Source organism: Cyprinodon tularosa, unplaced genomic scaffold (genome assembly GCF_016077235.1).
Source record: "Cyprinodon tularosa strain WSP-4 unplaced genomic scaffold, ASM1607723v1 ctg40, whole genome shotgun sequence".
Classification (NCBI taxonomy): Eukaryota; Metazoa; Chordata; class Actinopteri; order Cyprinodontiformes; family Cyprinodontidae; genus Cyprinodon; species Cyprinodon tularosa.
The window spans coordinates 75,260-219,438 of record NW_024039119.1 but is presented as its reverse complement, the minus strand read 5'-3'; the positions used below and the strand labels follow the sequence as shown (position 1 = coordinate 219,438).

The 144,179-nt window shown below is 37.9% G+C and overlaps 5 protein-coding genes and 1 long non-coding RNA gene across 7 annotated transcripts; 4 read left to right on the top strand and 2 right to left on the bottom strand.

Annotated features, from left to right (window-relative positions):
• Nucleotides 1-986: 986 nt before the first annotated feature.
• On the bottom strand, nt 987-5,446 carry phf13 (PHD finger protein 13). 2 transcript variants are annotated; one of them, XM_038298003.1, is made up of 6 exons: nt 5,000-5,446; nt 4,115-4,216; nt 2,930-2,962; nt 1,885-2,064; nt 1,386-1,806; nt 987-1,294 (listed from the first exon to the last, which is right to left on the bottom strand). In XM_038298003.1, the coding sequence occupies exons 1-6, from the start codon at nt 5,042-5,044 to the stop codon at nt 1,062-1,064; spliced, it is 1,014 nt and encodes a 337-aa protein (XP_038153931.1). In that variant the 5' UTR covers nt 5,045-5,446; the 3' UTR covers nt 987-1,061. The 2 variants fall into 2 exon arrangements, with proteins under 2 accessions (XP_038153931.1, XP_038153932.1); XM_038298004.1 differs by lacking the exon at nt 2,930-2,962.
• Nucleotides 5,447-14,209: 8,763 nt separating this feature from the next.
• On the top strand, nt 14,210-22,477 carry LOC119791831. Its single transcript, XM_038298168.1, has 4 exons — nt 14,210-14,479; nt 19,143-19,546; nt 20,805-20,848; nt 20,940-22,477. Exons 1-4 carry the CDS (start codon nt 14,302-14,304, stop codon nt 21,901-21,903), a joined length of 1,590 nt encoding a protein of 529 aa, XP_038154096.1. The 5' UTR covers nt 14,210-14,301; the 3' UTR covers nt 21,904-22,477.
• Nucleotides 22,478-26,187: 3,710 nt separating this feature from the next.
• LOC119791747 (heme transporter hrg1-A-like) lies at nt 26,188-32,449 on the top strand. Its single transcript, XM_038298026.1, has 4 exons — nt 26,188-26,343; nt 26,435-26,565; nt 29,029-29,196; nt 30,969-32,449. Exons 1-4 carry the CDS (start codon nt 26,264-26,266, stop codon nt 31,103-31,105), a joined length of 516 nt encoding a protein of 171 aa, XP_038153954.1. The 5' UTR covers nt 26,188-26,263; the 3' UTR covers nt 31,106-32,449.
• A 13,562-nt stretch (nt 32,450-46,011) lies between these two features.
• LOC119791813 lies at nt 46,012-47,218 on the top strand. Its single transcript, XR_005281903.1, has 4 exons — nt 46,012-46,087; nt 46,174-46,237; nt 46,691-46,827; nt 47,125-47,218. It is a non-coding gene; the product is annotated as an uncharacterized LOC119791813 (long non-coding RNA).
• A 6,320-nt stretch (nt 47,219-53,538) lies between these two features.
• On the top strand, nt 53,539-59,562 carry LOC119791801 (twist-related protein 2-like). The gene is made up of 2 exons (XM_038298116.1): nt 53,539-54,692; nt 58,634-59,562. The coding sequence occupies exon 1, from the start codon at nt 53,834-53,836 to the stop codon at nt 54,404-54,406; it is 573 nt and encodes a 190-aa protein (XP_038154044.1). The 5' UTR covers nt 53,539-53,833; the 3' UTR covers nt 54,407-54,692; nt 58,634-59,562.
• Nucleotides 59,563-61,401: 1,839 nt separating this feature from the next.
• LOC119791791 (histone deacetylase 4-like) lies at nt 61,402-121,377 on the bottom strand. The gene is made up of 25 exons (XM_038298099.1): nt 121,018-121,377; nt 90,973-91,157; nt 90,428-90,515; nt 89,981-90,095; nt 87,163-87,251; nt 86,338-86,451; nt 85,371-85,468; nt 84,673-84,771; nt 83,624-83,762; nt 82,560-82,804; nt 81,518-81,724; nt 80,888-81,095; nt 80,643-80,776; nt 80,464-80,554; nt 78,780-78,820; nt 77,780-77,887; nt 76,981-77,036; nt 75,827-75,914; nt 75,192-75,311; nt 71,414-71,511; nt 67,147-67,265; nt 66,778-66,911; nt 66,613-66,697; nt 64,774-64,921; nt 61,402-63,636 (listed from the first exon to the last, which is right to left on the bottom strand). The coding sequence occupies exons 2-25, from the start codon at nt 91,102-91,104 to the stop codon at nt 63,615-63,617; spliced, it is 2,778 nt and encodes a 925-aa protein (XP_038154027.1). The 5' UTR covers nt 91,105-91,157; nt 121,018-121,377; the 3' UTR covers nt 61,402-63,614.
• Between the last annotated feature and the right edge of the window lie 22,802 nt (nt 121,378-144,179).

Sequence of the window (144,179 nt, the reverse complement as noted above, 5' to 3'; positions counted from 1 at the left end):
CTAGTGGTTAGAGCAGTGCGCTTGTGCTCTGAGGTCAATAAAGTTAAATTCAAATTCCTCTTTCAGATATGATCTATGGGGCTATTTCACCTGTCAGTGAAATGTTAGAAAATGAGAACTTCTAATGCCAAACTGCCGTGCTGCAGTAGTTCCTACCAAAGGAGCCCTGACCAAACATCAAGGCGTCTTTAAGAGAAAATGAACGTTAGGTTTTAAGTTTGCCAAAAGCAATAACCATAAAGATTAAGATAAATAAACACTTCAAATATATCACTGTCATCAATGTCATTTTGACTTAAAAAAAAAATTTAAATACAGAAAAAAAAAAAAAAAAAAGTTGCTCCTATTCTAATTTCTCGTGATGCACCTTTGCAGTCGCCGCACGCCTCGACTCAGAGGCTGGAAGACAAATAAGTAGAGCTTGGTTGGGATGAAGGGGCGTCTCAGGCTCCAGGGCTTCACTCAACAACGTCTTAAATAGTGAAAAATCAAACAGATGCAGATCTTAGTAGTTTAACCTACATCTTTGTTTTACAGGATTATACCTCAGCTTAATGCTATAGCACCATCTCAAGCAAATAACAAGGCTTTACTTGTCTTTAAAACGATACATTGTGTAACAGTGGAGCCATCGTAGTGAAAACAGATCCAGTTTTATCAGAAAGACGTACTTATTTTCTGCATCTACTCTTCGATAGATTTCAAAATAAAAATAAAAAGGGAAAAAGTGCAAAGCATTCTTTCCACAAATCCCAGCATGCACCAAGGTGGGTGGCAGTTGTGAAGGTATTCTCTACATATGGCAGTTCAGAACGTTTCCAGTGTACCAAGTCTTAACATTGATAGTTTGATGCTTTTCCAATGTCCTGTCCCTCCGTTTAGTGATTGCCTTACGCACAAAGTCTGTAGGAAGCAGAACCGCAGCTCAGTAAATCTAAAATGGCAATCAAACTGTAGTCAGATGTGATATAATGCCTGGCGGGGGGGGGGCTGGTCCAGGTCCAGCAGGTGTGGGGTAAACAGAGACGAGAAGGGTTAAAAGTTTGTGGTTCGACACCCAGTCAGTCTAGCAGATGTTTGCGCGAGCCGACTCGTGAGCGGTGGGAGCGCCGGGCGTCTGGGGGCCCGTACACGTCCCGGCAGCTTTGGCATATGTATGTCTCTGGCACGTGGCTCTTGCGGATTTTGGCGCAGGACAGGTGGATCCAGGTGTTGCACTTATTACATTCAATCATGGCTCGGCCAGCGAAAGGCTTCATGCAGAAGCACGTCACCAAATCCCACGAGTCGTCGTCTGAAGGGACAGAAGGTGGTTAGCGTTTTTTTTTTGTTTGTTAAACCATTAATCATGACTTTGATTATTTAATGGCACAAAAGAATCTTACCAGAGTCCACCATGATGTCCTCGTCCTCTCCTGAGCCGTCCTCGTCTCGAAACACCACCTGTTTCCCCTGGCGGAAGACTGTTCGGTTTCCTGAAAAGCCTTCCACCTTCTGTACCTTCACCACGCCTTCTTCTAGGTCTCTGCCGTCCCAGTGCCGGTGTTCCTCCTTCGGCTCCTCCTTGCAGGGCGATGGGCTGGGCAGGGACGGGGGAAGGAGGGGGATACTGAACTCGTCTTCAGGCTCTTCTTTGATTACTCTGCCTCCAAAGGAAAGAGGAGACTGGACCTCTGGTTCTGCCCTGTGGGTCTGCTGATCCCTCTTTTCCTCGGCAGAGTGATACTCCCTCTCCTTTCGTCTCTTCTTCTTCTTCAGCTTCTCGGCTTTCCTGTTGTCGTCTGGGTGCAGGGTGGAGATGGTGCGCTGCAGAGAAAGTGCACACTTTTGCGTCCAACCTTGATCTAACAAATACGTCGAACTATAAGAAGATTGTTGTCTTACGTCTCGTTTGCCGTGACAGGACAGCGAGATCGCAGGCTGTGGACGCTTCCTGCCTCTGTCTTGGGGCACCTTTGGCGGGCGCTGGGGGCAGGAAGATGGCGGTCCTGGTGTCCAGCCATCACTGTCAGCAGTGCTGCCTGTGCTGTTGGGAGGACTGGAGCTGCTGCGAAGTGGAGAGTCCTGGAATAGAAAAGCAGCGATACTCAGATCAGGTGATCAGTCAGAAAACCCAGATATACCACACATGTTTACAGTCAGTGAATGTAAGAGAACAATGTCCATTTAAGAACAGCAATGCAGGATGTCGTTTTAAAGTTAAACAGTTTTAAGGACATGTCTGAGGTAAGAGAGTCAAACCTAGCTGACAAACAAAACCCTTAAAGCAGTCCAGCAAAGATGCTCAGTAATTCCTATTTGAGCTTTAAAGGTATAGTGGAGGATGTTCATATTCCGGAGGGATCATCAAAATAAGTGGCCCTCCTAATTGTCAATCATTCTGGTGATATGTTGACGTAAAGCTGTCCTACATGCTCGTCCCGTTAGCTATTTTTTTTTTCTGTGAATGCGCACTTTCAGGTGTATATCTGTGGTGAACTACAGTTTAAGACCAGAGAGTTTTTGGGATTTTTTTCACGCAATGGCGTACACTGAAAGCACAGCTCGGGCTTCCCACTGATGCCTTGGTTGCAAAGTTTCTACTCGACAGGTAAAGTTTGGCATTCTATTTAGAGATTTCTATTTCACATCACTGCTAGTAAAAGTTATCTTCCTCTATATTGAAACTATATAACGTTTATTAGGCGTTCCCTCTCGGGAGCGGGTACAGGGTTGTGCATGTGCATTTTCTTTTTGAAGTGGAGAGGGCAGGTCTTTTTAAAAAAATCATGAAAATCCTCAACTATACCTTTAGAAGAAAAAAAAATCTGAGCAAAGCTTAATGTTACAATGGCAACTTTTAAAACTATCAAATTGCAAATTAATAAAAAAAAAAAGTTCCTGAAGAGAAGTTGAAAAAGACAATGTAGTGAAGTCAGAAATCCTTTACCTGTATGTGGATGAATGTAGGAGGTATGTATGTCTGTATAAAGCAGTAAAATTAAACATTAATAACACAACTATTTTACCAAAGCAAATGTTAGAGGTTAATGATGATCATTTGATAGTTTAGTGTAAATGTAACAGCAGTAAGTAGCTGAAAGTTGAGGTGACTTGTAAAAAAACAAAACAAAGAATGACAGGAAGCAGTGTAGCCATGTGTAAAACCAGCAGAGTTCCACATGTTAAAATAAAAGAAAAAAAACTACAGAGGAGCCCAGAGAATGATCTGAACAAGCTCATATGCTGGGTTATTGTTAACATAATTCAAAAATAGAAAGTTAATACAAAAACTTCTGTTAGTCAAAGAGCTTTAAGGTAAAATACACATTTCCAAACAATAAATAGATCCAATCAGTTTTTGCAAGTAAAATTGAAACTGTTAACACATGACATGTTTATAAATCTAAGATCTACGTTTTCACAAAACAAAAGCTTGTGTAACTGAAGCAATCTTTTTTTATAAAACTTAGATAAAATATAAAGAACATTACCGTTTGTCCACCAGCATTTTTAGCTCTGGTAAATAAGTGAAATGGTTGCACAGTATGTTTAAACAACTTTAATCCAAATGGCAATATGCAGTGGATGTGAAAATTGTTGATAACCATGAGGGGATAAATAATAGGTGTTTGATTTACCTGAGGAACGGCATAAAAAAAACAAAGATATAATTTTTGTTCTTAATTAACTCTACAGTGAGAGTTTAAATTAACATGAGCATAGGTTTGCTTGGCACATAGAGTCTAAATAAAATAAAAACCCTCCAATAGTTTAGGGAATAATTTTAAACTTTTAAAGTTTTTTTTGTAAACAAATGCAAACTAAACACTTGTTCCAAAACTATTATACTGTTAGCAAAACTATTATATGTTGAAATATTCCAGGCAATGTTTTTTGTTTTAATTTTGCATAATCTAATCCCAGGATTCAAGGCAAATAAAAGAAGATCATTACCCCAAAATGTCAGTAGTAAAAACACTGCAAGCATTTAAGTTTTATTCTTGGGGAAAAAAAAGTGATTTCTGAATAATTGAAACGTTCAGTTTTATATTTTAAAACCAGCCATATTGAAAAACACTGTTCATTTTTAACACATGTTTTCATTGTATACAAACAAACAGTAGAAACCTACCTCCTGTGGGTATGGGATGTAACCGGCATAGGCCAACACAAACGTGCAAAACTTGTTAAAATCCTCCACTGTCCTCCTCCTCCTGTAAGGCGGACTGAAACCCTGACAAAAGACACAAAAACTGTTGTTGCTGAAAGCTGCACATCAACAGCCTCAACATGGCGATTCTGACAGTAAGGAGAAGTGAGCGCCTGTTCACATCCACACTCTGAAAAGCAGTTGGCACACAGCCACGAACAAATACTCCATTTACAAATGTCCTTAAAGACTCGATCTTCAGGTAGAAAAGTGAAATCGATCGGACACGATTCATTGCGGAGACCTTAGCTTGTCACCAACCCCCCACCGATGAACACAGCTATAAACTAACAGCCCGATTAGCAGCTTAGGCTAATGGTAAACAGTAGTTGCTAAGTGCTAGCGACAACTCCGATAAGGTGTTGGGGGAAAACTAATATTACGACGCTCCACGTCGTTTATAAACATTGTCCGTCCGAGTTTTTACAGCATTTATGATATCAAATTGATAGCTGACGATAAAGCCATGTAGTTTGACAGCTACTTAGCTAGCATTTGGTATTAGCATGCTCCGCTATGATGATGGAATGCGTTATTTAGGGAAGAAACTGGGGACTAGCGAATATAACTTAGTGACAAAGTCCTATTTATACCACCAGAAAGTGCCTATTAGGTGAATTAGACAAGTATTTCGAGTTAAACAAATTTCATTTATCAATGTCCATCGTGTGTAACTTTAAACGTTATGACAACATTAGCGTAGCATGCTAACATCGCCCCCCTCCCTTGCCATGACAAACGTAGATCAAGTGGAGCATCGCTAGCCGTGACAGCAAACTCGCTCTAACAGTTACATAAATCACTCACCTCTGGCTGGAACACGTTGGATGTCGATGGGTTGATGTCACCCATCTCAAACGATGATCCGACCACCTGACGTTGTTCTCGGCGATCCCAAAAAAAAAAAAAAAAAAAAAAGGCTCGGTGAAGCGGGTAACTTGATGGGATCGTAAACGCTCACTTAGCTTCTGCTCACTCGATGCCAGCTGTTAACTAGCGTTACCTGTGCTAAGACTTGGAGCAACAGTGTTACTTCAGTCTGGCGACGCAAGCGTTACTTTTACTGGGAAAAGTTTGCCAACCGCTCGGAAAAAGCTCGTCAAAGTGACAGCGTTGAATGAAATCAAACGTTGTTGGATATATGTGTATAAATTTTTTCCCACAGAGCTGTCCAGCCAGGTCGTCGTTTGATCCCGTTTACCGACTGCTCTCTCTCTATTCAACGGTCCACTTCTGCTGTCACTTGCAGCCTTCTTCTTCTTCTTTTTTTTAATGGCGGTTGGCAAGAAACTTACTGATACGCATTACCGCCATCTACTGGAATGGAGTGTGGATCGGTATGCTATACATAATAAATATATATATATAAATTATCCCACAAAAAAGAATAAATAAAAAATATAAGAATAAAGTTAATTAATAAATTTAATATTCTTTCTATCAGTTTCATTTTTTTAAGATAATTTATTAAATAAATAATAAAAAAAAACTATTCTTGTCCTCTCCTTCCAACCATTCTTCTCAATTTTTCCTTTTCAGGTTTATAAGTTTTACAGTTCATCAGTACATGTTCTACATTTTCTTTTTCTCCACATCCTTCACATTTATCATTATTTGCCCTCACTATTAAATATGAATTGTCATCTAAATAGGTATGACCGACTCTCAGTCTGATCATTATTACTTCTTCACACAGGCATAACTTTATGCAGGACTGCTGTGGACATGTCCCCACCATTAATTTCAATACATACACTTTGGCAACATGTGGGACAAATTTCTAAATTAGATTTTTCTGCTTTTGAAGGACGATATTCACTAATGTAGCTGAAAGGGAAAGCATCCATCAATCCATCCACATTTTTTCTGGATAGATTGATGGGTGAATAAATGAAACTGATATTGTGTACATGCTAGGGAGGCATGATATATTACTGCTAGCATCGAAATTGGCTGTTTTTGTTTTTTTGTTTTTTTTTAAATACATGAATGTCTAACTACGCATAAATATAAATATCAGTGTATTTTGGTTCTGTCGTGTTCTCAACAATAGGAAAGCGTTCAATAAATATATGTTTGAGCTCATTTTTGGAAAATGCAAACCCTTTTGAAAGCTTTGTGTCGAGTAACGTAGGTCCATCGGCCCCGACCCTAAGAGTGTCCCCACCAATTTTTCCACAAAGTTACACCCTTGCTTTTCCCCTTCTGTTTCTCTCATTAATGACTCTATTTAATACTGATTTTTGGACCTTATATTATCATCCTCCTTTCTTATCTTTGTTCCACCTCTTTTTCCATTTCTTTACTCTTAATAAGTGATTCCCCTTTCCCAAAATGAATTGTAATTGTTATTGTTCCCTCTAAAGTCCTTTTTGCTAATATATCTGCTTTTTCATTGCTTTTTACACCTTCATGTGCTGGAACCCAACATAACCAACTATCAGTGCCACCCCTATATAATCTGAACAGACTGTGCTGGATTTCTAATACTAAATCGTTTCTATCATTTCCTTCTCCCTGAATATTTTCTAAAACTGCTTTGTAATCTGTACAGACCACTAGAGTTAATTTCGTTAACCAAAACTAAACGAAAATATTTTCGTCAACGCACATTTTTCACAGAACAAAAACTAGACGAGACGAGAAGAAAATCCCCTCTAATAAACAATATCTGGGAGTAAATCAGAAATAATTTTTGTGGGCTAATAAAGACGAGACGTAAATGCAGTTCAGTAAATAAAGACTGGGCTAAAATCTATGGACATTTTAGTCCACGAACAAAGACGAGACGAAAATTATATATTATCATTTTATGGTTTATCTGCATATTACTATTACAAGGACATTTGATATGAATTGGCATCAATATTAATACAACCAAAATGCATGCACACATAAAAATGTCCACAATTTATTCCTGCATAAAATGATAGTTAGGTTGTTTGTATGAGTTTGAAATGGATTATCAAATGTAGTTTTTACAGAAACGTAGTTTTTGTTAAGGAAAAAAACAGACCTATATGCTACTTATACACTTGGAATTCCTGTTATGCTGTGCATCTATCCTGACATTGTATTAATTTCTGTTCCAGATTGAAGATACACCACCACCAACGACCTACCAGCCATCCAGAAACAATGACAGGCTATACAAGCTTCCTTAATTGCCCACACCAAATACAAAGCTGACTCTCAGGACTAGCAAGCTATGCCTTTTTTCACCGTAAATATTGTACCTTAATATACCATGTGAACTAGCTGGCAGGAAAGAACTTTTGTTGTATCAGTTGGAGTTTTCTTTTTTTTTCACAGAATTGACCTCAAATCGATTTATTTTATTATTCTATGTGAACTAGCTTTAAACAGCCAGCACTTGTGTGAAGTTCATAAGACACTTTATTTTATTTATTTGTTTCCTTTGTCAGGTGTATTTTTTGTTTTAATGCAAGCATTTGTGTTTGTGTCTTTGAACCTAAACAATGTTCAAAATAAATATGCAAATATTGTCAGAACATCTTCCATGTCTGCATGTGTTCCTTAAAATTGTGTTTTTTTTATCAAAAAGATGAGAAAATGTTGAAATGTGAAATCATTTTAGGAAATGTTAAATATTATCTGCTGACAAAAAAGTAAAAGGTTAAAATTATGTCCTGACTAAAACTAGACTAAAATGTTGACAGTTTTTGTTGACTAAAACTAAACGAATAAAATAATATTTTCTTGGACTAAAACAAAGACTAAAATGCTCAACTTATAGTCGACTAAAACTAGATTAAATAAAAATGGGATGATGTCGACTAAATGTGTTAAAAACTAAGAAGCGGTGCTGAAACTGGACTAAAACTGAAACTAAATTTAAAAATGGTTGCTAATATTAACACTACTGTAAATATAGTTTGTGCAGTGAAGATAATGCAGCTCATGCATGTCTGCTGTGTCACGTCTGCTTGCTCGAGTGAGGCTTCACTTTTTCCCTTTTCACAAACAAGTTTGCACTTATGAGACAGTTTTGTTCAAATCTCATGTTTAAACTGTCTGATTTACAAGTTTGCACTCTGTGTTTAATGTGACAGGAAAAAAAACAGAATACATGAGTATTTTGAAACACAGTTGAACCACTTTCATTATTGTAAAAACAGATCGAATCAAAATTAATTGATTTAGAACTGTATGAATCAAAATCGAATCGATTTACCCAAAATACCCAGCCCTGGTGCTGAAGCTGACTGAATCCCTTTGATCAGAAAAACATGCCTTTGCTCTGTAGAGTTTATCTGGTTGCAATGAATTAAAGACTTTGCCATTAGAAACCACAGATAAAATCCCTGACCTCATGGAAACAAATAGCAATGAATGACCCTGTTTATGCTCTAGAGCCATGCAGTAAAAAATGCTACATTTGCTCCTCTTGGCATTAATAACCAGCCTACCAGTAAACAGCAGGGGAACCTTCTCCAATAAGCTGATGAATGCTGATGTAACGCATGGCGCCACCATTTTTCCTCCAAGTTCGCACAAAGTGGTTGTTTTAGAGCTAATCTGCACAGCAAACGTTTTGTTTTTACTAATGTCGTCCATATCAGATAATGCCACTCTGTGTTTTATTTATTTCCTGTTATGCCTACATTTAGTGGTTGAATGTGTTATCAGCTGTCTAATTCTGCAATTTAGTGTCTTATCCAGCAGATGGCGCCTCAGGCAGCTGCCAGTGTCACCTGTTGGCAAGGCTGGCCCTGCCTTAGAAACATTTTGGATTTGGTAAATTTCTTTAAACATTAATTTGCTTTTATTTCATGTTGAGGCAGTGGGTGCGCTGTATAGCAGACAGTTATTAGCCTTTGACTGAAGACATTCTGTTCTTCAATGATCTGATGAAGAGGAGGCTCACTGTTTGCCATAGTGTTCTTTGTTTTATTTAGAATTCTTATTTGTGAAGTTTTACCAAATTTGATCTCTCATACAGAATGACTTTAGTCTTCCAGATCATGAAGTAAGTTTACATTTATCAACATGATTTTCATGAGTTAGCAGCTAAAATAATAATATTTAAAACTAACCTAACCAAAGGAAAAAATGAGGTTATAAAATCCAATTTCACTATATTTGCCGACAAGACATTTTATAGTCTATATGGGACATTAAATCTAGTAACATGAGAGGTAAACAATCATTTTTAATGTTATGTGTAAGTCAGTGGTTAGTGCAGGTTGAAATTCTAAGCTTCTACTTCAGGAAAAGATCTAAACTATTGATTTAAAGTGTGCATTTAGCTATTTTTGGATGAACAAAAAAAGACTTATTCTAAAACTTTCATTTCTCCTGTTGTTGAAAGGAGGCAGTGGTGGACAGTAACCTATACTTACTTGATTACTGTATTTAAGTACTTTTTTCAAGTATCTTCACTCTTCTTGAATACTTTTTTGGGGGGGCACTTATAACTTTCACATCACTACATTTCAAAGTCAAATATTGTACTTTTTACATCAATATATTTTTAGGAAGCTACTTGTTACTTTGCTTTGTAATCCGCTATTGCTTTTTTTCTTCCTTGAAATGCAATTTCAACATGGCAGATAGCAGACGCAGGTTTATACATTTTATTAAGGCTTTAGTCATTGCCATGTGGCCCAGTTATTTAGTACCGTAATTTTCTCAAATCAGAAATGTTGTTCCTTTGTGATAATAGATTCAACCGTAAACCTCTGTTCCACAGTAAAAGTGTGAGGAGAATCAGGACTCTCCTGTTGTCTTTTTGGTTTGTTTTGAACATGAAATAATTGTTTGTGGCATTGTTATGCTGGAGTCCTTTTAAAGGTGGTGTAGAATCTGCAGCAGGTTGTTTCTACGCATCAATAAATCAGGTGATTTCTGAAAGTTACAAGGTTATTTAAAATGAAATTCCTTTCTATCTCCTCTTTCCTTCATCTTTTCTTTTTTTCTTCTTCTTCTTCTGTTTTTCCCATTCTATTCTATTTCGATTGCAGTGTTCATATATTCTGTTATACTCCCTGCATAATTATAATAAAGCAATTTATATGCATGAAACAAGAGGAACACTATGGCGATAGCCCTACTACTCCACTTGTGAAAGTAAAATCTGTTGGGCTCTTTTTGGCATCAAGACAATTATTCTTATTGCCACATTGCTAGACAGGACACTGATAATAAAAATAAATAAATAAATAAATAAATAAATAAAATGAAATTACAGAGAAAAATACTGATATAACATTTTGTTGTATTTTTGACTACTTACGTGCTTTTAAAAACATGTACTTTTAACATGCAAACATGTACTTTTAACAACTACAAGTAACTGTTACTTGTAGTTGAGTAAGATTTGACTGTGAGTATCAACTCTTCTGCTTAAGTACTACCGTTGAGTACTTTGTCCACCACTGCTTAGAGGCAGGTTTTCAGTTTTTGTGTTTAAATTTATGACAATAATGTTTTAACAAGGAATTGGCTCAGGAAAGTTTTGACTAGCAATATCATGCATCATCCAGCGCTATTAACAACTCATGCTTAGAGGGACTCTTTTTCCCTCTATTTATTTATGCCTTAAATGAGATGTGTGGACTATAGTTCATTATTTTAAGAAAATTTCATTTCAACATTCATGGTACGGTGCAATGTGAGCCAATGCATCATCTCTTCATGTCAGATGCTAGTTTTTAAACCTCATGATGAATAAGTCAGATGGTTTCTCTCCTTTTTTTATTGTGGGGACTTGGTGCTTATTCAACAAACCACAGGATGTTTGTCCCCCCGCTTTGTTCTTGTTCCATCTTCAATGAAGCGCAGGTCCAGAGGAGGAAGCAACAATAGAGGAAGAAGCAATAGTTTTGTTATGGAAAAAGGCCAAACTTCTGCTGGCTGTTTTAGAGAGACAAACTAGGCTCACAATTGTTGTGAAAGATAAAAACATATAAAATTAATAAAAAAACACAGATTTTCTAAAAAAATAAAATAAAATAAAAGGATGCCAATGCCATTTAGTTCAGTTGTAGCATTTGTTTTTTCTTCATGTTTGATTTCATTCTTGGCTGTGCTCTTATTATTTAAAAATGTTATATTTCCTTTCGTGATTTTGTCCATTGATGTTTATTTTCCCTTTGTGTCATCGACTGATAGAATAATCCTAAAGCCCATATCCTGACATGAATGCCTCCATGTTATAGTTTAGGTTTATTTTGTCAAACAAAGGGTGTTTTTTTAGTTCCAATGATCCATACCCATTTATCACTAAAGCGTCACTGGGGGCTGGTGCCTCTCTCCAGCGGCCAGTGGGCTAGAGGTGGGGAAAACTCATCAGATTGCCAGACCCTTACAAGGCAATGCATGTTTTTTTATACTGTGGGAAAAGGCCAAAATGCCTGGGAGAAGGCCACACATGCATGGAGGCTGCAAGGCAACAGTGCTAACCATTATTCCACTGAGCAGACCTGTTTTCACTTTCAGACAAGCCTTTTATAATCAATCTGTCATGTTACCATAACCACTCTCACTGTTTTGTTTTCTTTTAAGATTTTATCCATGATCTTGCAATCTATCCCGCGGTCTGAGGAGATTTTAAACAGGTCTAGATCTTTTTGGGAAAGTTTACTTTTTGTTCCAGACTTGAAGATTACAGCAGGCTGTTGTCTCTGCTAAAGACTGGCAGTGCTTTGCTGAAATCCTGCAGTTCTGTTAGCTTCTGGACCCTTAAAGCCTGCTTTCCTACCCTGAATAGTGTTCTTACTGTTGACCCTGTGAAAGAAGAAAGGCCAGTTGTTTTTATTTTTATTTTTTTGGAGGAACATCCCATTTTTTTTAACCTCATATGTGAATAGAATATATGAATGCAATATATGTGAATAGAATAGTCACACCACTACCTCACCGTCGCTCCTTACCTACTACACTTTGGCGTAAAAGTAAATCCCCCTCCTGTATATAAGCCATCCGGATTGCACATATTTTTATTTCTTATTTTTATTTTGTTTTTCATTGTGTCCGATACAGGTACACTTGCACCTTAATCCTTTACCTTGATATACTGTATATACCTGGATATACTGTATATATATATATATATTGTTGTTTATTCTTAATGCACCTTTTCCTCCTTGTTTGCACCTTCTTTGACTTCTATGTCAATATGTGACAAGTGAATTTCTCCGCTGTGAGATCAATAAAAATCATCTAATCATCTAATCTAATCTAATCTAATCTAATCTAATCATAGTACAATTTTTTTTCTCTCATTACTGATAAAAAACTTATTACGTAGTGCTGATTTTTTTCCCTAACATACTTTTTTCAGTGAGACCCTTTGTGGCTTTACCTGAAGGTTGGGTTAATGCCAGGAAAAACTGACTAGAAAAACTGGATTTTAGTTCAAGCTAATTAATCACTACAGCAGCTTGCATGAGTGAAAGGAAAATTCTGTCTTGATAAATCCATATCTTAAGCACACGCAAACTATGCAACTAGACTAGAACATCTTTTTTTCCCACTTTGCCTAAACAGTTGTTTTCATCAAAATGTACTGAATCTAAGTCCTATTACAAAGTCAAGAAGATAATTGATTTATTATTGTTTTAGTGTTCTCCTCTAATCTTTTCCCTGTACGTACACCAACAGCTGCACCTCCAGTCATCAGTCTATCAAGCTTCTGAAGTGTGCGGATGACACCACTCTCATGTGACTTATCTCTGTTGTTGATGAGTTCGCCTACAGGTGGGAGGTTGACCATCTGGCCACCTGGTGCAGGGAGAACAACCTGGAGCCCAATGCTCTAAAAACAGTGGAGGTGGTTTTAGACTTCAGGAAGAACTCAGCCCCAGCTATCCCCATCGCCCTCTGTGACTCCACATTTGACACTGTGGAGTCTTTCTGCTTCCTGGGAACTATCATTTCACAGGACTTAAAGTGGGAGCTGAACCAACAGAGGATACTTCCTCCAGGCCACCCTGTCTGCTCTAACCTTCTCTACCCATGGTAAGCTTAGTATAATTGACACAATTTATGCTGTGTAAACAGACAGTTGATCTGATATTATTTTAGAAATATATATTTTAAACTCTGGTATATATAGTCCTTTTAAATTATTAGAACCATCTGAATATATTTTAAGGTAGTAATAATATGATTTTCTTAAATATATATCAGTCTTTATACAGCCTGTCTACTCACTGTCTACTGGCCTTTTTTCCCTCCTCCCTGGAATAATGCCCTCTGCTGGACGCCAGCAAGAAGCAGAACTGGAGTAATTTTAGTAAATTTAGTCTTTATCTGCTAAGTCCAGACCTATTATAAATTAATCATCATATTGTGTAGTTTATAGGGCTCGGGATCCACGTTGCATTGTGGGACGTCGCAGCCATACTGACTGCTACGCAAACGTAAACATAGCTCTGACACAACGTTGTTGTTGAAAGAAGAGACAGAAGTAGAGAGAAAAAAGATGTTAAAATCCCGAAAAGGATCTGGAATTTACCGGGACACATTAAATAGAGAAGCCAGGGAGCGGTAGGTTGACAAAATCAGCATTATTAATCATTTGGATCCATATGAAGTTCCAAACAATGAGTGGAGCACCGATGAGTGAGCGCCTATACTTCAAAACAGTTCCGAAGCTACAAATCCTTGGAGTCTCATATGCAGTTCATGAATGGATGGGTTCAGGAGCGGCACATCATAAAGCCAGCAAACAGTGGGAACACAGTAATCCGTACGAAGGTAAGCTGTGATCAGACATACATATATGTATAATTATAATTCTGACTTTTTTCCCATAATAAATTGATAGAAAATTTAAAATCTGTTAACTTTTTTTTTCAGTGGCTCTAATCCTCTTCCGTATAATTGCCATGTTGATAAACTAACAATAAAACATCTTTGCAAAATGAATGTCATGTTCATTATTATAAATGGACGCCAGCTTTTAATGTTTCAAAGAAATAATTTTGTGTTTGTCCTAGAGAGGGCGCTACTGACTCAAATCCAACGCTAATCCCCAGAAGGACTGACCGTTTTATCCCATTTCCGGTTTTGGTTTTGTTGTATTCTAAGCAGGCGGCACTGACTTTCTGGCGCTGTGTATTTAATAATAAAGTCGTTTAAAAATGGACAGCGTAAAACTTCAAAGTTTTAAGACCTTTTTAACGGAACAGTTCACCAGTCTGGCCGTGGAGGTGTTCAGCGAAGTTGAAAGCATGATGGAGTCTTGCTACGAGGAAAACAGACGGCTGAGGAGCGTGCTGCGCATGGTGCTCAGCCCTGAAATAAAGTTACCCAGGATAGGTTCGTAGCTTTGTAAAGTCTTTACAATGTCTGCCAACCTCAGCTTAGCGCACCGTTTAACATCAGTTTTGAGTCACACTCCTTCTCACAGCTGAAAGTTTATTCCCTGAGCAGATTAGCATAATTTTGAAGGCAAAAGTGGGAATGTAGGTTGAGAGTTTTTACCCCGCCAAGAGGACAGCCTTGTTCCCGGTGTGTAAATGTTATGGAGGACCAGGAGAGTCACTAAAAATATAAACCTTTCCTATTTTACATTTAAAACGCACAAAAACAAGTCTAATTTGAAAAGCCTTTTCTAATTACACATTTTAAATTACATTTTTAAAGAGGACCTGTGTTTGGAGTCCAGAGGTTCTGAGTTCAAGTCCCAATCCCACAGACTGCTACTCTGGGTCCCTGAGCAAGACCTTTAACCCCACACTGCTCCCTGGGCGACCCACCATGGCAGCCCACTGCTCCCCAGATGGATAGGTTAAATAGAGGGGTAAATTTCTCCAGTGTGAGATCAATAAAGTTCATTTGTTATTATAATTGTTATTAATTTGACGTATTTATTTTCAAATCCTATCTAAATCTATCATATCACACAAATCTTACATTAAAAAGTGTAGTTCTTTGTTCCATTTCTATTTTTTGTTCACCTTTTATTTCAAATCCTTCTCTGATTTGTATTTACCATCTCTATTTACCTTTTCCTAGGGCTGGGCGATAATTCAATAACGATATATATCGATCGATAGACGTGTGGCGCAATAGAAAAAAAGAGAGTCGATAAAAGTTCGATAAAGAAACGCAGTTTTCCTTCCTTCTCATTGTAGCCTATAATGTAGGTTTATGCTAGTCACTACTTCCTCCCAACCAATCACAATCGCGGACCCATGCACGCCGTCACAAAGCGCCGCCCTCTCAAACCACAACACAGAGCACATTAAGATGTCGCAGCAAGGAGAGGCGGAGGAAATTGTTCCAAAGAAGGGTTTTTGTAAAAAAAAAAAAAAAAAATATATATATATATATATATATATATATATATATATACACATTTCTGGGCAGTTTCCCACGTAGTTCTAACAATTGAGAGAAAAATGCTGAGGGGCCAGCAACTTCAAAGTAATAACTCAGGTTAAAGCAGGAAACTAAGCAGAGCCATAACGAGGTGCCAGTAGCACCTCTAGAAGAATAGGGGTGAGAAAAAATACCCCATACAAATGCTAGGCTAAAGGGTGGGTTGATTTTTGTTTGGGTTTTTGTTCTTGTTGACTGGAGTTTACATGGTAGCCTAGAGTCCTACAATCTTTTAATTACCACAAGCTGGTGGTGTACTATTCCCACCCAAATAGGTTATTCTATTTATTTATTTGTTATATTTATTTTGGTCACTTTTCTGGTCACTTTAGTTTATTCTTTGTCAGTATTTAATTACATAACTCAGGTCTCTTAAGTTATTTTTCTTTAAAACAATTCTGTTATGGTTAAAAAAGTTGGTTAAATCAATATTTAATTGGAAGTCTGTATTTGTGTTCTTTACTAAAATTAAATCATTTAGCAATATCATAAAAAGTCCAGGCAGAGCTGCACATAAAATATGGTTTCAAATCTTTTCAATAATTATCGATATCGATCAATATGCATTTTTTTTTTTATCGCTAAGCTTTTTTTCTATATCGCCCAGCCCTACCTTTTCCGTGACCCTTCTGGTCCCTTAGGACACTCTAAACCAGTTAAGCCAATCCATCTTTAGATGGAACCGGCTTCATCAATAATCATTTTGTGAATCAAGATGTACAGTGGAAATTAATAGACCAGCACATGAAGGAGTTAAAGGTAATGAAACTGCAGACATATTTGCTATATGGTAGGGGTGGAACGGTTCACAAAATCCACGGTTCGGTTCGATTCACGGTTTCGTGGTCACGGTTTTCGGTTCGGTTCGATTCGGTATATGTTGATGGTTACACCGAAATCCCATACAAATTTATGAAATTAATGAAAAAATCCGCCAAAAAATAATGGATTGTAATTATTTTTAAAAGATCCGGGGAAACCCTGGATCATTTCAGCATGTTTTGCTGCTTTGTATTTAATCATCTCGCCCATGCTCTCTACCATCTCCAAGGGACTCAGAGGGGAGCGGACGGGAGCCACAGTGGAGGCTGTAGGCTTTGCTTTGAGCAGCCGGTCTGGAGAGCAGCGGGGGTTGCTGACGGAGTAGGCCTATGAGGGATTTCGGGGTTAGCATGACATGTTGGTCATGTTGCTGTTAGCATAAACAAAACGTGTTGCACAATGCTTGCACACTGTTGCACTTTTATCCACAACTTTCTTTCCGCCGTCATCGTAGGTCACTCTAAATGCAAAGCGGTCCCATACAGCAGACCTATAAAGTACTGCTGGCACGTCTTCCAACGCCTGTTCTTTTTTCCACTCGCCATTCCGACACAATTCTCCACAACAACTGATTTTTTCCCCTGCTAAGCCAGGCTAAGCTGCTTCGCTAATTCTTCTTCTTGTTTACTACTGGTGGTTGGCTTTGGTCGCAGTACCGCCACCTTCTGCTCTGGAGTGTAAACGCTTCGCCTATGAGAAAAAGGTGCAGCGCATGAACCGAACGAAACACACGCGAATTGAACCGAGACAGTCGAACCAAACGGTTCGGACGGTTTTCATAAATCGTCCCATCCCTACTATATGGGGTTTGGATGGGCCAATAACAATTCAATTTGGAAAAGGGGAAGTAAATTCCGAGGAAACAGAAATATGGCAAAAAGGTGGGATGAAGATGGGGAAAGGAAGGTACTTGTATAACATACAAACTTCAATATTAGGTAAACTTATCAAAGAGTCTTAAAGGATTATTGGGAATGGAAGTAAACATATAGGACATTTATTCAGTAAGGAAAGCATTATTTTCTTTTCTTCATAATACAAAACAAACAAAAAAATAAATAAAATGTAGGGGATGTGAGTCTATGTTACCATAAATTAAAATAAGTAGATGTGCAGTCTAACCAATGAGAGAGCTGGCTCATCAACCCTTCAACCATTTATTTATTGGTTCCTCAAAAGATCTTTTAATTTGTGCAGTTTTAAGATTGAATTAACTGAGGGGCATAGTTCAATAACATTCCCCAATTTCCATCTATGTATTACTGCACAAATATTCACTCCTTATAACAGTGATTTTAAATTGTTTTTGCTACACCAGTTGTTTAGAAATTTCCCACTTGGTAAAACAAGCTAATGTGTGATTTCTTTAGAGGGGTAATAGAATGATTCTATAGGGCAGCGGTCACCAACCTTTGTACAGCTGAGGGCTAATTCAGCGGCACTGAGTCACAGGAAGGGCTACCAATACTGACCTATGAATTGCAAGGGTCAACGTTCACCTAAACTTCATACATTATAAACATATCTTTATCGTTTCTTTAAATTTCTAATTTTCTTTTAGACATTTTCATTTTGAAATCTCTATAAATGCTTAAATGCAATATTAGATTAGATGAGCTGTATTGATCTTACAGTGGAGAAATTCACTCGTCACATATTGGCATAGTAATTAAAGAAGGTGCAAACGAGGAAAAAGGTGCATTAAGAATAAACAATATATATACAGTATATCCAGGTATATACAGTATATCAAAATAATAAGGAATAAGGTGCACTACACTTTATATAATTAAATGATGAAATGTTCTATAACTGATTTAAAAAGAGCAACGTAGGTCACTGTTGAGTTCTATTTTCAGAAGACTCTAAGGGCACCCCTTGTGGTCCTTGAGGGCCCCTTGGTGCCCTCGGGCACCATGTTGGTGACCCCTGCTATAGGGTATTTGGTGCTGGTCCTCAATAGGGTTTGTAACATTGGTTTGGCTGAAAATGGCATATTTGCTGTTCTATGAGCCCTAATGCAAGCCTTGTTAAAAGCCCTAGGTGAGGTTTTCTTCCTTTTATGGTATGATCATGAATATTTAGATGAGCTGTGCACTGATTGGTTGGTTTACAACGAGCAAAGCTGCTGAGCAAAGATGCATCATAGCAACAAGCACTCACTCGCTGAAACATCAAATTGTTGATATGGTAGGGTGACCAGATGGCATATTGTCCCCGGGCATGTCCTACTTTTCATTCCTTAAGAAAATGTTTTTGGGGGGGGGGGGGGGGGGGGGGAATTCAAAATCGTCCGAGATTTTGGTTCACTACAGTGCAGCACGTAGTTGAAACACACCGGACATTCGAACCGAGCCGTCAGCTCGGTTCGAATGTCCGGTTCGCTGGTCCGCCAAAAATAATCCATGCCTGTCAGGTCTTCGGATCCTTGGGAAGACTTTAAAAATGTCTTCAGTCTGTATGTGAATGTATGTCAATTTCGGGGCGTGACAAATATACAGGCCAGAACCAAATAAGGCAAAAACCCAGAATTTACGTCAACTCAGGGCTTCGTTTGCATTCGCCCGTTTTATAGTGGAAGTTTAGAATTGTGAGATTTGCAGAGCAAGGATGTGTCGATGGGGTTTGAACTTCTCTGTACATCCATTTCACCCACTGAACTATCGTTATTAATCTATGACAATGTAAACTCTGTTTTGCATTCTATGACCCTATAAGGAAGGAGCAAGATGTATTGTCAACTGTGTGTCTTTGTTTTATGTTTTCTAAATGATAGATGTTGATCTGTTCAAAGAAACAACCATGAATACCAGAAGCCAACCTTCAGAACCAAATACGCTGAACCTTGAAACAACAGAGCCTGTGAATAAAAGACCAAAAGAAGAGGATGTTGAATGTGAAATTAGCTGGGAAATAGAACAGCAACAATGGCCAGGGGAAGAAGAAAACTTCATCATCCCAGTTAGAGTAAAAGACGATCCTGAAGAGGAAGCTGGAGCAACAACCTGCATGGCTGAGCAGCACGAATCTTCTTCCACCCTCTCAGCGGACAACTACACTAGCGAACAGGAAGATGGTTATTCCTCGGAGGCAGATGATGCTGCTGCACATTCCTCACTGCAAGTCCTAGAAGACAACACGGAGGACAATTGGGAAAATGCTGAAACTACAAGTACAAATGTAAGTGGAACTAAATTCTGTTTCCTTTGTTGATTTAAATGCTAATTTCTACATTTAAATCAACAAAGGATATGAGACCAAAATAAATTGAGACCAATATTATGAGACTGGTATCAGTGTTTTGTTGATTTCAATGTAGAAATAAATTGAAATTCTTTTGAGTTTAAAAAGCTTCCTCATCCTAACTTTAAACTTCCTCCAGATCTACAATGACATATTTGCTGTTCTATGAGCCCTAATGCAAGCCTGGGTAAAAGCCCTAGAATGAAACGACAGGTTTTCTTCCTGTCTTTGTGTTTACATTTTTTCAAACTGAATAAATATCCCAAAACTGGCACTGGTATGCTGCAGAGGTTACATAGGATATGGAACGGTACCTTTTTCTCTTTTGTTTTGTACCTAAGCTTTTGTGGTAGGAAACATTGGTATCTGCTGCATTGTGTTTAATACTAACGAAGGGTATTCTGTTGTTATGTCTTTGACTATTAACTAAGTCAACTGTCATCTGCTCCTCAATCTTTGTCTACATATGTTAGTCCTTGTCAAAATGTAAGCCATACAAAACTCTCATGTAGATCTTGAGACACCTTCACACACATATATATTAGGGGTGCAACGATAAATCGGCCGGCCGATCGATCGGCCCCGATTTCCTTAATTTAGGGTGATTGGTGATCGGCCGATATTTACAGATGAAACCGATCTTAACCACCAATCTATTTACCTCCGCGAGTGTCTTAAAATCAGTTGCTATTCCATATTTTTTCTGATCTTTTGTTGAAGTTTTGTTATGTGAAATGTAAAAAAAATCAAAAGACCAATGTTGTAGTCTTAAGTTTGTTTTCTTTAATTAATATTTATTATTTAATTCATTTCTATGTCAAGGCTCTACCCCATGGGCAGTTAAAACAAGTTTATAATGGTTCAAGGCTAATGTTCAAGGGCATGTTTTTCAAGAAAAGATTGTAACATTGAAAGTGAATTGCGATCTTGTAACACAGTGTTGGTTATAGCAAAAAAATAATAAAATCGGTATTTACCAAAAATCGGAATCGGCAGGTCAGACTTTTTAAAGATCGGTGATCGGAAATCGGCCAGAAAACTGCAATCGGTGCACCCCTAATATATATATATATAATTTTTCTTTTAATGGCCTTAGATACCTAAATTGATGCTGTTTAGTTTGTATATCTTTTTTTTCTTGGTAAAAATAATTTTTTTTCTTCTCTTTCATTGAAATATTGCCACAACATGACAGAAGTCAAAGTTCTCTCTACAGAAAACCATGCTACAGATGCCTAGGTAATATTTAGTTTTTTGGGGGGTTTTTTGCAGCAAACTTTAATATTACCTGTAGTATTATATACATTTACTGATTATGTCTCTTTTTCAGAATCAAGCTTCAAAAGTCTTTTATGCTTTCCCGAGCTGACCAAGAGGCCTTTTTCGAGAGGCTTTCTGAATCGTTTAGCGATTTTCCTGACGACCAGAAGCCACTAATAACCAAAATGGGCCTTGGTAAGAATGTAGAATGGGTTGAGTGTGCTCTTGGTGAAGTTCCTAAAGGTTCTCCCATTTCATACCAATACCCCCTGCCATCTAGTAAGGATTTTCAGCCCTGTGAGAATGCCCCCTCTCTGCCATCGCTTCCTTTGCCCTTTCACACACTGGAACCAATGTCCCTCTCTACTACTCAAACTCCTCAAGAGGAGGCTTTCTTAAATGCAATGACTGTCACCTGGGAAGAGGCCCATGGCCTGGAGATGAGTACCCGGGGAAGTAAAGAGGCTGCCGATAAGTTACTTATGATGCGCATCACCAGTCGTTTTAGAGAAATCTGCAAGCTCAAGCCTGGAAAAAGTCACGCCGACCAGTTTCTTTCTAAGATTCAGAAAGGAAATGCCAGATGCAAGACATCCCAGATTGATGAGGAAATGAAGTCGGGGGTTCTTCGGGAATACTGTCGAAAATTGTACATCAACTGGTCACCTTGTGGTTTGGTTGTTCACCCAAGTGCCCCGTGGTTGGGAGCCACCCCTGATGGGCTGGTGTTCGACCACAAAGAGACGAGCAGCTTTGGGCTGGTACATGTCAAGTATGTAAATGCAAAAAGCTTCATAGAGTGTCAGGCTCTGAAATGTAGTAATGGAGTCTTAGAGCTAAAGAGGGCCGACAAGCATTATTGGGAAATGCAAGGACAGATGATGGTGACAGGCACGACATGGTGTGATCTAGTGCTGCATTCCAGAGAAGACATACTGGTCCAGCGGATCTATCGTGATGAGGGCCTCATCAAGTTGATGAAAAACAAGCTGGAAGAATTCTTCTTCTTACACTATCTGCCTAATCTGATTTAACCGAACACACACTTAGAATCTGATTTTCCTTTTCAGCATCTCAGGTTTCCTGTTAGATAAAAGTTTGTTTCACTATAGCTTCACAACATACAGCTTATCAAACCAGATTGTTGTGGAAAAACCAGTTAAAAGGGTTATTTTATATAACATGATATTTACAGTTAAAAGTATTTTAACTTGTGCTCCAAATACAACAAATGTAAGTCTGTAGTTTGTTTGGTTTCTGAGGCTAGAAACACCAGGATTGTTTGACTGACCTTACCGGTGTTACTAAAGAACTGCTCTATATAATATTTGTTGTAGCTGGGGTGAAAATTAAAACAATACTAGGTTCTTGTAATGGTTTTACTTTGGAGTATTTAATTATTGTTTCTTTGTTTATTGTATAAGGTTTGGTTTATCTAAACTTTTGATATATTTTATTTTTCCTTTTTTTCTTATCAAAACTTGAGAAATGTTGTTAGAATTTTTTTTTTCTTTATTGATTAAAATGACTTTAACATGTTTTTCCCTCCCTAAACCTTTTTTAAACCAAAAGATTTTGAGAAATTAAAGTTGTCTTTTAAATTTTGCATAATGTCTCATGTTCCTTTTGCAGTCTTAAAAAGTAGGAATAAAGTATTTTCCTCTTAAGGGTAAAGATGATGGAAATTTGAAATCTGTTATAATTTCAGGCATACTTTAATTGGGGCCCAGCAGTATGCAGATGTAATAGCTTTGATAATTAGATATAAATAAGAGCTACTTTTATGGCCTGACTTTATAGACATGTTTTCTTCATCAGCCATTTCTGTAATCTTAACACCTGCTGTAGTCTATTTACGGCCTATCTGTCAAATTTTTAACAGTCTACATAAAAAAAAAATCAAACGGTAATGGCCACACAGCAAATTATTACGTTAATAGTATAGGCTGCATAATCATTTTACAACAATTAACTAAATGGCATATAAAAAAATTTGTCAATATGCTCTATACAGAACTCAAGGGGAAACGTTTTAGTTTCACCTGGTTTCATTTCGTAAAAAATCTTTAAGGAACATTTTACTGTCCGATTGTTAATCGATTAAATAAAAATAAAAATATCGATAGATTAATCATTTAGCAAAATAATCGTTGCAGCCCTAATTGAATACAAGCCTCCATTTGTTGATGTGTTTTAACTGAGTGGGGGCCCAATCAAACCAAAGTCGGTAATCCAGTTCAAGCCTGTGTAATGACATTAGCAATGTTATTTCATGGTTATATTTATAGTGATCAACAGCAACTGAAAGTCTCTGGATTCCTTTAGGTGTAGATGAGAAGATACTCTCAGAATCTGGTTTCATTACAAATGAAATTGATTGAGCGAGTTTGTGTTTCACTCACATATATATAACAATGTCTGTGTCTATGTTTAAATGGGGTTTATTCATTCCTAATATGAGGGCAGCAAAATAGAACATAAAATATCAGGCCTTGTTTATAGGTGTTAAATAAATAAATAGCTCCCCTACACCTTTTTAAAAAATGACTTGCAAACGGGAGCTTTTTTTGTTTTGTTTTTCTTCAAAATTTTCCTCCACACCAACAGAAATACACCACTGAGCTTTTCTTTTTATGCATCAGAAGCACGCGGATCAGTATACCCCCCCAAAAAACTCAATGGTAAGACTGCCACACTGGTTTAACAAAATGACCAATGAGGGAGCTGGTTACATTTGAGGAGATGCTCTGGGACAGGGGGGGCTAAGGAAAAGAAAAGGAGCGGGTAAAGAAAAGACAAAATGAAATTTCATAAAGGATTTAAAAGTACAAGTTGAAAAAGAAAATCTTTTTTATTGTCTGATTAGGAAAGATTTATAATCAGAATTAGGATTTTAGGTGTTTAAATTTCAGTTTAGAAATAGGATATGAAAATACATTTACAAATTACAGTATTTGATAATAGATTTATAAATAGAATGAACAATTCCTCTTTAATAATTCAATAAAAAACTTGGATCTTGAATTGCATGATTTAAATGTTACATTTGAAATAAGTGGTTTTCTTTTTCAGTGACTCTAGGTCCTCCAAACAAAACCAGGGCGTTTATACTGAGGTGTCAAAAAACAAATACTTCATTACTTTGCTTAAGTAGACATTTTCACTATCTATACTGGGGTACTTATTTTGAGACTTTTTACTTCCACTCCTTACATTTTTTTTTAGCAATTATCTCTTTCTATTCCTTATATTTAAATGAAAGGACTTGTTAGGTTTTTTTTTTTTTCATTTGGATCATTTTTGTTATTGCCTGTTGGTTTAAATAAAAGAAATAAACATCAACATAATTTGTTTTATCCATACAATGAATTTCTTTGTGGTGGGTCCTGCTCCTACTTATTGTTCACACCATAATAAATAGTTTTTCAAGATGATGCAAAATGAAATTTGACACTGTTGCTTTAAGTTATAAAACTAAGAAAATTATCAAGAATTGTAGAAACATTTTCCTTTAATAGGGTAGTGCAGTAAAACATCTTTTTTTTTTATGTTTTCCTGCATTACTTTAAATTTTATAGTTTTAAGTAGTTTTAAAGATGCTACTTTTACACTTTTACTGGAGTAAAAAGCTCTAGTTGATACTCTAACTTCTAGAAAAGTGTTTTTAAACAACAGATTTTTACTTCTTCTTGAGTAATAAACATTAATACTTTTGACACCTCTGTTGATTAATAAATATTTTCACTTGGCCATAGTTATTTAGGACCAGCTGTTTTAAGGGATGTATGTCGCTGTTTAAATGTTTGTAGTTGGAAGGCATAACTGCATAAAAAATTTTTCCCAGAGAGCTCTGCAATCAACAACAATTACTGAGATTTCCAGAGGACTTCATCATTATAATTAATCAGAGCTATAGTTAAACTGACAATGCCCACATGCATATGGAGGATAAAAAATGCCAAAATTAAATAAATAAATACAGCATTAAATAAATAATTAAATGTGTCAAAAATTAATTAAATGTGGAATTAAATAAATAAATGTGTCATTCATTAATTAAAACCACGTCACTAATATAAAGTGCCACAATTAAATAGATAAATACAGCGGTAAACAATTAATTAAATGTGTAATTCATTAAATAAATAAGGAATTAAATATATAAATGTGTCATTAATTTAATAAAATACGTCTTCATTTTATTAAAAAATGTATATAATTATTTCAGTGTGCATTTAATTATTTCATGGTCCTGTGTCGCAGTGCATCGAAACCATTAAAAGAATCTGTCAAACTCACCCATCAAAGTTAGGGGGCGGGGTTAACGCGAATCAAGTCGCCACCTACTGTATCAGAGTATGTACACAACCTGTGGGTCACAGTCTCTACAATCGATTTGCTTTGCCTTAATGTGCAGGGTGACCAATCAGGTGTTAGATAATTATTTCACCTTTCCGATTCATGATCCTCCACGGGTTCATCGTTGGATTGCCAACTTGAAGAGGGAGAAAAAACCCATCATTAATCCGTTACTCTTTGCTTCACATAGTGTTCTGGTCATCAGCATCATGGATAATAACACGTGGTAAACACCAGGGGCAGATTTAGGCAACACTAGGCAGTTGCCTAGGGCCATAAGTTCCTTGGGGCCCCATTCAACTCTTTACATGTATGGTTAATATAACTATTCATTGTTTGTGCACAATAATTATGTTTTTAATAAAAGTCCTTTCGCTCAAATGCTTCGCAGAATGCTGGTAATATTAAGTGTGTCTCAGCCCACCCCAGTGTCCACCATATTGGATCAGTCTATTTGCTACATATCATTAAGGTTCAAACAGACAGCAGCAACCAATTTGAAAACAACTAGTGCTACTACCACAGATCATCTCGCTCTCAAAATGGAATTGACGAATGAATGGAAGGGGTGGAGCCGCCTGTGGCCCGGGCTGCCTGTCACAACTCCAGTCCGGCGCTTCATACACACGCTGCTTCGTTTTTAAAAGATATAAATATAAAAAATATAACCTCAGTTGTCTGGGGGTCAGTGATTCGCCTACATGTTATGAATGCTGGCGTACCATAATTGATAAATTATGAACAGTTTAGTTGGTGCCTTCAAGTCGTTGCCCATAGGAAGACGTTACTTGGATATAACCTACTGTAACGGAATATCTTCAGAACAGCTCCAAATGACACAAAACTCAAAGTAACAAATGTGTGTACTTTTGATACCTCTGAATATTTCCAGCAGCCTCCCTTTTCACCAGCCTGCAGACGCCCCTGGAATAGTTTTATTTGTCCAGTAGAGGGCGCTCTGCTTATGATAGGTTGAATAATGACCTAAGCTGGTTTCGCTGCCTGTTAAAAAGGGGAAATAATTTCTCTTTGGAAATGATGTGTCATGTTTCGCAGTCCGCGGCTCTGTGTAATAATAAGCATCAGCAGATCAGAGCGTTATTTTCTGCTGAGGGGTGAGCGTGTGACTAAATGAGGGAGGGGGACCGGATGCAGTTGTTTTGAAATGTTTAACTCTGTCCTCTGCTGCTCTCTGGTTCATGTCAGGATGGCGATCAATAGGACCTGCATCGGTGTCATTTACTCTTCCATCGGGGTGACCCTGGGGGTCTCTGCCTTCCTGGTGTGGAACATCGTGTACAAACAGCCGTGGACAGGGGCTATGGGGGGGCTGTCAGGTGAATTAACGCTTTTTTTTAATTTAGAACTCCTTCCTGAGGGATTATGCATGTAGACATAAACGAAAAACCGAGTTGTTTAAATCCATTACAAACTTTTACATTTTTAGTTTGTGTCTAAATTGTTCTTAAAGAGAATAACTGTGTATTTTAAAGAGCTGCAGGTGTATCTCTCTTCTAATCAGGAGTCCAAAGTTCACATTATAGTTCAACCATCTATAGAAATGGAAATATTTAGGCCATCAAAGTGCAGAATTTCAATGCTTTTATGAAACTGACCTTTGAGCTCCGTTCATATCCATGACCTTTGCACTCATTTACTTTATGCATTGTCTTGTAAGAATGTAAAAATGACTAAAAAGGTAATACATGAACAGGGCTGGAGCTAGATGGGGGGCCAGGGGTGGCCATGGAATATATTAACAATTACTTGGTAACAAAAACACAGTGGTTAATAGAGAATAAAGAATTAATTGCTCATGCTCTTTCAGAACTAGATTTTGTGTTATATGCCATAAAGAGAAAATTATGTGTCTCTGCAAGTAATCTAAGAGTCTTCAGTGAAATCATAGATACTGCAAATAACTACTTTAATATTAACCTATTAAATGATCAATTTGTGTAGATATTAGTTGTTGTAAATATCAGTTTAATGCAGGGTGATATTGATAAAAGTAGGTAAGTAATGACGATGGAAAATAATTTTATCCAATATACCTTTTATCTAGACAGATGTTTGAATATATGCATCTATGTGTTAGCAAAGACTGTAGGAAACTATAGTTTGTCTTTATGTAGAAAAATGGACATTGTTCTTGTTCCTGTTGGAACAATGTAGATTAACCCTGATGTTCTGGTGACTATCCACTTTTGGCCACCCCTCAGTGTCCATTGGTTATTGCCTGGCCACCCTTATAAAAATTTTATGCCTACGCATCTGTACATGAATGTTTTTACTAAGGATGTGTAACATCTCTTACTCAATAGAAGTGCCCAAAAGTGCAAGCTGTTAGTAAATGGGGTAATGAATAAAATACTGTTGGAGGTTTTAGTTTTTAGTTTTCATGCATTTATGGTGGAGTAGAAAAAAATCCAACCTGTTGTTCAGTAAAAAAACTAAATATCTATATATTTTTTTCTATGTGTGGATAAGCTGGTGCATTTCTAAATATTATATATGAGGATTAAATAGTTAATATGTGGAGAATATCTGTTTAAGAACAGCAGTAATTTAGCATTGTCTTTTAATTCTGAATTTCAAATCAGCAAAGTTGGATTAATTGACTAGAAGCCACTGAAACAAGCTTATTCACCACTTCAGAAGATAATGTCAAACCAAAATTAGCTAAAAGAGTTTTTCTCACATAAGATCTAACCAAGATTTGAGTCAACATTGTTGAACCAATTTGTTTTTAATTTTGACTTTATTGATTTCTCTTTTTTTATTTCTGCTAAACCTAAACCCTTAACATAAGGTTATGAGTTAAATTAAGTAGCAAATGTTCCTATCTTAGTCAGGTAAATAACATGCTGCTGTCATTTTGGACATCTCTGATGTTGCTGCCATTTTCAAATATCTATTACTGTAAAAATGTCCTTAGCTGTATTTTGGTTATTTATTCTCCAGGTGCACACTTTTATATTGTTAAAAACACTTTACAGTACACCATTTTATTGTTTATCTTTTAACTATTCACAATTATGTTATTCTTATACATTTTTCTAAGGTCCATATTTGTGTGACCATTTTTCTATATTTTTTTTGCTGCTGTAAACAAGAGAATTTCGCCATTGTGGGAAATTAAATTTTCTATTGTGTTCTATAGAAAGAAGTAATCAGTACTCATCTGCACTGGTTTGATCCCACAGACATGCTCAATAAACAATAAATCAATAAATTACATGATAAATTTATATGAGCTCAGTGCTTTACAGTTGCATGCTTGTTGCTTTTCTTGCTTTCTCCGTCTCTTTCTTCTAAAGAGTTTGCATGGTTAAAAAGTTTCACTCCAGTGCCTCATTCTGCACTCACCCCTCCCCTTTCCTTCATGTAGTGAGTGATGCAGGAGAGCCTCGTCACTAAGGAGCAGCACGCTAGAGAAAAGCGAGATGTTACTATTATTTCTTTAAACGAAATTTGTTATGGCGACAAGCCGACACTGACATCTTCGATTGCATTAAATGTAATTTCTATTCAGTGTGCAACAGTTTCAATAGAGGCCTTATACGGTAGATTTGAAATCTAATGTAAAATGCTGCCAGATATACCTCTTGATTTGTCCCAGTGTGTAGCTCATAAAATAACACAACTGCATTGTAGTCAAACAAAAGTTTGTTGTTTTTTTCCTGAAGATTTTTTTTATTTTTTAAGGTCATTGTAATGTGAAAACACTAAGTTGCCAGGTCTACTGCAAATCCAGCAATGTAGTAATCAGTTTTGTTCTCTTGCCTTCCCCCCTTCAGGTGTGTTGGCGCTTTGGACCCTGATCGCCCATGTCATGTACCTGAAGGACTACTGGCGGACGTGGCTAAAGGGGCTCAAGTTCTTCTTTCACGTGGGGCTTTTCTTCTCCCTGCTAGCCGTTGTGGCCTTTATTGCTTTCCTGTCCATCGCCATCAGCAGGAAGGAGTGTAAGCTGCGCCACATCATTCGCTCAATATACATAGATTCATGGAAGTCACCCTAAATTATGCAGTGAAACCCACTTTGGTATTTCAAGAGCAAATCGATACCACAAGATGGCTTTTTATGTAAAATAAGTACTACTGATAGTAAAACTGCTAAAAATGAAAGGGAAGTGGACAATGCATTGCAGCATAAATAATAACACACACAATGCTTTCTCTTACTGCTTTACATTAAATTAGACCCATTTGTCTCCAAGTTTTAACTTCCTGGTAATGTCTATAGATGTTGCTTTCTCATATTCAGTCAAGTTATTTCTTTATGTCCCCATCTATTCAGTAAAGCTCACCAGTCCCTCCCCGCAGCAAAATTTTCATCCATGATACTACCTCTCCTGTGCTTCATAGTTGGGATGCTGTTCTGAGACTTTTTTTTTCTTAAAGTGGTCATTATGATCAATCAGTTCAGTCTCATCAGGTAACAGCTTTTGTTCCCTTGAATTAAAGTATTTATTCCTAAATGCTATTGCAACAGTATTCTGTTTTTCAGTCGTTATTTTGTTTTGTTTTGTTATTGTTAAGTGCTGGCATCTTTCTCTGCTATTGTCCTTTGAGTCATTGTTTGTACAAAAAGTTTTATTTTTATGCTGGATAAAGAGACTTTATTCTTACAAGGTCTTTATCTTTTGATCTGGGTTTAAATCCTCGTTTTTTTCCTGAACCATCTGATGGTTAGACATTCCCCTGCTGCTTAAGCTTGTGTAGTTTGAACAGATGAAAGTGGCAATTTTCAGGCATCTGGAAGATGCACCCAGGAATTAACCAGGCTTGTTGAGGTTCAGTAATCTCTTCCAGATATCTTTGTTGAATTTTTGCAATTTTCTTTTTTTTTTCTCCATCCTTATAAAGCTTACATTGCCAGATTGTCAACATAAGTGCTTTCCCCAAATGTTTAATGGCATATATATATGTGAGTGAACGTTAAAACAAATCCATATTTTATTTTCCCGATACCTAGAAGTGATTTTAGTAATTCTACCTGACATGAAAGAAAAACAAGAAAATCTTAAGTCTAACATAATGTCAAACTGCAAACAAGATCTAGAAATAAGCAACTACTTCTTAAAATGAGTGTATTTACCCTTAATTTAAACTGGTTAATGAGTATTTTCACTCTTAAAATAAGAAAATTAGATAATATGCACCTGATCTTATTTTAAATGTAAATTTTCTTGTTCCATTGGCAAAATGTCTCACTTACCTCCTCAATTTGAGAACAAATGCACTTTTTTTAAAGAAAGAAATTACTTATTTAGATTTACATTTTTGGCAGTGTAGATATTGAAATCTGCAATGTTTTTTGTTCCAATAGTCATATTTAATAGACTTAAGGAAAGTTTAATTCTACACACGATTCAACAAACCCCAAGGGTTTGTCAATTTTTCCTGTTAACTGTGAAAGATGGACACATTATTGGTTCTATACCTGAACTCTTGGTCTTTGGGGCTTTACCCTGCAGAAAGGAGGGGTAAGCTAATCGCTACCTGTGATAAATAATATTGTTTCTCAGTAAAAGCTTTTTAAAAAGCTCTCTACCAGAAGGTAGAAGGCTTTTTAAAAAGCTTTGGAAATAAAACAGCGTTTGCAGTCGTTTTAACAGCTTTTTCTACTTGTTTAATGTTTGATTTTGGGGATACAGCTTCTACGTTCTCTATTTTATATCAGTATGCATAATGAGCTTTTCTCACTTTGTGTGACATATGTCTCCCTGTTGTAGCTTTCACCGACCCTCGGAGTCTCTACCTGTCAGCTGTGTGGAGTGTCATGAGCCTGAAGTGGTCCCTCCAGCTCCTCCTGGCTGCTAAACGTTACCGAAAAGAATTCGCCGACATCAGCATCCTCGGTGACTCTTGATTGCAATGCCGACTCCTACAGCTACAACTCAACGACTTTGCTTACTGTCTAGGCTGAAGATCCACCAGAGGTAGTGAAATAATCCAGGAATTTCTGGAAGTAAAAAAAAAAAAAAAAAATTATTTTCATAAGGATTATGATTTTTGTTAGTTATTCCTGCACCAGCAACTTATTTCTTACCATAAGACGGTTGTATTCTTAGCTCCAATCCTCTTGTTTATATTCCATAATATATTTAGCTTCTAGAAATGCAATCATTATTACTTAAACCTTTTTTTCAACACACTATTATGAAAAGCAGCGTGCAGTTTCATGCTACAGCCACTAGAGGTCACTACTCCTTCAAATAAGGCCAATCAGTGTAGACCTGATTCATGACTCAGATGCCCTGACAGTGAATAAGTTTGGTCAAACAGAAACAGAGGTAGTTGGAGAAAAAAAACTTCTGCAAATTCAAGACATCTCAGCAGCACATAGCTCACTTCCCTGGGATTTTTAATGTAGAGGGGTTTTGTAGCATTTGTTTGCAAAACGAATAAGAGTCCAAGTTTGTTTGTTTTTGCTGAAATATAGATCTTATTTTGGTTCGTTCATTTAGATATGCAGCTGTTATTGAATAAGACTTAAGCTTCAGAAGCACCATGATATTACACACCCACATGTATCTGTCATCTGAATGTAGCACTCTGTTTTTTGTACGTTTGTCTAAAATAATCTCTTAACAAAATGCATTTTTTTTCACATCTACATCCCATTGTTTGTTGCAGCGATGAAAATATGTTCCACTTTTTCTTTTTAAGAGTTTCGATGTTTCTATTCTTTTAAAACAAAAATATTGAATTTAGATCTCTGTAGTATGAGGTAAGCCGCTCCAACACTTGCAATGTTTCACTGCTGCTTGTCTTTGTGTTATTGTCCATGTGGTGCAGCGCCTCTAGTGGTGGCTGACATCAAAACACAATCTTGTTTAAAAAAACTCCATTCATTCAATTCAAAAATGCGTTAGCGACTTGATTTCATGAAGGGAAATTTAATGTTATGACTAATTTTGTTTTCCAGTGAGTTACTGTACATATGAACAGCTGTAAGAAGGAATGATCTCTATAGAGGTCTGATCTGCAGCCGATCAGGTGAAGCCTTTGACTGAAGACTCTTGTTATTTAGCAGTCTCAGGGTTGTGCAGAACGTTCTTGATTTTAGGAAAATGTTTTATATTTGTAAAATCATTTCCGGAGGTTCTAGAGGAGTTCCAAGAACCAAACGGCCTTCTTTATTAGCTTGTTAAGTCATTCATAGTGCAGCTGCTCTAGGAAAAGTCTCTGCAACATCTCAAATGACAAAAAACAACAACATTTAAATAAATACATTTATTAGTAAATGATGCAAAATATATATAAAAAAGAAAAGTTCACAAGGATGATTTTGGAGTTTTATCTTTATTCCTGCACCAGCACCTTATTGTCTTATCATAAGATAGACTTATGTTAAATCCAGCCCTTTTCTTTATAATCTGTGATATGTATTGTAATCCTGACCTCGCCACAAAATGTTTTGCAATACACCATTGTGTAAAGAAACATACAGTTTCAAACTAGAGCCACTAAAGGTCACTTTATTTTCTATTATTTATTTAATCCCAAAACATAATAAAATAATCTCAAATGTAGAGTTGGAACATTTTGCTGGGCTTCAGGTCAATACTGAGATCTAGCGATTAACTTTACCTACTGAGCTGCTCACCTCTCAGAGACATTTACAATCCTACTTTATATACTGTTGGTAAGAAAATGTCAACTTTTATTTTTTGGTGTTCATTAAAAGAAAACATTTTTTTAAACCCACTGATATTCAATTCAGTGCTGATCTGGGAATCAAAAATGCTTCTTTTCATGTAGAAAAACCATTGAGTCGTCCGCATATATTTGAACATTAGCGTCTTCTAAATCTTTGAATGCTGAGGAAACGCAACAGAAATGATTTCCTAAAATGTATTTTTTTCTTAACATCTACGTATTGTTTTTATTTGTGGATCAGAGGCGATCAGGTCTCCACGGTCTGGGATTGGTTCTATTTTCCCTAACAAAAAAATATAGGACTTAAACACATTTAAAAAGCATTTCCAAACATTAAAAAATGTTTTTAGTCGTTTCCCTTTGCCTCACACTGCATGTACAAAATACTTTTCTAAACGGTTGCATGGCTGGTTGGAAAAAGTTTGATCAGTTCTCTAAATCTAGCAATAGTCCTTATGGTCACTTGGACTTTAGCTCCAACAAACAAAAGGACATGTCTTCAAGCTTGAGGTCTGTCATTAACTCCTTTTGCAAACCTATTTGGCTCTTTATTGGACTTTTGGGGTAATTGCTTCCTTAGGTATTTCAGCCTACGTCAGCACAGGGCTGTATTTTTCCTGTGGATAACTACAGTGTCTTAGCAGCTTTCATGATGTTCATACTTGAAAATAGTGGCTTGATGAGATGTACCTGTCATCTTCTGGCACCTGGATACACCAGACAACAGGAAGTCCACATATTAACTGATTTCTTTGGGGGGCTATTGTGATGCTGTAATCTGTTTGAGGTATTGCCTTAAAATCCATGCACAGACATTGCCAGATGTGACTGAACGCATTAGAAACAATGAATATAATACAATTGTCAGATTCAGTTCTCCAAAAAAGAAAATTTCAATTGAAAGCATACTAATTGGTTGACAGGCAGGTGTATATTTTTAATCTTTATGTTTAATAACAGAGATGCAACTGTGCTAACTCTCCAAGCAGCTTCATAAAGAACTTAAATGACTGGTGGGAAATAGAAAGGAAAAACTTTCTTTAGATGCTGGTGATTGTTTTCCAGTTTAGAGTGGAGATTTGCACCATGAGAGGAATGAAGCAAACCTCCCCCACTTTATGTGAAGAGAAAGCACTCTGCACATTGCGAAAGCAACAGTAAACGCAGCCCAATAACCTGCACTTTGAAGTCAAGCAATTATTCCATCCATCCACGTTTTTATTTTTCCCCCTTTAAAGGAAAGGTGGGGTGAGGGGTGGGGGGGTCAGACATGCAGTGTTTTGGTGGCTGATTTGGTTAAAGCAGCCGCTTCTTATACAGACTTTGAAGTTGATATGAAAAATATGTGGGTGACTTATTAAAAGCTCTATCAGCATTTGCTGTATTTGAGCTTATTGGGTGATTTGTTTATAATTTCATGGCAATAAATGTGCCTCTTTATGCTTTTTGCAAATGCAAAAAAGACAAAGTTTCATTATCACTCATTTCAACAGGAGCACTGGGATCCTTTCACTTCTTCTGTGGCTTTCCTTCCTCCCTCCTCAGGGACATTTTCTTGTGGCGCTCGTACCTTAATGGCATTAAACGGGTTTATTTGCAAGCCCCCAAAGCCTCGTTGTGCCGAGGTAATTGGGATGTTGTGGTTAAATCTCCATGGCAACATTTTTTAATCCGTCTCTTATAAACTCGCCATTAAGAGGCTGAAAAACAATCTGCCTGACTTTCCACTGAGCAGGCCGGGGGCTTTTGGTGCCAAATGCATCTTATTAAGTTTTATACAGCAACCTTTAAAAATGAATGTGTGCTGCGTGGAAGATAAAGGCATGGGGGTTTTGTTTTATTTAATAATAGGACTCCTTTATACATAAATCAAGGGAGGAAGCTCACTTGACTGACAGTCTGGTGGAGTGCGGTGAGACTGGAAACAATAGTTTACACATTGGAAGAAGCCAAAAATATCCCAAACATCTTGGTAGACAGCAACGCATGAATCGGGATCTCCAGCAAACAGTCTGCTGTGGAAGCCTTTGATCTGATCTGCAAACACACTGGTTAAAAACATCACTAGGAAAAGCGGCTCATAAGGTTTCAGTGAACCTGTTCAAAAGAAAACATCTAAAAAGTTGTATTTCTCTTTTCACATGTGTTGGTTTAGGAAATGAAAAAGTCCATTCATAAGTTTAAGAAAACCAGAGACTAGGTTTATTCTTCTGTGATTATAAAAACATTTAAAGCTCGACTATAAAACATAAGAACAATGTGCTTCACTGAAGTTATTCAATGCTTTCATAGATAAATGTAGATGTTAGAGTTTTATATAAACACGCTGATGATGAACTCCCATTTCTAAACATAGAAAAAAAATATTTCTGCTAATCTACCAAAATACACCGCATTTTATTGAATTATAAACCACACCACAAGCTTTGGATTTATTACAATGTTTACTCTTATCTCTCTTTTACTTTATGCAACAAATTCTACTTTAAAAATGTAGCTAGTTAACTTGAAAATGGATCAGTTTGATCAAATATATAGGTGGAAAAACAAATTCTTGTTAAAAGTCTCATGTTAAAAAAAAAATCCTATAAAATTCATATAGATTAAGCATTTCTTGATTAGAATTTTGAGAACTTTTTGACAAACATGTTTGGAATAAACCAACTCGTTAGTATGTGGCATAGGGCCTAATGTTCACTGTGTAGTAGGGTGAAGGACCTGTAATGCTTTGGGCTCGTTTTATTCCCAATGGCCCTGAGAAATGTAGATGCATTAACTCAGAGGACCTTAAATAAAGATGTGGTGCCTTCTGCCAGAGGAAAATGGATCCTTCAGTCAGGTCATTTCTCAGTTTGTCATTGGGTCAGTTTTCCAAACAGAAAATCAACCTGTTTTCATGACAGTCTGACTTGGATTCAACAGGAAATCAGTGGGATGAGCTGCAGACAATATAGGATAACAGACCACCATGTCCAGGCGTGTTCAAAGTGCCCAGAAAGACTCATTTGCAGATGATTTTGTGTAGCTTCCAACCACAATTTAAGAGACAAATTTAGTTTGCTAACTTAGTTTTAAAAATGTTGGTGTCATTTTACTGATGTGAGACTTAAACTTAAAAACGAAGGACTTTAAATAAGATCAAAAGGGACCTTACAAAGGATTTTATTTTATTTTTTTAATCAAGCTGGAGAGTTTCATATTTATTAAATATATTTTATTAAATATAAATGTTCATTGATGATGAAAATACACTCAGAAAAATATGGACCAAGATCAACTTTATATTTTTTTATGTCATGTTTATATATCTACCACTGTATGTTTATGTTTTACAGATCTTTTTAATTTTTAATTTTTATTTGACCAATTATTGTTTGTTCCATTGAGATATTTTGCTTTTAGGCTTTTGTTAGATCAGTGAAAATGAGCAATAAACAATTTTTTTTTTTTTTTTTTTGCCTGAAAGCACTTTAACGTCACATTTTTTAGCCCCTTTGGCAAAAACTAAAGACACGTCTGATCCGTAAGAGAGAGATTAATCTCTCTGTGTGTGTAAAGAAATGCAAAAAGAACATTTGAAAAGCACTGACAGCTAATAAATGATACACCAGTGATTTATTGGAGTAAAAACAACCAAAACCCAATATTTTCACTAAATATGTCTGTATATTAAATGTTTTTTTACTGTATGCCTTCCCCCTTTACCATCTAACAAGTGTTCAAATTAAGTCCACTGGTGCATTAAAGGCTTTTAAAAACACCAATCTAGAAATAAGACCAAAAAAAAAAAGGTTTTCATAACTGTACCTTGTTGTTTTGAATAACTTCTACTGTCGAGGTGTGATTCATTCATTGCTTTGCTTTTCCATTGCAACATTTCAAGAGCATTACTGATGATACCAATGCAAATCATTTGATCTATAAAAAGAATGATGAGAAGGAGAAAAAAAAACACATCTTGAATTGGTCGAGAACCAGATGGCCTTTCTGACTTTAAGAAGTTGCTTTGGCATTTTAAAGAAGGCAGCCTCAGAAGGGTTATAGAGGAACTTCCGCAAAGCATGGAAGAAGGCCCACAGATATTTGAGCAGCATCCAGAGCAATTTACTGTTTTATTTACAAACTGAAACATATGTCCTTAGAGCATTAAAACCCACTCCCCACCAACCCTGTTTCCACACTAATTTACTGTCACTGAATTTCTCTTAATAAAATTGCCCTTTATTTTCCTCCTTTCATTCACATCCTTTCATCTAAGGTGCTGTCTGTTGACAGCAGCTCAGATACTTTTAGCTCTTACCTCTTTTACTCTGGTGGTATTTTGTGCGATGCTCTCTGTTGCCTCTGGTTGCATCTGAAACATCTTACAGACACATATTTGCCATTTTAAAGCACAAAAGGATCTGACAAGGCGGAGAGTGTTTGAAGTGGCTTCACAAGGGGAACCAGAACCAGAGCGACGGATTTGAGAAACCATGCAGAAATGTTAACGCAATGTAACTCTGCTAAGGCCTTGTAATCTAATGGAGGCGGATGCTGATTCGATGTGAAAGCAGACGCCTTTGAAGCTGGGGTCTGTTGACGTCTCTCATGCAACAGCTCTGTTGGAGGGAAGTGGTTCTCCTCTCCAACCCCTCAGGCGGTGGGCTCTCGGTAGACGTCCGACAGGGCTGGGTGCGTGACAGCGTCCAATGCTGAGGATACAGTGCTTTCCAGGGACATTCAGTGAGCAATTACAGGTAGAATCAGTTGTTTTATCTGAGTAAATTTGTGTCAACATCATGATTTGCGGTGTTAGGTTTTCCATTAAGGAGCCAAACAGGTGTTTAATTACCCTGTGACATCCAGATATTGAGCTTTCAAACAGCCTCAGGGTTTAATCTGCATTCTCATATGATGCAAGGCCTTCATCATCATCCCTCTCTGTCTTTTGTCAGCATCCAGGACTGGTCCTCCAACAGATTCTTTTTAAACTATCTAAACTTTTGTTCTCTTTTCTCACGATATAACCAAAAACTAGTTTTCTCAAGATTTCATCTGATAGAGCAGTGTTGCAGTGTTTTATTAACTAAAATGTTTCACATTGTGTTAAATCCCTCCTACACCATTACCTGTAGATCCACAATTATTTGCATTTTTCTCACAAACAGGTGGAGATTCTTGTCCAGTCTTCTTTGCAAAGCAGCTCCTGATCTCTCAGATTGGATTGAGAGTGTTTGTATTTAGCTCCAGGCCCAGCATCATACTGCCAATACCATGTTTGTCCTCTACATAGCTTTTGTTATTTTTTTCCTTTTTCACACTCGTCTCTTGACTCCGTGAGCTGCAGATCTCTGCGGCTCCTCCAGAGTTTCTGTGTAACATTCTGCTTACTAATGTTTAAGAAACCTCTAACCATTTAAAAAAAACTGTTGTAACTATACCAATTTTGAGTTAAATGAGGATAAATTGCATTTAGCAGATAGGTGATCTATTAAGAGTTCAATGTTTCCCATACATCGTCCTACAATAGATGGATGTGAAATGAGCTTTCCTCTATTTACCAACTATTTATGATGATGGTTCCCAAAGGTCAGCCACAACTTCACCTCAAGCCTCATCCCAGACTCTAGACAACAGCAAAAAATAAAGCTTTTGTTTAGAGCAACAAAAAGGACCAAAGGATTCTGATTGGTGACCAATAAATACAAGAATAAAGCTTTCATTAACTGGAGGGAGCTCAGCTCTGCTCTGGGACAGAAAAGGGACGTGCAGTGGGTCCTCTTAAAAGTTAAGATGATGTAACGTAAATCCTATCTAGCTTTGCAACCTCAGAAGACATAATGCCTCCAAACAAAGACTTGCAGCGATGGATCTTTTCCTCATCTCTCATATCAGTGTGATTTCACTTGATGCCAGAGGGGCAGATTTTTCTAAAACCTCTGGAAGTTACCCCATGCTACATTAAAGGGACAAAGTCACATTATATGCATGTATAAAAAAAATAGACCAAAACCCAGTTGATTATGATAAAATAAGGTTATATCTACCAAACTTCTAGCCCGATAGTGTTTAGATTGATCTTTTTGACTCTAAATAGAAGCCCAGTACAGGGGGGTGAGCTGACATTAATAAATGTGGTGCCATCTGGTTCCCATGGAAACGCTTCACTGAGGACGCCATCTCCTCTGCTCTCCACTGGAGCCTAGCACACCTGGAGGAGAAGAACACCCATGTGCGGATGCTGTTCCTGGACTACAGTTCATCCCACAACATCTGATTGGCAAACTGGAACAGCTGGGATTCAATAAACCCCTTTGCAATTGGCTGCTAGTCTTCCTCACCAACAGACCTCAGTCAGTCGGGGTTGGACAGAACACCTCTGATGTCATCATCCTAAGCACAGGCTCCTCTCAGGGCTGCGTCCTGAGCCCCCTGCTGTCCCCCCTGATGACACATGACTGCGTCCCCAGGTTCACCACCAATCACATTGTAAAGTTTGCAGACGACACCGCGGTGGTGGGCCTCCTCAGAGACGACAACGACAAGAACTACAGAGAGAAGGTGGAGCAGCTGGTGGACTGGTGCAGAGAAAGCAGCCTGATCCTGAACGTGGAGAAGACGAAGGAGATCGCCCTGGACTTCAGAAAGAACTGGCCTAACCACGCTCCACTGGTCATCAACAGCTTAGCTGTAGAGGTGGTCAACAGCACCAAATTACTGGGGGGTGCACATCACAGACACCCTCACCTGGAATGTAAACACCTCCTCACTGGTCAAAAGGGCACAGAGGCGCCTGTACTTCCTGCGGAGGATGAGGAGAGCTCACCTGCCCCCACCCATCCTCACCACCTTCTACAGAAGCACCATAGAGAGCGTTCTGACCAGCTGTCTCACTGTGTGGTGTGGAGGCTGCAGCGCCTCAGACTGGAAGAAGATAAGAAGAGTGGAGAGAACAGCAGAGAGGATCATCGGGACTCCTCTTCCCTCCATTAAAGAACATTAACAATAAGTAACATCATCAATGACCCCCACCATGGACCGTTCTCCCTGCTTCCCTCTGAGAAGAGGCGGGTCTTACAGGCCAACAAATAAACTAAACAACCCCCATTCCAAAGGGGTGGACCCGCTCGTCAGGTTTCAATTTGCATGTTTTCTAAGCCAAAACAAGGCATTGCTTTGGTCCACTCTATAAAGCCTCGAACTCAATGCTATTTCATACACTTTGAATTGAAAAAGCTTCCTGGATGCGAAGCGGAACGTCTTCAAACTTGGAAACAAAGTCCAGTGAACTATTTTTTAATTCTTTTGGAATGACTATGACCTGGATGACTTAGAATCATCACCAGTATATAGTTAATGCTCTCAACTTCCATATCAATGCGGTTTTGCACCATGTTTTCTTTCTCCCATACTGTTTACATTTGATAACTGCTGCACTTTATGCAATGGAAATGCTCCTTTCACTGCTAAGCTCCTGTTCATTCACTGTCTGAAAGCTGTACAAAACAAAATTTCATTTTGTATACACTCTGTGTTTACAAAACGACAATAAAAGTTGTCTAAGTCTAAGTCGTCTGCTGGCAGGACAGCTGAACTACCAGAAAGCCAGATGGTGCCTCGCAGAAAACCAACAGCTCAGAGGATAGAGCTTGGCATTGCTAACACCAGTAGAAAACCATATACATTTAGAAAATGTCAAACAATATGAATTTAGCAGAACAATTGAGCAGAATTAACATTTTAAAACCCATTACTTCCACTTCATCTTCATAGACTAATCTGTGGGATCTGTCAAATGCAATTGAAACAAAACAGACAAAAATGTTCAAAAGAGTGCAAGAGGCATAGATTCATGTAAAAATCCCTTAAAAAACTGTTTGGATCAAACATGTTTTAGAATCAGCAGCAAGAAGGTTTTTAGTTGTTTTTAGTTAGGAAATATGTTTGAATCTGTGTGTTTCCCTGCTGCTTAGAGGCACATGTATGTCAGAGCTCAGACGGACATTTGTCTCTCTTCTCCCACATGGATCACAGGTCTATGAACTGCATGAAAGAAATGCATTTGTCACGTCGTCACATTATTACTTTCAGAGCCAGTTCATGACTCCTTTTTGCACACATGGACCTGATGTGATGTAATGCTGAAGCAACATTTCACACACTCGCATGTTCACAGAAAAAAAAAAAACAACAACAAAAAACACAGGATGTGTTTCTGTTGTTGCCAACATAAAAAACAAACAAAGACAATGTCGTTTGTTGCTCACATGATTCTGCCACATCAAACATTGCCAATCACAGGTTATGTTTAGGCAGTTTTTCTGTCATATCTTCCAACAGCTGAGCGCCTCTTATCCCGACATGTTCCAAATAATAAGAGCTCTACTCGCCATCATCCAGCCTGACCTGCCGTGCACTGTACCATATCCCCAGCTCCACTGGGACTATTCATAATGTGTCTCAGACGGACCCCAGTACTTGAACGGCGTAATCAGCGCCAGAGCAGGATATTAGCTAAATTGCACATGAAAGAAGGGATATTTAAAGGAAGCTCGAGCTCTAAATATTATGATAAATTATGCTCTCATAAGAGAGGATACATAAGGGCTGAGCAAGAATAATAGGAGCTCACACGCAGCAAGAGAAGGAGGTATTTTTAAAGCAAAGACTGTATACTTTATCTGAATGAGATAGAAATGTCCAGCGATGTAAGCATGGTGGGAGAAGAATCTCGTTTTAGTGCTTTGCATCGTTGCACTGGCTGCGTCAGCAGCGTCGCAGCATAATTAATAATATTCAACTCGGGCTTCTTTTACATTAAATTACTTTTTAATGTTTTATACTTTCAGTGCACATTTTCAAACAGCCTAATTAAAACTTGACAGCAAATATTTCTAATTTCATGTGTGTTTTCTATGTGATTTTCCTGAATTGAGGCATTGCTGCCATTTTTCTCCAATTTGTTTTTCTTTCCATAGAAAGTACCCCTGGCTCCCTTTAACGACTATTAACTTTGTAAACTGTCAATTGTTTCTGTGTAATAGTCAGAGGTGGGTAATAACTAGTTACATTTACTCAGTTTCAGTTACTTGAGTAACTTTTTGACAAAAATATACTTTTAGGAGTAGTTTTACTACTTCATATGATTTACTTTTAAGTGTGTGATATCTTAATAAAATATCCCTCCTCTAAACTGTCTGGCTAATCCAGCCAGTGTGAGTAACGTCACTGAACAACAAACAAGCTTCTATTTTTATTCTTCTGTCCTTTTTCATTTGCTCCAGAGAAACACAGTTAATGTTTGTATCAAAAAGAGTTTTCCTGTTTGTATAAAGGCTTACTTGAACCTGCTATGATATTTGGAGGCCATGCAATAGGAAGTAAATATTGTTGCTGAAGGTTTCAAAAGTTAATAAGAAATTGGTTTGGAAAAGTGCTTCTTCTTCTGCCTGGATTTTTATTTTTGGAAGACATTATTTACACAAAACTAAACATTTTGGTCTGTATCATTAAACCCCTGTATCATGTAAAACACCATGTTATGATTATTTATTCAGGATTTATGTAGCCTTTTTTGCAATTTTTCTATAACTCTTGAGTAAAAAAGAAAAAGAAAAGATCAAGTAGTATTAATCTTACTTAAGTACAATTTTTTAGTACTCTACCCACCTCTGATTATGGAAACCATCTCCTTTTCCTTCAGTTTTTATAATTATAATTCCCCTTTGAAGGAGCTGTTGTTGTTTTCCTTCTAGAGAGAAAGTATTTTATGTTAATTGCTTCTATAAATTTGTCTATGTAGGAATAGCTGTGATAAATTATTCTAGTCTCAGTTTTTATGCACATAATTTTGCTAAATCATATTAAAAGTAACCTGAACTAAACTTAGATGATTGTAGATAATTAAACAGATTATACATCCTGCTAGACTGCAATTCTTTTTATTTACTCCGTCATCTCAGTCTAGTTTTTCCCTCTAATTTTAATTTGTTAGTCGTTTGTCTGTATTTTACGTTTTTTTTGTTCCTAAACGTAGGCCACGTCTCCATGTGACTCGGCTACCATCCACACCTTTTATCCAAGCCCATCTCCTCCTCCCCGACTGCCATCATCTCCACCCATAGGCAGCTCCCCTCACCCCACCTCGCTCCTCCTTTAAACCTTTCCAAGTGGATACCCCACAGGAAGGGTTTCTCCATAAGGGGAAATGGGTCCCAGATGTCTGCCTTTTGTGTCCCCATAAGCTCCTCCTGGGATGGAGGGCTTGAAGGGTGATTATAGGAGGAGGGAGGCATAAGTGTGTTGTGTACCAACATTAATACCTACAGCCCAGGAGGGTGAAGAAACTCACAGTGTGGAGGTGAAGGTGAGGAGGAAAAGTAGACATCCAAACACATCATTTACGATTGGTCACACCGCCGCGCTCCCACCACCTGAAGACGTCATCCCAGAGCTTCTAGCTTTTGTTCTTTGATGGAAATTGAGTTGACTGCATTACAAATGTTAAGAATTTTTTTTTTCCTCCCATCTTTTAGACTTCAAAGTTTGAAGCATGGCTTCTCCTCTGGGTTTTATTTCTGTCAGGTCAGAACCATCTGGCTTTGAGACACAAATAGACAATACATCTGCCTGTTTTGATACCCAAGCTATCCCTGCTGTGCGTGTAGGCCCGTGTACTGTACAGTGGTGTATGTTTGCTCCAGAAAGGGTTAATTATGGACCCTCGTGGAAACAGAGCAGAGATGAGAGCGGGGGCCTAAGTGTTTAGTGAAACATTATGTCAAGACTCTGACAAGGAAATGAAATGTGCAACATCAATCAGCCTATGAGGATCGAGATCAAACGAGCCTCCACACTCCTGCATCTGGTTCTGTTTGGACAGCCACACCACCTCCCCCCCTCTTCCCCTTTCTTCTCCTTTTCCTTTCCCCTTTCCTTATTCTTCTCTCCCTCCGTTCCTGCTCTTCTATTCTTCTTTGAGCCACAACATTCCTGTTGTTAGCTCATTTTTTCCATGGCGATGGCACAGAGCCACACTTTCACTGAAGGTAAGCAGCAACTCCAGAGAGACCGAAATCCACAACATGGACCCCCTCCCCACCCCTGTCCTTCTGTTATATCCAACTTTCTAATGCAGGTTAATCCTGGAGATAATTTGAATTAAACCTCAAATTATTCACTGTCTCTCTGCACAGTGTTGCTTTGATTATGACAGTTTTTTCCCCCTTTCTTTAGAGCTGAACGTGTTCAGTTTCACCATACGAATGAAACGTAAACCAGTGCAATCACAGGGCTCATTAAAAACGTCCTCCCCTCTGTTGAACACACACTGTGAGGAAGCATCTATGAGACGGAACAAAAGCCACAACAAAAGGAGCGCTTGTTTGCGAGTAATACGCAATATTTTGTTCAAAACTAAATTTCAAACCGCATTATTTCTGTGAAGGAGGACAGATTTCACGTAAAAGCCTCACGTAAAAAGTCCACCATTTCGACAGCAGGAAAACTCCCCACACCATGTTCTCCGGCTATCAGTAGATGAGTCACTTTCTCATGACGCATGTTGGGTTTTAAATGGCTGCTGCTGGGAGAAACCCATAGGGATGCAAAGGCAGATTCACGCAATATTTAGTAATTAACTATAATTGCATGTTGCATAGATTAAACAAACAGAATCTGACATCATTTTCTCAGCAGGGTCTACCTGCTGTCTCATGACCTGCGAGGTGAGAAAAAACGTCCTCTAAGTGGCTGCAGACGCAGACAGTTCAGTGAGCGTGGAGGTGAAACATGTGCTGGCTCCAGCCCCGAGGCGTGGTTGGCACAATTAGATGCTCTCTCACCTCTATGGGTTGAAGTTCACAGGGGTCAGGGGTTATTTAGGGTCCGGCCTGCATTGACTTCCTAATGCCAAGCTATGGAAATAGAAGGCTTCTATTCCAGGTACATAATGATCCTAAAACTGTAGAATAAGTATTTAATGTCAGTCATTTCTAAAGTAAAAGGAAACAAATAAACTTCTGCTGAAAAAACATGACTTTGACCACATTTTCGTCAGCAGATAAGGGGACCCTGGTAAAAAAAAAATGTGCTTTATTGTATTTCAAGTATATTCATATTTCCTATAGTTTACTGAAAATGTACTTAGACAAATTGTACTTTTTGTAAATATATAAAAAGTATACTAACATTACGCTTTCATGCTAATACTTTTAACACACTTTAACATAATTACACTATGTTACACTTTATAGAAATATATTATTAAAAAAGTATACTTTAAGTGAAAGTTATGTGTAATTTCTAAAGTGTACTTATTTTAAATTTGTTTTTACATATATTTTTGCTATATTTTAAATTGTATGCTCAAAGTTGTCATTGTAACGTACATTGAAAGCATATTTTAAAAGTACACATTTTAATATCGACACTGTAATATTAAGTTTGAGTGCATTTTAAGTTACATTTGAATCTAATTATGAAGTGAAGTTATATACGCTTGTACTTCAGGTAATTCTTTTGGAAAGTGTTCAATAGTATAACTACAAAAATGCACTTAAACCCTATTATGCAATTTTGTGCTGTGTGTAAAGTACACAGATAGCAATTATTGCAGTTGTTATGTAATGTTTAATAAGTTTTGAAAAAGAAATATGATACAATACATCTTACACACAAAACCACATTGAACAAAACACTAAATGTTCACTTCAAAAGTACAGGTGCACAAAAATGTGTGTTCTGCTGAAAAGCAAGTGGTTTAAAGCTGGTGCAGTGCTACATTATGATCTAACAAATAGCATAACCCACATTGCAACAGAAAAGTTAATACTGGCCAAATGCAAAAGAAATAAACTTAACACATTACAATTGTCTCAAGTGTTCAAAAAAGAACATTTCATTAGTATTGTTTAATGGATCAAAGCAGGGCTACTGCAAACAAGACCAATTGGTGAGTGCACATATTTAAAAGTCGCTGACAGCACTTCATGCATATAGGAGTGATATGTGGAGGTTGTTTGGCCTTGATGTCTGTAAAGTAGTAGCTCCCCAAGAATTTTAGTCTTGGGGAGTTTTTGGTTCAGTACTGATATCAGAATTCCCATAGACTTTGAATGCACCACACCTGCGCAGCAGTTAGTCACGGCTCCTCCCTGCTCAGAGCTAGCGTGCTTTTCTTTTAAGGCCTTGGTCTGCATGGAGAGAGGTAACTTTCAAAACATTCCCATTTGGTTTTGAAATCTTAAGATATCTGTATAAAACGCGATTTTGATTATTATATTTGTATTGTAGAAACAGGAGATGTAATCGGTTGAGCAGGAAGATTTGCTGTATTATTGTGTTGAAGAATATCCTGGTGAGTTCACATGAACCTGTGAATGAAATATATATATTTTTTGAGATGTAAAACCAGTCAGGATATAATGTTTTGTAATATATGTAATTTTACTAGCTCTTTTGATTTATTGAATGCATTAGCACAGTGAGAAGGAGGCTAACACACCCCCCATGTGCTCTTCTAAAAAAGAAAATGCACTTTCAAGCTAGCTACATCTTGTGTGATGTTGCTGTAAAACCCCCACAAGGGGTTAACGTAAAATTAACCCTTCATAGGTGTCCTGGATTGTTTTTTCCAGATACAAGTATTGACTACTGACCATAATGATTTCTTAGACAGTGAACCACATGTAAATTGATAATTTTACTTTATATTTTTGTCTGTATAAATGTGGTAAAAACCAATTTATATTATGGTGATTACATGATTTATTTTCCAATTGAAGTAATTGCTCTGCACATTTGTGTGCAGGCTGTTTTTTTTTTTACATAGTTGCAGAATCTGCTGTTACAGCTGAGCGGTTCATTGTATGGACTGGACTAGACTCCACCAGAGATGTTGATGCAGAATGTTCCCAATGTGAATGCCATCCGGTTCCCTGGAGGGTGGTAGGAAAAACAAGGAAACTTAAGGATTTTTCTTCCCTTTCTTTCTGCGGATTCATAATTTTTTTCTTTTCTGAGATCTCTGACAATTTTTGTTGTTACTTTGTTTAATTTTTTTGATCAGATCTGATAAAACCACTTGATGCATCAGATTTATTTAAATTCAACTGAAATGGACAATTTTTTTTTCTGGTGCACTTATGGACCCTGGTATATCATACTGATACAATTTGTCAGACTTTTCTGATGTACTGCTCAAAAATACTATGAATTTACAGTATCTCTCTGTTTGGTTAACAGACGCTGTTCTTCTGGAGTTTCCGTAGACAAGTGTCTCTGATGTGCGCACGGCCATCAGACGAAAATGTAACAATGAGCAGTTCAGCCAAAAAAAGGAAAATAATGTGTGGTGGGCGTGTTTTTGTATGGTGCGAGGGTTTAGGGGTGCAATAATAAGGAATGTTGTTTTTCATTGTTCAGTATTCCTCTGCGTTCTTTAAAGTTTATTTGTAATGTTTAGGTCTGCTGCCTGAAATTGACATATTTCTACAAAGTGTACTAAAGTACCAATATTTGAAAATGTGTTGTAAGTTTTATAATGAAAATGGTTAACGTCGATATGTAAATGTTTATACATTCTGAGATAGTACAAGTTATATTATTTGTAATGTACTATAATTTGGACATGTTTCAAATACATTAAAGTATATTTTTTCATCTGCACGGAAGTATATCCACAAGTCTTTCAGCATTTAGTATACTGTTAATACATTTGCAAGAATGTGCAAGGTAGAAAGTAGTATAGCAATGTAATGATAAAGTATATTTACTATTAACTGCAAAGTATGCTTTTTTAGTAATTGGAATAAGCCAACAGTATAATTAAGCATATTATTACCACAGTAAGAGTATATTAAAAGTATAAAGCTTATATATTTTTAAGACACTAACAAATCATTTTTAATGTAGTTATAATACAACCATAGTGCACTTTAATTTGACTAATTAAGCATATATTAGTACATATAAACTCATATACTTAAAGTATACAAAATATACTTTAAGTTGTTCCACTTTAGCACATCAAAGTACACTAAATACACTTCAAGTTGAGCTTGTCCACAATTTAATTACAATTAAAATATATTTAGTACAAAATTAGTTGTTCCAAAATAGCATCCTTCAAGTTAACTAATCATAAACACACTTAAAGTATAGTAATGATTAGTGTGCCTTCAAGTACACAAAAGTATGCTAAATTTTAGTACACTTAGCACATTTATTTTTCAGCAGGGGAGTTGAAATAAAAATTAAAAAAAATAAAACTCCCAGCTCGCTGATGAGTATTTATTTTGGATAACAATAAACCAGGAGCAAGTGTTGGTTGTTTGACATTTCATTTACTTCTGAAGTCATTATATTGATTCTGGAAAGACTCCAAGCCCGACTTTAAAGGGAAAGTTTGGCTTTTTTAAAGTAAGGTTTTGTAAAGTCAAAAGATCCTCGCTGCCCTATAGAGGTTTCGGTTAAAGGGTTTCATGTGTTTTCAGCAATCTAAAACAACCAGTTGAATGCACAGTTACTGTTGATGTTTTTTTGTCCGTCCATATGTTGAAAGAAAAAGGAGGGAAATTATTCTTTACAGTCCCGCTGTGGGCTGACACACTGATCAGCATCTGGGAGCATTCTTGGATTAAGGATCTGGTTTTCGGACCTATTTAGGACTATTATCAACCAAACAACTGTTGCGTTACTTTGCATTATAATTTCACTGGACAACCTGTTTAAATCTGTTTTATAAGTGAATCTGTTTTTACAGATAGATGATGAGAGAACAACTGCGGATCCTACAACTGTTCTCTTTGAAAGTGTAGATGGATGAGGCCAACTGCAAACTACTTTAACAACGATTTCTTTCTTACTTTGTTTAAAAAACATAACATTAAAGCAATAAAGTCTGTTGGATTCTAGTCATACAGCTATAATTTAAGCTACAAGAGGCAACAGTGGCGCCGGGTACAGGGGTTTGCTCTGCAAACAGAGGGTTGTCGGTTCAAGCCCCTGCTCCAGCTTTCAGTGTCGTTGTCCAATGGCGCCAGTGTACGGCAGCCCCGCTTCTGTCAGTGTATGTAGTTTGCCACCATCAGTGTGTCTGTGAATGCAGGAATTTGTGAATGACTGAATGTAGTGTAAAGTGCTTTGGTCAAGTCAGGAGACTTGATAAATACGCTGTTACGCAGCATTTGTAAAAACAAATGCTGTGTAAATACGGGACATTTACCATTTACAATGACATTCAAAAGAAGAGCATCTCAGGAAGATAAACAATGTCGAAGAATCTCACTTACCTGTTCTAGCTCTCTACTGTCTTGCTTTCAGTCCTTTAAAGCTTTAAGTTATTTTGATGTATGATGGAAACAGAGTCAGGATAATCCAAGACAGGTGGGGGGAAAATTTTAAATTGGTGTAAGTTGAAACGGGAACACGCATCCATACGAGCAATAGCTTCAGGGATAAAATGTTTTTAAAAAGCTGCAGAGCAAAGTGATTGAAAAGTGATTTTTTTTTATTTGGGTAAATAAAGCTAAGAAAAAAATAATCATGCTATATCAGTGGATTCAAAGACCCAGTCATCCAGCGGTTATAAATTGTACAGCTTTGTTAGTTTAGTTGTAGCATAAAAAGCATGAGCAGGGTAGACATCTACATTACTGTTTCTACAATCCTATGGAGATCCTGTGCAGGTGTTTTCACCAACTGCTGAGTTTTTAAAATGTCCTTTACTGAAACTAATGTTGAGTTGATCCCCTTTAAAACTCTTTGGGAATGGTGCAAAAGAAGAAAAAGTCTGTGTTGTAAAAAAAACAAAAAACAAAGTTATTGATGATATCTACTGGCATAAGCATGAAAATATTCTGCTTTATTTGTTTTAAACTGCTCAAAACTACTAAAACAGGGGAGCATTAGTTCTTAGCTTTCAACAGACCCTCACTTTAAAAATATCCATCTTCTAGTTTGAAACCGAAAACTATAAACTTTATAAAAATGAATGTAAGTTGATTTCTTCAAAAGGGGAAACATTTAGGAGAAACTCTGGAGATTAAACAAACCGGTACCTCACAGACAGTTTAAAATGCAATTAGTCGTAAGCCTACTCTGCCTGTCTACTCTCACTAAATATATGTCAGTATACTATTCATTTTATAACTTGCAAACACAAATTTTAATTACCAAAATTAGCTAAAATTATTAGCGCTAAGGTCTGCAGGAAGGAGAAGAGATTGATTTGATCAATTCTTCCTCTTCACCTCCTTTCAGACATATTCAATAAATTAATATATATGATTTAGTGTTTCTGTTAAACTTGATGTATGCCAGCATGTTAGATGATATGTTTTGGTATAATTCATTCATTCATTCATTCATTCATTCATTCATTCATTCATTCATTCATTCATTCATTCATTCATTCATTCATTCATTTATTCAACCCTTGCTACTTTGCTTTAAGTTCTCAGCTAATATGGAAGTTGGAGATACCGACTGCTGAGGAATGAGTTGACACATATTGGACACGGTAATGCCCACTTAGCCTTTGTTAAAGTTGGTAAATCATAAAAAAAAAAAAAATGTTCTTCCGAAATCCTTCAACAGAAGAGGCTTTAAATCTTCTACAAAAAGTTGCTAATTTTGTTTATGTTCACAAACACTTTCAGTTTTACAACACCAAGATGCAATTCAATTAAGGATTCAGCAAGCATGACAGACTCTTCTGGAACAAAGCTTCAGGATGCGGATATTTTGCTCCGCCCCCATGTTTGGTATCCTTGGAAACAGCAAAATACCTTCATAATAACATATTGTACGTCTATTGCAGATGTTGGTGTTGCAAAATTTGCAATTTTATAGATTTATTTTATATATATAGATTGCAGCGCAATCTCTCTCTCTCTCTCTGTATATATATATATATATATATATATATATATATATATATATATATATATATATACACTATATTGCCAAAAGTATTTGCTCACCCATCCAAATTATTGGAATCAGGTGTTCCAATCACTTCCATGGCCACAGGTGTATAAATTCAAGCACCTAGGCATGCAGACTGTTTTTACAAACATTTGTGAAAGAATGGGTCGCTCTCAGGAGCTCAGTGAATTCCAGCGTGGAACTGTGATAGGATGCCACCTGTGCAACAAATCCAGTCGTGAAATTTCCTCGCTCCTAAATATTCCACAGTCAACTGTCAGCTGTATTATAAGAAAATGGAAGTGTTTGGGAACGACAGCAACTCAGCCACGAAGAGGTAGGCCACGTAAACTGACGGAGCGGGGTCAGCGGATGCTGACGCGCATAGTGCGAAGAGGTCGCCAACTTTCTGCAGAGTCAATCACTACAGACCTCCAAACTTCATGTGGCCTTCAGATTAGCTCAAGAACAGTGCGCAGAGAGCTTCATGGAATGGGTTTCCATGGTCGAGCAGCTGCATCCAAGCCATACATCACCAAGTGCAATGCAAAGCGTCGGATGCGGTGGTGTAAAGCACGCCGCCACTGGACTCTAGAGCAGTGGAGACGCGTTCTCTGGAGTGACGAATCGCGCTTCTCCATCTGGCAATCTGATGGACGGGTCTGGGTTTGGCGGTTGCCAGGAGAACGGTACTTGTCTGACTGCATTGTGCCAAGTGTAAAGTTTGGTGGAGGGGGGATTATGGTGTGAGGTTGTTTTTCAGGAGCTGGGCTTGGCCCCTTAGTTCCAGTGAAAGGAACTCTGAATGCTTCAGCATACCAAGACATTTTGGACAATTCCATGCTCCCAACTTTGTGGGAACAGTTTGGAGCTGGCCCCTTCCTCTTCCAACATGACTGTGCACCAGTGCACAAAGCAAGGTCCATAAAGACATGGATGACAGAGTCTGGTGTGGATGAACTTGACTGGCCTGCACAGAGTCCTGACCTCAACCCGATAGAACACCTTTGGGATGAATTAGAGCGGAGACTGAGAGCCAGGCCTTCTCGTCCAACATCAGTGTGCGACCTCACAAATGCGCTTCTGGAAGAATGGTCAAAAATTCCCATAAACACACTCCTAAACCTTGTGGACAGCCTTCCCAGAAGAGTTGAAGCTGTTCTAGCTGCAAAGGGTGGACCGACGTCATATTGAACCCTATGGATTAGGAACGGGATGTCACTTAAGCTCATATGTGAGTCAAGGCAGGTGAGCAAATACTTTTGGCAATATAGTGTATATATATATATATATCCATCTATATAATTATTACTAATTATTACTATTATGTTACCATGGCGGTGTCCTAGGCAGCAGCCAGGAACAGCTCAATTATAAATATCTAGTCTATAAATCTATAAATATACTGTGCAATAAACCTGTATAAAAATCCTGCTATCAAAAAAAAAGCTGTCATATACGGACGTATTGCATATTCTCTATAGATCCCATGCACCTTTTCCCTCCTTTGGCACCTTCTTCTTCTTCTTCTCTTATTTACTGATGTGATGAGTAAATTTCTCCCCTGTGAGATCAATCAAGTCAATCAATTAATCATTCGATCAATCAATAACATAAGCAGTTGTCACTTTTAAAACCCTTGTGGCTTTACGCACTGTTAGTTTTATAAACTGCCCCAAAAATAGTGGCTTTGTCATAGGAAGGATTATATATTGTAATCTTCAACTGATTCAAACCTAATAGAGAAATAAAAACTTTATGCAAGGGTAAACAAATTAGATTGTTTCTTTGTTTAAACTCAAATAAAGCAGACATAGAAGCAGCTGTGATAGTGGTTCCATTAAAAATAAATTTCTTTTAAACTGGTGCTACTAGGCTGGTTGTAGAGCTGATAATTATGAAGCTATACTTGATTTATTTCAGATGTTTATTTTCAAGTGAAAAATCTGTTAAAGTTTTTCTTCAAGATTGTGATACTTTAAATTGTATTGCCTTCAGAGAGGTGTTATTTGCTATTAAAAGTATTTTTTCAATAGATGACAGATTTGTATGAAGAGCAGCAAATCTTTACGTGAGTTAAATTTATTATTTATAACATTTTTATCATGATATTAACTCCTCCTCTCCTGAGATGTATATAAGTCCACATTCCACAAGGCTCTTGAGAAATTTCATCCTTTTAAAAAGGCATTCAGAGTTAGCTCAGATTGCAAGGTATGTCATTGAAATAACATTTCTGGGTGTTTTTTGTTTTCTTCCTCCTCCTTATAAATCCCAATCATCCTGCCAATCCATGGTTTCATTATAGCGTCTGCTTTGCGGTTCGTCAGGTTGGATTTCACAGTCTGTGGTTATTCAAGCGTGACGGAATCAATAGCTGAAAAATATCAGCATGAATTCCCTGAATATTGAGGAGAACATTAATATGAAAGTCACAGAAATAAGTAATTTGTCAATATTTGTGATGTGGATGACAATTAAACTCCATGATTATCACTGTTAAGGACTGAACCATGTGTTAGAAATATGAGGCCTGTGTGGCCATGAGGATGCCAACGAACCGAAGGTCCAGCCCCAAATCTGGAACCTATAAACCCCAGACATCCCTGCAACATTAGGCACAGTTCCTCTCATTGGCTAAGAGCATCACTTACCCCCTTTTCCCCCCATCACCCGCCCGACTAATGTATACTTCCTGCTTGCCTGGGTGTTTCAGGCCAAACCGCACCCTCAGAACTCAGCAGAGCCAATGAGGAGCACCAGCAGACCCAAGACTTAGCGTTTGGCTATAAAAAAGGCGGAGGTGGACCTGCCTGTCAGACGGTTTGTTGTTGCTCTTGCTGGTCGGCAGAAGGAGGGGAATGTAAAAGTGTGAAATTGAGGTAGAGCAGGACGCAGGACAGCGAGGCATCCAGGCGGATGGAGCGTCAGCAGCTGTGATTTTGTTTGACTGAGGAGAAAAGTGTGACCTGCTGTGAGCGTTAGCAAACTGTCACAAACTGTGAAGCGGACTTTGGACCCTGCGATGAGAGAAGAGGTGTCCTGCACCAACTCCCCTGAAGGAGGGCTGGGGGCCAGTGAGGAAGAGCTGGAGAGAGCATCGAAGAAGACCCTCCAACAGGCAAACCGAAAACGCTCCCCCTACCCAAAGAAGGACAGCCTCAGTCAGACGGAGGAGAGCAGCACAGGCAGCACCAACAGCCTCTTGCCAACCGGGCCGAAGAGGCTCAAGAAGAGCCCCTCCACCATCGTGTCGTTGGCCCCGACGTCTCTGGGCCCCAGGCCAGAGCCGCCCTTCGAGGAGCTCCACTCTCAGCGGGTAATCGCCAACGTGCGAGAACGCCAGCGGACCCAGTCCCTGAACGATGCCTTCGCTTCCCTACGCAAGATCATCCCGACGCTACCCTCAGACAAGCTCAGCAAGATCCAGATCCTGAAGCTGGCCTCACGCTACATCGACTTCCTGTACCAGGTGCTGCAGAGCGACGAGATGGACGCCAAGCTGGCCAGCTGCAACTACCTGGCCCACGAGAGACTCAGCTACGCCTTCTCCGTCTGGAGGATGGAGGGGGCCTGGGCCATGTCCACCAGCCACTAGGACCCCTCTAAACTCATCTCATACACCCTCTCGTGTCGACACCTCCAAATCCCTCCCTCCTCTAAACCTCTGTCTGTGTTTGACCTCTGACCCTTCTCCCTGCATGGTCTGAACTTAGCCTCTCCATCTAAAACCTTTGCATACATTTTATTTCCTGTGCTGCATAAGGATTCATTTATCAGCTGCTACCTCCCCGTCCTCTTCGCTCCTCTCCTGTTCCCTTCTCTTCCTTCTCTTTCCTTGAGTTTAGTCCAGAGCAGCGAGTCAAAACACTGCGGCTCCTCAGGTAAGAACAGCACAAACAAAAAGACAAGTATTACCAAAAAAACATAATAAATTATCATTATTTTTAAATGTTATTTTTAACAGTCTTAAAGTCTATTAGATAAATAAATAAACAAGTAAACTTATAAAGAAAATTAAGGATTTATTGTTTAAAAAAGTCATACTTCTGAGATTACTAATTTAATCTAAATTTTACACACTTGTTATGCATAAAAAAGGAATTCATTTAACAATTTTAAGAAAATCTTCCAATTTCTTAATTGATTTTTTTTTACATTTGTATTTCCATAAATGTTAAGCAACGAAAGACAATTTTTTCCCCCCGCAAAGTAGACGCTAAATATATTTCAAGTAACATTTATTATCTTAAATCGATGTTCTACCATTAAATTATTTCATATAAATAAAATTGTAACAACTTCAGCCTCCAAAATACAAAGATGTTACAAAAAAATATATATTTATATTATTTAAAATATATTTCAGTGAAAATATTATATTTGTCAAATGTTCCGATTTGAAAAATGCTTTATTAGGACTTTATTTTCATCTTTTGTGTACTTTTCTTGAGATGATAATGTATGTACGATAAACAAGAGGATTTAACATTTTTGGATTGAAAAACACGTGAAGTTTTTGTCGCTTATTTTTTTGTTGTACTTTAACATACATTATGAAATAATTGTTCATTCTTGGACCATTTTTAAAAGACATCGATTAGAATTAATATGCATCTGAAAATTGTGAAAATTTTAGATAACACACAGTTTAAAAAAAAAAAAAACTATTTGCAGTAAATTGAAAAGTGCATTTTTCTGTTACTTCAGTAAAACTCCTCCAGAATAATAAATATAAATCTAGCAGGAAAATATGTCAAATGAATAAACTTTCTGTTTTTATACTTCATAAAATGAGCTGAACTCATTCTGACTGTAAACAAAGATGCTAAATAAAGTATCAGGACTCAGAGTTAGCAGAACAGCCTCCTGATTCTCAACGTTTGTGATCCTAAAAATGAACTTTCATCTGAATCGTGATCTAACCTCTGGCGCTCCGGTGTTTGACAGACCTCAGATAAATTTAAACAAATGTTTTCCTTAAACAATCTCCAGGGTCTGCTAACAGACACCAGATTCCCGTACAGGTACAGCATGAAAACAAGAAAGGGAGAGTGAAAAAAAAAAAAAAAAAAAAGCAGAAGCACATGAGTCCCTCTCCCCCTGAAGCCTTGCCCTCTTTCCTGGGGATCCTGTATCGTGCAATCAGGCCTCGCCGGAGCCCAGACAAGCAGGAACCTTTAGATTGGAACCAGTTGTGAGGTATTAGGGAAGGTGTGCACACCAGGGTGAGGGTCAGGCTGTGCATGTGTGTGTGTTTCGCTGTGTTAGGAGCTGTAATTGGCATTGCAGGAATCATTGTCTCCGTACAGGTAAACAGGAATACAGTCATAGATGTTTGTTTCTTGGATTTTTCGGTCTCATTTACTCCCCTTCCCCCATTTTTGTTTTGTTTTGGAAAAATTGTACAAAAGCAAAGGAGTAAAAAGCAACAAAAAAAGTAACGAGAAAGATTTTATATAAAATGCAGGGCAAAACGACAGTCCAAGGTGACATGTTTCAAACAGGTGCATGAGAACCACTGCAACATGCAAACAAATGATCCACAAGAACCAGAGAACTGCAAGTTCCTCATACGACATCTACGAATAACGCTATCCAGACCTGAGCATGCAGCTGCGGGCCATGTGCTCGCTGCAGGTGTTCCACTCTGAATTATATCATTAAACCTTCAGCGGCCTCCGCAGCAGACAGACACAACGGGTCTCATTTAAACATACAGACCAAGGGAGCCTGGCTTTAAGCAAGTGTCCTTGAACGCACCTCCATCCACTCTGCATCTTATTACCATCGTTATGGGGACTGCTACAGAAAGAAACCTGACAGCAGCTTAGAAAAAGACGATTTATGCTGGTTTTGGAAAAATGAATTCAAGTCAATTTAATTTATTATTACAGTGCCAATTCACAATACATGTCCTTTCAAGGCCCTTTACAGAGACTATACTGTCAGTTAATTTTCAATGTGTCATTGATCTTGAGGAATCTCTCACACCAAGCATGCTTGTAGTGACAGTGGAGAGGAAAAACTCCCTTTTAACAGGAAAAAACCTCCAGCAGAACCAGGCTCAGTGTGAGCGGCCATCTGCTGAGGCCGACTAGGGTTAAAGGAGACAGAAGCAGAGATACAGAAAGAAGCATAGATACCAAACACTAAATTACAAAGCTGCTGCTAAATCTTTCTGGAATCTGGTATCTGAAGTTCATATAAAATACAATATATGTTGCATTTATCACAAGAGCAATTACAAAGAACATTTTAAAAGTTATTAACATTACAATAGCAATAAACAAGTCACTACCTCCAGTTAGTCAAATACTCCTTTAAAAATAAAACAAATCCACGTAGGGTTCAAATGTGTTTATATTGTAGGATGTATATGGGGTACCAGCAGTGGCAAAAAAAAATATTAAAACAACACAAATATAAATTCTAACCACAGTTTGTGGGGTTGCAAACATAATCAATTATAGTTGTTATTACATTAAAAAGGACTATTAATAATGTTTGTTGAAGGTGACGATTAACAATAAGATAAAAAAGCGCCAGTCATCTGAATCCAACGTTAATGTGATGAAGAGCAGGTCAAGACACATAATATGTTTATTTTTTTAGGATCATTTGTTATTTTCGTCAAAAATTGGATTTGAAAAACTACTCTTGGAAATTTAGGATGGGTGTAAACATCAGTTTTTACACTTCAATCAAATACGTTCCTATAAGGAGTAAAATCTGAGGAACAACATTTTTTTAAGCAATTTTTTTTGGACTTAATCTCTAAAATTTAGATATAATTTGTGGGATTTCTGAAGACGCTTTAATATTTTCTCAAAGTTAAAAACATGAAGTGTTTTAATGTACAGTTAGTCTTGCCACCTCAAATCGCACTCATAGACTATAAACCAGCTTATTACATAGTGGCTCAGCTGCTTCTTCCACACCATGTTTTTTTATTTGATTTAATTTGCTCATAACACAAACAGTGTCCTCTATATTTTACACAGCAACAGAAGCGTGCGCACTCCCAGCCACAGCTTGCACCGTGTTTTAATGAGCACCGTTTTAGAACATGTGGATATTTGGCTCTGCGTGAGAAGATTGTTCTGTGGAAGTCGAGGAAAACAAAACTCTCTCTATTGTTTATACTATAATCACAAAGCTTCTAACTGTTCCTTCCTCTGCAGAAACCCCTGGCTCTGCTGCACCCATGTGGGTATGTGTGAGTGTTTTATACTTTTTGGAGTGATCGGCAGTTGGATGCACTTCTGTGCATATCAGATCTCTGGCCTCCACTGGCCGGCTGATCTGGGACCAGATGTAAAGCTCTCTGCGGCTCATCTGAAGTTTTTTTTGTTTTCGTTTAAAGCCCGAGTCTAAAAGTCGTGGCTTCTGATTGTCATCTTTATTTTTATGGAGAGCTGAGTGGAGGTTGAGGGGTTTGTGTTGTCTGTGTGCCTGTTAGTGTTTGTGCATTTATGGCTAGATGTGTGTGTGTTTGTATACTAGAAAGCTGCAAGGGTAGAGGACAATGTTGGTGACAAAAGGACACATGACTGAGGGCCAAAATGTTCCAAACGTTGAACTTAGCGGTGCAAGTTACATTAAATGATAGAAAAAAATTAAGTATGTAATGTGCATTGAAATAGTTCAACTAAACCTCTTATGCACCCTTGTTGTGGTTCCCCAAATCAAGTGTTAAAGCACAAAAAAGTTAGAGAGCAGCACAGAATTTTTTGGTTTCTAAAATAATTGGACAGTTTGCCTGTGCAGATGTTTCAAGGCCTCAGCACTGTTTAATCCTAACTTATCTTTATCTCTTTTGCAGCATCCTCTACATCCTGGACTTCCTCTGCACCTTCGAAAGATTTCTTTTGCATCTTTCTGTGGCTTCTTCTTCTTCCTCTTCTTCTTGTTTTTTTTTTCTTCCTGGATATCCGTCATGACAACAAGACGCAGAGACCGTTGCTCAACCAAGTGGTTCTGAGACTCAAGTGCGGAGATGTGACACAATGTACTGCCGAGCATTTGAAGTAAAGAAAATATAACTATATATATATAAATACATTAAAAAACAAACAGCTGGCCTGAGGTGACAATGAAACAAAACGGCTGCTGGATGGAGCGCCTTCGATTACACCTGGATGATAACCGTCGTCCCATTTCCCCCCCTGACTCTTCTCCATTCGGATGACTCACAGCCTGACAATCATTAGGATGACTAATGATAATGGCACAGTGATGGTTAGAGGGCGGTCACAGCCAATTTATGTTTACAGCTAAAATGCTAATAAGCTAATCGCTTTGGCTGTAAAGGCGGGAATCTGGTGCAGACCTTGCTTGTTGCTTTCCTGCAGTGACTGGATCGCTCTCATGGTTATTTTTCAAGCATATCTGCTCCTACTTTTGGTGTTTTTACACTGTTTTACCTAAACCCTGCTTACTGCTTCATTCGGTTTCCAGCCACTGATCAGCAAACTGTTTATTTCATTAGTAGTTTGTCTGTCGGTGGTGAATGCTGCAGCTTTAAAATATCTCTGCGAAGCTTAATGAAATAATATCGCGGAGGAGAATTCGTCAGAAATCGTGCCAAAGTGTTGATGATGTGATTACATGCAGACTAGAGCAGATTCATTTGTAACTGTTGGACCAAATGCTTTGATCATGTTGCTTTCGTACCGTTTTTTTTTTGTTTTGTTCTTCTTATCATTTTTGTGAACAATAAAATTTTACTCAGCGCTGTACATACGTACTTCCCTTGTGTAACCTGTTTCTTTAGATTCATACATTACTTCAAAAAGTTTTTTCCCCCTCATCTGTTAAATTCAAAATGTGAAAATTAACGTCAAAGGAATTATTTCAGCTCCTTTCTTTATGTCAATTTGTATCATATTAAACAGTAATGAAACACACGTCCATATACAGAATGGGTTTTGCAACTGATATCAATTTCTCAGTAAATGGAGATTTGTTTGATGCACTGCTGAGGTGTTAAAGAAGCCCAGGTCGCTTTATCAGTGGCATTCAGCTTGTCTGTATGTTGGTTGGATAAGTCTCCAATTCCTCTTGACAATATCCCATGTATGAGAAGTGGCTTATTTAAGAAACTTAATGTAAAATGAATTTGTCCCATGTAGTTAATAAGACTGTGAAGGGCAGATTTTGAAGCACTGAATCCAGATTAATTCAACACCGCATTAATCTTGACTGAGCTCTGCCTTCACAATTCTTCCAACTTTTTTCCTTCCACTAAATTTTCCATTAATATACTTTCCATAGCCTCTTTGTAGACAGCACCAGTGACTCTCTACTGGATGACTGCCAAATCAGCTGCCTTCCCAATGCTTGTGTAGGTTTTAACTTAACAAGAACAAGTTTTCTACTGATCATATGGTATATTCAAGCTAACAGAATATTAGATTTAGGTTTCCTTTATTTTTAGTTACAATCATCATAATCAGTGGAAGTAAATGGCCTGAAATATAGCCTCCTGTGTGTAATAAATCTGTATAAGTTACAGAATTACTAAAAATGTCAGAGTTCCTCCAGGGAGATAGATGTTTAGACAAAAAAATACATCCAAATTCATTCAAATGTATATAAGTTATTTTTTTTTATTAAAGATAGAAAACAAAATAGAAACATCAAAAAAGCAGAAAAAGAGAATAAAATCATAAGACACTATTTACACTGTACAAAAATAAAGTCAAACAGTTATCAATAAGCTGGACCCACAGTTTTCTTTAAGCTCTACGTCATTAAGGCAACCTTCACACAGGTTAGTCAGCATCATAACTATGTTGATCATTTGGTCTTAAGGCTTTACTTCTGAGATCAAATACAAAATATAAACTTCATATTCATTAAGACAAAATTCTGTTAGACATAAGACATGTCACGTTTTTTCCACTGAAAATTCCCCCGGAACAGCAGAAAGATGCTGAACACGGGGCCGCTCTGACCCGTCATGTGGTGTACACGTTTTTCATTACATCAACAAGTACTGGACAGGTGCTGAGCTGCATGTTCAATGTCACACACAGGAAAGAGCTAAACAGAAAAAGAAACAAACACACTGTTTTTAGCACCGTCTTAACTGCATTAGACACGCACAGAGCACTTCAAAGAAATCTTCAAATCTCAAAGCATAAATACGCGTAGTGTCAAATGGATTTTTTTTTATGTATCTGCTTTTTTTGGACTGTTTGGAAAGAGAAAAGAAACATTCAAGAAGACTTTGAAGTGCTTTTTTCTTTGGGACATGCCAGTCTATGGCGAGCACATTTTTCTCATAAACTTTGGTTGCGGTTAACCTGTGTCCAATCGTGTGCATATCATCGACTATATGATCAACTACCTCGGGTATTATTGCTCCATCCTAGCCGACAAAAGTCTTCGTTTGGTCGACGCTGATACTGACAGTATACAGACTGAGTAAATTACAGATGAAAACACGCATCATATTGTCCACATTAAAATACAAAATAACCAAAAAAGACACAGCAGGAATGCTTCTCCACAGGGAAAGAAACACTGGTCCACTTTGCAACATTTACAAAATCAAAACTGAACTCTCTGAGGGGGGGTGTAAGTGCACTTTGTGTGGAAAGTCTTGAAGTCAAATTTAAAACACCCTGGATGTGTCTTTTTTTTTTTTGCATACAAGATATTTACATAATGTTTGTCCAAAGACCAAACACGTTCTCACTTTTAGACATTAAACTAATTTAAATTATGCCTGTTTGAGGTCCATTAGGATTACTTCAACTATTGTATTTGGAAAATGCAAGAAAAATATTGTTCTCTATGTTGTTTTTTTCTGCTTTGAGCTCAGAAGTTTAAGTGCTTTGCCTTAGTATTGGAACATCCCTTTAAGCTTACAGGTAAAATATTGCCCCTGACAGCAGTTTGCTGGGAATTTGGCCCATTCCTCCTTACAGGGTTGCAGTAAATGGGTCCTGTTTGTGCATCTCTCTAACTTTCTATTTGAGATCAGTGGTTTGTGTTGGTTTCTCCAACAACACTGATGTTATTTCTGCTACAATGCTTGTGACAAAGCTTTACCTTTCTCTAGGATATCTTGACAAGTTGTTTTAGTATTTTATTGAAATAACTTTTCCATATGGTACACCTGTTCCTACCAGGAGTTTCACAGTACAATTTGCTCTCAGGTGGCCAGGCTTTAATGACAGAGGCCGTTATAGCCAAGCACATTAATTTTACCACCATCAGACCACAGGGTATGTCTCCACTAATCCAGATGTTTGTCCCTGTGTGCATTGTTGCTTCTTTCTCACTCAATGGCCTTTAAGGCTTTCCAAGCACAAGACTCATTTCATAAGTAACACATTTCAGCAGCTTCAACCAGCTTTGTCACAAGCAGAAAAGGAGTTTATCTCTGTGATACAGAAACCTGAATAGTCTGACAGTTAGACATCCCAGTGATGTTAGTTTATACTGGCATATATTTTTTAAATATATGAAAGTTGCATTGCCAGGCATCTGGAAATTGTAACCAAGGGTGAATCTGTCTGGTGGACATCAACAGTTCCCTATATGAGCTTTCAGCATAATTGAATTTTCCATGTTGCCCTGTGCAACAACATGGAAAAAGGTCAGATTTTTTTTTTATGTGATTTAACCAATCAAAAAATAGAACACCTTCATCCCAGCTTACCTAAAGTAGGTAATGGCATCCTAGTCTTAATGTGTGTATTTATTCTGATATTGAGAAAATATGGCTAATTTCTAGTAACTTTAAAAACTTGAAACAGGACATTTTGAAGTTGATTCAATGTTAGAAGACGAGTAAAAACTGTTTATGTGTCTCTAAAAGCAGTGCATGTAAAACTTTAGTTTCAAAAGGCACTGGAGCTTCGTTCAAATGCACGAATGCCTTCAATAATGTCGACGCCCCAGCTTGTTTAAGGTATTAGCTTTAAACTGGGACTAATGCCACGAGTATGGCACTGTGTCTGCATATTTAAGATGTACTTTTATAAAAGGACGATGAGTCTTCTTTTATCTGTCAGAGGGTGATAACACTAACTGCAGCTTTTTAAACCCCTGCTGCATGTGCTCTGCTTACAGGCCAAGAAAGAAAGAAAGAAAAGATCTCAGAAAATATGTGGACACAGAAAACAATATGAAACATATGTATCTCAGACTCCACTGTAGCTTCACCCTGGATCTCTTTAAAGAAAAAAAAAATGCATGCTGACATCCACAGAAATGTGTGCCATATGTCAAATAAACGAATATTCTAATGAAGTAAAAAGAAGAACAAACAAAAAAAAATGCTTGATTGTGGTCACGCTTCACATGCTTCTTGTCCAGTCGGAGAGCAATCAGAGAGAGACCGATCAGATTAAAACCAATCTTTTTTTCTTCTTCTTGTCCTTCATTTGATCTATGTCACGTGCAGAAAAGTGATCGTGGTTCACCTGTCATCCTCTTCTCCGGCGACACGACTTATTTAAAATAAGAGTCTCAGTGGTCTGTGCAGATTTCGACGCAATCAGAAACGGTTTCTCATCTCTGCTCATGCTACATCCTGTCACACCAGGTCTTCATTACTCAGAGTTTGGGCATATTTGAAACTTCTTTTATTGTTTAGCCATTGATGTCACTTTTTGGGAAAAGGCTGCAGAGATCTTCTGAGGACATGAATGTCTACAACACTGCTCCTCTGTTTGAATCAGAGTGGTCACATTGCAGACAGTAGTAGTGCAGGTTTGCACGTTCCAGTGATGATCAAGATGCATTCACATACGTATATATATATATATATATATATAGGCTTTTTTTCTTCACATTCTTTCAAGCGGTTTCCTTGAAAAAAGAAAAAAAAGAAAAAAGTGTTACACATAGATTACAAAACCATGTTTGTGAATAATTTGAGTAACATAGAAATATCATAAATAGGTGAGGATATTCAGGTGTATCAGAGGCAATATGCAAGAAAATATGCAAAGGAAACCACACAGTTACAAACAAGACAAAAAAAAAATCTGAAAAGAACGATAACAGAAAAGGCAGAATAAACTGTGCAGTACAGGAAAGTCCACATACAGGAAATACTTTCCAGTTATTAACACTCAGATTACATTAAAAATATTCTGGGTAAAAAACAAACAGCAGCCCATTTACAGAAAACAATAAAATGACTGTGTAAATTATAGCATAGATGTAAAAAAAAATAACACAAATACAACGGTGTAACTAGCAGGTTAAATGTTTCGTTTTTCTTTCCTATTTTTACTTCCAAATATCCAAATTTACAATATCGATTGCTCCTTTCTTTTTGCCACAAATGTTCATGAATTTGTAAACATCAAGCTGTGCTAGGACGACAGTGTCCTAAAACTGGATTTATGTATTTTTTTTTAAACAAGGACAAAATGATGGGTTGACATCTGTTGAGCCCAGAGGGCTTTAGGACAAATTTCTATCCCAGAATACGCAACTAATTAAATCAGGAATCTCTCCACAGTAACCAGGTCTTAATGTAGAGATAACATTGAGATTCTCTTAAGTTCAACCAACATTGCAGACGTTTAAAAGTCTGATTTATTTGTGATCAAACAAGGTACATCCTATTTTTTAGGCCTTTGATGCCAGTGGGAGTGGCATGCAGGTAGTGTACTTTTTAAAAACTAGATCTTTACCCTAACTGGGATATTTCCAAATCCAACAAGTCCCTTTAGATACAGAGGTTTAAAGCTCAACGGTATACAACTGCCAATCCGAAGCTCTGTTCAGCCTTCTTATTACCTGCTCGAGGTTTTGCTCTCTCTCAGAGCCTTTTAACGATTTAATTTCTGTGTTTTCAAGAAATTTATCTTAAATATCCAACTATCTGACTGCTGTTTCGAAAAATAAAAATTCTTATATTTAACCCATTTAGATCAGCAGTTAAATAATAAGCGTAAAACTAATAATGATTATGTTTTTTTTGTGTTTTTGTACCTTTCTGAGGTGAGGGAGCCCATTGACAGAGAGGCGATGGCAGTGACTGCCTCGCTGTCTGAGTCTCTCCTGAGCCGGTGTCTCTGTGCCTGCAGGTAGGACATATCCACTGTGGCGGCTGAATCCCTCACGCTCTGCCAGAACTTACCTGAGAGGGAAGGAAAAAATATGAAGAGAAAAGAAACAAGAGAGGAAAAAAAAGATGAATGGCCTTAGCCTTGGATTGGTTCCTGTTTTCATCCTAACTGCCCCTTGAGGGGACGCGCCTGAACTACCCGAAAGTACAGCTTGGTGTTTGATCTACTAGATGTAGATGTTTGATGCGAATATAAGCAAAGACTGCGGAATAAACAGCCCCTGGTCCAAATATCCGTTTTGATAATTTCAGAAATGTAAACCTAGATTCAGTCTGTTCTCTCAGGGCTCACACAATGTCATACAATGGGGGGGAAATACAGGATAACAAAAATATCAGTGACTGTAACTTTGTTCCTCTATAAGTGCGTGTGTTCTGGCTCAGCATTAACCTACATATACTTCACCCCAGGCCTGAATTATGGGCTTAACATTCCTGTGGCTATTCAAATATTTTTAATTAATCTAATTTGGTTGGGATAACATTTGTGTGCAATCAGGAGGGGATGTTGCGAAGGTCGTGTGCCAGAGAAGTGTTTGAAGATAATTGGAGCCAGGGTAGCTGTGTGCGAGTGTGTGTGTGTGTTGTGTGGGACTTTTGGAGGGATGGAAGACAGGGCTGGAAGGGAGGAGAGGTGATCAGAGAGCAGAAGCTAACAGCACAAAAAGTGTTAAATAGAGTGAAAAAATTACTTTTTTAGGGGGTTATTGAGAACAGAGCTAAAGGAACGCTGGTGGGTCAAAAGTAGACAGGAAAACAATAAACCATAAAAATAGGATATGATTTATTCCTCTATATGAAGAGTGACTTAAATCCTCATTTCTATAAGGTGTTTATAGGGTCCATATTTAATGATTTACTAGCAAATAATAAAAACAGAAACCTCATTCATCATCAAAGACAACAAAGAATATGGCCAGAATAAATCCTCTTCTGAAAAATATCTGTTGATCTGAGCCTTTAAATGCCCTTCCAGCCGACAGAGAGAAATTTATCTTCAGCTCCTATTTATTGTGACAGTTGTTGCACAAATTATCTGCAAGACTTGGAGTTTCTTTGTTTGTGTGCCCCAGACTCATTACAACAGAATTTACTCAATTAGTGCTGCAAACTCTGCAGCTGGGCCTTATAAAAGTATTCCTGAACTTATTTTTAAAATGTGTCACTTTGCGACCACAGACTTCCATTTAGTGATGTTTGGATCACGTGTGAGAAACCAGCTGAAGATGAAGGATATGTGACTTGAATACTTTGTAAAGGAGGAGAGAAAATATATTCATCCCTCCAGAAATCAATGTGTTGCTGCAATTACATCTGAAATTGTTGGTGGGTGTTTCTCTTTCAGACTGGAATATTTTCATGCGAAGGTTTTAATGATACTTCTTTTTAATATTGTATTAGAAGAGAATCTGTGAGCAGCAAATATTAGTTGGGAGATTCTTTTTGTCTTAGACATTCATCTTTATTGAATAAAGGATTAAATTGAGCTTTAAGAGATGTCCAAATTAATGTTACTAAATTAAAGTAGTTGACGGTTTTTCTATAGAAATGTTATTCTTTGCAATAAACCTGATGCTTTTTAATTGTGCTTTAAGAGATGTCCAAATTCATGTTATTAAATTAAAGTAGAATATGTTTTGCTTTAGTTGACTGTTTTTCTATAGAAATGTTAATTCTTTGCAGTAAACCTGATGTTTCCTCACCCTGAATCTGCACGATTCTCTGCAGAGAGCGCACTGCGTTCTCACAGGGCTTTTGATCCAAGAGTGACTGGGAAAGAGGCTCCACCTGAGACACAGCACACAGTTAGCGATCTGATGACGGGACACGCTGTGCTCATCCAGGGAATGAGAGATGACACATCTTACCTCCATGCCGAGCAAGGCACTGACACAGGCTTCAGAAGCATCGCAGATGGCTTTGAGGTTGTGGCCCCCCTCTAGAGCGAGGACGACCCTGCCCCCCGCCAGTGACATCAGCTGACGTGTCAAAAATCCAAAAACTGGTGAAGATCAAAAAGAGAAACACCGATTGGTTAAAAAATGACATAAAAGCTTCACATTTTGGGAAAGCTGATGATTTTAGTTCTCATGTCATGATTATGTCAACATAATAGATGTGTGTCAGAAGGGATTGATGAGATGGTTGGATTAAAATGTTTACATAACCTCAGACTTATCTACAGATGGGAATCAGAATGTTAGCTGCTTGTGAGTAAGAGTCTGGCTGCTCCTTACGCTTGGCTGTGACCGTGTAACCTCCCAATGAGGATGGGTGCCCCTGGACAGCATCGAAGCCAGCGGAGACCAGGACCACATCAGGGGAAAACTCGTGGCCGATGGGCATCACCACAGCCCTGAGGACAAACAGAGGGCTGTTAACCAAACTCTGCATGTTAGACAGCTCTGATTCTGAGGGAAATCTGAGCTCATGTTCACCGTTTCAACAGGTGCTCAGCAGAGCTATTAGGAGTAAATAAAATATAACGATGTGTATAATGGAGATGTCTTGATGTGACTGGAATCATTTCAGAGCGGGAAAAAAAACCCAAACAAGATCTCAGATGCCAGAACTGCAAAAATAAAAACATAGGATGGTAGAAGTGAATAATTTCCAATAACATCCTTTCAGTGAAGGACTTTTCTGGACTGTTAACTGCATGAATTCACAGAACAGAACACACTCTTCCATTCCAAGATGATGAAAAGAAAAATTATCAAAGGCAAAGCTTCAAGTGCTTGATCTCAGTTTGTGATCAACTGCTGGAAGACAGCCAAGTCTAAGAGGTGGAGCGCCTCCCAGGTGTGAAAGTGTGCAACTGTTCCAATGCTGAGCAGAGCTGTGATGATATTATGGAGCCAGAAAAACAAAGATCTGACTTTAGACAGGTGTCAAACATTAGTGACAAATGCTCTGCGTCTTTCTGAGATATTGTGCACTCTACTGAGCTGATGGCATTTTCGAGGCTTCATATTCTCCCTCTTCCTTCTTCTCTTCTCCCACTGCCAGTTATTTAGCAAGAGCGAATGGCCCATGCCGCGTTTGATTCCTTCTTATTCGCTCTTTTTCTCTCAGCGGCAGTTCAAAGGCATTTGTGTGCGTCTGGTTCCTATTAGGAGCTCGTCCCTCTTCTCACGTCACTGACAGCCAGCCATCTGGGATCCATTGGGCCTAATTACGCCGCCTTTGGATTCCCTAACAATGCACCCCCTGCTTCTTCTCCTCTCTTCAGCTGTGTTCTCCTTCCCTCCATAAGCTCATTGTTTGTCAGTTACCAGTTGCAAATAAAAGTTGCCTGTGCTACCTGCGATTGGACGCACCTTCCCGTAGATTCTGACCATTTTTAATAACGTGTAACGTCATGGTTTCAGTGATGATGAGCTCTCTGCTGATTGCAAAGGAGTCCCAACCACAGTATTTCTTGCACTAAACACACCCCAAAACAGACGCACATCAACAGCAAAGTTTTTTTTTTTTCCATCTAAAAGAGACAGACACAGTCTAAAACACCCTGTCATCTAAATGATCATATGGAGCCACAGAACTGGCACATGATTAAAGAGGCTTAACTGCATTAAGGTCAAATCATGATGCATCCTTTCCTTTTTAACCCTACATCATACTACTCAGCATTAATAACACTCTTAGGTGACAGTCGACTTTTTTCTGACATCGGGGTTGATTTAAGTAATATTAAAAAACCTGCTTGAACCCAGAATATTATGTGACAAAGGTCCTGGAACACCAGGACCCTTTAGACAGGCTTTGCATGATGTAAGTTTCATGGTGAAAGCACAATGCAGTACAGAACTATGCTGTGGTTAACTGAGGAAGTTTTACACATGAAAGCACTTGCAATTTCCTAAATGGGATGAAAAATACTAAAGCCAGACGCCTGCCCAGGAAAAGGACCGGTTGCTTCTTAATCGGGACCCAGAACTCCAGTTAACACTGGGCATAGTGTTTTCAAGACATCCTATTGAGCCGATGGGATTTTACCAGTATGGGTTAGCTCGTTAGCATCTTTCCTGCGATGAGGGGCCCACCCACTGCGTCTGAAGCGAGCACCATGAAGAGCTCACATAGCGTTTTATTCATCTGGTGGCGAGCCAGAGCTGCTGACAGATGCATTCTGTGTTCATTACAGCGCAGCGTACCACCAAACCGCATCCATTTGGGACTAAAGACTTGAATGAAGTTAAGAATTTGTTTGGAGAAAAGGTGTGCTTGGGTAGCACCTAGTTGTAACGTTTAGCATTTAACTTATCCATAACCCATTTTTGCCTGTATTGGCTTCACTTCCACAGCAGGGAAAAACTAGATCAAATCCAACAGGTTTAAACAGATTCTCCATTGTTTTTGAGTACTAACAAAAAGTTTAATTTTAGGCAGAATACATGAAATAAATGTTCAATGTTATGGGTTTCAGGACCACCACCCTAAAGAGGGAGGGGTTTGCATCTATAACCCATTTCCATTATAAATAAGCTCTTGTAACAAGAACTTAAACTCAACACACCAAACAAATACCAAAAACTACATGTAGTTTTCATTAAAAGTATTCAAACTCCAAGGAGTATTTTCAAAATGTTGTCACTACCAACAAACTTTGATGCAGCTTACATGACATTTATGTAAATAAAAAAATAAAAATTGTGAAGTAGAAGAAAGAATGAACACTGCTCCATGCATTCTTTTCAAAAAGAAATGTGTAAACGTGATTTTTGCACAAATCAAAATCTGAAAGGAGCGTCATTCAGACTGAGGGTTACAGCGTTTCTAAATAGGCATTTCCCAGCTATGCTGAACGGCTTCCATTGGAATTGATATAGAAAATTCAGTGGTTTTTTTTTTTTTACAGCTTATGAATGCCTTAATGTCTGTATGATCTGGCTGTATGTTCTAGTCTGGAAGGTGAATTGTCACTCCAGTTTTAATGCTTTTTGAGCTTCATAAAAGAGTTTTCTTTCAGGATTGCCCTACATCAATCAATCAATTTCTTTATTTAGACACAATTATGGTCCATAAACAGACAAAAACAAGAACAATAATAAAAAGAGAAAAATATGAAAATATATATATATACAAAATAATCAATCACTATATATAGCTCCATCCAGTATTTACCATGGCACTTCCACCAACATGTTTCATGGTGGAGAATTGGGTTTCCACCACACATCATCTTTTTCATGTATGTTAATAAGCTAAATTTAAGCAGATCCCATTTTGACCCATCCTCTTGGGGAGCATTGGGCAATCAGGGTTTAAGGGTTTTGGTCAGGAACCCAGAGTGGAGGCTGCAGGGACCAGACCAGGTATTTGCAACCTGCTCAGAGCATTAGCAGGTGCTCTAACCCACTAGGCCAACACTCTGCATCTTCTTCAGAGTGTTTCCTGTATACAGAATCCCTGATGTTTGCGTATTGACATTTTCAGGTGATAATTTTTACTCTGACATGAGCAATTTTTAAAGCTTGAGATTTTTTTTTATAACCAAGTAGCATTTTAAATCTCTCTATAAGTTTGTGATTATTTGGTCTTTATGATGCTCTGTGTTCATTAATATTCTCCAACAAACCTTTGAGGCTTTCAGAAAGCATCTATATATTTACTGAGAATCTACGTGATCCATATTGATTTTTATTGATTTGTAATAAAGGGGCTCATTTGAGCAACTAGATAACTGTGTGTTATGTTCTTTATAGCTTTTAAATTGGTGAAAACGTAAGAGATTTTTATTTCTCTGTTTTTAAACATGGGTAGAGATGTAACATTGTTTAAGTATTTAGTATCATTTTCATCTATACTCCTTCACACACTTAATTGAATTTCACTAATAAAACTGAGCTTTATTTACATTTTTAAGTTAAGCTTTCACAGAAAAACAAACCAACAAACCAATAAATTAAACATTCCAATGAAGAATTTTTTTTGGAAATATGTAAAGAAAAAGGTTAAAAATAGATATATACAAGCACTCAATTGAATTTGTTGTTTTGACCTCATCAAACGGTTAAACCTGGCTTTTATATCGTCCTTTAAGAGTCGCCGTTTCTCAAACAAAATGGTCCTGTTTGAACCCAATAAAAGCTGAAAGAGATAAGGAGGATGCATGAAGAGAGATTCCAGGGACATCAAATATTAGAATAGACTGAATTATAAATAAAAAAGCTTTACATATAAAACAATTATTATAAACCAGGTCGTTAAAGTTTTATGATTTATTTAAGAGCTTTAGCTTGTAATTGATATAATAGAAGTCATTATACCTTTCATTTAATGAATAAAGTTTTTCCTGAATTTCCTCAAGAGTTTAATCACTTATTTTTCAATCCTATCTACTTATTTATGTGTTCAGTTGTGAAAACACATAACTGAGTAAAATATCAGATACATACAAGATGGGAAAAAATGATTTCCTTTATTGTATGTTTTTTATTTTACTAGACCATAAAGGAGAAAGCAATCAACGGCAAGCAGAAAAAAAATGTATATATGTACCTGAATGCAGCTAGGTATTCTGCATCACCCATTGGGGGGTCCAGACCACCATTCCATCCCACATTGACATTGAAGCCCTTCCCTGTACCTACACCGACCTGCATCAAATCAAAGCAGAAAAAAATCAGTGAGAGAGAGAGAAGAAAAAAAAACTAAGAAATTTAAGAAAAACAAACAACTCTTAGTGAAACTTGAGAAATTCCATGACGATGACAGATTTGTGTCAAAACGTTTGCAAAAATCAACATTGCTGTTGCAAAACTTTGTATTGTAGCAACAGCGGGGAAGGCGCTGCATCTCTTTAAGGCAACACCAGGGAGTGATTATGATTCCTAAATCGAATACGGATGGCTGTTAATTCAACACCCCCGTCCCTCTATCCTGATTTCTATACAATTTGTCAATAGACCTTTATAAATCACTGAGCCAGAACAGAGCTACAGCGTTTATAGTTCCCAAGCTTTAGTTTTAAGTGAACTAACTATTGACTGATCAACAAGAAGAAAATATATATATATATATATATATTCAAATGGGTGAAAATAAACTTTAAACCATCTTCCTGAACTAAAAGGTTAAAAACTGCAAATATTAAGGTAAAAATGTAATCCTTTTTAACACAATGAGTCTTTCATGTTTTAAATGCGACGGATGTAAAATGCCAGGCGGAGTAGATGGAGTTTTTCTCAGGTTGACCTCGCATACTGAGGGCAGAAAGTCAACGCAGGCCTGGATCTTGGAAAGAAGTTACAGATTCCTGTCTCTCTCTCTCTTTGTAGTCCTTCTAGAAGCCATTTAGCTGTTCCCAAAACCCTTCACCATCAGTCAATGTGTCAGTTTGAGGAGAAATGGAGGAGGTTGATTGACACCCTCTTGGCAATAATGTGTGGTAATTTCCTTTGTGTGTGTGTGTGTGTGTGTGTGTGTGTGTGTGTGAGAAAGCGAGTGAGATTATGGGTGTGAGAGGATGCTTGAAACTGAAAGAATGCTGATGAGCGTCTGTCTCCGTTCTTCTCTCAGTGGACGGGATGTTCGCAGGGCAAACCAAAAACACATGAAGCCTCCTGGCCTCTGCCAACTGTTAATGTACCCGCATGCATGCGCTTGTGCACACAATTCGGATACACAAGCACACTCACGTAAACCAAACATACCATTTTCTGCCAAAGCTCCAAGTGCCTTGCACTCTTCTTTGTCTTCTGTCTCCCTTTCATCTTCCAGGACTCACTGGACCGAATTAGACCTTAACTGTTTCTTTTTTTTCGAGGAGCTATTCTGTGCTCTCTGTTATGACGATGACATCACACCCCTACCCCATGGTGAGATATATACCTACACGGGGGACAGATAGACTCCAGAGGTTTACCACACTGCTCAACAGAGGTTGAGAGTCCACCTCAGGCAAAGCCACATCCAAGCCAACAAAGCATTTTTATGTGCCGCTCCTCGGGAGATTTTATGGGAAAACACTGAGTATTATTGTGGGGGAGGATGGCAGAGTGAATGTCAGCATGGGATCAGGTCAATTCAGCTGACTGGGATTATCATTACACTTGGTTTTTTGGGTAAGACCACAGGAAGAAATCATAAGCGTCTCGATTTCTTGCATCAAACAGACATACAATTCATTTCCATACATCCTGCTGAGAGGGGCTGACCTTTAAGTCCTTAAAACTTTACAACTAGAAGTATGAAAGTAAACAAATGTGCAGCAGTTACCGAAATATACAATAAAACATCTTCAAGGCACGTTCTCTTGATTAACATGCCTTAGGATTTTGTCTTAACTAAGTTGTCACACAAACAAAGGTGATGCATTACATGCAGTGGGCAAAAGAACACTACCATACTTTAAGCTTGGTTTTAAAATATTCACACTGAAGGGCTATGACAGGAACAGATGTTTGAAAAGGGACCATCCAAAATGACAACCACTTGTTAAGAGATAAAACCCTGCCTCTAAATATAAACAAATTTAGTCCAAAACTGATTGAGGAGTCATCCATTAAAGTTTGGCATGTTTGGTGAGGCACTAACTAAAACCAGTCATTAATTAGGTTTTTACTTTAACTTCCTTTCAGGGGAAACACTTTTTTTTTTCACATTAGCCCCTTGATTTTACGTTATTACATCATGTTCTACTCACCCATATTAGTTTTGTGTCATTTGTTCTTTTTTCCGAAGATATTCGGTTTTGTTATCCAAGTAACGTCTTCCTATGGGCAAACGACTTGAAGGCACAAACTAAACTGTTCATAATGTATTCTTTATGGTACGCCAGCATTCATAACATGTAGGCGAATCCCTTTCCCCCAGACATCCGTGTTTATAATTTTTATATTTATATCTTTTAAACATAAAGCGCCGCATATATGACGTCATCCGCACACGCCGGCTAGCGTTCATTCTTCCTGTCCTTTGAACTGCTGCTAGTTTTACTCACATGCCTGGAAGATGTCTAGTACTACTACCACAGATGATCTCGCTCTCCAAATGGAATTGAACGATTCAGATTAGCTACCGAATGAATAGAAGGGGTAGAGCGTAGCCACCTGTGGGCTGGGCTGCCTGTCACAAATGCAGTCCGGCGGGCGGATGAAGTCATACACACTCCGCTTTGTTTTAAAAAAATATAAATATAAAAAATATAACCGTGGATGTCTGGGGGACAGTGATTCGCCTACATGTTATGAATGCTGGGGTACCATAAAGAATAAATTATGAACAGTTTAGTTTGTGCCTTCAACTGGATTACAAAACCGAATATCTTCGGAACAGCTCCAAATGACACAAAACTAATATGAGTGAGTACAACATGATGTAATAATGTAAAATCAAGGGGCCAGTGTAAAAGAAACAGGTTTCCCCTTTAAGTATTGCAGCTTTATTGTCCTTGATAAGTACAACTGTAACTTAAGTCTAACTGAAGTCAAGCATATACAAAATAAAAAATAAAAGTACTTACAGCGCTTGAATATTTTCAAGCCGCATCACTAGCACTGGTTTTATGTGATGGATGAAAACAAAGTGCGTAAATGTCAAGTAGAAAGAATAAAAAAATACATAAAAACATGAAAAATCATTATGGATTTTCTACAGTCCTTTTTGCCCTGTTATCCCTCAGCAAGAAATCCAGTGCAATTGGCTATTTCCAGTACGTGCCTAATTGGGAAATTTTTTTCCTCAGCATTTTACAGCTGTTTTGTGAATATCTGATGTTTCTTAGAAGATATATCTGAATGAGCTGCATTGCAAATACATTTTAGAAAGAAACTTTGGTTGAGTTCTCTTTGAGAAGTGGCAGCATCATGCTAGGGGTACAGCAGAGACAAAGAAACCTTTTAGAGACTGCAAAATACCTCAGGGAAGAGACTAATCTTCCAGTAGGAAAAGAGCAATTTAAAGATATTCTTTAAGTTATTTACTAGAATATAAAACTGGGTGTGTAAATATGTCAAACACATGCCCCAAAAGACCCTAGTAATTTTAATGAATGGTGGTTTTACAAAGCATTAACTCAAGCTGGTTGGGGAGCAGATTCCAAATGCAAGTCATGTTTTGGATTTTTTTAACCATGTTTTGAAAAAGATTTTTCATTGTTTTTGTCGATAATACAAGTGATCTACCAGATAAAATCTTCATAAAATATAGAAAAAGTGCTGAAGGTAATGATACTTTTTGGCACAGGTCAGGTTTCACTGATAAATCCTGTTGAACCAAAATCACAAACAATCTGGAGAGATAAAATAAAACAAATATGCAAATGCTTTGCAAGTACCTCATTTGGACTCCCGCTACCAGGAAAGAAGTTCCCGTCATCATAGCGATGCAGAGAGATATACAAAACGCTTGGGTCATCATAGAAGACCTCTTGGGTGCCGTTGCCATGGTGCACATCCTGGACAGTAAGATGGAGTCATTATTAGATGGAAGTAAATAAAACATTATAAAAACTAATTCGGATTGTAAAAGTAACCTGAAAGGAGTGAATACAGTTTGTAACACTTGATTAACTTTTCACATCAATGAAAAATGTGTTTATTCTCTTTTACCTTCTTTAAGATCTTAATAACTACTTTCATTTAAAATTATACTGGAGAGTATGGCCTCAGTAAAGATACTGTATAGATTCAAGTACACACATGTTGACCAGAGACACCGGCTGGCTGCGATTCAATACAGGCATATGTATGGCTCTGTGAACTTTAATGTGTCTGTGTGTGATTTGGAGTTCAGGCTAAGCACATGTGACAGTTAGGCTCCCACAAGGATGACAGAAATCACTTTCTTAATGATCTAAATTATGATTAGGAGTGCTACTGTTGGTCTGGGTTTTTTTTGCATCCAGGAAACTTTTTTTTTTATTGTGCCCACGAAGAGAAGGGTGATAGCGGCGGCTCTTTTGGTGCTTACCCAGTCTACGATGAGGATCTTGCTGACGTTGAGTTTGTTTTGAAGCTGCTTGGCTGCGATGGCCACGGAGTTGAAGTAGCAGAAGCCCCTGTGGACAAACAAGCAGGAAGAGTGGCAGCCACATGTGTTTATCGTTGCATCGTCAACAAATTAATTTCACAACATCCCCATACGGTCCGAAAGAACCGGTACGACAGTTCTTTGGCTTGGTGAGGTGCTTCTTGAGGCCATGACAGCTGCAGCGTTTGCTCCTGCCGCGTTAACTTATATCTCACATTATTTGGGAAACAAGTTTGTTTTAGCTTGTTCTATATCTGCTTTTTCTCAGCTGACAAATCAAAAATAGCTTATTTAATTAAAATATTATGCCAAGTCTACATTTTTCACTGCTGAGAATTGCAGAGGCCACATGTTTTATGACAAACTGAAAGCGAAGCCTATCAAGAAATTTAATACGCTTTTGAAATGATAATGCTGTCAGAAATCTGGCGGGATGTGAGGGATGATTTCGGAGAAATGAACTCAGACCACTCACTAACACTGGCTGTCTCCAACAAAGGTATGCAAAGAAAGTGTTGATGCGTGGAAAACAATGGAGGAATGTTAGAAAAGGCAGTGTCAGCATTGGGCTGTAAACTGTGACTGCCTAAATGTATGTATGTGTGTGTGTGAGTATGAGTATGAACAATGTACATTATAGGCAGTCCAAACTAAGCTCATCAAGAAAGTCATTACCACGCCATAAATAACTAGTGACAAGCACTGCTGAGCTCACACAGTCAGGCCCAGCTGAATGTGGTTATTTGGCTAATGCCTGCTATCAAAGAGTGACACAAATCAATGCACACAAATATGCACATCCACACATATCCACACACAGCACATGTGCAGGGTGCATGGACACATGGCGGTTACATGTCTTCCTTTGAGGTGTGTTGCTTTGTGTCTTGGAAGCGTTAAAGAAAAAGTGGAGGAGGGAAATCGCTCCGGGCATCAGGCAGGTAGTACGCACACCACGCATACATTAACACAGACCGGGGCCCCGCTCTCTCCTTTTCTCCTTCAGAGGTATAATGTTGCTGATTTATAAAAGACTCTCTGCAGCCCCCCTTAGCCTTGTTTGTGTGTATGTGTGTTTATGCTCCTGTACTTACAGCGGTGAGGAACGAGTAGCATGATGTCCAGGGGGCCTCACCACCGCAAAACCATTCTGAGAGATATTGGAAAACAAACCAACTTGTTGAAACAACTTATTACTACATAAAGAAATTCTAAACTTTGGCTTTTTAGATCTATTTAAATGATGGATGATAAACTTAGAAGTGAAAATCCTCTTTAGACTGAGCCATGAAGGGCAGACAGCAAACATACGGAGGTAAAAAGGCTCTCTGGTTGAATAAGATAAGAAAATACTGCAAACTGGAAAACAAACTCAGCGCAAATTGTTGAAACAACTAATTACTACATAAAGAAATGCAAAACTTTGGCTTTTTAGATCTATTTAAATGATGGATGATAAACTCAGAGGTGAAAATCAACTTCTGACTGAAGTGCAACTCCTCTAAAAACTAATTCAAAAAGTAGAGATATCTATATCGATCTAATAATACTGATAGGATAATCAAAAATATTTAAATTGGCCAAAATGTTAAATTTTTCCTTAAATATGCATTGGGTGTCTCAGTATGCAGAGGTTTGCTCTTTTTTTTTTTTTTCAAATTATTAATCAATAAAGGCCAGTAGCTTAAAAAAAATCTTTCAAAAACTTAGTTCTACCTAATAAGTTTCAAGATCGTAAACATCTTAGACATCTTCCACAGGCTTCTAACAAAGGTTTATTGGGGTTTTGGCAAAATGCATTCAGTTTTTTTTTTTTTGGTGTTTTTTTTAGATACAGCTTCTTCCTCATTATTATCAACTCCTGCCTGAAGCTAAGCATATATGGAGGCCTACCTTTAGCTCTCCCTGTGCCACCTTCAGGGCCAGGTCTATGATGCACCCTGCAGCTGTTTGAGAAGCAGCTGCTGTGTGCTGCTCATTCCAAACTGTATCAATGTCAACCTGTTGGAAAAACAATGGAAAACATGCATCATATATCAGATTTTATACCCATTTGTATTCAAAAACATCAAAGAACTTCCTCCTTCCTGTGATTTTGAAGCCTTTTCTACATGATAAACTGAGCAGATCAATTGATAAGAAGCAACTGATCAAAAGCTTTTTAATTAGATCAAGTTTTTTGGTCATAGAAAAAAATCTCTTTACTTTTAATCATATCTCATAAAAATAGCAACTTAAATAGCTGTCTAACAAAAGTGTTGTTCACATTTAGAAGATTTAATGATAAGATTATTTTAATAATAAAGAAATGTTTTTGTTGCGTATTATTCTGTGTATCTATGGTATCCCAAACTTTCTAACCAATCTCTGCTGGCGGTCTGCTAAGCTGCTCTGGAAACACTGAAATCATAGGAATTTCTTTTTTTTACGAGGTTGGCCATCTTGTTCCAATCACCTCTCTTCACTCCAGCAGCTAAAGACCGGAAATCCAGGCACATCGGTGCTCTTATCAACTGCCACCCCTCCCCCTTCAGATATTTGCTTTGAGCATAGCATCATTGTATTTCTTCTCCATCCACTTCCTTTGTCCCCCTCCAAAAAACAACATATTTTCAGCACCTTACTTGTACATTTTCTTATGTTTTTTTATTCTCTCTCTGACCATTGTGGAAACTTGGATTTTTGAAGTTTTAAGGTTATCTCAGCCAAAAACAATAGCATGAGCAATTGGTAGTATCATTACCTAGATTGTGTAATGAGGCATAATAAGCCATGTAATGTTTGCTGTTCAGTAATGCAATTAGATAAGTGGAAATATTCCCACATGACTGGAGTTTTAAATCAGATCAGTGATTTGTGTGTCTTTGTATTGGTGTGTGTTTGCAGGACTCACTCCTATCCCACCACATGGTAAGATCACAAAAAGCGGTGGTCCTGCGGAGAAATAAATAACATTTAGTCGTTATGAACAGATCGTTATGAACCGATCACAAACATCAATGATTCTTTTTGGGGGGATAGTGCCGCATTATTGTGAGGTGGGTTGAAAAGATAAAAACAAATTGAAACTGATTTTGACAGGGTTCCTTAAAAAACCTCATGAAGACAAAGGAACATTGCAGACAGGTCTCGGATACAGCTCTAGAGAAGTTTAAAGCATGTTTAGGGTATAAAACAATATTCCAAGCTTTGAATAATTGACACAACAAATTTAACAAATGAGAAAATCCCTCAGCTTGAAGCAACAAGACACGGATGTTTAATTGCACTGAGACCAAAGAGGAAAAGTGTTCAGAGAAGCTGCAGGATGCTGATGCTCATTCTAACTGAGATCATTAGAGATCCACAGCTGTGAAATATAGTAGTGGTAGCCTCATGCTGAGCTGACCTACTGAAACAAGGAGTGTTGATCAAAGTTTGACTAGAAGGACAGCAGCACTAAGAACGAAACTTGTGAGACGCCTCTTTCCCACCTAAAACAGCGGGTTAACCCGGGTTTTTCAAACCGAGTCGACCCCGTAACAATCAGCATTTAGCTCCCCCAGCTGGGTAGCCTCTGTCCCTCCATTGAAGCATGTCCTTAGACACCATCATGCAGGGTTAGCGTTGATGAAGTCACCATTGCTATATGTGACTTTTTTTTTTTTACGGCACTAGTTGCTTGTTTTTTTATGGACAGAAGGCTGACAGGAAAGTGGGTATGAGAGAGATATGCGGGAAAGGACCACAGGCCGGATTCAAATCCGGGTGTTTGAGGACTAAGGCCTCCGTATGTGGGTCGTGTGCGCTAACCACTGCACCACCAAAGCACGCCCCATCACCAGTGCTATAAAAATCAGGAAAGTAAACAATGGATAGCAACATGGAAGGAAGCCAGGATGTAGAAAGTGAGCTTTATTGTTTAGCTCCTATTCTGTCCAAATCTCTCTCATCTCTCATCAGAGCTGCTCCATGTTTATCAAATACAAACAGAGTTGTTTCAGCTTGTTAGATCAGAAGAGACTGGTGTGCTGTGTCGACATCCCTACACTGTGCTGAATGGTATCACATCAATTGGCAGGTCGACCTGGGTCTGGGGTTCCCACAGCATGCTGAAGAGCCGAGGTGATTTTAACCATGCCAAGTCATCTGAGTGAGTTTTTCCCACTGCTATTACAACTTGATTGTTCCCGGGTGTAAACGGGTTTTTCGGCCAGTGGGAAAGGGCTGGAAGTTCACCTTCTAGCAGAACAACTGTACATGCAGCAAAAGCCAGATCCTTCATATTCATGTGTTGGAATGGTCCAGTCAAAGCCCACACTAAAAGCTTTAAAAATAAGATTCAGAGACACTTTCCATTCAATCTGACTGAGCTCCAGCTTTTCTAGCTAGAATAAATAACCATAAATGTATATCTTTTGATGATCAAAGCTAATCGAAAGATACCATAATATTCTGCTTCATAATCAAGCAGTACTTTGCCATATATACGCAATATTTACCTTACATTTAAGTTTGTGGGTGTAATGGAAAAAAATGGGAACAAACTCAAAATATGCCACTTTTGCACTGCACAGTGAAAAATAAAATGATCTTACCATTTATCCTGTTGTTGCCCAATATTAACAAATGGTTTTCTGAATGGATGGATAGAAGCTCTGCACGGGTGGCTTTTCTGCTGGGGATGGTCTTCAACACAGAAATAGAGGTTTTATAAATACACAAAACAGGCAGCTATTTCCTCTTCTTACATTATACCAATGGGCAAAGCTCCTACCTCACACTGGCTCTTAAGCCCTCTCTCTTGCAGTCTGGACCAGATGCTCTGGATCCTCCCAGCATGCTCGGGGTGGCAGCTGTTATCTCCACAAATACACTGATGTTTCTGCATCTGAACATCATAAACCAAACCTGGATAGGCACACACAAAAAAACCTGCTTTATGAACCAACATCATTAATCACGCTCCAGTCCTTTAAAATACTTGAATAAAAACCATACCTGAATCAGCTTTTGACTCACCTGTTGTAAAACGTAGCTTGGCTTCTGTGGCAGGGCTGGACAGTGACAGAGACGGTATGACGGCGGCTGCATGTAAGGTAGGAGTCAGTGAGGTGGAGGGTGGTAGAGAACGGCTCCGGATCACAGGCGGGTGAGACTGGTGAGGCCACAGTATGGTAGGAACTCCCAGTGCATCTGGCTGGAAAGCTGGTCTGAGGATTACCTGCCTCTGATTTTTGCAGAAAAGTGTTTCAGGAAAAGATGAGGAAGGGATACACCATTAATATCAGCGGGACATGGCAAAAACACATTGAGCAAACTAAATAAAACACCCCGATACCTCCAGCTGGTGAAATGAATCATAATATGGTCAATTTCATTTTAACAACAGAACCTGATGAGGAAAAGTGTATCGCTGCTTGCATTGTTAAAGCAACAGTGCCCCCTATTGGTCAAACATTTTAAGGCTTCTTATTCCTTTTGAAGGGAAGGACATTTTAGGCTTGGACGACATGATAAATTGTTTAAGTGAAAAATGTACATTAACAGAACCTTTTACCTAATTTCCCCGCATCATTAGAAAAAAAAAAAAAGCAACAACTCATTTTAAATGTGTGTATTTTTTTTTTTCACATGAGCTGCCATACATACCTGACTGATAGAATGTGATGTCTCATTCAAGCTGTCCCTAGAGGACGTGATGGACTCTGTCTCATATACGGAGTCTGTGCTGGCGGAGCTTTCTCTCCTGCGGTGGCCATCTTCACACAGTGATCCCATTTCAGAGCCGCACAGAGACCCTGTCCCAGAACCTGATGCTGATCCGGTCTCCTCTGGGTCCATGTCCTCAGAAGGAATCTGTGTCAGACGGCATTTCTCTATGAGTGTGACATTTAGCTAATTCGAAACACAACTTTTACAATCTTTAACCCTCAAAATTTCTCTTTAAAATGGATAAAAAAAATGTCAATAAAATATCAATCTGAAAAAAAAAAGAATAATGTCATATATTTCTGAGAATACAATACGTGATATATAGCTAAAAATCACACTTAGCCTCCTGGAAATAAATTAACTTTTTTAGTTCCCAAATAATTCCCATTGCTCCCCATTTTTCTTTACATTTTTTATGTTACATCGTAAAGGTATTTTATTTTATAGACTCCACAAAGTAGCTTATAACAAGTAAATGAATACTTTAAGGTGTGCAAACCTAACTTGTTGCCTGTCCTTTAACCTCAGCCACACTGGATTGAAAGCATCTATTAAAAATATTTTTTTTCTGATTCATTGAATGAATAAAGCCTAGACTTAGACTGATGCATTCCAACACATTAAGCTGATTGTTCATTATTTTATCTTTCTTCAAACACTAAAGATGCAAGATAAGATTTGCATTCTGAATTTGATTTAGATCCTTATATGTAATTAAATAAATTGAATTAATATGGTGAATTATGGGGGCATTGTTTAAGCTGAATTATATTTTCAGGGTATCAAAATAAAGGGGATCGAATGCATATCATGCCAGAATGTTTAGACTTAAATGAAAAAAAAAAATACAGTGAACTTGAGAAAGTGTGAAATAAAAGACAAGCTCAAGGGACAGAAATCGTTTTCAAAACTACTTTGTTTGTTTTTTTATCTGATGGCTGAATGAAGCACGCTAATGCTTCCGCCTTCCCATTCTCACCTTGCTCAGATGTGTAGCAAGCTTATACCGCTCTAATCCAGCCTTGTGGTATATCTGGGCGAGTTGCTGGTGGGTGTGTGAGTAATGGGCTGCATGCAGGGGCAAGACTGAGTGGCTGTAAGGAAGTGGCTCTGAATGTGCTCGTTCCACAGGTCGGTGGGAACCCAAAGCAACCAGGCCTTCTCTTCTGGATGGACAGGAGAGGTGAGGATGCTGTTGCTGAGGAAAGGTACTCAAACCAGGAACTGAAAACAAGACGAGAGAGAATACAGTTCTAAACAAAAACAGCTTGTAAGGGAAATTGTCAAGACAGGACAGTTTGACAAAACATGATACTGCAATACCACATTAATGATTTTTTCCATCACTAATTTCAAGCCAGTAGATGGCGCTCTTGTATTTAAAAGAAACAGGACAAGACAGATGTGCCAGTCTACTGCAGTCTCAGATTGGAAATGAAAACTACTCCGGAAGACTTTTAGCACATGTATTACTAAACGTCTAGAAAGTTCATATCCTCTAATCACATAAAAATAAAAACTTTAAAACAAAATTAGATAAATTCATGTAGGATTCAAATAATAAAAAGAGAAATCAGGTGAAATCTTATAACACTGTAAATAAAACCACTTCTTACAAAACCTGAATGATACAGAAATGCCTGTGATGTCTTGTAACTCCTTCAAAGCATCCACGGATACAAAGCCCACCACAGCTTTGTATCCGTGCAGTTTATTGGCAGCTCAAGCTCACCATTAAAACTCATGGGCTACATGCCCAAGTTTTGCTTACAAAAATCAGTAGAGCTCTCTGCTCTCTTCAGTATGCTTTTCTTTCATGCTGCTCTTTGTCAAGCTTTAGCAGTTACCCACTACTTCCAGGATGCAAATATGTGGTTTACAACAAATGCTTTCAACATAAAATTCCAGTTTGACCTTCTTACATCTAAATAAATATATTTATAAATGAACAAATGTGATTAAATAAATGTCAGCAGTTACACTTCTGCATCTGCATGCTGTGCTCTATGTATACAGATGTACTTTAGAAACAGTGAGACTCACGAGGAACTAGCTGGGGCCGCATCAGCCTCATGTGTGGTTCAATCACGATGAAGCGCTGAGATACAGCTGGGCCGCTTCCCTGCAAAGGTAGGATGACAGATTGCAGATCTGATACAGTCACTTGTTTTGCTATGTCAGTCTGTTGGGTAAGAGAATTAAAAACTTAGAAATGCTTCAGCAGTGCAAGCAGTTACACGTTCATTATGGTTGTAGTTTTACGCAGTTTAGCAGAGTGGCTGATGAGAGGAAACACCAAGGGTTTAATGGTCTGGGAGACTACTTGATGTGTATATTTCACTGTCACCAAAAGGTCAGGCGGAAAGTGAAAGCCATTTGGTTCACATGCATCAACCTTAGAGAAACTAATAAGAAACCAGTGATAATATTGTGTTTATTTCTACTGTATCTGATCACAGCAAGAAGGAAACAAATGCCCCTCAAACTTGTCATGCTGTTGTAACATGTGTGAAGTAGCCGAGTGAGGATAGACCGGCTACACTGTGAACTCACTGTTATTTGTTTGAATGTCACAAGAAGCACAAAGTAGCAGGTAATTATGAAGTCACTGTGTTTAAATGATTTAATTATTTTGATTTGATAGCATTTAGGAACAATTTAAAAGTCCTACCACAGATTGTGAACTTCATTCAGGTCTTGACTTTTTGTCATAATAACATAAAAATGCTTTCAAGTAAATGATTTAATAGTAGTGCTGGCTTTATGTTTAAAGTGACTGTCCTGGAGGATGGTGAGTCTTATCAGAATGGAGCAACTAATTCCATGGGCTCGCTGTGGTCTTAAGGATGCTGTTTTCTCACTAATGTAGAATATTACACTGGTGAAATGATTATGTAAATAAAGAGGAGCTGGTTGTCTTATATTTAAATCAGATGGGCACCAGATTAAAAGAGACTAAAAACAACACTTTTAGATTTTCAATGACTCTGTTGCTCTTTCACTTAAAACAATCTGACACAAAGTTCAGGTAAATTGTTGATGGTTTTGTAATCCTGAACACTGAAGGAATACAAATATTTTTGTTTGCTCACCTGTGCAGGAAGTCCAGCAGTGATGTTGTGCATAGCAGCGTGGTTGTTAGACAGAGCAAAGTGTGCCAAATTATTGTTCTTCATCAGCACCCTCTTTGACTGAAAAAGCAGAAGTCTTAATTATTGAGTCTGATAATGATCCCTTTCCCACCTAAATTCTACACAGATCCCACAACTTCATCTCTCTCATATTCAAGCAGCTGGAAAAGAAACATAATTGCATCACTTGAAAAAAACAAAACAAAAAAACATGGCTACAATATAAGGCAACAGTCCCCACATTGTGAACATATTTCACTGACACTGTTTTCTCACTGGTTGAGAAAGGAGTTGTGTCAAAAAGCTCAGTCAGATAAAATGTAATAACATTTCACAAAGGCCTCAAAGGAAATGTGTTGTACAATGAGTCATCATGTTTTCTTAGTTCTCTCTATCAGAAGCAAACCTGCTGAGTTCAACAAATAATTAATTATAATTTTTTCAAGTTCAGATTTTTTCATTCATAAGCTAGAGTAGATACAAAGAAAAACACGCCTCTAAAGCTTCAGAAAATAACAGCTTTCCTCTATAATTAATGTGATTAAGTAACTGATGCGGTGGCATTTTTGATATTTAAATGAAATCAAGTACATTTTTAGTTGTTGACTTATAAAGGAAAAAAACACAACCCTATCTGAAACATAAAAAAGTGGCTTCACCTCAGGAGCCCTTGGCAGGGAGCCATTGTCTGACATGAGGCTTTCGTTTGGTGAGCTACAGCCTGATGCTGACGTGCTGCTGCTGCTTGGAGAGGAGTCTGGATGACAGAATAAAGGGAAAAAAAACAACACATTACTATCCACATTAAAATATAAACTTACAATGAAAGAGAAAATGTGTGTAAAACAGGACTTTATCTCCAAGGAGTGAAATAAAAACTGAACATTCATTTAATTATTCTAAGAGCCTGAGAAGAGAAACAGGCCCACAGCACCCCAGGTCCTCCACCATACTTCACGGTTTATTATGATGTTATTTTCCAACTCCTAATCCTAACATTTAGAGGAAACACATTTGATCCCAGTTCCAGTTTGATTACATTGGAGTTGAGCAAATGCTACATGGAAATGTTCATCACTCTAAACCAACTGTTGGGCATCAAGGGATGATGCTGTTTAACTCTCTGCTGTAGTTAAAGCAGTGAGCTTTGAGACTTTTGTACCCCTGTAACAATTGTGCAGCTGTGCAGAATGCTAAGGTATATATGTGTCTTCGTCCAGCCTAGTGACCAGGAACTAAATTAACTGTAAATCAACATGAATGTATCAGGAAGCCATAGATTAGAACTAGAAATCACTGAAATCTCAGTTCAATTTGAAAATGAACATCAAGACGATTTATCTTCAATTAATCTTTTAGTGTAAAGACAACTGCTTTCTGAAATTGATAAAAAAAAAATTCCTGCACTGAAAAAATATGTCATTAAACATCATCAAATTTTTTACTGTGTTATTATGCTGATGGTCAAGCTCAAGGGATTTTTACATATTTTTGGTAGGGTTCCAAATAAATGTCGCTGGCGGAGTAGATAAACATGATAAACCAAAGACAGAGCAACCAAAGAAATGTGTAAGATTAAAAGAACAAAAGGCTAAGCTCATGGGAGGTAAACTTGAACGTTCGTACCCATAGGTTCTGTCCTATGTTTGACAGCCGGAGGGGCGCTGATCTTTCGTTGCAGTGGGTTAGGCCTCGCAGAGATCAGTTTCTTCAACTTCCACTTCAGTGTGGGCTCAGAAACTGTACAAATACATACACACAAGGGTAAAACAACAGCGACAGAATCAAGATCAAGGGAACTGTTCAAATACTTCAGCGCTAGTGAATACTCAAAATCATCCATGTTTACTTTGGGCATTCTCCAATAAAACCAAACAAAGTAATCAATCAATAGCAGGCTTAGCTCAGATAAAAGCTATGTTTGTGTTGTCGGTGTGCCAACTAAAGCACGGGTGTGTGCGTCTCTGTTAAAGGTTTTAGGGCAACATAATAAAAGAATGGTTAGTGTACTTTCAGAAATGTATGAAAAAGGAACCACTCCCACTTTAATTCATGCAGTGAAGAAGAAGAGCTCAGGACTCTCACACAGTTCATTTTACACATATTTTAGTTAAAGTTATATAACTGCTTCGTAACTCATTGTTGCCTCTGATATAATGACTGGTAAATTGCTGTCAGGCCCTGTGGCTCTGATGCTCAGCGCTAAATCCATTCAAACTCAAAAACCACATAAACCTGTACTGATTCTCTCAGGCATTTTAACCTTCTTTGCCCAGAATATGTAGAAACTGAATTCATTAAGAGGAAGTTTATGGTATCATGCAGAAGCATTATTCCCTCAGAGTACAGATTCCACTGTGAGATGGAAAATCACAAGCTTCTTCTTCTCCAAAAAAAAAGTTTTAACCTGAGGGTAGCAACTACAGTCACCAACACAAACAGGAGTCTCACCTGTTCTTCGCAGGGAAAGGTCCTTACGCTGGTCAGAGGGTGTGGGTACATGCTTCAGGGACATGTCAGAGACTGGTGGCCTAGGCAACCTAAACAACATCAGATGCATAGCTTCAGTCACCGGCAGGTATGAAGAAACCATGTTTTTAAAACATACTGAATTCTACTGAACCTTTAGCATTTTGTCACTTTACACCAACTAATGCCAGTATATTTCAAAGGTTTTATTTAACAAAGTGACACTAGCTAGTGTATAATTTCCAATTGGGAGGAAACCAGCTGGAAAGTCCAGGCAGTAAAAACTAGTACCAAAGAATTAGGTGAGTGAATAACTTTACCTGCTGCACCTCCTCTGAGGTAAATGCAGCATGTCTATAACAGAAACTGGAAATGGATAATCTGGACTTTAAAGTGCATCACTATATTTTGAGTTATTTATTTAAATACCATATTAAATGTGTTTAAAATCAACAATAAACCAACAGCAAAACCTAGAAGGAAGGAGTTTTTAAATAGATCTTGCTTATAATATCAGTAACATCAATAGTGCAAGTTAATATCTAAACAGAAATAACTGTATTTAGTCATATTTTTAAAGACATTTCTATATGTATTTATAAATACTACATAGTTTTTATTTTCTGGGGTTTGCTACCATGTCAAATTTAAAATTTTACAAAAAATTTAAAATCTGATTTTAAAAAAGGGATATAAGAACATTGGCATACAGTACGTCAACAGCCAACCCTTACTAACATTTTTGCACGTTCCTTTTGTTAGTTGTTTATTGACTTTTTAACAACACATTGAACATAAGAAAGAAGAAATAAAAGGATTACATTAATTTATAACAGCTCAGAATGAACAAAGTAGCAAACACCCATTCACAATGAAACTTTTGCCCAACTTGATCTCCACTCCCAAACACCTTCAGAGCATTTCTTTAATACAGTATTTAACTCTCCTCCGCTGTAGGGTGAAGATCATACTGGAAGTCCTTAAGTCTAAGGTCTTATGCAGCTTCTAACCTGGTTTCCTTGTGTATCTAACTTTAGGAATCTCCTATGAACTCACATCAACGTTACTTTCCCCTTAGCTTTAAACTGCCATGATGTATTTAGAATCCTTTATTTTTAGTCACACACTGTGTTTTGCAATGTGTAAAAGTGTCAGGAGGTCAGACATCCAGGCTGTGTGACCATTTTAGTTTCTGATTCTAACAATCTAACAGTTCTCAATTTGCTGCTCAAAGTCAGGGGTCTGGCTTTATAATATTTCCCCTCCATAGCATCAGGAGTTCCCAATGAGTCTATTTACTAATTAGTTAACTTCGTAAACAGCTCGGGAACTGACATGGGAAAGAAAATATACCTATTCATTCCCACAAAATACTACTTTGTGGCCAAGAAATACTAATTAGTTATCTTGTTATTTTTGGACTTATTGGACTTATTAACTGGACAATGGACTTATTTTAGCTATAGCATCAGGGTGCTAAATACTAAAACATAATCTTCCTACAGGAACAAACGGATATGATAGACAAGGATAGTCGGATGGAGTTTTATTTTAGTAGTAGGAGAATCTATAGGGAGATTCTGATCAGCCTGGCTTTGAAAGGATTTCTCATTAATGAAGCGCTGAAATAATATATTGACAGCCAGGTTGGAATGATAATCTGACGTACCGATGTGTGAAAGACTGTGCTGTAAAATAACACCTGCTGCTGTCCAACTGGAGTTTGTCTTGAACATTTCACGTTTCAGCTCAAGTTACAATTGAAGGAGGAAAGGATGCAAATATGTTTATGTGATTATGATCACTATCTAGAGAAGATGCAGGCAGAGGAGAAAGAGAAGAGATAGGACCTTCTCTTTAAGAGGGAACAGCTTTAAAATGATAGGAAATAACTACTATGACCTGTCGCCTAAGATGACTTGGAGCCTCAAACACCACCGAATGATTTCTAGATCATTAAGTAGAGCTTTACGCACACAGGGCTTGTTTTGATGCATCATTATGCACAATCCAGTTATTTATCATAGTTTTATATACGGTAGTCGTGCTTGTCTTAGTGTTAAAGTTTAAAACCTTTGCCTTCATCATCCTCAGCAGCAGCAATCTCTGGCTCTGACTTGACCGGAGATAATTTCCTCTGTTTCTAGGTTGTTCAGGCAGCATCAAAACGCATATTTGGACATGGTGAACACAGACTGTGTGAGCAAATTCTTTGTTTGTGTTCTGAGCGGATGTATATAGACTCAATCCTGACCTGCCTTTAACCCACCACCAAAGGGCTCTAAAGGTGAAGCCTATAGGTCACCCTTTAAAGTTCTGGGCATCACGGGTTTCTATAGCTGAAAAAGCGAGATTTGGAAGTGGATTCTCTGGTACCAGGAGTCAGTGAAACCCTGACGGGCCAATCAGCAGGTGTTTGTCGTAAAATGTAGACAGTGCTGCGCTGCACCAAGGATGGATGTAGATGGGAAAATGTGTGACGTTAGACATGGAAAGATGGAATTATAAAAAGGGAGGTAAGGTTAAACTCCCAAATGCTTTTAACATGGCAACACTGCTCTTATAAGGGCCACATAATGTACTCCATGCGCATGATTTAGTATTTCGTGGCAAAGAATAGGTATTTAGAAATACCTATTAGGGGGTTTAAAGTTTATTTGAAGTTTGTGGTTGCATGATGACAAAATGTTTACATTCAGGAACAGTGCAATGTATGTCATCTTGTCAGAGACATTTGATCAAACTTGAGAAGCAGAACTTTACAAATAATACTTTTAACAAGCATGGATGCCAGTCTCACCTGTATCCTTGAGGTGTGCTGCAGTAGTTGTCATGAATCCTGCTGGGAGAAGGCTGCTTCTTCATGATTATATGGTCACGCAGGAGCTGCCTAACATGTTTGCTGGCTCCCGCACCTACCAAACAGAGAAACAAGTGTAGCGAGTTCTTATTTTTTTGGGACATTTAAAAATATATACCTCACATACAATTTTTAGCACTAAAAAAAAAACAATATGGGGTTTCGCAACGCAAAACTATTTGTTACTTCTGCCTTTTTCCTTTGATGGGATTGTGCAATTTTTTGTGTTGTTAATTTCTTTGAAATACTATCATATATGGCAGCGGTGGTGGAAATCCCCTTCATTGCACTGAGAAAACACTGTAGACTGTGTGATGACTTAGATAAGCAGCCTGTCAATCTTAAAACCATTTATAAAGGATCTGAAGACGAAAGCACTCTACTCACTCTGCTCATTTTTATGCTTCTGCATCAGCTGCTGCGGGTCTTCTCTTTTCTCCCCCTCCATCTTTCTCTGCCTTTCTTCAGTGCTATACTGTGAAAACAAATAAAATCGTAAATGTTACCACAGGTTCAGCCTTTTAGGGTAATACATAACAGATTTACATAAAGGAGAGGTGACACGTTTGCACACTATTACAGTAGCAAAATGTAAACTCTGTTTACTGCTCAATCAGAAACGAGGAGGAAATGGCCTGTCGACATTTTGACCTGATTGCTGCTCATATCTGCTGAGTTTAAAGCCGAGGTACAGCCTGTGGTGAAAGCAGCTGCCTTCTTCCTGTGGTTAATGAGGGAGGAGGTCTTTCTGCATTAAACTGGGCTTTTTGCAATTTATTTTTAAATTTTATTTAAAAAAAAAACATATATATCACCCTCATCTTCTTGTTTCTGTCAAACAGAAATCCTGCGTTGTAATGTTTGATCGCTACACATATTCATCCGATCCCTTGTTTCACTCATGCTTGGAATCGCTGAGAGTTTTTCTTTACCAGCAAGTGGTTCTGGGAAAACTGAGGGCAATGCTGAGTGGTGAGGTGCTCCAAGTAGAAAGAAGGCTGTGGAGCCAGCATGGCCGAATCGGGGCGTTGAGGTAATAACCTGTGTGTCACAGTCAGATCCATGGGTTTGACCCCACGCACGGGCAGTCAGCTCTCACTGCTGAGGGTCACATCCACTATACAAGGGGACAAAAGAGAAATGATGAGCTGAGACACTGGAAGAAGCTTTAGTTTAAGTCTTCAACTTTTAACAAATTTTCTACTGTATTTTAAATGTTAAAACTGTACATTTTCTAAGGAAAAAAAATAATTACCTAAAAAATAAAACATGTCTTCAAAAAAAAAAAAAAATGTCAAAATTAAAAACCACAAGCAGGATGTATTTCAATTAATTTTAAGTGTGTCAATCAGCTTTGCACCTCCAGAGCTTGACCTTTTGAAAAGGTTTTATAAATTTGCTCAAAACTGAATGTAGCCTTAGTTATCTTCTACTTCAGCTTCCTTGTTCCTGCTGTGTCCCCCCCGCATCATGAAGCCACCACTGTGCTTTAAAGCTAGGGGCAGTGTTCAGTGTGATGTGTGGTTAGTTTTAAGACCCACATACTGCAGCAAAAGAATAAGAGACGTTGTTTCACCTGATGTGCATCTCCGCCCCCTGAGTCAGTCTGTTGTTGGTTTTTCTGAGCCTTTCAGTGTAAGCGCATGTTTACTTCCTGGAAGGTTAGGCATATTCTTTTCCACTTTTGGATGTTGCAATTAAGCCCACTTTAATCCTATCCAGAGCTTTCTGCTTTCTTTCCTCTAATGCGGAGGTCTTCAAGAGGGGGTCCGCAACCCCTTTTTTCATAATAAAAGAAAATAAAAGGACTTTCAACTTTGACCCCAACAGCTGTTCTTTTACCCTCTTTTATGTCCTTCGTATACTGGGAATAAATTACACACCATTACTCAGTAATAAAGGGCTGCAGTCAAACATGTGTAATAACCAGAGTATCATTTATGTCTTGAGTTTGTCAACCACATTAAAAGTGTAACATAGAAATCTGTGGTTGTGACTTCGCAGAAAAATACAACTTCTCAGGGCATGAATAATTTAGCACATATTTAGACATTTAAAGTTTGTCAGACAGGCAACAATGTGTTATAGCTGTAAACAATCATGATAAGGATAGCAATCCTTTATTCTCAAACGCAGCTTTGCTCCGTTTCCATTGAGTTTTTTTCTAAAGACGCCTCTCTAAAGCTTTTTTCTCTGCATTTTCCTTTCAGGGAGAAAAATAAACAGCTTCTTGTTTTTAACAAAGGAGGTGCAAATGAGAGAAAACAAAAGAAATATGGGTTATAGGTTGGATGCTGGAGATTTGAGCTGTGTATATATATATATTTTTTGTTTTAACCATTACAAAACACAACAAAAAAAACCCCACCAAAACAGACAACTAAATACTTTTTTTGCATCTTAACAAAACAAAAACACATTTCTATATGTAGCACAGTAGTGCAAAGGTTGAATCTACAAACCTATAAATAACAACCCTTTTTGGTGCAAGAACTCCAGCCGTGGCATTGGGGGACAAATATAATCTCATGGTCTGAGCTACAAAGACAGAACTGACCAGAGGGCTAATAATAGTAAGAAAAAGAAGCTAGAAAAAGTGAAACCTGGCAAAGGCCCATAATATGCAAACATACAGGTAATATAAAACCAACTGAAACCTAAAACTAAGAAATGTATAAAGGCATGTTCCCGTATTGATACAAAAGTGTAGATACGGTGCATGGAATGAAACACCTTGCTCCCCTTGGGGAACAGCGACGGAGAAAACGATGGACCAAAGGCAAATATTACTGTCACCTAGCAAATTTTCTGTGATGAGATCAGAGCTGCTAAGGTCATCGCTGCCGTGTAATTCATTCTCGACAAAACCTTTCATTTCCTTTAGGAAAAAAATAAATATTATTTAGATGTTATCAATTCTGGTGTCACCCTGCTGCAGCATAGAAAACACAGCTCTCATTGTTTTACAGTTACACAGATTGTGAAACAGAAATAAAGAAATGTGTTTGACGTCGACAAGAGAGTTCCCCTGAAAACAGAAAACACTCCCACGCAATTACTGAACATTGCATGGGACCGACACTCAGCGGTGAAAACAGGTGGACACTCAATAACAGCAGACTGATTTGCAAATCAAAAACACTTCGTAGAATTCAGAATGAAAGTTGGTCAACAGATTTGGCCAGACATCCAAAAATATGTTTGTATTTATACTGAGAAAGTAAAAGTGAAGCAGCATGTCTGTGTGAGAGCAAAAACATCTGAATTTTTGGAGCATCACATTACACAAACATATCAACCACAATTTCTAAGAAATGAATATAGTGAATTTAAATTTTCAGACTTTACAGTATTCAGTAATGTTGATTGTTTATTTTTTGCCTTAAATGTTTTTTTTTCTTTCCAACACCACAAAATAAAGATGTCAGGAAGAACCAGTCACAGCAGCACAGTGTGAATTACCAGAAGAGCGTCTTCTAAACGAAATCAAGCAATCAGTAGACGAGTGGTGGTGGAGGGGACTGAGATAGTATGCAAACACTTTCACATCCACAGAAACACACACAAGCAACAAACAACCATCCGCTTTGAAAGGAAATAATCTCAAAGTCAGAAAAGGAACACCTGCGGCATGTTTTTACAAAGAAAGAAACTACAACGGGTCTTTTTCTGTCCCGACTGTTAGAGAGTTCTATAAACTGTGAACAACGGGACAAACTGTGGATGTTGACTTTAAGGTGCATTGTATAAAAGTTGTGGGATTTCTGTAAAACAATTAGAGAATTGTTTGCAAAAGATTCAAGCTTTTGGTTGCACACATGGGAAAAAAAAGCAGGGTGATTGACTGATTCAACTTGGAACTGAAATGATTTTCATGCATCAGAAACAGCAGCTTCTAACTATTTGAGGCATTAAAAAAAAGACATCTAAATGAGATCTAAAATCATCCTTGGAAGAGTCTGTCAGAATAATGCTTACCAAACACCTGGAGTTTGGGCACTAATGATGTATCTGAAGGCAAAGTTTCACCGTGACTCATGACGTATGACTTGACACAAAACCAGCTTGGTCACTGCACTCCGCATTCAAAGAGCCAACTCGGCAGATAAGATTTCATCCTCATTCAGCCTGAGGGACTTGAGGCACTCATGATTACTTCCTATCATATTACCAAGTGTTCTTCAAGAGAATTTCAACACTACTTTACAAGAGTATTTACTGTGGATTTGGCTTTTTCAAGTGTAACATCCATTTACCAGCTGAGCTCTAAAAATATAAGAATAAACATAACTGCAGGAAAATCTAGCAGAAATAAAGAAGAACAGGTTGATAAGATCTGCATGCTAGCTTTTCTGTCTCTCCTTTACGCGTTGTCGAGCTAAAAATAGCAGGAGGCAAACTTCTGGTTTCTGTAATAGCATATTCGTTTCACACGATCATCCTCTTTCTGTGGGCCCAGCGCAGCAGCACATGAACACTAACGCACATGTGCACACGCACAACAAACACACAGGTTTAGTGTTCGCTGGTGTGTGCATGCACACCCAAGCAAAGACACACACTCACACAGAAACAGTGACTTCCTGTTTCTAAAGTTAGTCTGCACCATAACATCCTCTAGGTTCATTTAGGCAAGCAGAAGCTGCTATTTTGGTTGAATGGCCTCACTGCAGCTCGAGAGATTCACAGATGTTCTGTCAGCAGTAATTCTTTCGACGAGAAAACGTAAATATGGAGAGATTGTTTTCTGGCTGGAATACACAAAGAGTTAAGCTCAAGTTAAATATAGGATTAAGTGTTACCAGATGAAAACATCAATGTGTATTTTGAGGATGTTTTGCATTATTAGATCGACAAGAGAATATCTGTCATGTTGCACAAATACATGAAAACACAATCACACAAACACATGCATATATATATATATTTATATAAAACCTTTAGTTTCACAATGCAAAGGCAGAGACAGAGATCTTTCATGCTGCTGTGGACCATAACATGACAGTTACCTCACCGTGCTTGGCAGTATCCTCCCTGCAAACCCCATTCCTTACGTTTATAGGAATCAACAGCTGCTGGGCACATTCTGTCCCTCTGCTTCCGAGCAGCTGGAGTATCAATCTCCTAATGTGTTCATCCTCCTGTGTGGGTCCATCCTATGCATCTAAAGATATTAATAGCCTGCAGTTGGTTCTTTTGAGCGTACACAGCAGGTCTTTGTGTTTGCATAAGCAGGGTCTGTTTGTGTGACAGTTGATGGTGCATTCGCATGCATTAGTGCATCAGTGCTGGTGCACGTGTATTAATAGTTGCCATTTGTTTCTTTTGAAGGAGCACTGAGGCCCTTTTGTGCAGGTTTTAGTGCACGCAATCGGACCTATGTATTTTTAGCATCACCTGTCGACAAACACTGGAGTTCTTGTGCACAACTATGCATGCACATGTGTTTCACAACAGTGAGTGTGTGGACTGCTGGCTCCCAACATATTAATAGCAACACATCACTTGTTTGGCAGAAGTCTTTAAGTTTATTATTAGTTTTCACAACTGCCAACAAATGCTTCTGTATTTGTGTACTCTGCATGTGCACATAGTACAACTTCAGCACAAGTGTAAATAACATGTAATGGGAAACAAGTTTCTCACAGTAAAGTATTTAACAGATTTCACTGAATGATGTTTCCTCTTTCCATAGAAATGCACATAGAAAGGTAACCTATAAACATCCTTTGTTTGTAGAAGTCGGAGTTGTGTGACGAAAAATGTTAAAGTAACCTGTGGCCCATACGACTGGCAGATTTCTGTTTGTTGTTTCCTGCTAGAAGCTTTATTAAGAACAAGCTAGGACAAGACATACTGTCCTGTCAGAAATTAGGCCTTAAAACTTCCTGGTAGATCCTACAGTCTGTTTCAAAGACTCCAGGCAAAGCAAACAAAACTAATCTACTCTTCCTTCTGTCTCAAACTCCCGCTTTAAATCGATATTAATTCTGATTTATAGCCATAGGCTCTGCTGAAGCTTGTGCAGTAGCCTGACACGCCCTCATCCAAAACTGATAAAGAAACCGACTCCAATAATTTGGATTTAACAGTGCCTTGCGAGGGTATTTTTCCCCTGAAATTGTATTTATTTTTACATTTAATTCTAAACTATAAACATAAACTTCAGTATTTTTGTTAAAATTTTGAAAGACATTAGCCATACAGCATAATTATCAAGTGAAACAAAAGGGAGTATACTCTGTGTTTAACTACCTTTCATCTTCCAATGAACCCTGGTTTAAACGCCAACATGGTGTTCAATGGATTGTGGAAAAAAAGATGAAGTCCCCTCTCTGATGAATTTCTTTCACGTCTCCTGTCCTTTACATGGTTTTTAAAACAGGAAATTTGAAAACAATTTGTAAAATGTACTTGGAGGGAATAAAATGTTTCCCAGACACAGATAATATTTGGTCTCCGTCTTAAGAACAATAAAAATAAATCTGTTCTTGGGGATGTTTTTTAAAGTATTTTATTTATTTTGGATTCAAAGGTAGGTTTAGATCAAGTCAAACTTCATATTTTATGTATCATCAAGAGTCTGGATCTTTGAAAAGCTCATCAGGACTCCTTAGATCAGTAATTCCAGAAAATGGGTACTCGTATATCTGAACAGATCATAGATCTGTTCTACTTTGTGAAGACCCAACTAAAACAAATTAGACATGCTTTTTTCAACCACAAAGTATGTCTTTCTTAAATGTTTGAGTTCCCCTTCAGCTTTGATTCACATCCAAACCAAGCAGAGGTACAGACAGGTTGTAGCAAACAGCCTGGTAGCAGCTAGTTTTCCCACACCTGATCAAAGCAGCTCAGGTTCATGAATGATGAAGACAAAGTAAAAACAAAACAAATACAGTCAGTCTGACTATAATTTTTTGTTCAGTATTTTGTTCCCAATTCTTTAAGTTTAAATTTGAATAAAGGGGAGTTACTAAGAGGAGCTCCAGTTTTATAACCAGACTTATTTTGATTCCTTACTAGTTTCCAGGCAACATAGTTACCGGTATGATGTTTTTTTTTAGTTGGAAAGAATAAAAAAAAAAGAATTAAATGCTTCGGTTATAAGATTAAATAAAATATTTTTAGCTATATAATCAGTTATTGTGAGTCCCCCTTTTTAGGCAGTCATCATTACTTTTGACTGAGGGGGGGCTCGCATGGTTCTCTTTGCTGATTGCTCTGAAAATATTCTCCAACTTTTACTCCAAATTTCACCCTTTAAACAGACTTGAGTGAAAACAGCTCTCTAAAAATGTTAGGCTCAAATGGTATGACTATTTGCTCAAATTAAAAACTGATCCAGACAATTTAAAATATTCTAAGAATGGGAAATTATAGCTTGAGAGCCTGGTTATTAAGATGAACATGTTTATCTTAATGCACACATATTAAGATGAACTCTGGGACATATGTGTGAACATTCAATCACAGGACGGTACATATGAAGTTAAAGTTTTTTAAGCAGCAAAGATTTACAACCCTTCAGACCTTCTTTGAATATAAATTTAAACTAGGCCTGAATGATTTAGCCAAAGATCAAAATTGCAAATATTTCTATATTGTGAATTTATTTGTATTTTAGTTTGCATTAACCACACACATGTAGACATTTCAATCTAAGGTTTCAGCTTTTCATTACGTTGAAAGCTAGATTGTTCAGAGACCATTGTTGTAGGACTTTACTCAAACCTTTGTGTGAAAAAGAGCTTAGTTCTTCCCGCATGCATAAATCTACACACTGCAGCTTTCTTTCCCCTTCTTTGTGGGTGCAAACCCACTTTAAGCATCAACTAAAGGGGTGGGGTAATAAATGTAGTGTCTTACTCATGTGAATTGATATGCAACTAAAAGTGTGTGCCGATTTAACATGTGAGTTTTGTTTAATTGCAATTGCATTGCAATCGCAGTGAATTGGCCAGCTCTAGTTTAAACTCAGCTTTCCGGTAATGCTTCAACTGCTAGTCCAAAACTGACCAAGTGCCTCCATAAATTTCCCACTCTGACGTGTGGGCTACAGGCAAAAGCCAACAAATTTCCCAAAAACAAAACTCAATGTAACCTATTTTAATAAATCCCCCTGCAAACAAAGATTTATTTTTTTTCCCTAAGTGTCATATGATTTGTCAGTCGTTGGGGAGTGTACATGAGTGTGGTCGGAGTAGGATGTGAAAGCTACTCTCTGCAGATGATCAGGCACTCAATAATTACAGCAAAACCTTTGAAAGCTTTGTATTTCCTTTATACACATCTACCTTTCATGTAGAAATGGTAACAGAACACCTAAATGTTTTAATAAAGGGCTAAGAGGAGAGTAAGTGCATGCCAAATGTTTTAAGAGAGATCATATTGCCAGCACTTACACGTTTAGAAACTTTCAGGTGTCTGACTAAATTTAGAACAAGTTCTAAGGCGCTTATCCCAGACAAACCAGTTAATGAGGCAGAGTTGACATGAGGTATTTCCCTTGTAGCATTATTAATGATAAAAAACCCATAGAGTAGATTCTACCTGCTGGAAACAGGTCTGTGACTTATACTGTATGTGGGAGGCTAAATGGAAACAAATTAATCTGGATGTATAACAATGCACTGTACTAAATGCCAGACTCCTGTCCGAATAACTGCATCACTGCAGCGTGTTATGGAGATGATGAGCTTGTGGTTCTGCTGATGTGTTCGGAAAGCCCATTGTATTAGTGATAACTGTGGAGTCAGCAGCCTTCTCAATGACTATGAAGCATAGAACGTAGCCATAACAAAACAGTTCTGTATTATGTAAAAACCCAAAAAAAATTCTACATTACTGAGTGACAATATTTAGATTTCAACTGTAAGCCACAGACAAAAAAGAAATAAAATAATTAAAAGATTAGAATATATCCCTCTGTGTTAATATAAACAATCTAATCGATCTATTGCATTATCTGCAAACCTTTTTAAAGGGCCTATATCCTGAAAAATCTACTTTTTTTAGCTTATATTATAATGCTATTCCCTCAGACAAATTCACTTTTTTAGCATTTAATTTGCACAGTGACAGCAACTGTTGTTGTTTTTTTTTCTTCTTTCCTGTCTAATCTCAAGTGTAAGTCAAGAAAATGTGTTTTTTATAGGTCTGAGAAGTCTTGGACTTTGTTCAGCCTTCCTAAAGAAGAGGCTGATCATCAGAATTGGTGTGAAAACAAACTACAGCGGTTCTGACATGTGTCTTTCTTAGAGGTTGGAAGAGATAACGACTTAGTAGTGAAACTCCACAGTGTCAGATGCAATATTTCGTCATTTATATGCCTTTATTTGACTTTGGAAGACTTAAATATTAATTAAATATGATCTTTAAGAAATTTAAATGAGAGTAAATCCATCTCCTAGGAAGAGTTGTGGGCCCATGTAAGAACACTAAAGAACACTAAAGGCTTTTATTACAGACTTCATGCCTTAGCACCTCTAAGCATGTCATTTTCTGCATCTTTCACAGTTGCAGAAGCGCTAAATATCTTGCAAAAAAGAACAAAAAAACTGTTCTAAATCCTAATCACATTTACAGTGACATTTAAAATTAATTTAATTAAAATTGTGCTTCTATTTAGAGCCCATTTAAGCCCACATCATTCTAGCCATGATGTGAATAAAGTCCTAATAGTTCTTATTTAGCTTTTTTGAAAACTAAAGGTGTAATCAATGCTGGTTTGGTGCTACCACACCAAATCCCTGGTATTCGAGGTTAGAATGACATGGGTCACAGGAGGTAGACTAATAATATATATGCAATAAGGTTGAGCAATATGGCCTAAAAATTAAACCTCAGATGCTTCCCTACCAAATCTGATTATCTATTTTAATTCCCTTTAAGGTTTCATGATAAAAAATAGCAAATGTCAAACTTTACTCTAAAAAAACAAGCTTTTATTTCAATCCCCACCTCTAGGAGGTAACATTATTGAAATTAAAGCTATAAAAAGTCCTGTAAAACAATCAGCTTTTCCAAAAAACATATTTCTAACTAAGTTTTTGCAGCTACTGGTAGCAAACAGTGAAATAGAATCTACAGAAATTGAACTTTATTCATCTCGCAGTGGAGAAATTAACTCTTTGCATTTAATCCATCCCCTTGGGGAGCAGTGGGCTGCCACTGTGTAGCACCCGTGGAGCAGTGTGGGATTAAGGGTCTTGCTCAGAGACCCAGAGTGGCAGTCTGTGGGAGTGGGGCTCAAACTCAGAACGTCAGCATTTCAGGCTCTATGCCCTAACCACTATGCCACCACTCCCCCAGTGAGCTAGCACCCGAAAACAAAAAGTGATAAACTGATGTCACTGTTAATTATGGATGCCTGATAATGGATAAAAAATAATATTTTGGGGAAATTAAATCTTCATAAAGAGAAAATTTGATTTATTCATAAAATTGATTAATTACTCATTCCAAAAAAAAAAAAAAAGAAAAAGAAAAAATTTTTTTTTTTTAAACAATCAACTGGACTTTGTTCCAGAAGAACGTCTTCTAAACGAAATCAAGCAATCAGTAGACGAGTGGTGGTGGAGGGGACGAAGATTTTTTGCTTCCCATCCAGGAAGCTTGATGAATTACCCAGCTCCACTATGCAGAAGGACAAAACAAACCTTTACTTTGGCTTGCGCCATGTTGAAAAATCCTGAAAGGGTCAATTAATGTCTTTACTCTATGATTCATCAAACCAGTAAGACTCCCACAATGATAGGAGCATCTATATTAATCAAATCTATATTGATAAAAGTATTTATAATAATAGTCCAACTGCTAATAATGGCCTAAAAAGCAGTGATAAGGTTTTGCATGAATGTACTGGAAAAAAACTTGAAATCTAAACAAGTCATTTAATCTTAAAATAAGTGCTTTTTTTCTTGAATTGAGGAGGTAACTGAGACATGTTTCCAATGGAACAAGAAAATAAACATTTAAAATAAGGAAAAATTGCATTGTCTTATTTCAAGTGCATATTATCTAATTGTTTTATTTTAAGTAAAAAAAGAATTCCATTGGCAAATAATCTAATCTACCTGCTCAAATTAAGGGTAAATAAACTGAATTTAAGATTTTTTTTTTTTTTACTTATTTCTAGATCGTTTTTGCAGTGTGTAAAACTGCATTGTGTTCAAAGACACTACAGCCTAATCTCTTTATACCCTTTAAATACTAATTATTCATGTCATGTATTGGGGTCAAAGTTAATCAACTCTAATTGTACAATACCCATTTAAACACTCAGTTTGGGCAGCATCAGAGTAATATTATCCTGAATTATGCAAATAAGGAATTTTCCCAGAATTCGCCTGACAGGAGCTAGCAAGTGACTTCCTTCATGAAAAAAAGACTAAGTGGCTTCTCTTCTTCAGTTAAGCACTCCAGGATTCCGGTCAGTGGCCTGTGCATCTCTAGCCTGACGTAGTTCTACTCAATTCTAGTCAGAATATGAGTCTGATACTGCTCCATAGAGCTGTGATTATGGGGCGTGTTTTGAACGAACCAGGAAAAAAAATGCCTCTGCACTCAATTGGACAGACCTACAACCAATAAGAGCAACGGAGTGTGTGACGTATGTTAAGCAACGCATAGTTGTTGTCAACAAAAATCAAAGCGTGCAGTTTCACGCCTAGAATAAGAAGATGAGCCTTGATCGCGTTTCTCTGTTCCTCTCTTAAAATTAATTTGCTGTCGATATCTTCTAGAACAGACCTAATAGCAGAATCTACTCACCTAAACTCTCTGGCGGCAGCCATTGTTGTTGTCACCCAAGCGCGCTTTGGTCACGTGGTTGATTACGTTTCTGTTGATCATCTGTCCATCATAGTATAAAGCCCGCCCTGACAATTTGATTGGATCGCCTGACAGTGGGCGATAATACTCGCGCTACTATGGAGCAGAGCCAGACCGAACTTCCCGACCTCAAACCTTGTGGGCGGGACTAAGTTCGGAATGGCACCCAGGCTAGTGCATCTCACCTCTGCTCTTGGAAATCCTCCATCTTTCTGTGATCTGAACATTAACCCTTTATAGGCAAGTTACCATTTTTGATCACTTGCATACCCCTTACAAATGGCGTGCCATTTCTTTTACTCTGTGTTTTTCATGAATTTCTTATAGAAACACTTTTGTTATTTTTCTTAATATATACGGGCAAGTTGGCGTTTCTTGTTAATACATTGACATTAATTTATGCCATTAAAATATACATCTTTTTTTAAAGTTACCTTTAGTTAATAAGGTCTTATCCTGGATTCTAATAACACACTACAAAAATGATCTATAAATTTGTGAAAATGTCTTAGAGTAAGTGTATTTACCCTTAATTTGACTGGGTAAATAAGAATATCTCCCAGTTGAAGGAGCATTTTTATCCTTTAAATCAGATGATTTGATATTATGCACTTGAAATAGGAGACTGCATTTTCCCCCCTTATTTTAAATGTAAATGTTCTTATTCCATTTGCAAAGTATCTCACTTACCTGCTCAGATCAAGAAAAAAATGCACTTTTTAATGCACTTATTTTAAAGGTACACAATGCAACCAGTGTTGATTTTCCAGCGAGGCTCCCCCCAGAGGGCGAAAGTAAAAGTGCACTGTCGCAAATATGCACAGCTGTTCTCCTGGTTTCTCCGTCAAGCCAGGCACAGTGGTTTTGAGCTTAGCAGACAGGCGAACGCAACGAATGACTAACACAGTGAAAGTATGAACATGCACACACAGAGAGAGAAACCATTCCAATGTTACTTACAATCGCATCAGCAGAAACGCGAGGTCCGCGTCAGCCTTGCAGCCTTCTTTTTATTTTAGCTCTCGCCATTCGGAAAAAGCTTGCCCGATGTTCACCCGTGTAAGACTCCTCTCTCTGTCTGGAGCCCTTTTCCTCTTTTTTGCCTGCTCTGACATGGGCTTTCGCTGTTTTCACGCTGGTTCCGCCATGATAACTGCACAAATATCGCCACTGTGCTAGCAATGAGCATGCTTTTAACTGGGGGCGTGTAGCAGTTCTCGCCGTAAAGCAAGACCGACTCTCGCGAGACTTCTGAGCCTGTGGGTGCGGGTCGGTGCTCCTGCAATTGCAAGTGCGGTATTTCCCCCACAGACCACCAGGGCAGCCAAGAATACCTTTGTTCAACCTGAAATGACTCATTTAATCATCCAAAACGTTATGGAACATATTAATTAACTGAAAAATTTTGCATAGTGTGCCTTTAAGAAAAGCTGACTTACTTAGAGTTCATTTTTTTCAAGTGCACTCTTTGCTTGAAATTTAGATGTTTAAAGCCTTTCACTGAATGCCCTATAAAGGGTTAACAGATGCTACATGAAATTTAGCTCACATACTGAACCCTTTGCCATTTAAACTCACCGAACATGGAGATAATTTCAAAGAGGAGGGATAGCTCTTATGTTAACTTCTTCCTACAGGTTTGGCAGTATACAGTGCAGTACTGTTATTGCATGCAAGGTAAAGTGATTATACACACAGAAGAGCCCCTTTGTTTTAGATTCACCCAGCAGTCTCTGAGAATAAAGTTACTATCTTTCAGGGCTAGCCAGTGTTAACTGGTGGTTTTGATTAAGTGACTGATTGTCGATCTCCCATTATACCCTTTACTTTTCTGCCTTTTCTTTCTTACTATCTACTACCATTATGTCCCCCCTCTCTCTCTCTCTCTCTCTCTCTCTCTCTCTCTCACACACACAGACATAATAAACAGCTAAGTGATGGTCTTTTTGCTGTGTTTTTGAGGAGCAGACCATATCAGTAGTCAGCTGAGTTGATCTTAAATCAGGAACAGGAAATGTGATCTGGGCTTCTGGCCAGTCCTGAACACTATACCTATTGTCAGAGCACTGCTGTGGCTAACACGGGGAAAGCACTGGTGACTTTTAAAGGTTATCTTCTCTGGGAGAAAGATTGGCATTACCTCCTACAACCGTGGGGCACAATTGTGTGTATTCAAAAAAATATATTTGTCTTAACCTTCTATATATATATGAAAGAAGAAGGGTGTCCGTGGTTGGGAAATGTGCCATTTAAATTGTGTTTTCTGCAGCTGATCAGTAAATGACTGAAGAGTTAAACCAAGGATGCTGAAAATAAATGTTTAACCTTAATGTGGGCGGTCCCTTTTCGGTTAGCTTAGTCATCTGTACAGAAAAAAAGAAAAAAAAAAGCCTCAGACTATAAACAAAAAAAAAAAGAAACATCTCTATAAGGACTGAATCTGAGTTACACTACAGTTAGAATAACAGGAATTGGAAAATCAGAAGCTTCTGGGTTTACAATGCTAATGGATATTGATGGATTTTTGCCTTTAACACCCATTGAATGCTTTGTGCTGAAACTGGGACTTAGCTGGGGTAGGTTTTTAGATGACCTATGTTGGTTATCCTTTATGCTGCTCATCTTGATAAAATGCTATCTTCTGCAGAAGAGACAAGCTGTGCTACCCTAAAACTATTTAGGACACTTTGAATCCCATAGCTACTAACTTATGCCAACATATGATTGTCTTTAAGTAGCAAAACACAATATTTTTGTTACAAACAGGAAAAAAACATTCAAAGCATAGAAAATAATCTATTGTAAGATATAGTATTTCCCCGTCTGCCAAATACACATCTAAAACTTTGTGTGTCTGTTTTTTCTTCAAAACTGAACCTTTGAATTGTCACTTTGTGACACAAACAAAAATGTGTTATCAGTGGTTTTAGAAATAGGCAAACAAGCAAATAAGGACAAACAAAAGTGAAAGAAATGTAAACCTATTGTCATGTAACTCTTTCAATTTGACTTTTTAATTAAAAGAAAATATAGAAAATAAACACAGCCATCCCGCATGTTTAAAAATAACTCGAATGTGAAATGAAACCCAGCTTCATACCTCAAGACAAAGTCAAAGGATGCTGATTGCACACAACTCAATGATAAGAAAGGTATAAATAGAAAACCTAACAACTAGTTAGCCTAAGGCGTGGTCGGTAGCTGATATTAACTATTCTTTAGAGAAAGACACATGTATTTGGTAGATTGTACATATATTCCACAGAAATATGTGACAGAGAGGAGGATGTAAAGAAGAGGAAGAGGAGTTCAGGTGGTCCTGATTCATCTGGAATGGAGATGATAAAACTAACATAGCTGTATCTCTGCAACAGCTTTAAAGCCTTTAAGGCCTCATCTGTTCTAAGACAGAGATGACCTGGATGAACTGAGTAAAGGAAAACAGAACAGAATACAGTTTTCCAGATCTCGACAGATGCAGACAGCAGTTATTATGGCTTTCCTTGTACATAAGGCCATAGAGGTCTGGATCAGAAATGACTGATACACATCTAAAAGTGATATTCTCTGAAGGACAAACAAAACCATAAAGAATAACCAACAGACCATTCCTGATCAATTCACTCCAATTTCTACAACAATATTGTCCTTTCTGGCATTTTGTACCAGTAAATAAACCATCTCATATCCATTTCCTTAAAATATATCAGCATATCAGTCTATTTTTCTTTTTAGTTAGATACATACAGGTGCTGGTCATAAAATTAGAATATCATGAAAAAGTAGATTGATTTCAGTAATTCCATTTAAAAAGTGAAACTTGTATATTATATTCATACATTACATACAAACTCATATATTTCAGATGTTTATTTTGTTTAATTTTGATGATTACAAATGACAACAAATGAAAATCTCAAATTCATCATATCAGAAAATTAGAATATTACTGAAGACCAATAAAAACAAAGGATTTATAGAAATGTTGGCCAACTGAAAAGTATGAACATGAAAAGTATGAGCATGTACAGCACTCAGTATTTAGTTGGGCCTCCTTTGGCCTGTATTACTGCAGCAATGCGGCGTGGCATGGAGTCGATCAGTCTGTGGCACTGCTCAGGTGTTATGATAGCCCAGGTTGCTCTAATAGTGGCTTTTAGCTCTTCTGAATTGTTGGGTCTGGTGTATTGCATCCTTTCTTCTTCACAATACCCCATAGATTTTCTATGGGGTTAAGGTCAGGAGAGTTTGCTGGCCAATTAAGAACAGGGATACCATGGTCCTTCAACCAGGTACTGGTAGCTTTGGCACTGTGTGCAGGTGCCAAGTCCTGTTGGAAAATGAAATCTGCATCTCCAAAAAGTTGGTCAGCTGCAGGAAGCATGAAGTGCTCTAAAACTTCCTGGTATGTGGCTGCGTTGACCCTGGACCTCAGAAAACACAATGGACCAACACCAGCAGATGACATGGCACCCCAAACCATCACTGACTGTGGAAACTTTACACTGGACTTCAAGCAACGTGGATGAAGTGCCTCTCTTCTTTTCCTCCAGACTCTGGGACCTTGATTTCCAAAGGAAATGCAAAATTTACTTTCATCAGAGAACATGACTTTGGACCACTCACCAGCAGTCCAGTCCTGTTTCTCTTTAGCCCAGGCAAGACGCTTCTGACGCTGTCTGTGGTTCAAGAGTGGCTTGACACAAGGAATGCGACAGCAGAAACCCATGTCTTTCATACGTCTGTGTGTGGTGGTTCTTGAAGCACTCACTCCAGCTGCAGTCCACTCTTTGTGAATCTCCCCCACATTTTTGAATGGGTTTTGTTTCACAATCCTCTCCAGGGTGCGGTTATCTCTCTTGCTTGTACACTTTTTTCGACCACATCTTTTCCTTCCCTTCGCCTCTCTATTAATGTGCTTGGACACAGCTCTGTGAACAGCCAGCCTCTTTAGCGATGACCTTTTGTGTCTTGCCCTCCTTGTGCAAGGTGTCGATGGTCGTCTTTTGGACAACTGTCAAGTCAGCAGTCTTCCCCATGATTGTGTAGCCTATAGAACTAGACTGAAAGACCATTTAAAGGCTTTTGCAGGTGGTTTGAGTTAATTAGCTGATTAGAGTGTGGCACCAGGGGCCATCGATTTTGAACCTTTTCACAATATTCTAATTTTCTGATATGATGAATTTGAGATTTTCATTTGTTGTCATTTATAATCATCAAAATTAAACAAAATAAACATCTGAAATATATGAGTTTGTATGTAATGTATGAATATAATATACAAGTTTCACTTTTTAAATGGAATTACTGAAATCAATCAACTTTTTCATGATATTCTAATTTTATGACCAGCACCTGTATGTTAATCATTAATTAAGTTGCTCAAATAATCTGTAAATTTATCATCATTTGGGTTCCTACTGCTGTATTGGTGTTGAAGTGATCAGCCTGAGGCAGTGCTGAGGTGTGTCTAGGTTGCTTTAATAGAGGCCTTCAGCTAGTTTCCATAGATCTGGTGTCTCATATCTTCTCCTTTACAATATCTTATAGATTTTCTACAGCATATTGGTGGCACAATAGGCATTAAAAGAGCTCCCTCTTTTAGACTGTGTTGGGATGTGGTGGGTCACACCTTGGACAATGAAACTGACATTTTCATAAAGCCTGTCAGCAGAAGAATGCATACAATGCTACTGTGTGACGGATGCACTATCTATGAACTTGATACAACGCAATAATCTGACATGAGTAAAAGGTTGCTTATACTTTCCGCAGCAGTGTGTCACAGTGAGCTTGTCGACCGATATTTTGATTTATGCCCAATATTGAAGCGTGGTCTGTGCTATGTTATTTAAAGCCACAACGCAAGAGGGACAATCATGAACTAGCTGTGGGTCGAGATACGGCCGAGACGGTGAGGAAGTGGGAGCAAGTTTATGCGACAACGGACGGACATCACTCAGAGCGAAAAAGAGCGGGGATCAAGGTGAAAAAAGGGTCCGAGCGATCTCACGCACCTCCCTCTTCTAGCTGGTTCTTCTTCATGAGTCGTTTTCCACAATGGTGGTCATACAAACAGAACAAGCCGATAAGATACCAAACAGAAAATATGCATAGAGTAGAGCGGATGTAGATTTGACCAATCAGAGGCCTCCTGTCTGCGGCACTGTCTGCGGTCATCTACAAATTTGGAGAGATGCAGCAGAGTGTCTGCGGCAGGGGCGGGGGCACATTTGCATTCACTTTGACACACATGCAGACCACCTGGTTTCTGGGTATAAATCAGCCTTAATCATCACAGATTGTGGAAACAAGACTTTTGACCTCCAGAGAAGACTCTATGCCTCAGCACTCTTCCTTCAAAATCTTGGACCACGCTTTCCAAAAAAAAAAAAAAAAATGAAAGTCTAGTCCTTTTTTTTTTTCGTATTGCAGGTAAGATGCTTCACACGTAATCCCTGTTTTAGGAACGGCTTAAAGAGAGAACTGCAAGAGCTGCAACATCTTTTAATGTTATGACCCCCACACTTTTTCCTTCCACTAAACTTTCCATCAACATATTACAGCACAGCTCTCCTTATTATAAGTACCTTCTATGTTTTATCTTGCTTGTTGAAGGTGTCCATTCCTGTCTGATGGTTAACTGTTATGTTTGCATGAAATAATGGTACTTCTGCTTTACAAATTCCTTGCTAGAGGTTTTATAATGGATAATTCTCAGAGAAACCATTCATCAGTCATTGCGCAAATGAACAGAAATAAACAAATATACAATCACCCTGTGTTTATCAGACCTATATCTGAGATTTTTAATGTCATTGTATTAAATACGATTATCAGTGTTATTCTGGGGAAGAAGAAATACACCTGTTAGCCTTTCTGATTGGTCAGCAAATAGATTTTCTCTATGACTCTAACTCTCCACAGAGTAAAAAATGACTTTTATATTAAAACACATAAATTAGTGAGATCTTTGTTACAGTTAGTTAAATTATGACATAATAATGGATACATTTCATATTCATAATAAACAAGGAAATAATGAGACGAGCTGGTGAGAGCGTTTAGATCTCATAATATCCAGACTTCACAGAAAGCCGGTGATTTAGTGATAAACAGGAATAACAACCCACTTGCAGAGTGAACTATAGTTTTTTGTTGTTGTTTTTTTCAGAGAAACTTTTATAAAGTTGTTTACAGAGCATTGGCGTGTAAACAACACCTACCTTTCAAGGTTGTGAAGTTCAGAAGCGAAGCATTTTGAAATGGTTTCAAAGTCGACTGGAGGAAATCAGACAGCGGCTGTGGACGTCGTCTGTCAGAAATACCTCTTCATTCTCAGGGGTTTTTACTCCATAAACCGGTCGTTACAGTAACAAGCAGCGCGCGCGGTTCACTGCGCTATCATCAAAAGCCTATTTCCAAACGTCAGAGCACGCGCCGCAGTTACTGTAAAGCAAACCGCTGCAGCGCAAGGAGCTCCTGTTTTAAACCCCTGAAATAGAAAACAATGACTCCGCCGTCACGGCAAGCCTCCTGCATTCGTGCGCCTCTTCCTAAGTCGCTCTGAAAGCTTTTGTCGGCGGTGAAACTGCCCATAAACTCCGCTGGAAGTCTCACTTTCATCAGTGAGAGCCGCTGGTGTGAGGGCTCCATCTGCTGCTGAGCGCAGCTGACTGAGGATGCTCCACCTTTACCTTCTGGCTGAGACATGGATTTAATGAATCTTACCTAACAAGACAACCCAGCTCAGTTTAGAAATACCTATTATTAGTATCTCTCCATCAGTGGAAAATTACAGCAAAGCAGCTCATAAGAGCTTCTGTTACTATTTTGCATTTCTTTGCTACTAAAGAAATACACAAATTATATGTTTTTATGTACCGTAATATATGGAATATGTCTGTTTACATTGCTTCTAGAAAGGGGGCCAACAGGGGCCAGTGCCCCTGTTGAACTAGTCCTGGCCCCTGTCATGGATCCTGTACTGAAGACATATTATAAAATAATTTGAAGATGAATAAATGATGTGCTGGAACATAAACTTCAACTGATAATCCCTTAAAATCCCTTTCATTCATTTTTTTTTTTTTTTTTTTTTACAATTTCCTGTCTGGCAATGTGTCAATAAGAATAATTGTCTTTATGCTAAAAAGAGTCCAACAAATTTTGCTTTCACAAGTGGAGCAGTAGCGCTTTCGCCATAGTGTCTTATGACACTATTGACTTATGCATATAGATTGCTTTGTTGTAATTGCTGCAGGTAGTATTACAGATTATATGGACACTGCAATGTATGTAGAACAGAACAGAACAGAACAAAGGAAAAGCAGAAAAAAAGGAGAAAAGATAAAAGAAAGAGAAGATAAAAGGGAGATAACGATAAAACACCTTCAGTCTGATTCATCACCTGCAAAGAGATGTAAAAAGAACAGCACAACCAACGGATATAGTATAAGAGATACGATAAAGTAACACCTTCATACTATCGCTGAAGTATAATCTGACATGTATACTATGGTAGCAGAAGATAAGAAAATGGGCTTTCTGTATGGAAGTGAATCTCTAAGTACCTGGAGCCAAGCACCTGTAGTTGTTTGTGAATGTCAATTTCATTTTTTTTATATTTAGATTTTTATTTATTTATTTAGGATTTTAAGTATAAGTTGTCTCAGTTATAGCTTTGTGTTTCTAGAACTGTTGCAGTTATAGCTTCGTGTTTCTAGAGCTGCTTTGGTTAACCTAAACAATGAACTTTTGCCCTGTTTTTTTGTTTTATTCTTTTGCTGTGAAAAAACACTGACAACACCCCAGCACATGGGATGAATTTGATCTAGAACCACCACTTCCTGCTCCTTAGAGGTAAAAAAAGAAAAAGTTTAAGCAAAGCATAAATCATATGTTTGCTTAAAGTGAAAAACATTTACAGTATTCTCTTAACAAATGGTAAACTTATAGTTAGCAAACAAGTTGACAAAACAGTATAGGACACTGTATATTTTTTTCTTTTTCAAGCAATTTTTTTTATTGTAATGAAATTTCCTGACAATATATTTATGTTTTTCTATTCTGATGTGATTTTTTTTCTAACAATTGCCATAAACTCTTACTGGAGCAAAGGTTATCCAGTTGCACATATGAGGTATTCATAGGCTGGGGGCATGTTCACCTTGATCATGTTAATATGCATATATAATCACTATGAGTTTTTTGTGTTCCATTTTTACACTTTTTAACCTTTTTTTCCTTGTCAGCCATAAACAAAAACGCCTCAAATGTATGCCATAGAGCTGCTTCAAGGAAAAACGAATTTTCCTTAAAAAATCAAGCAACAGATGTTTTAACAAGGAAGTTACGTAAGATTTAAGTTATTAGTTAAAATATTCCCAAAGTAATTCGCTCTTTAGATCGAGAAGCAAGATTTTAAAGTGGCTAATGAGTCTCTAGAGTATAGAACAGGAAAAAGATAAAAGGAAAAGAGATGAATGCATGGAACAATGTTTGAGAGAAAAGAGTGTTAGTCTTTCAAAGATGTTTTAACATTTGACACATTGAAAAAATGTTTTCTGTGGGTAGGGTGAACACAGAGAGCAAGTAAAACATTTTATTCAGTTTGTATTAAAAAAGAACCAATAGATAAAACAAATATGAGCAAAATACTCCAGCATAATCTCAATAACTTGAATATTTGTCCAAATAGGATAAAGCAGGAACAACACTCATGTGTTTGAATGGTATGATAACTCTTGAATCCAAGTTTTTAAAGATAATTAGATTTATTTTTTAATTGAATATTATGGATTTATTAAAACATATAATCGAAATATTTACCGTATGCTATTTTTTGTAATCTATTGGTAAAAAGTTGCTTTTAAAAAATAGGTTAAAAAAAACTGATGACATTGTCCAAAAAAACTGATTTTATAATCAGAAATCCTAAAACTTATTAGCAAATTTAGCATTTGCCAATTTTAGCTTGTAACAAGTTTGAATTAGATGTTAAATATTAAAAACATGTTCAAAACCTACCATTATTTAACCTAAAAATAAAAAGTAATCTCTCAAGCATGAATTCAAGAGTAGAAAACAAAAATCAGACAATAAATGCATAGCTGCAAAGTTTTTACTTTTGATCAAACTTTTCAGGTCTATGTCGGTTTAAATATTCATTACTGATTGTGTTTTTATAGATGGACATAAAAAAACAATCAACTCCATTTTAAAATGTGAATGCTGTTATTAGAAATAGCTGCTCCTAGCTACACTGGTTACATAAATAAAAACGCACAGGCAAACACGTTTACATCCACTTACTTGGTTACCCAATGAAAATATGTAGAAATACAGGTTCTGTGAGTGAAAATCTCTTAATAGAACAATGAGTCACTTGTCAAGCACCACAAATGTTAACAAAAATAGCACAGACTCTCATTGATTGAAGCAAACCAAACAAAAGAAGCTTTTGCCTATTATTATGTGCTTATTTTTAGACTTTGACAAATATTTGAAATTAGTCTAAAGGCCATTAAACCACCCTGGCAACAAGAGCAACACAAGGATAAATACTGTAGCTTAAAAATATTTCTATCCAGTACTGCCAAGTATTATTATGTCATATTATCATTAACATCATTATTATTATTATTATTATTATTATTATTATTATTATTATTATTATTATTATTATTATTATTATTATTATTATTATTATTATTATTATTATTATTATTATTATTATTATTATTATTATTATCATTATTGTTATTATTATTATTATCCTTTTTTAAGGGTACTTCAGAGCTATGTAAAATAAAGTCATAGTCTGATCTAAAAAGGTTGCAGATTTAAATACATAGCTAAATAATAACTAATAAGAAACCAGACGTTCTTGTCTTTGCTGCCTTTGGATTGGAGATAATGATCAACGTAAAGTTGTGCATGACTGTGAGGTGGATGGAAAAGCAATGCAAGGATTTCAAAACATTTAAATACAAATCTGATAAATGTAGCTTGGACTTGTTTTTCAGGTCTTTTCACTCTGACACTTAATTAATGATTCCAAGTAAATCTAAAAATTATTTGAATAAAATCCAGTGGAGCCAGATTACATCAGAGATTAATTAATCAGACAATTATATATAGTGACTAAACTGCATCTTGTAGAGCAATTTACACAATGTCAGGGGACAGTGTCCCCGGGACACCATGAATGCATTGAGTTGATATGCATTTATTTTAGGGGTATTAAAGTAAAGGGGGTACAAACAAAAGCACAACACACCTTTTTAATTTCTTTATAGACTAAAATTTAAATTTTCATTTCTCAATTATGCACTAATTTATGTTGGTTTTCTGCATAAAGTGGATAACATGTGAAAAGAGGTTATGTTCTGTAAAACACCCTTTATGTTAATGAATTCAATCTTTGTGACACTGGGAAAAAGAACCCAAAACATTATGGCACCAGATGGAATACTTTTGCTGAACGTGACGAAAAGACAGAAACAAACTGTCCAAAAATGTAAATATGGCCATTAAAATCATTTGGTAAGCCACAGAGGCCTGTGTTAAGCCAAGCGGGCGGCTTCACATTCTAGCTTTTATTTGTTTTTTCATCCTCCACCAACTTTCATAAATTGTACTTTAATTTGAAGATCTGACCATCATGTGAACCCTTTAGACAAAAAGGTTCTGTTTTGGATCACATGTGCTTATAAATTCGGGGCACACACGCTCGTCCAAGAAAATCTATTTCCACGTGGTTTACCATTCTCACATGTCCTCCTCCAATTTGAGATTTTATTAGGTCTCAAAGTCATCACCCTGCTTGTGGCTAAATCCAAACTGTGCCAAGTAAAGTCAGCCTCTGCAGATCCACAAAGATAAGCCGATCTTAGTGAATACTGCTTTTAAAAATCAACAAAGTAGACCCTTCTTTGGGATGACCTAGACTTGGTCCTGGCTCTCTGAGGCAGTCAGTAGGTTTGACTTGCTGCTGAGATAAATTGTTTACCTAAAGGGGAAAATGCTGGGCCTGATTTATCGAAAAACTAAGAATGAAAAAATGAAAAGCCACCGTCAACAAAAGAGTATCTTTTTCCCTGTACTCTTGGCAGGCCATCTCACAGTCACAGGGTCGACTGCAGCCTGAACAATTTCAGATACGTTCAAGCAAATTGAATTTCATAACATTCCACTTTAAACTCCACATTCTTGAGATGGAGCCTCTTCCCAGCAGCAGATGTAGGGAGTGTCTGGAAATGATTGCCTCTGAAAATTACGGCACACTTCCCCTCAAAAATTGGACAATTTAACATTGTTATTTAAAAATTATACTGTAAGGTAAAAAGTATTCAGTTATTGCATGACCCATGGTCAACATATTATTCACTTGAATCATGAGAAAAGAAGATCATGCTATTGTTATAAGTATTATGCATTATAAGGAACTATTATACAGTATTATTTGGACTTCTGTAATATTTCACATTTTCTTATATGAAAACCAAAAATATTACTATTATTTATAGTTGTAGTATCCAACATTGTTAAATGGAAGAAATAAAGGGCCTTAAAAGGGGATTTCGAATCTGAAAAGTGTGGCATGTTTTTGTTATGAGCCCCCCTAAATTACATCGGAGCAAGAGCAGCTGAATTCATTTGAAGTTTGCCTCTTCCAGCTTTGCATGCTAAGAGCCAGAAAGGTATTACCATGAAAAGGATAGTTAGCTTTTAATTTGGGCTCCATGTTTTTAGTTTCATTAAACCAATCCACTGCAGTTCTGGGTGAATATTTATGGTTGTTTTGCTGCTGAACATCTAACCCAGTTTTAAGTATTTTCAAACAGCTTCTAGCATTGCTTAAGTGTTTTTCTCCACCTATCTACTCCCACTGAAGAAAAGCATTCCCACAGCACCATGCCGCCACCACATTGTTTCATAGTGCGATAACTGATTTGTGGTTTTATTTTTTACCACATATGACACTTTTTTGCAGTTTTTTTCTGTCTCTTGGTAAACTTTAAATTGATTTTAACATATGGTTTCTTTTTGGTGTTCTTCGTAAAGACTAGATTTGAGAAGTGAACAACTAATAGTTGTCCTGCTGATAGATTGTCACAGCTGAGCTGGTTATTTCTCTAACTTCATAGGCCTCTTGGCTATTTCTCTGTTTAAATATCTAATTTCTCAACCTGATCAGGGCAACCATATCATGTTTTGTGTCTGAACTTGATCTAATTTCCATCAAATAGCACAACAATGAAAAAATGTTTCTAGAATTACAACTGTTGATCCAATTATTTTAGATTTTAGCTCTTAAGTTAACAAAAAACGATTTCTGCAAATTAATAGTTTCAGATTATTGTGTGCAGAAACCATAATAATTATATATATAAATGAGTCATAAATGTGTTTAAATCTGGGCATTTGCTCTTAATTTAGGTTGTGTTTAGTTAGTAAATTACTTCTATGGGTATTTGGTATTTTAAAATTAGGGGTCTCAGATTAAAGAGTGCTCTCCAAAGTATTTAGATGATTATCTGAGAAAAAAGTGATTTCTCATTCAAACTCATAAAATGTTTCAAATGTAAAAAACTTCAAGGGGTGAGTCTGATGGCCTTTTATCATCAATGTTAAAAATTAGATGCAACCTAGAGAAGGTGACTTTAACTAATGGACAACTTTTCCAAATGATTTTTCTCTCATTCAACTCTTAAAGGCACTTGGTTGATTTAATAAAAAAATAAAAAAATAAAAAATAAAGACTCCAAAAGAAGAGAAATGACAGATGTTCCCTGAGGTGGGTAGCTCTCCAAGGTGGAGGCTTATGGCCAGTGGGGCTCGCTTCTCTTTCAGTCACAGGAAGCCGGTAGGAATGAGAAGAATGCAGACAAGCAATACGGTGATGGAAGGAGCAGCAGTTGCATGGCAGATAGCCAGAAAAAAAAAAGAACAAAAACACCCAAGGACAAGATATGGTTTAAATAAAAATGATTACAGGATAGAAACAAATAAAGTCAATTAACTAAAATTCCCAGTCAGGTAGAGCAGACATGTCGCACAAATGTCGATATCAGATGTTGTGGGTGGAAACGGTGGAACTCTACACTCTGATAACAGCTGTTCAGGGTGGATAACGTTGGTGATGTTGGAGCGAAATGACATGGCAGATCATTGGGATGTGTTTGGAATGTGTGGAGTTATCAGTCGGGCAGATTTCCTGGCAAACCGTGGAAGCCAGGGGCCCATAAACTAGAATGTGCTTTTCTAACAGTCCAGGGGGTCATCCTATCTCACAGACCCATATATGCTCCCTGAAACAGTGAAAAAACATGAACTGTAGGTACAAACAGTTTGACTTGACTGTGTCCGTTTTTGCTTTTTCCTATTTTCCTCATCTGGCTTCTATTGTGGAGCTTATTATGGTATTAACATTAGAGATTATCAGTCACACCAAAATGATCACAAGTATTAAGTAAACTTATAAAGGCTTTAGGGCAAAAAACCCTTTTGGAATATTCCCTAACTTTAGTGACCTCTTTAGCTTCTTTGTATTTCGGAAAAGAGTTTTAATAAATCGGATTTTCCTTCAGAAAATCCAATCAGAACTCATTAGATTTGTGTCCTAGGAAGCTTGAAATTTGAAATGTAAAATGGCTCTGCCTCTTTGATATACTCCTTTTTCTCTATATTGTGATTATGGAGACGTAGGTATGGATACTAACAAGATAAAGTGGGGTGGGGATTAATATACACTGTGTTGTCCCAACTGAAGGAGCTTAAAAACAAACACTGCTGCTGAATAAAGGAAGGCGAATCAATCACTGAACACAGACTAATCCAAAACTTGGCAGATAGGAGTCAGGAAAAGAGGCAGACAGAAAGATCTGGCAGAGAGCAAAGGAAACCCGGCTGAACTTATACTGAGGAAACCAAGACCATTTAAACAACAGGTGAGTGGAAATCAGTAAACAAAGGTCAAGCGTGTGTTTAAGGCTGGGATACAAAGTGACTCCAGTAACTGTGGAAGAAAACCCAAACAATGTTGTCATTTATGTCCAAGTTAAAAACTAATTCTATTGGGGCTGCACTGCAAAAAGGATGTAGAAGAAAATAAATATTTTCTTAAATTAAGTGTATTTACCCTTAGATTAAGTAGGTAACTAAGACGATTTGCCAATAGAATGAGTATTTTTACTCTTACAATAAGATCGTTAGATAATTTGCACTTGAAATAAGACATGTAATAGTTTTTTTCTTATTTTGAATGTAAATTGTCTTGTTCCATTGGCAAAGTGTCTCACCTCCCCAATTCAAGAAAAAATGCACTTATTTAAAAAAAATTACTTGGATAGATAAATTTTTTTGCAGTGTGCCTTTTACTATTAAACTGAGGTATTGCTTTTATTTGCTTTACTACCTCCTTTTATCATGTTTTTATCTTTACTTGCCTTTTTTTCTCATCTATTTTATTGTTTGTTTATGTAAAGCACTTTGAATTGTCCTTTTAATTTATTGTGTAATACAAATACATTTTTTGTGCCCTGCCTTGTGTGAAAGAAAGAAGTTGAAAATCAATTTAAAGCTTGTTGATGCCAGTTCTTGAAAATAATATCTCATAAAGTGTCTGTTTTTAATGACGCTGATTGTCACAGGAATGTGAAATTTATGTTGTTAAATGACCTTAAGTTTAAATAAGAAACCAATTTGAGGAAATTTTTTGTCTCTTCTTCATTATTATGTAGCTATGGCCAAATCATCAACTTATTGGGCATTCATTTCCCAGAATCTGTCCAAGTCCAAGGTCTTTACATCAGATGCTCTATTTCACATCAAATTAAGCTAAACCCCAGCAGGGATTTGATATAATGAGGAATTTGGTAAAAATAAACAAAGGCAAACAAAAAAGAAACAAGCATATATTTAGGTTCATGGGTCCCACTGAGCTCAAGGTAGCACCTGCTCACTTGCTTTGAAGGTGCTGGAGGTTGTGCACAGCGGTGGGAAACCTCTGAAGCCTTTCTGCTCCCAGTAGTAAAGAGAAGAGTAACCACAGAGAGGAGCGATAGTTCTTAAAATGCCCGCCTGGTTTCTCTGGAAAGTGACTGTGATGCTGGAAAGTGCTGCTTTACGATGCCTTCACACTCCAGTGGCAGCACGTGTGGAAAAAGCACCAAACACATGAGCACAGAACAATGTGTGCAGATATGAGAGGTTTAAGATGTGGTATCTTATACATCAGAGGAGCCAGACTCAGCAGTGGCAAAGAACATTAGCCCTCATTTCGAAGATGTCACAATAGATTAGATCGATTTAAAGAAAAAGAAAATCCTTATATCCACAAACCTGACCTGAAGAGAACAATAAATCAAAAGTCACACTCTTTAAGGGCTGCTGCTTCTTTAATCCATTTAACTTTCAAATCTCTGAAGATTTTGCATGTATATAATATGATTCACTTTGGTTTGAGTCTTTGCTGCAGACTACAGTGGACAGAAAGTACATTTGATTTCAAAATAAAAGACTTCAATTTGTGGTGTACATTTGTATTCAGCCTATTTCATTCTCTCGTATCTCCAGATATTTATGAAAAATAACCCGTTACAATAAATTACCTTCTGAAGTCACATAATTAGTACATGGACTCAACCTGTGGTGTAATTTATTACTGATTTAGTGAAAAAAAACAGTGGCAGAGCTAGATGGGGGGCATGGGGTGGCCATGGCCACCCGTAGGTAATCGTTGGCCACCGTTGTGGCCACCCCTACCATTTTTTCCCTGTGATACAGATGGTGGCAGCAGTATCTCAAGTGGAATATTCAAAATATTAAAAATAATCATATATTAACAATTACTTGACAACAAAAACACTGTGGTTAATGTGTGGTTAATGTGGTTATGCACATCAATATACTAACATTAAAGATGATAAATATGGAATTCATGCTCTTTTCAGAACTAGATTTGTCATTTGGGGTAAAGAAAAAATGATGTGTTTCTGCAAGTCATCTAGGGGTCTTCAGTGAAATCATAGATAACTATTTTAATAAAAACCTAATAAATAACCAATTTATGTAGATATTAGTACTTGTAATTATCAATTTTATGCAGAATGATTATTGATAAAAGTAGGTAAGTAACGACAATGGAAAAGATTTACGCCCCAGAACTCAAACCTTAAAGAATTTTATCCACTATACCTTTTATCTAGAAAGCACGGATGTTTAAATTTATGCTTCTATTTGTTTGGAAAGGCTTTAGCGACGCATAGTTTGTCTTTATTTAGAAAATATGGATGTTTTGCTTGTTATTTTTCCTGTTGGAACAGTGTAGATTGACCCTGAGATTGTGGCGCCGATCCACTGTTGGCCACCCCTCAGCGTTCATTGGTTGCTGCCTGGCCACCCTTATAAAAATATTCTCACTACGCCTCTGGAAAAAACCAAAAGCTTTGATAAAAACAAGGGACACTCTAGACAGGTCAGGTACAACAAGTAATATACAAAAAGCAGTCACCTAAACTGATAGGTCAGAAAATAGTTTATCAGTCAGAGAAGCTGCAGATATATAAGTCATGCCCTTACCTTTATGGAAGAGCTAAGAACAAAAACAATTGAAATTAGCCAAAGGCCACGTGGAGGAAAAGCAAGTGCAGATCAGACAAAAGTGAATAATTTGATTGACAAGCAAATAAATATGTGTTGACAAAGTTTACATTGGACTATACCCTGAACAAAATATCCCCACAAGTAAACACGGCCAGGGCCGCAATACACCGCATGCCTACTTCTCTTTAGCGCAGTGGCAGGACAATGTGATGGGAAGGTGGGTGGAGCTAAGTATGGGGCAACCCTGCAGCAAATGGTGTTTCTACCAGTTATTCACTTAAGGGGGTTCAATAATAATCAACGCCACACCTTTCAGACTTCCCTTCTATTTTAACAGTTACGAAGAACTTTTGTTCAAAATCCCACAAAATTAAATAAAGCTAGTGGCTGAAACACGACAGACTGAAGAAAAGGTCAACTGTTGCGAATATTGTAGGAACGTTGAACATTTTTCTCTGTGCCTTTATGGAACTACGATCTTCAAATGAGAAAGGATACGTTACTGTTTGAAAATACTCTTAACTTCCAATAAAGCAAACTTTTGGTCTGATCTTCTCACAGATGAAAGTCCTACCGACAAAATCTGCAAAAAATTTATGATTGTAATGCTTTTGCAAACCCAGACTAGTCTCAGATTTCTCCTGACTCCTCATGAAATGCCTCAAACTTTAAATATTTTCTCCAAACTCCTATCAATTAAAGCTAAAATTACAAGAGTAAATGATACAATCAGTAAATGTTTTGTTTAAGCTGACCCCTATAAAAAAATAATATATAAGACCAGAGAAAACATATCGGTTTCATGCTCTGTCAAAAAACAAGAAACTATTTTTAAATGGATGCAAAACAAAAGTCTGATTCCCGGCCTTCTTCAAAAATTATATATCATGGGAAAATGTATTGCATGGATAGAGGTATGTTTAAGATTTGATAAACAGTGCTTAATCGCAGTCACTTCTTTCTTCATTTAAAGCACGCTTCTAGAGGCTCTCAAAGGGAAAGATACTTGACAAACTCACGTTCAACTCTTTTCTCTTCCACCTATACCTCACTGCCTCTCTAACTCCTTGATGTAGTAAACTCAAGTTTTGTTGCTTATTTGCCCTGCCTCTAAATAATTTTTGTGGACATACTTGCTCTCCAGAGTGGGTTTTTATGCTTCCAATTTTCTCCTCTTATGCATCATGGGAAACAGCAACAAAATCCAAAAAAATTAAACCAGCAAAAATGCACCATGTGTGTCTATTACTCACTGCAATCCTTGCATTTTTTGTTTCTCCACACACTTAACACATCTGGATCATTTTGGTGGCATTTGCATTAAAACTGAGCCCAGGGTAAAATAGAGCTTCTTCAAAAGGGTGATGAATGAGGATGAGACTTAAAACAACAACCTCACTGGCAACATAAAATCTGAGGACAACTTCTCACATGATAAACTACACCCACTAAAAGTTTGGGTTTTACAATTTGCACCTAATTATTCCTTCACAAATGCAAAGATTAGATGAAAACTAAACTCCAAATCTTACCGGTTAGAGGAGATTTCCCTCCGTTCTCTCACAGCAGTCCAGTCAATCAGAGAGGCAGCAGCAGGACGTCCTGGTGTGTACGCTCAGGGGAAGATATCTCTGCTTTTGTAGGGGAGTGGTGCTGCAGAGCTGGAGCAAATAGGAGTCACACAGACAAACTGCTTCACATCTCGAACGCTCTCTGACTTTTCAGTGTCTTGCACTTCCTCTCAACTCATTTACTCTCTTGTTCTCATTCTCTCTCTTTCTCTCTCTCTTTCTAAAAGACACACATGTTGAATCACATCCCCTTCATTTTCTCTTTCAGGCAGGACACTCTGCTCTATCATCCCCCCGTCAAACTTTCTGCCAGTGCTGCCCTTGCGTTGGAAGCTCTGTGCAGAGAAGAGAAGGAGGCGGAGGTGGTGGGCTGTGGGGTCTTTGTGTGTGTGTGTGCAGTAGAGAAAGAGTGTGCGTCTGATTGTGTAGTCACTTGTGTCTGAAAGACAATTGCAGGAAGTGTTGTTTCAGGATGAACAAAGTAGAGAAGACAGTAATGAAAAAATGAAGCAAGATGAGAAAATGATTTAAATTGGAAAGATGTTTAAATGTTTAACCCAAATCACGGGATCTAAATTAGATCTATACATATATCAATACAGAAGTTTAAAGATTTTCAATTTGTGTGTCATACGGTTTTTTTGACAGTTAAATATTTGGGTGTATTATTGTGCCGTTAGGGTGATGAGATGGTTTAAATTACATACCGTTTTTCAAGCATTTCCAAATGTTTTCAACCTTTTTACTTATTCTATGTATCAAACCTAGTGGTGGAAAGTAACGAAGTAAATGTACTTGATTGCTGTGCTTAATTATGTTTACTTTACTTGAGTCTTTTTTGGGGAGACTACTTTTAACTTTTACTCCACTACATTTCAAAGTTAAATACTGTACTTTCTATTCCACTCCATTTCTAGGAAGCTGGTAGTTAATTCAATTCAATTCAGTTTATTTATATAGCTCTAATTCTAAACACGTCATCTCAAGGCACTTTACAGTTCAACCAGATCATACCGTTAAATTTATTCAAAGTTTTCTATCTAAGAAAAACCAGTTGATTGCATTGACTCGTTGACTCAAAGGCAATCCCTCACACTAAGCATGCTTGTAGCGACAGTGGAGAGGAAAAACTCCCTTTAAACAGGAAGAAACCTCCAGCAGAACCAGACTTATTGTGAGCGGCCATCTGCCGAGGCCAAATGGGGTTCAAGGAAATAGAAGCAGGCATACAGAAAGAAGTAGAGATAGAAAAGGCAACTGTCAATCAGCTCCATAGGCATCCCCATCCAGGAAACATACAGCCAGGCAGATGAGCTCTGAAACAGCTCCCATGTCAGAGGATGAGGAGAGCACATGCAGTCAGTCAGAGTCAGAGAAACAGGACTACACTGAAAAAGCCAAGCTCGAACATCTATAAACAAAGGTGTTGATGGCAGCAGCACAGCTCATATTTCTCTCCAGGATGGTTTCAGCCAAACAGAAACAGACCAGATGAAGCAACTATGAAAAAAAGGAGAGAGAGCACAACGTTAGAGATTGAAATAACACATTTTGTAGAATGGAAGAATAGAGAGAGAATGAAGCGAAATGATGAAAAAGGGATCCCTATGTCCTCCAGCAGTCAAAGCCTATAAAAGCATAACTATAGAGATAGCCCAGGGTAACCTGAGCCACTCTAACTTTAAGCTTTATGAAAATGAAAAGTTTTTAGCCTTCCCTTAAAAGTAGACAGGGTGTCTGCCTCACGGACTAAAGCTGGTAGTTGGTTCAACAGGAGAGGAGCCTGATAGCTAAAAGATTCCCATTGTACTTTGAGAAATTCTGGGAACCAATAGTAAACATGCAGAGTTAGAGCAGAGTGGTCTGAAAAATCAGTTCTCTGATATAAGATGGAGCATGACCATTTAAGGCTTTATATGTGAGAACGAAGATTTTAAATTCTATTCTGGATTTAACAGGAAGCCAATGAAGAGAAGCCAGGATAGGAGAGATATGATCTCTCTTTTTTATTTTCATCAGAACTCTGGCTGCAGCATTTTGGATCAGCTGAAGGGTTTTACTATAATTAATGGACTTTAATAAAGGGACGATAATAAAGTTACAATAGTCCAGCCTTGAAGTAACAAATACGTTGGCTAGTTTCTCACTATCATCCCTGGACAGGATATTTCTAATTTTTGCAAAATTCGGCAGATGAGGGAAGGAAATTCTAGAAACCTCTTTGAAATGAAGCACGTTTGAAGACAAACATGCTTCAACTCTATCTGACTGGTTAGAATAATCAGGATTTCTGGACAACCATAGCAGAATTTTATCAGCATAATGGTTGAAGGCCATGCTGTCTGATGATTTCACCGACTGGAAGAGAAGTGGCACTGACATTGAACCCTGTGGTGCTCCACAAATAATCATGTAGAGTGAAGACAGTTATTATTAAGATGAACATTCTGGAATCTGCTGTTACTCTCACTCATATAGCATGTTCAAGTCTTTCTGTGAGAATACTGTGATTACCTGTATCAAATGCAGGCCTGGAAAAAATACTGGTACAAGTCCATGAGAACATCATTAATGACTTTTACTGGTAGTGTTTCAGTGCTATGATAAGCTCTACAACCTAACAAAAACTCCTCATACAGGTAACTACTAAATATGTACTCACACACAAAATTTCTTTTTTAAAGAATACAAAATTAAAGAGTTGACTCTGTAGGTCTATAGGTCTAGGAATTCTTAATTCATCTTGATCAAGAAATAATCATTAAGATCCAAAGCTTGCCTTGGCGAATTTGCAAGACAGTTATTCAAGAAGCTTAGTCACATAAAAAGCCACTGCTACGAGAAACCCTTAAAGATCTCATATTATACAAAATAAACTTTATAAACATTTTTGAACAACCATATGTATCTTGGCGGCTCTGTATAAAGTTCTTAAATGAAAAAAAACCCCAAACCTTTCACCTCTATCATTGCCACCATTACATTCTCCACCTCTTTGCTAATGTTTGCTAAAAATGCCCTGTTTGAAAAGTATTCCCCTCATGATATCACTGGGGGAAATTTGGGTCTGTCTTTACGAACTCTAACTGGTTGTCATGGTTGTTGGGGGCTGAATAAGGAGATTTTTGGTAAAGGCGGTCTGTCTAATCTGAGTAGAATTTTTCAGCACAAAAGGCAAAAACATGCTCCGGGGGCCTCATTATTAACATTTTTTATTTTAAAATGTAGCATCAGATGGGACCTTTAAGAGAAACTTCAGAACTATGAATCGAAAAAAGCCAAATGAAAGAAAGTGCTTTGCTCAGAAGAGACTTCAATTGCTTAAAGTAATCTTTGCATGGACCAAAATAAATGCAATTAAATTATTTACATCGAGTGATATTCATGGGTAAGAATGTCTCAAATACAAGTCCCAAAATTTTATGTTTAGTGATGTTCTCCATCCAATCTGACTAAGCTTTTAATTATTAGAAGAATGGGGACATTTTTCAGCCTATAGATTTGAAAATTAGATAAAGTTGCTCCCAAACTAGACGTGTTTCCATTAACCATCAAAAGCCACAAATTGTAGTTAAAACAATTTCTTAAAAGTTTTTTTTTTCCTTTTTCTAGACTGCAATGGAAACACTTTTTTTCACATCACTCAACTCATGTGATCTGCAACTGAACCTGTCATGATCTCAATATTGGTGCCTGGCCTGATTACTCATTTCACACACCTGCTTAGCTCCTCCCAGTTGTCATTACCCACTTATCTGATCCACCTGCATTAGTGTTAATATAATAATCATTGAAGATGTGTGAGTACAGCTACTCATCTGCTAATGTGTATGGTGTAAAATATGATGATGTGGCAGACTAGAGATGTATAAAATCCATTTTTAACTGTTAATCAGGGCCACTTCCTGAAGGTGAGCTCGGAGGTGAACAGCTGCCAATCTGTAAACTCTGATCTGAGTAAGATTACAATTTTAGCAGAATCTGTTGTCATGTCTCCTGGCTATTTAATACATATAAGTTATGAAGTGTTATTCAAAGAGCTTGTCCCGAGTGATCTCTTTTCAGGGAAAAGAACCAGAGATATAGAGCTTCAAGGTGCATACACAAAGCCTATCTTAAACATTAATCTCTATTTAACCTGCCTTCAGACCTGTCATCAGTACCAGATTATTCGAGCTGCTGGTGAGACTTATTCTAGCATTCCTGTATTCTGATTAGGTGATCCTGACCCGTTCTGTCTCTTGACCTCTGAGACTGCCTGCTCCCATCTGATCTGTTTCCTGACCTGTCTTCTGACTCTGCCAGATCTCTGCCTGTTTGTGTACTGTACCTGGAACTGTGACCCAACTTCGTGCTAGATTCTCCCTCTGCACCTGACCGGATCTCTGAATTCATGACTCTGACAACGGAGCACCTCACTGACATCGGCTTTGGCTTCGCCCTCTGGATTGTCATCCCTATATTTGTCCGCTTGGTTCTGATCCCCTACCTTTCCTCCGACCACCGATACCTCAGTGTCCAGGAAGCTCTGTGCAGTGACCGCCGCGCCGTGTTGGCAGCTAGCTGGAACCATCCTCAACCTCTGGATTCGGACTGAACTATAAGACCAGGTTAATGACTCACTTGTTCATTATCATCCCCTTCCAGAAAGACGGGGTCACTAACCTGCTGTCTCCACCCAGAGGTTCCTGCCTTAGACACTGACACTGCTCACTCCGATTCAGTTTTCAATAAATGTTTGGAAAAATCTGTTTGTCCGATTTGAACACAGGATCTTTCTGTTCTGAGCTTATTGCCTGCAAAATAGATGAAGTAGAAGACCATGGGTTAATATGGTGACTGAGTAATTTTTACATTTATTGTCCACAATGAGCTCAATGAGCACTAGAGTTGTGGCTGAAATATGGACATATCTTATATGTTTACATCTTCTGTTGCCATGCTATTCTTAACTGTTATGCGTGAACCCCTGTGTTTTTTATTGTGTAATTGAAATACCTCAATTGTGAAAATGTGCATTTTCAAAATTAGTAGAATATCGATACAACTTTCCATACTTTTTAATAGACATACAACTACTGTCTGTGGCTGTAATAGTGGTAAAAGGTTGCTCTGCAAAGAAATACATTTGTTTAGCTGAAAACAATTGAAAGTCAGGGTTTTTATTTTTTTGTAGAAAGAACAACTACTTCCAAGCTATACACTACTATCTGTTTAATTTAAAGTTAATACCCAATAGAAAATAAAAAGTTTTGTGGTTGGAGCATGACAAAATACAAAATGTCTCAAGGGGCGTGAATACTTTTAAAAGTCCTGTAGGTCCTGAACTGAAACAAAGAATGACATCACATGATCCTCTTACTTCTGTGTAAACACACAAATGAAGCATTCAGTTTGATTACTTACACGAGGCAACCCCAGCAATTACATTGCAGCTTGAGTAAAAGTCAGGAAGTTGGCTATTAGGGAGAAAACGGTTGCACAGTGTCGCAAATTTTATCCTGTTAGAGTTTCAATGTGATCCCTTCTTAAAAAAACATTTTAGAAAGGCAGGTTCTCTATGTAGGACTTTGATTTGAAATTGTAGGGCTTAATAATAGTCTAAGGGTTTGACCGGTCCCTTGTTTAAGCATCCTGTTTGGACTTCACATGTCTTCACTAAAAAAAAGGGATTTTCCAAGTTCTTCATGCAGTTTAAGACTGCTTCTGGTTTAGTGAGCCTGGGCATTTATTGAATCTCTACCCCAAGTAACATTTAATTGGAATGAAAAGGGAAAATGTTGCCTTCCTTCTTAGCAATGTCAAAATGTGGGAGAAATATTTGAGGATTAATTGAGTATAACCTTTTGTTTTCTTGCCACATAAATTAGAATATCCCAAAAACTTAAAGGGGGTTAAATGTGAAGACATGTAGTAGAATAAGTGATGCATCTAGTCCATTAACCTCTTAATTGGCTACACCATGAACAACTGCATAAATCTAATCAGCTGGTATTCTTTAAGCCTCAGGAGGGTCAACCCAGCCATTAAAAAAAAAAAAAAACATTGTAATGATTGCGTGTAGCCTTATTGTGGCGTTTTCAGGCTACTGTTTTGGAAGCACCTGCGGATGGAACATGGCAGCTAATGGGTGAAGTATGGTTTTTTGTATAATATGTGTAGCTGGGGTTGAAAGGGATTTTCCCTCTCATCATAAGGGATCTTCTAACTGTCCTTTACAAACAAACTTAAAGGTCTTGTGGATGATGTTCTTTTTCTGGGTGGATTATCAAAATACCTGCGATGAACTGGCCACCTGTCCAGGGTGTACCCCGCCTCTCGCCCGTAGAAAGCTGGAGATAGGGACCAGCACCCCTCGTGACCCCGCTTGGGATAAGAGTGGCGGAAAATGGATGGATGGATTATCAAAATAGGTGGTCCTCCTAATTATCAATTATTCTGGGGATTATGTAAGGCCATCCAATGTGCTCATCTTCATTTTCACTCACCAATGGTGAGTCTGAAATTGTGGAAAAATGCCAAAAGTCTTTTGGAAAGTAAAGCATTAGACAGCACTTGCCTAGCGTCCAAAAAATCTGGCAAAAATGCTGGCATACGTTGGAGAAGTTATGTATACGTTTTGTATAAGTTATTGAGCAGGCTAAAGCATGCTGAAACACTCTGGCACAGGTCAACACACCACAAGTACGTCGAGAAACTTTACCAGCATATGCTCATACATGGGGCATAAGTTATAGGTAAGTTATTTGATTGTTGACATATGTTGAGTGTAAGTTATTCATAAGTCGTGGCGTCTAGCTTATCCAAAACATATGAGTAACTTGTGCATAACTTACGCGTAACTAAGCAAGAACTTATCTCCAAAGCATATAAAAGTATCTGAAGTGTTCAAGACAACTGCTGAACATGTTGTACATGAATGTACAGCTACCGTATAATCTGCGTAAGATCATAATCAATATGACTTATGCCACATTTACACTACCCTTTTGAAAACGTGCCAAGAGTGGTCTGAGCACGGTAAACAAGATAACTGTTGAGTGTAAATGGCACGCAAACTGAACTGGATCATGCCAGACACAACTGGACTGCACTAAATCTAGCACTAGTTCAAAAGTAGGGCCCTGCACGGTTCAGTTGTGGCTCTGTAACAAAGAACACAGGAGCAGACCATGTCATCTCCTTACAGCCAGCTTCCAGTAGTTGGCGGTAATACACATCAATTTCAGACATTCATAAAAATATTAGCTTCCCTACCTTGCCACATGATTTCCAGTGATAATTCTGCTTAGAAGTGTGACAAACCTCAACGTCTGTCCTTGTTTCCTGCGTCTGTAAGCCCTGGTTAGACTGTTGTTTGTCATATTCACTTCCCAAAAGCCGAGCAAAAGTCAAGTAAATTCACCAAAGGCTGCCTTCATCGCCTGACTCTCTGCAACCAATGAATTATCACAATTATAACAAAACATAACTTCCTCAACATACAAGGGCCACCCCAGGCACTGTTCTATCTCCGTTCCTCTTCACCCTCTATTCATCGGACTTCACCTACAACACGGACAGTTTCCATCTTCACAAGTTCTCCCATGACTTGGCCATGGTAGGTTGTGTTTCTGAAGGGAACGAGCTGGAGTATTGATTGGTCATGATGAACTTTGTGGAGTGATGTGACTCCACCACTCCACAAATCCTTATCCTTTGGTTTGGATAAGGATTAGATAACACGCCAAAATACGTAACTTCCAGTGAGGCTTAAGCTCTTAGGGGGTTTATAGAGCGCAGGAGTTTCCTGAAGCTGGCTGCTCGAGGCTGATCGGCAAACATACTTAAAGGGAAACGCCGTTTTTTTATTACATTGGCCCTTGATTTTAGGTTATTACATCATGTTCTACTCACCCATATGAGTTTTGTGTCATTTGGAACTGTTCTGAAGATATTCTGTCAGGTTATATCCAAGTTACATCTTCCTATGGGCAAATGACTTGAAGGCACAAACTAAACTGTTCATAATGTGTTCTTTATGGTATGCCAGCATTCATAACATGTAGGCGAATCACTGTCCCCCAGACATCCGCAGTTATATTTTTTATATTTATATATTTTTTTAAAACAAAGCCGGCGTGTGTATGGTATCATCCACGTGCCGGACTGGAGTTGTGACAGGCAGCCCGGGCCGCAGGCGGCTGCTCTCTATCCCTTATATTCATTCGACTAGCTAATCTGAACTGTTCAATTCCATTTGGAGAGCAAGATCATCTGTGGTAGGAGCACTAGACATTTTCCAGGCATGTGAGTAAAACTAACAGCAGTTCGGCGGACAGGAAGAATGAACGGTAGCCGGCGTGCACGGATGATGTCATACACGCACCGCTTTGTTTTTAAAAGATATAAATATAAAAAATATAACCGTGGATGTCTGGGGGACAGTGATTCGCCTGCATGTTATGAATGCTGGCGTACCATAAATAATACATTATGAACAGTTTAGCTTGTGCCTTCAAGTCGTTTGCCCATAGGAAGACGTTACTTGGATATAACCTAACCGAATATCTTCTGAACAGCTCCAATTGACACAAAACTCATATGGGTGAGTACAACATGATGTAATAACGTAAAATCAATGGTCCCAAGGTAAAAAAAAAAAACTGCGTTTCCCTTTAAGGATTTTTGATGGACAGTGGCCAGACAGTGAAGAGGTTTTTCCTCCTGATTTAAGAGGGAAAAGTGATCATTCAGTAAGACCGATGCTGAACTCTTCCATGGTTTCTGAGTTTATTACCTCTGAGCTCTTCAAAACAGCTATGTTCACCTGTTGTAGTGATGTGTTTTATGTGTTCCAACATTTGTTAATGCAATATATAACGTTTGGGTGTGATTAACACCGTTGAATCTCCCCTTTTTCAGAGAGCAGCAGCTGTCACTGCATATTTGGTCATTCTAAATTTCAAGATGTATTTTATAGCTAAATGCCCATGTGAAAAGGATGTTCAGTGTTTGGATAAGTATATACCCTGTATAGCCTTTGTAGATATGCAACCTGCCTAGAATGTCTTCTGGCTTTTATCAAATTACTTCTGCAATTTCTGCGTTGTCTGCAACTCTCAGCTGAAACAACAAGGCATAAAAAATCTGTATTCCTAATTTAAATCTTTGTCAAACACCTGTGATGACAGTTTTTTGCATAAGCAGAATAGTGATGTGTTTTTTTTTTTTAGATTAGTCATCACTAAGTCTTATGTGCCCCAGGCACATTATGATTTTTGTCCATTTCTTTTCTTCGTTTGCTTATAAACTTTAGTTGAAGGATCCTTTTGTTAATATATTTTAGGATTCTTTTAGTAAATCAATTATGTTAATTTGTGGTGCTGTCGTCCGCCTATAAATAGGCTGGCCTTCAGCACGTTAGCGCGTTCCTTGCGCGTTCCTTTCCAACCTCGTTTGGACGCCACTTCCCACCTGCTTCATTTGCTCCATCGTGCGCGGTGCGCACTTGTCTTGTCGCTGCGGCCTGCAGCGGACGTTCCAGCCTGCCATGTGGTATTTTTGTTACCTTTTTCTTACTTTTTTCTTGAGGTTTTTGGCCTGGCGGGACCGGTAGTCCTGTTTTCGATTTTTCTTTCGCTTAGGTTATCTTTTGCCTTTAGTCCGGTACCAGTAGGGGCTTCGACGGCCCTGTATAGGGTTGGCCCCCTGCTGTACCGTTTTATTCTGTTTGATCGGCCTGCCAGGTCCAACTTTCTGTTGTTACTTTGGGTTTCTTTTTTTATTTTTTTGGGGCACGGGATTTGAGGGCCGTTAACTATTTTTCTCTTCGCAGAACATCTGAAGAAGCCGAACCAAGAACAACTAAAACGGAGAGAATTTATTAATAAAATATCTTTTTTTGAACCCTCATTTTTGTCTCGTGTCCTCAAATATGTTGTGTCCTTGGTGGGCGTAACATATTTTTGGGGGCTTGTCAAAACAAAGTTTGCCTTTAGTGCCCTCCGATATGTTGTGTCCTTGGTGGACGTAACATATTTTTGGGGGCTTGTCAAAACAAAGTTTGCTTTTAGTGCCCTCCGATATGTTGTGTCCTTGGTGGACGTAACATATTTTTGGGGGCTTGTCAAAACAAAGTTTGCTTTTAGTGCCCTCCGATATGTTGTGTCCTTGGTGGACGTAACATATTTTTGGGGGCTTGTCAAAACAAAGTTTGCCTTTAGTGCCCTCCGATATGTTGTGTCCTTGGTGGACGTAACATATTTTTGGGGGCTTGTCAAAACAAAGTTTGCTTTTAGTGCCCTCCGATATGTTGTGTCCTTGGTGGACGTAACATATTTTTGGGGGCTTGTCAAAACAAAGTTTGCTTTTAGTGCCCTCCGATATGTTGTGTCCTTGGTGGACGTAACATATTTTTGGGGGCTTGTCAAAACAAAGTTTGCCTTTAGTGCCCTCCGATATGTTGTGTCCTTGGTGGACGTAACATATTTTTGGGGGCTTGTTTAAACAAAGTGTGCCTTTTAGAGATAGGTCGTGTCCTACGGTTGGTTCTTGTTTGTTGGCGGTTGTGCTGGGTTTATGTGTATTTTTGCGCAGCTGACGCGCGTTGCGCTGATTAGTTAGAGCATTCGGTTCTGGTGGTGCTGTAGCTTTGTTTGTGCAGAGGTGTCCCTGATTTGGTGTGGCTTGATTCCAGGGGTAAACATGGAGTTTGACCTGGATGAGTTTGTTCGAGGGCCCACATTGGACACTTTGCAGAAATGCACAAAGGATCTGTTGCTGAACGTGCGCCCGCTCTGCATAACTCTATCAGTTGTGTTTCCAGTGAACGAGATGACGCAGGTGTCGGGGCAGCTGCAGATGCACGGGAAGCCGAGCATTTTGAGGTTATTGTGGATTGGACGATTTGGCTCTGGTGTTTTTTGTGGCTTTGTATGTGTGCTTGACAGTTTGTGTGGCTAGATTCCAGGGGTGGACATGGAGTCTGACCTGGATGAGTTTGCTCGAGAGCCTACATTGGATGGAGTGTTCCTGTTTAGTGTGGCTAGATTCCAGGGGTGGACATGGAGTCTGACCTGGATGAGTGCTCGAGGAGCCACATTAGATGTCTTTAGTGAGTGCACGAAGGATATTTTTCCTGCTGCAGTTTTAGCACAGAGTCTTGATGAATCGCCGAATAAAACCTCACTTGCAGCTGATCCGTGTCGTTTAGAGGAACTTCAGATCGAATTAGGACAGCTGGCTTTGATGGAAAAGGAGCTGTTTTTGGAAGAACGCAGACTGGAGTTGGTGGATCGGCTGTGTTTGCGCGCTCGGTGGCATTGAGAGCGCATTAGATCATGTCTTGGATGTAAAAGCTATGTGACGCGTTTTTTATTGTAGGAAGAGGGGACAACGTAGTGGCTGACGCTCTCTCCTGACTCTAGTCCCGCTTTCCTTTTAACGTGTTTTTATTATGTGAAGATAAGACAATGTAGTGGCCGACGCACACTCACGACTGTAGTCCCGCTTTCCTTTTTTTTTTCTCTGAATGGGTTGAGCTTTGCTTCGGACCCCATTCAGAGTCTTTGGGTGGGGGTGTTATGTGCCCCAGGCACATTATGATTTTTGTCCATTTCTTTTCTTCGTTTGCTTATAAACTTTAGTTGAAGGATCCTTTTGTTAATATATTTTAGGATTCTTTTAGTAAATCAATTATGTTAATTTGTGGTGCTGTCGTCCGCCTATAAATAGGCTGGCCTTCAGCACGTTAGCGCGTTCCTTGCGCGTTCCTTTCCAACCTCGTTTGGACGCCACTTCCCACCTGCTTCATTTGCTCCATCGTGCGCGGTGCGCACTTGTCTTGTCGCTGCGGCCTGCAGCGGACGTTCCAGCCTGCCATGTGGTATTTTTGTTACCTTTTTCTTACTTTTTTCTTGAGGTTTTTGGCCTGGCGGGACCGGTAGTCCTGTTTTCGATTTTTCTTTCGCTTAGGTTATCTTTTGCCTTTAGTCCGGTACCAGTAGGGGCTTCGACGGCCCTGTATAGGGTTGGCCCCCTGCTGTACCGTTTTATTCTGTTTGATCGGCCTGCCAGGTCAAACTTTCTGTTGTTACTTTGTGTTTATTTTTTTATTTTTTTGGGGCACGGGATTTGAGGGCCGTTAACTATTTTTCTCTTCGCAGAACATCTGAAGAAGCCGAACCAAGAACAACTAAAACGGAGAGAATTTATTAATAAAATATCTTTTTTTGAACCCTCATTTTTGTCTCGTGTCCTCAAATATGTTGTGTCCTTGGTGGGCGTAACACTAAGACCTTAGGTTAGGTTAGTTTGCATTTTTAGTTGACCAGTGAGGTGTTTAGTTCAACTCATCTACTGAATCAGAGCTTATGCTACCTTTCTTTAAAAACATAAATTCATAAAGAGACATAACAATCTGTGGCAGATGCCAGGCAGCAGCAGAGCCAATACACCATCTTATTAAATCAACCTGCAATTACTTCAAGGAAGCCACCCTTCATGTTTTTTGCCGTTCAAGCATGGGAAAAGCAACTAGGAGACCATGCATCGTCTTCAACCTAGACTTTTGTGTGGTCTGGTTCTCTCTGCTACTGCTAGCAGCTATGGATTAGCCTTCTGTTTCATTAGTAACTCCATCCATTGGGAAAACATACTGAGCAAAGGGTCGTGTGTTTTCGGGTTATGACCCTTTGTCTGTGAGACACCCTGAGGCTGGTTCTCTTTGGTCTCACTTTCTTCTCAAACAAACTTTGAAGAGACTGCACAGAACCCTTTCAGCTATGCAAAGTTTGTGCAAAGCCAAAATAAGATAGAAAGAAAAAGGTGTAATTTGAAACTACTCTTCCTCTCACCTCTGTTGAGAATGTAAAACATATAATTATAAGGGTAAGATAAAAAATCCCACAATCAGGTGTAATGTGTGAAAGTTAGCTTCTTGATACAAACAGCTAACTTGTACCTTCATGGAATGGCGGGGGGGAGAAAAAATAAAAGAGACAAAGGCCTCAGGGCTGATAAGAGTTTAGGAGTCCTTGACGAATACAATGGGATCTGCATCATCTGGAAACTTGAGGTGTAGAAGCTGCGAGAAGTTCCTGAATATCAGAGTAAGGAGGAAGAGGAAGGAAGGAGAGTAGCTTTATCTGCATGGCCAGTCAAGATAGATCATGAAAGAGCAAAATATACTGGATATACTACATTATCAGCTTGGGAATGAACATCTTTTATCTCTTTCCTCTTTATCTACTCATTTAGGGAGTTTATGTCCCCCCATCAAAATATAAGAAAATAAATCAGTGTAATCACCTTGGCATCAGGCTCATTTCTTTTTGTTGTTCTGTTTCGAAATTCAGGTGGTATTATTGTTTATAATAATGAAGCCGACTAGCTACCTGAATTTCACAAACTTTTTTTAAGGAGCTAATTCATGTTTGCAAAAGATTTATATTCATATTTTAGACAAAAACATACTTAATATACAGTTGGGATTGTAAGTTTAGACATAAAATGGCATGAACGGGATTTTCATTTTAGAGCTTTTAATGACACATTTTAACTTCTGTTTTTCTTACAGTGTGATGGCTGGACCCTTGTGTGGTTTATGTAACTGTAAAGGGTCACCTTTGTTCTTCTGATATCTATGATCTGATTTATTTAACTATCTTAATGAAGTCTCACAGATATGGTTCAGATAAAATAAGAGGCTTGACTTTACCATGTAGATATAACCACATTGACAAATAATTGTATGTAAACTTCTGAATTTAAATAAAGCAGTAAAAACTTCTGAAAAATATGAATCTATAATTTTTTCAGCATTAAGTGTAAAAATATATTTTTGGTGATTGTGACTAAATTAAAAATATATTAGTTGATTAAACATGTTTAACATCCATATATTTGAATATCTGTTTTCACTCATAAAATGCAATTGGTTTGTCTCAATTGTTTTCTAGTTGCTTTAAAGCTACAATATTTTCACGTTTGTGATTAGCAAAGAAGCATTTTTTTTTTTGTAAATGGAAATTTAAAAAAAATATTCTAATTCATCCAGAAACCAAAAACCCAACAGAAATTACTAGCTCTTATGAAAGCTTTATTGTCACGATTTCAGTTCAACAAACAACACTGCTGCGGCTCTGATATCTCAGGCTCAGATGATCCCTTGAAACGCATCCACCAACTGAGTCAAACAAAGTCGGATATGTCTGAGAATGCTGGCCGCTGTGCTTCTCAGCTTTCAGCCAGCCTGAGCGGCGAGCTGACCCGTCTCGCTCAGGAAGGGGGAGTTTCCTGAAAAGGTCATGGTTGTTCCCGCCAGACCAAACACGGCCTAATTGCTTTGTTGTTTGTCGGGTGTCGGTGCCTGTTTTTGTGTTGTGCTTTTCCTTTGTTTAGCATTCCCAAGTATATTACCTGAGCCTTTGGCTAAAAGATGATGAGGAGACAGCGAGAGGGAAGTTGGAAGAATGGAAAACAAAGGAGGTGGAGGCTGGGTACTGAAAATATAAAGCCAGCGGTTGTGTTGCGGATGACATGATTAGGCCGTGAAGGGGCCTCTGACTCCTCTCGGCCTCCCAGGCTAAAAATAGCAGCAGTAGGAAGGTGCATATGGGACCCAGGGGGAAAGAGGACCAAAGGGGACAGGACAAGCTGGGTCTGCAGCGATTGTTGAGAGACAAACAGCTGGGAGACTGTGTATGTTGGTGTGCAAAAGATGGTTCTGCCACATGCAGCTGCACTGTGTCTTTTGGGCCTTCGAATTGTAAGATTTTCTCCTTCTCTTTAATGTGCACACAGCAGGAAGGAGTGCAATGGGAGCTTGACAGCCAGTATGTAAGAATGTGCAACATGAGGCAAAGGAACAGCTGTATAAAGGGGGGCCAAGAAGGACGGTGGGTCTGGGGGGGGGGGGGGGGGGGGGGGATTGTTTCACAGAAAGAGGGGGTGAGGTCCAGCCACAGAGAACTTAAAGCAAAATAGAGGAGGATATATGAAAAAAAAAAACCCGGCAACATTTGAAGAATGTGTAAATCAGGGCGACTTGTCTAAAAATCTACATTTATTGGTTTGAGCCAAACATCAACCTTAATCAACTCCAGAGCATTCTGGCAGGATCTTGAAGCTCAGCAGATGTTTTGCTCAGCTGTTGCAGAACTGATCCGCAGTTGTGTCAGCGTGCCTCCCATTAAAGCACGCCCTCTGTAATGAAACAAGCTTGGGAACTCGTAGAGCTCGGATAGGCTCAACGAGCAAACCAAGGCCGTGTCTTTGAGCGGGGGTCGTGTCTGTGAGCGGGGGTAGTTAAGCTCCATCTCTTGACATTGATCTGTTCATTTGTTGTATACTCATCTCTCGAAATTCTGACCTTTTTTTTAACAGTTCATCTGTTTAAATGCAGATGTGGTCCAGATTTCCTTGAATTTGTGTTGTTGTCCTGCATTCTTATGCTAAAAAGCATCTGCATTCAGTTTATTGTGGCATTCCCATATTTTTTTCAACAGAAAAGCCACAGGTTTTGCTCTTCCTACACACAGGGGTGGAAAATAATATTTATTTAAAAAAAAAACTTAAGCATAAACCACAGACAACATGAGGTGGAGTCAGAAAAACAGCGTTTGCATCACAGTTATAGGTAGAAAAGATTCACACAGAATCGTATCTCATCTCGAGATCAGGCCCAGTTTTGTACTCTTCTGTTTTTTATCGTTCCAGACAATTTGGCACCTACAATCTTTGCACACCTGGATCACAAGTTTATACTTTGCTTAGAGACTTTGAGGCTTCACTTCTTGTGAAATAACCCCCCACTCTCTTTCTCTCGCTGAAAAATACCACCGTCGTCGTGGTTGGAGATGACACCTATCGCAGCATCTTTAGTGTTTTGTTGGTGTGTGCCTGTGTGTACTTTAGATCAAGGTTCTTCAGCGGCTACATGTCACAATGCACCTGTGCGCCGACGGAAATGCAGCTCCCCCCATAACCACAATACACACACATACACAAACACACTCAGGCCACCTGTAGTGAAGCCTCTTGTAATAGCTAGTCTAGTTGTGTCTAATGCATTTTTTCTGCAACTTTTATACTTTCACTGTAAAATATCTTGAGTACATTTAAATAATTTTGAATTAGTTTAAGATTTTGTGGCACTACTAACAACAAGGAAGCATGCAGGGAGATAAAGGAAAAATCCTGCAAAAAGTTTGGTGTATGATTTCATGAAAGACTAACAGTCTCAGCACTGCCCCAAAAGGGATTATATTTTAACCAGACGTTTATTTTACTTTCTATTTCAATGGGAATGTGGCACGAGGCAAATTAATTAAAACTAGTTCACAGTTTTAATGCATTACTAACATAAGATGAATGTATTTTATCTGAATCTTATTCAATAAGAAAGGGAAACATGAACCGGGGTGCGTGCTGCTGCAATTTATACGTCTGTTGCTTAGCAGCAAAAATGTATCAAAAAATTTGTTGAATGTTCTTAGAATATGCACTTTTGCTCTTAAATTGAGAAGGTATAAAAGATATGTCTATGGAATGAGTATTTTTACCTTTATGATAAGATATTTAGATGTTATGCACTGAAAAAAAAAATAACAGAGGTGTTTTTTACCTGTTTCAAACAGGAGTCATCTTATTCTATTGGCAAGTAACTTAAAATTATAGTGGAGGATTTCCCTTAATTTTTGAAAAGACCGCCCTCTCCAATAAAAAAAAAAAAATGCATAAGCACAACCCTGGGCCCGCTCCTGAGTGGAAACACCTATTAAACGCGTGCACAAGCCCATATCTTCTCGTGCACGCTCTGTTTAAAAGTTGCTGTTTGCATCGCTCATACAAGCTTACTTTCTAAAAGAGGATTTGCAAATTTTCCGCTATGTCAGACTCACCATAAGTGAAAATAGGGACGAGCCTGGAGGACGGCCTTAAGTAAACATATCACCAGAATGATTGACAATTAGGAGGACCACTTATTTAGATGATCCACCCGGAAAAAGAACATCCTCCACTCTAGCTTTAATTAGACTTTATATTTTGCAGTGTGGATTTGATTTCTGGCCTGAGGTCTTTCTACAAGAAGTTTTCATGTTCTTCCTGTTAATGTGTGGATTTTCAGTGATGTCGGACACAGGAGTTTGCACTGCAACTGAAGGGTTGTAGGTATAAACCCCAGCTATGGCTTTCAATGCCATAGTGCCCTTTGTCAAGAAAGGGCCAGATGGTTTGATGGCAGCCTGGAAGTAGTGGGAAGCACTTTGGTCAAGTCTCCCGACCTGAAGAATCTCTAAATAAGTACAGGCCATTTACGGTTATGCTGAAATGTATACATAGAATGGGTCATGAGTCAATTGTGGTACAATTTTCTTTGTCTGAAGATGAAAAGTTCGGGAATGTCTGTGCTAATGCCTGGCCATAGTGGTGGCCATCGACAAGATGGGTGCATTGTGTTCATCAATACATCCACATGGTCAAGAACTGTATTTATTCAGGGTTTTTGGTGTTTAAATGATGCTCAAGGCTCAAGGTGTGAGAGGAAAATTTTCCTCACACATTTACGTCTCCCCTAACTGCCTGAACTGCTGATGGAAAGCAGGATGCAATCACCTGGAAGTTACAATTGAAATCCTTACTCCTCAGACCACGCTTCAAATTTTGAGCCCTATACTATCAATACTGTGAGCTCATCTGAAGTACAATACACCTTCAGGGCAGACAGGAGTGGACCTTGGTGTGTTCTGCTTCAATGTCTACTGAGTTGGAAATTCAGATAAGTTATGTAACCCAATGGAAAAAAAGTGGATTTATTCAAGTTCTGTTGCCTTTCTGCCATCTTGAACATATCCTCCCTCTCTCCTCTGACCACTGTCACCAACAAGGCATCTTAATCTGCATGACTGTGGCACACATTTTCTGTAAACCTGAGAGATAGTTGCTTGTCAGCAGTTTCTGATATACTTAGACCAGCATGTGGGGCGACATCAACCATGTTCAAAGGCACCTTAAACCCCTTATACTTTCCAATTTCGATGCGCTTCTTCACCACCTCGACATGCCTAAATGCAATGGTGGAAAAAAATAATGCAATGGATGCATAAATTGCATTTTTAGTCCATGAAGGCTGACTGTCTTGGTGTTGATTTTATCATCTTATTCTCCAACATTAGCTGGAGACATTGCTTTTGTAGAGGCAGACAGCTTCTAGGTTACATTTGTTTTTTTTCTGTCTGCTGCTGTATATAGGGCAGGGTGACCACAGCGCCGATAAGGAGAGTGACAGGTGTCCCCCTGCTTCCAGCTGTGATCAGAAACTCTGTGGTTTTTACTGAGAAAATGCCCCGCTGCAGAGGTGAGAAGAACCCACATTTTCAAACCTAACAGCTCCTCACCTCACTAATGTACATACAATGACTGAGTGACAATCAGCACAGCACCTCTTACAAAACAAAATGTTAAGGGTTAACATAAATATAAATAAGCTTGGATGCAATACTTCTAATGTGACCGATGAAAACAAGACTTTTTCATGTCTTGATGACAGTCCACAAGTCAAGCTACATAAACAAACATACTTACCGGTAAGTGTATTTTTTTATGAAATAAAACTTACTTAAAACAGCATTTATTTATAAGTTAGAAGCTAAAGAGCCCAAACAAAGAAACACAGAGGTGGGACTGCTATGATATGGGCCATGAAAGGGTTTTAGAGGGAATCATATGATTGTCACACATGTAACCAAACGTTGGCTTACTGAATAACTGTTTCTAATCCTTAGAAGAAGAAATAATTGAGTAAAAGTAGAGAAGATTGTCATTCCAAAAACAACACACACACAAAAAGAATGTGACTTCAAACACGAAATACATCCTTATTGTATTTTTAGGAAAATAAGAAAGAAAACTACCACAGAATTGTAATGCAATTCTAGACTGTATACTTTATACATAGCATAGCACACATTCACCCTAAATACAACTATTACATCAAAAAGTGACCTAGATTGCTAAACCATAGCTGAAAGCACACACATACTCACTTTCACACATCTAGTGGTATAGTTTATTGTGAAACTTCTGGTGAATTTAGAAACCCTCTCATTTGACATACGGCTTGTCTTCCAGCAGACTTTTTTTTTGTGTCTTTATGTTCCCCTGTGCGTGTCTGTGTGTGATCTTAGCCAACGCTGAGATGTTAAGTGTTCAGGAAACCACAGAGACATTCAGCTGGAGCGCCACACAGTGACATTTGAGATCATCTTCGTATTGCACACCCACATCATGAGCAGTAGTCAGGTAGCTACCTCTTTTTCTACAGTGGTAAAAGCCTTTAACTCAGTCTGCTCTCCTGCTGCATTGGGGTGTTTTTTTTTTGTTTTTTTTTTGTTTTCAAACTCTTTTGTCGAAATATTAGACTTATTTACAGTTTTACAAACTATTAGGACCTTGTAGTGGTGTACAAATATTATTTTTGTTATTTTTATAAATAAATTGCATTAGCATGCAAGGCTTTGATAATTAACTGTAAAACTCAAAGCAGGACTGATGCTAATCCTCTATTAGTTCTGCGAGGATCTGGTGACGTACCAAAATCCTGCTTACATGCTACTGCTAAGCAAACAAAAATCAGAAGATCAAAGAGGACTTGTAACACTTAACATTTAATCATTGGTTCATCAGTAGGTACTGATAGTCTGTATGGAGAACTAACTCTCCACTTGTCTGCAGAACTGTTCATACCCTTTGAACTGATGCATTTCTGTTACAAACCCACACCTCATTGCACATTATGTTGGTAGAAGTGTTTGTTTGCTAGTCTGCCTTCGAACCCGAACAATTGTGATGTCAGCCCACCTTTTGCAGCTTAAGAATCAGAATTACTTTATTAATCCTTTGCAGGAAATTATTGTCTTGCAGTGCAACCGTTTACAGAAGCGAGAAAAGTAAGATTTTAAGTACAACAGAGCAAAATAACATGTAATATAACAAGACATAATGAAATAGGTAAGTAAAATAAGTAAAATTACATGTTAAACAGTGTAAAATATGATTTAGGAATAAAATAAGACAAGAATAGAATAAGATAAGGATAAGAATCCATCTAAGAAGGCTTTCCACATGATCTAAGGGTGTGTTTATGAGGTGAAACACTGATGTTGGAAGTCTGGCTCAGATTTCTGCTCTTAGCCAATCAGAGGATGTTTTTTTTTTGTCAGTTGAAGGTCAGGTATTTGTCTTGGTCAGTCTTCCACACAAATTTGTATAGATCTCAGCTTTAGTTGAAACTGCTTCATTAACTTCACATAGAACACCATATTTACTAATTTCCTTTTTTTCTCAATCGCTTTCATAAATAATAAGGAATATTTCTTTTGGAGGAAATTTCACAGTTGAAAATTCACTGCAAAGGTAGGATTGCATCGTATTGGTAAGCAGTCAGCATGCCGACATGTTCAGACCATGAAGGTGGTTGTGACGCCTGATTTAGGGTCTGGATTGTGAGCCAATACTTGCAGGCTGGTGTATCGTATTGGGATTTTCATGTAAATATATAGACAACCCCAAAGCAGTTCAAAGTTCATTATTTGAACATTTGAAAAATAAAAGGTTCCTTTAGCCTTAGGACCTTCCCAGGGCGTCTCGACTCACTTTGCATTATTATCACGTGTACTCTATGTGACACATACTAGTGTACATATCTTCCTATCTTAATGTTTGGGGTTTTATAACAGAGAGATTCAGCCATTCTCTACAGCCCTTTTTTAGTTTTAGTTATTTCCCTGAGGCTGTAATCACAACTTGACAAGAACTGTTTATGTGTATGTCCAACATGTAATGAAGTCTGTGAAGCTGAGGATTGATTGGATTAACCAAAGCAGTCAGTAGCTCCTTTCCTTTCCTCCTATCTGTTGACCCTGTGAAAACTGAAGGGATAGGAGCTAGGAAGAGGAAGTAGGAGCTACAATTTATGCTATTCAATTTGAGCCTCTAACTGTATAGGATGAATCCAAAACACTGTAAGCAACTATTGAAAAAAAAAAAAAAAAACTTGAAGAAAACTGTCAAAAATAAAATCCTTCCTTCCATCGGTTTCTGTCACACATCGCACGAGGAAGCTCCACTGAAACTTTTCAGAATGATTCAAAATTAAGGTTTTTCATGGAGTTTTTCAAATAGATGTTGATTCTGTTTGCTGCTTTCACTCCCCTGATAGAAGTTTCAGTAAGCGAAGCCCTACAGCACACCTAAGCTTTTAATGGCTCGGAGAAAATCTACTATTAAAGTTTGTAACTTCAGAATCAGAATCAATAAATACTTGAATGATCCCAGGTGGAAATTATCTTTGTTAGACGCTCCAGCTATACTCACAACATATTACAATCAAATATCATGTAAAGAAATAAAATAAAATACCAACACATACAATACAACTTTCCACACAAAAAATATAAATATATACATATGACACTATATATATAGTAGTATCAGTATAGGCGAGTACCAACAAATAGGGCATCGATACCATTTTGAGAGCCAAACGTTTATTCAACTATTGTCACCCATTCCAGGTAGACAATAAAAAGTTCTACTGGATTCACTTTGTTTTAGTCTTTTTCCTGCTTCACAAAGGCTTGACAAAGCCATGATGGCAATTATTTTACATCCAAGTAGTATGTGGTTCTTTATATATACACACACATCAATTACAAACAGATGGCATTGGCCAATACTGCACAGCCAGGTATGGGTATTTATATATATTCACAGATATAAAATAAAGTAATGATAGCAATGTGCAAAAGAGAGCCAAATAATGAATAAAGGTCAATAACTGCCATGTTGTAGACATTGATGACCACAGGAAGGAATGATTTACTGTGGGGCGCTCTGTGGTGCATCTGGGTAAGAGGAGTCTTCTGCTGAAGGAACTCTGCTGGATCAGTGTGTCGTGGAGAGGGTGTAAAACATTGTCCAAGATGGACTGAAGCCTGGACAGCATCCTCCTCTCTGCCACGGTCATCAGCGTGTCCAGCTCTTCCCCCACAACATCACCAGCCCTCCTGATCAGTTTGTTTAGTCTGTTGTTGTCAACGACCCTCAGCCCACTGCCACAGCATGTGACAGCAAAGAAGACTGTGCTGGCCACAACAGACTCAAAAAACATCCTCAGCATCGCCCCACAGATGTTAAAAGACCTCAGCCTACTCAGGAAAAAGAGTCGGCTTTGGCCCTTTTTGAAGACCATGATACTTGATACTTTTGAAGAATTGTAACTATGTTACAGTTCAAATGGTAACTACCTGCACCACTTATTTTCGCTGTTAAATTTCCCAAACTCCTTCGGAAAAGGAAATCTGTGACCATGACTTTTAGTTGTTTATGCACGGCACAGTTTTAGGGCACGGTCTAAAAACACAGTGAAATCAAACATGTGACAGTGTACCACAAAATGTCTTTCAGCTCAAGAGGTAATTCTTGTTAGTGAACTGTTACCAGAAAATATGAATAACATAAAAAAGATGAGAGGGTTGAAATGAATCCTTTAGTAAATCCTTCATATTGTTCACTTAAACCCATCTAAAAATATGTGCTGTAATTTTTTTTTCTGTTCAAAGTCTTGGGAAATGCGATTGTTTTCCAAGTTTCCAGATTCCAACTCAAAACTTCTCTCACAGCGCTTTAGAAAATTTGTCAGATTTCAACTAAAAAAGTTCTGTACATTGATTTCATGAGAGAGAAAACACAAAGAATCACTCACTCATGAATTTAAGACGATACATGGGATTCCAAATGTTTTACAAATGAAACTCTGAAGCATGTGGCTTTTTTTTTTTTTCCTCTCCTAACAATAATCTGTATGACTTTTAAGCTCCTTTAGGATTGATAGAGAGCATCTTCCTGCAAAACTGATCTAAAAATAAGTACAATTTCTACAATAAGATCAATTTTCCCTTAATTTGAGCAGGTAAATGAAATGATCTGTACGATAAGATAATTATATATCATGCACACAAATTAAGACGACAGATTAGTTTTTTTTTTATTTTAAACTTAAATCATTTACTCTGATTCATACGGTGGCTGAGAAGTGCAAAACACATTTACAATTCAAAAACACATTAACAAATAAAAAC

Excerpts from the sequence above, each read along its gene's own strand:
- LOC119791747 (XM_038298026.1), top strand. The coding sequence starts at position 26,264 with ATGATGTGTCATGTTTCGCAGTCCGCGGCTCTGTGTAATAATAAGCAT. Across the intron at positions 26,344-26,434 it reads GCGTTATTTTCTGCTGAGGG|GATGGCGATCAATAGGACCT; the intron begins GTGAGCGTGTGA and ends GGTTCATGTCAG. Across the intron at positions 29,197-30,968 it reads CGCCATCAGCAGGAAGGAGT|CTTTCACCGACCCTCGGAGT; the intron begins GTAAGCTGCGCC and ends TCCCTGTTGTAG.
- LOC119791831 (XM_038298168.1), top strand. The coding sequence starts at position 14,302 with ATGGACAGCGTAAAACTTCAAAGTTTTAAGACCTTTTTAACGGAACAG. Across the intron at positions 19,547-20,804 it reads CTGAAACTACAAGTACAAAT|AAGTCAAAGTTCTCTCTACA; the intron begins GTAAGTGGAACT and ends ACAACATGACAG. Across the intron at positions 20,849-20,939 it reads ACCATGCTACAGATGCCTAG|AATCAAGCTTCAAAAGTCTT; the intron begins GTAATATTTAGT and ends TCTCTTTTTCAG.
- phf13 (XM_038298003.1), bottom strand. The coding sequence starts at position 5,044 with ATGGGTGACATCAACCCATCGACATCCAACGTGTTCCAGCCAGAG. Across the intron at positions 4,217-4,999 it reads CCAACGTGTTCCAGCCAGAG|GGTTTCAGTCCGCCTTACAG; the intron begins GTGAGTGATTTA and ends GTCTTTTGTCAG. Across the intron at positions 1,807-1,884 it reads CCTGTCACGGCAAACGAGAC|CGCACCATCTCCACCCTGCA; the intron begins GTAAGACAACAA and ends CTTTCTCTGCAG.
- LOC119791791 (XM_038298099.1), bottom strand. The coding sequence starts at position 91,104 with ATGGATCTGACTGTGACACACAGGTTATTACCTCAACGCCCCGATTCG. Across the intron at positions 85,469-86,337 it reads ACATAGGACAGAACCTATGG|ACTCCTCTCCAAGCAGCAGC; the intron begins GTACGAACGTTC and ends TCTGTCATCCAG. Across the intron at positions 63,637-64,773 it reads GGCTCCCTCACCTCAGAAAG|GAAACCGCTTGAAAGAATGT; the intron begins GTACAAAAACAC and ends TCTTTTTTCAAG.
- LOC119791801 (XM_038298116.1), top strand. The coding sequence starts at position 53,834 with ATGAGAGAAGAGGTGTCCTGCACCAACTCCCCTGAAGGAGGGCTGGGG.